Source organism: Ammospiza caudacuta, chromosome 3, assembly GCF_027887145.1.
Source record: "Ammospiza caudacuta isolate bAmmCau1 chromosome 3, bAmmCau1.pri, whole genome shotgun sequence".
Lineage (NCBI taxonomy): Eukaryota > Metazoa > Chordata > Aves > Passeriformes > Passerellidae > Ammospiza > Ammospiza caudacuta.
Window position 1 is genome coordinate 60,339,299 of NC_080595.1, and position 144,179 is coordinate 60,483,477.

A 144,179-nucleotide genomic window follows, 5' to 3' on the forward strand; every position below is an offset into this window, starting at 1 on the left:
ATTTGAATACTTGCTCTTCTCTGTGCAGTCACCACTCCTGTGCTAATCCTAACAGTTTCCTGCTCAGCCATGGGTGGCAATCCCCTGCCACCCACAAAGTACTAGAACAAAAAAAACCCAAAACAAAAACCAACCAACCAAACAAAAAACCAAAAAACACCCAACAACAACAAAAAAAAACCCAAAACAAAACAAAAAGTTTGAGCAGTGTTCCTGTTACCTTGAGCTGGTGTGGTGTGTACCACACTGCACTGCTGGGTGGTGAAGTTTGGTTTGGTGTTTTTACAAGGCAAAGTCAGTGTTAGAAATGTTCCTTTTATCACTGCAGTGCTGTCAGCTCAGTGATACAGTGAGAGCTGTTCCTGTCACAGAGCAGCATCTGAGTAACTTGGATCTCATTAAACACATGCTGTTTCCTTAGGGCAGGAGGAGGGGGGGAGCCCCAGCTTTTCTCCCTCACTCTAACAACTCCAGCTGAACACAGGTAATTCTGATCACTCAGATGATAACTGTGCTCAGTCTACTGTCAGGTAGTTAACAGATGTGAGGTTTTTTTCCTATTCATTCTTCATATCTGTAAGTAAGAACAATGAAAAGCTAAGAAACAGACAGTGTCCTGAGCCTGAAATGTTTGGCAAACCACTGTTACACCTAACTAGAAATGCACACATGAACACAGTCTAATAAACAATTTAATTGTTTATTTGAAAAATGTTAACAGTACAAACTGGCATGAGCAGACTGGGCCTACTCAGCAATAGTAAGCCAGTATTTCTGTAGAATTTAATGGAATTTTAATTTTACTTTTGGGACTTGATAGAGTACTGCTGTCACAGATACAAAAAGCAAGCTGGTTACAACTGCTAACAATTTTTATGAGTGGAAGGGACCATAAAAATGTAAAGTGCTTGAAATATAAACCTTCTGTTCAAATTTTTGTTTTGCATATACAAAATGTCAGATCTTTTGAGTAACACAAATGTTTGGTAGTGGTATCTTCCTGGCAAGACACACTCGACCCTATGAGACCTGGAACCAGGTGGGGCAGCTTTACTTAGGTTTGCAGGCACAGCTGATATTTGCAGTATTTCCTCATATTTTTTAAAAGAATGCTACCTTAAGGACACCCTGAATTTCATCATCTTGTTAGTCAGGACAGCTGACTTGGTTTATGGGCATGAAGGCAGCCAGCATCCTGTCTGAGGTGTGGAAAAGTGACTTCACAGAAGTTAAAACCAATGGTAGCCCTCAGGGTGGAAAGCTGCTCTATTTTGAAACTTCTGAAAAGGCAGCTGTTCTACTTTGAAGCTTCTGAAAAGGCTGCTTGTTATGGAGAGGCACAAGGAAGTCAGCTTTGGGCCTCAGCCTGAGTGGCCTTTTATCAATTAATCAACTGACTTAGTTTTCTTAGCAGGAAAGAAACAAGGTATTAAGATCAGGTGCCAAATATCAGATCAACTAAAAGTGTGTTTTTAAAAACCAGTAACTCCAAAGTAAATAGTGTATTAAGTACATGCTTTCTCATCTAAATTATTTTTCCTGTCTGAAAGGTCTGAAGGCAGGCTGATGGTAGTCACAGGTACAAAGCCAACTTGATCCAGGAGAAGGATGCCCCTGAAAGGTAAGGTTACCTGGCATTAGAAAACAATACACAAAACAATTCTGTGTTCTAAAAATTAGACTTATTCTTAAACTCCCCAAACTTAGTTTAAATCAATGCATCAACTAAGTATTATTACTCTCATAATATCTCTTATATGAAGCTGCAAGGAAAAATGCTTCTAGAATGTAGTGGCTGTGGTTTCTGAGGGCTCCCTTTGCCCAGTTTCTACATCTGAAATGTCAGCAATGCAGGCTCAGCTGCTCAGTTTCACAGTAGCTTAAAACTGTTTGCTGTCAGGACCTGTAGCTGATTCTCCAGGACTCAGCAACAGCCTCCAGTTTTATCAGTGTAATGTAGAATGGCACTGAAGACTTGGGATGAGGTCTCAACTCACATCTGCAACTATCATTCACCAGATGAGATGTTCTGCTCATTCTGACTGGCTTACAATCCTGAGTTAAACCTTTACCATTCTTTAGAGGACCACTTTACACAGGTAGCAAGAAAATAACTGTGTGGTTTAGGGGTTGTTTTTTTGGGGGGTTTAGTTTGGTTTTTTTTAATGGATGGGGCAGTTCAATTTCTTTACACACTCTTAACAAGGCATGAGCAAGCCCCATGTTCCTCATCTGGAAGAGAAATTACTGCAAGGTGGTTCCTCTGCTCCATACTGACCTCTCCTACAGACAGGTTATCATCCACTTTGCTGAACAGTTTTTTGGGATTAGAATTTTCTTCCCAGTTCCACTTAGTTCAGTTTCATACATGGCAGTGTTAAGCTACTTACTGCCAGTGGTAAGCTGCTTACTGCTGGGGAAAGTACAAAGTGTTTCTCCACTGTCTCTGCTCTAACCAGGGCACTCCCATCTGACAGCACAGTGTGAAATGCCAGGGGAAGCACTGCCTCGTTTTTCACTGCAGTTTCCAACCTTCCTGATCTTCCAACCCTCCATTTTCCTGGTTTGTCAGAAGGACCAAGAACACCTGAGTGGATACATAAATTAATGCATGCAGGGCCACTCAGAGGCACAGCTCATCAGCTGCATTTGAAGCCATCAGCTGTGCCTGGGGCTGATGAAGCACGCTGCACTCTCAGTCGCTTCCCATGGAACAGGAAGTTCCAAGGGACAGCTCCTGCAGAGCTGACTTAGGTTGCTTTAAAGTCCATGTCCTTGTCCATTCCAGCACTAAATCTACACTGATTTGTGACTTGCAGTTACTAATTCATCTTTCTGCCCCTTGCTCTGAGACCTTACTCTCCCAAAAATTGTTAGTGTTGCTGCTAACACAGCAAGTGGATGCAGCCTCTTACCAACTATGCCAGCACCAGTCACTCTGGCCTGGAAGCTGCCTACAGAGGTAGGTTCCCCCCCCCTTGGAGAATTCCCAAGCAAATTTGCAAAGCCAAATTTAAGGCCTTTCTACTGTAAAACTCCAACATAGTAGGAGTATGAAAAGACTTGGAGATGTTGAAATTGTTTAGACCTAGTTTCTACCCTCCTTTCTTGGAACTATGTTAATGGCATCTCACAATGTAGTCCTTAAAAGACTTGATAAAAATCTGGCAGTATGACAGCTCAGCTAAAGACATTTCCAATGAAATACTTTCCCATGTCTCTCTGAAATGCCTATGTGTCAGAAGTGCACTTGGAATGGAAAGTTACCAGTAGCTTTCTCGTTGAATTCTTGCTACAACTATCCTATAGAATGAGCCTGCTTCTCGGAAGATTCTTTTAGTCAATATTTTGCCTTTATCAAAGCAAAAAAAGAATTACAAATATTACTTACTTATTTTCACATGAAGGGAGAATCAGCTTTAAGACTTTGATAATGAGAGCTGCTCCAACAACTCCAACAACAATAACTTCCATGAAACTAAACAAGATAGGTAGAGATTGAAACCAGAATCTGCACAACCCTTTTCTCAAGTCTTCCACCCACTGGCACATCACCTACAAAACAGATAAAAACACAAAGATGGCAAAACAAAGCAACTGCTGAGTTTTGGGTTTTTTGGTTTTTTTTTAGCTACTGCTAAATCACATTACGTGGTGATAATTTTACTTACACATACGTAAAAGCATGGTGGAATCGACTGGTGGCTCAGCTATCTTTATTGTTCAAAGTTTGAAACCGGTGAAGGTTTAGGTCTTTGTTCATTAAAGGCCCCTTTGGAAAATGAAGGACACTTGAACAGAGTGGTTGTAACTGTGTTTTGGCCACAGAGGAGGGCATAAAATCCAGCCTTTCCTAAGCTGACACTGAACTTCTCCAGCGGTTACTGTGTTTCCTACAGCAGGTGAGACCAGTGATCCATTTCTCAGAGGGGTAAGCACTTGGGCAGAGTCAGGAGAAAATGGTGGAATTCAAAGCTAAGCAATATTTGAAATTGTCATAAATGCTTAGCCTGGCATAATGTAAATGTCACAACTGACTATTGTGAAGAATCTGTGTGGTCAGAACGTGGCAAGACTTAGAAGCCCAGTGGATTCCTACTGGACTTGTCACTGCTGACAGTGGTTGATTTATTTGGGGTTTGTCTGCAAAAATCCACTGGTCTTAGTGGTTGTCTATCTTTAAATAATTGTATTTATATAATAATAATTATACTAATAATTTAAGCAAGCAAACAAACAGCAAAAGCACCTTGTAAGAAGATGGAGGTTCTGTCCTAAGAGGGGTCTCTGGTAACTTGCCAGGTAATGTCTCTTCATCCACTGTAGTTTCTACTTGCTGGATGAGGTACTGACTGGTAGTCTGCAGTGGATCTTGAGTATCTGAAGAAGGAGAGCTAGATTTAGGGCAGAGTTTGCTTTTTGTTCAACCCACTCTGAACGAAAATAAAGACATGCTAGAGACATGTTTCTCCTCAGAGGGTATAGATCTCACACATTTACAGCAGGAACACAGAAGGCTTTTTTTTTTTACTTGAGCAATGAACTTGATAAGAAGCAGAAACAGTGTTACAATGCAGCCTTTAGCTGCGCCCTTAGCTGTAAATTTCACCTGTCATCAGATTAAAGGGTGATGGACTAGATTAAAATATTCTACTCCAATTAAATCCTTGACAGTTTTTGATTAGACAAAACTGAAATAAAATTAAGGCATCAAGTAACTTCTATTGCTTTTAAGTTGTTCAAGTTTAATAACAGAAAACTGTTCTGTGGTTTGGAATTGACCCAGACAGGTATTTCCTCTACAGTTTTCTCTTTCATTCTCAGGAAAAAGGGGGAGCTGTAGAGAAACTTCCATCGCAGATTTGAGAGAGAAATTTACTCCTGTCAGATGTCTGGATTGCAGGCTGCCAAGTATCAAGTACTTCAAAGGAGAACAGATTTGAAAACAAACAAATATATCTAATATAAAGAGTTGAATTTAGGTGTTCAAAAAAAATAAAAACCAAGACCTATAAAATAGAACCCATCCCTGTTAATGAAGAAACTCTTTCACTATGTAGAACAAGGGATAAATGATGCTCTCTTACCCTGTAAAGTGATACTTTGAATATGGATGAAAATGCTACTTAAGAGCTGAGAGATACCTTTTCCTGAGAGGGTGGGCAGTGTAAATAACACGTCGTTGTCCCTTGGCATGGAGTACAGCATGCTCTCCTTCAAAGGGACCGTGTAGTTGGAATGTCTAAGTACTCTCAGGTCCTTTACTAAAATATCTATTTCTGTTACTTCTTCCTGCTGGACCTACAAAAGATGCAAACATGACATTACTGAGTTTAAAGCAAGACTGAAGCAGCCTGGCAGAGGCCAACAGTACATCCCAGAAAACTCCGGGCCACTAAGATGTACACCCAGAGCTGTTATAACATGAACTGGTATTCTTTGTTTTCACATATCACACTTCTGTAGACTATGCCACATCAGAAAATATGCTGAACAGACTGGGTCTTGCTCCCTGCAAAAGCACATGGTAGTCATTCCATGGGCTTTTTTAATCACTTACATGGTACATCACTGTCCTCTTGCAGGGAGGCATTTTAGGGCATGGAAAACTCAGATTTGTAGTGAAAGCACTTGTAAACAGTGAAATTCTTGCTAAGGCAAGACTGACATTTCTGCTTTTGCCGGAACATTGCTTGTTTTCAACAAGTGCAAACCAAGTGTCCTGTTTGAACTCCTTGTCTCCAACCAAGAGACATGCACTTGACAGATGGACCAGGCATTGTGTGTGGCACTGGCTGGATGCTTGCACTCTAGAAATGCTGCCAATGGCTCAATATCCAAATGGAGATCAGTGACAAGGGGTGTCCTCAGGGATGGTATTTGCACTGCTGCTGTGTAACAACTTTGCTGGTACCACAGACAGTGAGACCGAGTGCACCCTCAGCAAGTTTGCTGATGACACCGTGTGGTGAGCCTGCTGAAGGGAAGAGATGCCATCCAGCAGCAGCTGAACAGGCCTGAGAGGTGAACCCCTCATGAAGTTCAGCAGGCCAAGTGCAAGGTGCTGTGCGTGGGATGGGGCAAGTTCCAAGCACAAGTACAGGCTGGGCAGCAAATGGATAAAGAGCAGCCTTAGAGAAAAGGAATTGGGAATGCTGGTGGATGAAAAGCTCAACATGACCTAGGAATGTGCACCCACATTCCAGAAAGCAAACTCTGTCCTGGAGCTGCAGCAAGAGCAGTGTGGCCAGAAGGTTGAGGGAGGTGATTCTGCTCCTCTGCCATGTTTATGTGAGACTGCTTTTGACTTAAAGGAACAATCAAGAAAACAGCATTGGCTTTCTGCTTGTTTTTACTAGGTCCCTATGAAAATCTGAATTGCACTGTGGTGTCTAGTTTGAGGCCTGAAATACAAAATGCCATTGTTGCGTAACAACTGAATCAAACCACAATTCTTAGGCTATTAGCAGTGGCATAAAGACCTCACTGGAAAAGCTGAAGACCTTTCAGTGGGGCTTTCCACTAACAGACTAAGATTCTGACATGATACAGATCCCTGTAAAAACTACTGTATGCTGACCATGCAATTAATCAAGGATCAATGGTATTATGATTATTATCCTTTAAAGAAAGAAAAAGGCAGCAGAACACAAGCCACCTTCAAAAAAGCCTGGCTACATGTAAGATGCAGACATGCAGAAACAGAAATATGACACAGAAATAAGCCAGTTGCTGGCTTCAACAGCTGGATCTTTTCTACAGAATCTCTTTAGTTAGTAAATCAACTACACCATACAGGCGATTTTGGGAACTCAGTTCTGCACATTTCAACCTCAGCTAGAATTGCAGCCCCTCACACTGACTGCTATTTGTGCAAATAGTTAGAATCAGAGGGGTGGAGGTGCTTGTTCATCTCAAAATCCATGTTCATTATCAAGATTCAAATTGTCTTACATGCAAAGTCTTCTAAGACTAAGCTCTCAGGTGTTGTGGGCTTTCACAGTAAGCCCACTTGCCATAAGAGTTTCCTGCTGCAAGCTGTTCCCCATGCTACCTGCTTGAAACCTTTTGTTAGCTTGGAATAAACAATGGGGAAAACCTCAAGATGCAGAACGAGCCTACACCCCTTTTGTTAGTTTTGTACATTATTTTATAAATCAGCTCTTGCTTGTGAGTCTGGCTTTGCTTGCACAAGTTCACTTATTCAAAGTGCATGCGATATAGTTAATGACAATTATTAAAATATGAAAAGAAGCATTAAAACATGAAGTTTCCTCATGAGACACCCCCACTGTTATGCTGCCAACTCTGCTGTTGTCTCCCTCAGTACAGTGTTAGTTAACATTAATTATATACTTTGTGTTCTAATCATCAACCAGATACATGTAAACCTTGTAATCCCTGGGAACTACTTGCCTCTCCTAAATTAAAAACAAGCAGAATGTTGTAGCAGGGCTTTTTTTACCTGTTTCCCATCAATTTCTGTCACTTCTTCCTGAATGACAATCAGCTGCAAATCAGAAGTGGATGCCAAAGGCCACTCGTGAACCATGATTCGAACACTGACAGTTCCCAGGTGCTGCTGCTCCGGTAAATTATCCAAGCTTCTGTTCTCCACTGTTAACACACAATGTCATGATTTTCAAAGAGAAACCACCTCAGTCAGAAAGCAGTACCCAGCCATAGAGAAAAGAGGTGCAGCTCTGACCCAGATGCCTCTGCACAAGCAGCACCTGAATGGAGAAGTCAGAGTACCACGAGCATCACACCAGAGATGCCAGAACAGGTGTGCTATGCTGATGTCCTTAACACTTCCAGCAGCTGCTTTTACCACCAGCAGTAATCTGGGCAACAGCTAAAACAGGTGCCATGATTTTTTTACCAGTATATCACCAAATCAGACCCAGAGCAGGTCTCATAACACAGCAGAGCTGTACAATCCCCTGACTCAGGGATTGTACTCACATCCCTGCCTTTGAGGTTTGCATTTAAGCACTCTAAGCAGAGCTTTTGGGCTTGGTTACTGCTGTATTCTTATTTCAGTTGTCCAAAGGAGTTCATAAGAGTAATGCCCCAGCCTCACCAGCCACCTGTGTAAACATCTTCATTTGCACAACATTCCCCTTCCTCTGAATACAGAAACAAATATGGTCTTTTCCATGCACACTGCATCTCCTGCTCAAGATGAGTGCCAGTTCCCTCCTACGTATTTTTCCGTCCCCCTCTCTGTTTTCACATGTGACTGTGGTGACACCTCAACCTCTCTTCATACCCAAAAGCTTTCAGCTATTTCAACAACTTAATATTCTGCAAGTACAGACAAAATTGCCTTTCTACCCTGGTTGTTTCTGCATAGTCTCAGTATCCCTCTCCCAGGTACCACACCTCTGCTTCAGGTGAGGGCATGCTAGAACTGAAGTCTGGAATAGCACAAGAGTTGAGGTGGGGGATCTCTCCAGCATGCAGATACCAAGAGACATGAACTGAGACCAAACCATCCCTGCTGCTAAGCCACTGGTGCTGTGCGTGTGTCACTTGCAGCTCTGAAACTGTCAGGTCATGTGGGATAAGGCTCAACTTGGGTCTCTCAGTCACACAGTAACTACTCAGTGTGTCCACTACTTTTATGCTGTGATCCCTGTCCTCATAAAGCCATTTTTCTTATTTAAAATATAGAAAAATACTTTCTGGCATAATTTAGTAATGTATTCAATTGCCAAAATAAGTGGCAGAAGGACAGTTCCCTGCAGGTGTGAGCCAGGGCACTAACCTGGTTGCAGAATGTTTTCTGACTTGGAGCAGCAAGCATGCACTTCAGGCCCAAAGCCTCTGAGATGCCAAACAGCTGGAGCTCCCAGTGTTCCCAGCTTTTCCCATGTGTCAGGCTGTTCAATCACCTCTACATTCACAGGAGTGACACATACACTTCCAAAACTGACACTTGGGGGAACTTCAAGTGGGGATGTAGGTGCCAAGAATGATCTGACAATGATGTCAGAGTATGTGGTCTCCAATATTCAAAAGCATGACAATTAAGGTCAAGTTTTGTTTTTGTATACACTCAGGAGCATTTTCCCCTCTATCTAAAAATATCTTGATATTTCTTTGGCATTTTACAAACACTACCTGAATCTATTGTCAATAATTTAGTAACTAAACAGTATAAACATTACATTACAGGTAGCAGAGAGAGGTACCATGCTGGGGACTCAGACCCAAACATGGAGATAAAGAGCTCCAGGTTTCTAGCTCCCAAGTCCAAGCAGTATTTTCATCAATGTTTCAGATTCAAAACCAGTCACTGCAAGTGCTACAACTATGATCTGGGAAATTAATAGGAACTACAGAAGAGTGCTCAGGAGCTCTCAGAATCAGTCAATAAAATCATACCTATTTTTCTGGAGTGAGTTATTTTGCAAGTAAATGACATTTTGCCATGGTTTTGTACCAGTAAAAGAGAATTTCATTACTGCTCTCCCTCTCCAGAAAAGAAATACTGTCAAATTAATAACTGATCGTGCTTGGGAAAGAAGGGTTCAAGCAACAAGGTCACAGCTCAGAGAAGCAATTTCAAAAAGTGTTAGTATTCTCTAAGAGCCTGATGAGGATGACCTCAGGTATCAACCTAGAGACTGACTGCATCTCATGCAGCAGAAGATTGTTCTCAATACAACAGAAGCTTAAATAATGGTCCTTGTTTAATTGATTATACAATATGCTCTGTGGATCTCCAAAAAAAATCACACAGTACTTTCTGTTTTTTCACAAAAAAAATCTAGCATTGAATCAGTGGAAAAACAGCAGGTTCAAGACAATTTGAAATCATTAACTACTGCAGTCATTAAAGTTCAGTATTTGTGCTATAATATCCTATCCAGCAGAAACTTGTTGGTCCAACAGACAGAGAAGGGATGTCCTTAAAAAATCTTCCTAACAACAATTCATACTTTTGTTATTGAATCTCCTTCTGGATATATGCCAACCAACCTAGGGACACAGCCATTAGCAGGGTGGAGTTGCATCCTTCTGTTTACATTGTCTAGCTTGTAGTGCAAAACATGCTTTTGAAAAGATGGGCAGGGTCTGGATTTCAGATTAGACCATTTACACACAAGCCTGTTAATGTGACTCGAGATGAAGGCAGTAACATTTTTTTGATCCATTTTAATACCAAAATTGTTCTACCTTGGGAAATGTTTTGTTTCCACAATGCTCTGGTTTACAAAATACAGAACACATAGCCATTGTAAGCTTTGGTTACTGTACAACAGGGAAGCCAAATACCCCAGGGGAGGGAGGAAAATTTAAAAAAAAAGAAAAGAGAATACTCACATATTATTGTTTGGCATGTTATGTGGGCAACCCCGCTTTTCATAGGAAAGTCATTTAGATATACTTGTCCATTAACAAAGGTGATGTTAAAAAGAACCTGAAAGAAAGACAGCCAGGATGAGTGCATGTTTCCTGCCCCTGTGCTGCAATCCTGCTCTCAGAGAGACACACTCCATACTGACTGATGTCAGAATAAAGGATGTACTTGCAGCTGCTGCAGACTTTGTTTTGCTGCATATTAATTCACTGAATAAAGAGAAAAACCAGACAAACCTGTACTTTGTGCAGTTCTCCACTGGTGTTCAGGATCATAACACCAACCCTAATTGCTTCCTGGAAAAAAAAAAACAAACAGAAGAGATGTAAGTTTGCGAAAACACATGAACCATTGCAACTTTCTTGTCCTTTTCTTGTCCTGTCCTGGCAGAATGACTTCTTACTAAGCCCAGAGCACATTCCCAGTCTTTCTATCCAGCAGACAGAAGGAAAAGAAATATGCTTTCTTGTTTCATGTAAGGAACAGTCTGGTTTTTTCACACCTCTTTTTAGTAAAGAGGATTGATGAGAAAGAATGACATCTGCATTCCCCTATGTATAGTTTGTGGGTTTTTGTAATAAAGATAACAATAATCACTTGTTTCACACGGATATAATGGCAGTCTCTCATATCAGCTGAAAAATAATAGACCACAAAAAGTAAAAATCAGATTCTCTGTAAATGTTTTTAAGCACTTCAGTTGGTCTTCAAAGTGAAGCTAGTCTATACTACAGAACGTTCAGTTTTGTCAGCAGAAATTCTTTTTCTTTGGTTATGATTCCCAAATTATGACACATGGGACACCTCCTCACAGAAAAGGGAGATTTGCTTCTTTATTCAAACCCTAATTGCTGCAATTTATTGAATCACTCATTCTGTCCTCTTATTTCTCCCTTGTAATTTCAGGGGCTGCTTTGCAAATGAGACCTTAAGTGTCCCAGGTCTGTCCCTGAAAAAAACTACATACAAAAATCAAATCTTGCTTGCACATAGCCAAAAGTAATGACTGCCACACTGCCTTCCTCAGACACCTCTTAAAAATAATGTTAAGCTCTGTATTTGGCCTGTGGAAACCTTAAATTATTACAACTTCATTTCATTAACACCTGGATATGGCACTTAATGCTATGGTCTAGTTAGCTGGGTGGTGGTCAGTCAAAGGCTGGACTTGATCTTAGAGGTCTTTCCCAACCTAAATGATTTGGTGATTCTGAGGATCCATTTTCCTCTGGAAAACACCTCCATACCTTCAGCATCTTCTTTAGCTCTGTAGTTGAGTCATTGTTTCACAACCAACAGTTAAAAAGTGAGTCATGTCTCAATAAAAAGTCACACAGGCTCAGAATTTAAAATAAATTAAAAACGTAAATACACAGTAAGACTTAATTTTGTATTTTTACACAACACTAGATTTCCAGTCAGAAAATATGTGAAATATACAATACCTAACATAATACAGCCCAGTTCAGGAACAGAAAACTCTGAAGCGTGACAAGAATGTCAAAAAATCATTGAAACAATAGGTGTTAATTACCATCTCCAAGTAGCCAGAACTGTCAAAAACTGAAAAACAACCTCCAAGTCTGATTCAGCTTGAATTTGGCATCATGAGAAGAATGGTTCCAGACCTAGCACAGAAAACTTTTTGGTTCAAAGTGACTTGGAAATACTTCAGACCCATTTGGCATATCAGTAGGAAAACTCTGGCCACTGAGACCAAAGTGAAATCTCTTCCTCAGTGCTCCTTCTATGAAACAGGTTTTTATACTGACTTTTCTTCAATCCTAGCTATTCAAAGGAAATTAAAATTACCAAATTAGTCAGACAAGTGAACTCTGTAACTGCAAATACAAACTGGATTATCAGTATAAACACAGGATATATTCTATCCTGTCTTCCTGTAATTTCCTCAAACCACTCATTTCCTTCTCATATTTTAAGAATTGTGTATATTAATAATAAAAATCCACCAAACTTTTAGATCTTTTAGCTCTTAGCATTCAGAGCTCTAAGTCTTTTACACTCTCAAACTGTTAAACAGATTACCAAAACTTTGTTCCTAGGTTTTTCTGTTTTCTGGGAATTCAAAGGGCACAGAAGATGGATTTTACTGGCAGTCTTAACAGTCCCTCATTTTTTAAGCCATGAATTACATCTGAGGGTTTTTTACACAGAAAATATTTCACAATCTTCTTTCGACATCTACAAAGAGACTCACTGAGATTACAAGAAAAAGGAAATGACTGATGAAAAATAGGAAAATCCCCTCCTTTTCTTTTTCTTTTAAATCAAATGCTTTATTTGAAAGTGAAGGCATGAAGGAAGCTAGATATGCTCAACAATTGACTGTTAAATGTACAAAGTTAGCTATACATACAATGATTAATTTCCTTCAAAACAGCTGTCAGCTCTGTTGACACAGTATCCACAAGCACTGTTATGAATTCTGGAACATACTGAAAACTTGCACTTGAAGAACATGTTACATGTTTAAGAAATGAAATATTTCAGTGGATCACTTCTGTGCTGTCAAAGGTTCAAAAAACAGATTGCAAGGTGCAGACAAAAATAAGACAGTTTAACCACTCGCTGTCTCTGCCACTGAAAGAAAGAGTGCAGATCTCTCCTGCCCATTATCCTTCTCTCTCACCCATCCCAAGTCAGTGAGTTAATTTAGCCATTAAATTGGAACAAAAACTTTCCCTTTTTTGTCAGACCATTTTTCTGTCAGTTGAACAAGCAAGGAAGAGCTGGACAAGCACAAGAGATCCAAGAACACAGCTGGGAAGAATGAGCTGGGCTCCTTGTTCTGATGCACACAGATCTTCAGACTGCCTCTGCTGCGTGATCCATCCGTCCTTGCAGCACCTCCTTGGCAGACATCTGTCCTCACCACCATCTCAGGTGATAGTGATGCATCTCCTTAATGCTACAGATTCATAAAGCTCCTCAGTAACTCAGAGCAATGATCAGTATTCCCCTACAGCAGCTGCATCATGACCTTTGCAATTTTGTGTTCACACACAACAGAGAACTCATGCTGTTGCTACTCCTGGGACTAGTCTGTTCACATCCAGATCCAACAAATTCTACTGAGATCTTCCCATACTCTGTACATCCATTCTACTCAGTTGTCACACGCTCTCATTTTGCAATCTATGAACAGGTTGTTCATTACTCTTCTTATCTTCCCACAGAAAACAGCAGTGCTCCAGCTCAGTCTTAACCCTTCCTTGAAGGTGGGTTTCACATTGCTGTCTTTCCATGGCTTCCCATGGTGTCTCCTGCAGTACCACACTCAAAACTCAATGGGTCCTGCTGTGGCCAATCTTCCTGACCCTACATATACCCCATAACAAAATCTACAGGATGGCAAAAACAACAAGATGCATGCCAACTGCGATGGAAAGCTGGGCAGGAGTGCTGGGGAAAGGAAGCAGCAGCTCACAGGAGAACAGAGCACCATCCCAGCTAAGCCACTTTCACCCACAGCAGGGAAGAAGGGATGCACAGCACTGCCCCTATTATCACAGGCCTGATTGGTACCCCTTCAATATCTGCATGTTGTTAAGTGCTCAAGAGCCATGAGTTGTTTATGCCGCCTAAAGGGGAGGGAAACAGATGTGGCAGGTCAACAGCTCTTGCACCAGTCTTTCAGGATGAAATGCCTGGTCTGACAAGCCACACTTGCTAGAAAGTGCTCCAGTGATAACTCAAATCCCCATCTTTCCAGTCCTAGGGCTGAAGACACACACACTTACAGAACATCCTTTAAGTTCAACAGAGGAATTTTTTTTTTATGTTACCATAATAAAATTCACAGCCTGAGGGTGAAGGGGAAGAAAGTGTTTTATAGTGCTTCGTAGATATGTCTTGTGGTTATGTACTTCAGCAAATAACCCCACATCCCTTATTTTGTAAAGGAATAGTAAGCCAATCCTGCAGTAACAAAGCCACTGAGAGCAGAACACGGGAACTCTGCCACAGTCCATACTATTGCCCTGTCAATTTCTGGAGAAGCCTCAACTGTGAGTGTAAAACTTGGCTGTACAACTTACAATACACTTTTCAGTATTAACATGCAAGTATCACGCAAGTTTCAGACAGGCCTGTAATTTAAAAGGTCCTGAATTCACTGGGATATTTGAAAAAGCAGTGCTTTGACAGAGCTAGAATGAAATTACAACGCCAAGAAGCAATTCAAGTCCCTAAGAATTGGGGTGTGCTTCCAGCTTACCACTGACCCCATTCCATACTTTGCAGCCCCTTGTCCCCTCCTGTGCTGGTAAATGCCTTCACACAAAACTCCAATGTGCACGAACAACGGCCCTATCATTCTAAATGCTCTTATAGGATGTAAATGTCTCTCCTGAGTTTTCCTATGATTTCTCATCCCTGTTTTAGTACTCCAGCAGTGATATTTAGAGTGGTAATGGCCACAGAACCTGCAAAGAGGACAGCAAATATAAGTCATTCTGTTTTAGGACAGTTAGGCAGCAGCTCTAACAGTGTGATGGCACAGGTTATAGTGAACTAGTGAATTTCTGTGAGCTTGGATCTGCAGAAGTAAGCAGGTAGTGATCAGTTTCTGTTCCTTTTCTCTTCCACTGTGTGCTACAACAGAATCCAGGACTGGTAACTGGGGCAGTATAATCGTAGTAGCAGCAGAACAAAAAGGGGGAAAGATGTTAGCAAAGAATATAAAGCATCTGGCAAAAGTTAAAAGGGAATATTCATTAATTCTCAAAGACTAACACCATACAAATCTACAGAGAATATTTCACCTAATATTGCTTTGTAAAAAAATGCCGCAAAAGAAAAAGTGGATGGGTCCAATCACGCAGGAACTTCAAACAGATCTGATTATCTGATTAAAGAACGGGAAAAAACTTTATCCACAGGCAGTGAACACCTGATGGGGTGCACTGTAGAGTTTCTCCCAGTACAGGGTAACTGCTCAGTCCTACCCAGCTGCATCAGTCACACAAAGCCCATCAGGATTCTGCTGCTGGCAGCCGGCCCACTTGAAACACAGCTGTTCTCCATTGAGGCTCTCCAAACAAGGCTCCTTCTGCTCCAAGGCCTGCAGGGAGCCAAGTGGGCAGCCCTGGGAACAGATGGCACAATGCCTTACAAGATGGCCAGCTGTACAGAGACTTGAAAGAAAGACAATCCCCTCACAGCCTTTACACAGGCACTGCTGATATCCCGTCTGCGACTGAAAAATGTCAGGTTGCCAAACAGGCAAAAAATAGACAAAACCAATAACCTGTTTCTAAATTTGAGAAGAGATTATGGGAAAAGCAGTGTCTGAATAGACAAACAAAACTACCACACAAGCTCACACCACTTGAGTCCTGCACTCACATGGACAACTGGCTCCAAGCAGTGTAACTATATATTGCAATCCAGGGGTCCATGATCCATGCTTCACATAACTCATTTGTAAGAATCAAAACAGAACTATGCTGTAGAGTCTTAACTGCAATCAGGCATAACTGAATTGAGAAGTAACCATGGTAAAAGCTTGACATGACAAGATAGAATTTCACAAGTTTGCAGGATTATAATTTGTCCCTCACATTTTAGAAAACTTTTGTACAAAATTTTCTCCATTAAGATTTGGCATTATTAAACTGCATGACAGTATTTAGGGTAAGATAACAACATTCAGTATTTTCTTAACTAGCTGAAGCTGAACTCTTTCTTAATATAATAATCTGACATGATGCTTTTGCTTTACTTTGCTTTTCTAAAGAAGCACATTTACTTTCATTCCTTCCTTGTTTTACAATGATCTTATTATAAAATGGTTTAGCCTTCCCTTTCCCCTATGTGCGTTACTAGAATTAATTGCCTTTGTATCCTCTCTATTAAACCCACTCATACTATGATATTTTATCATGAGTTTTAAAGGTGAATACTCAGTCTCAAATCATAGAGACACAGTTGCATCATACTGCTTTCATTTAATCAAATATACATCGGAAGATGATGTCAGCTCTTTTAGGCACAAAGTTCTCATGTGCCAGGCTGCTAACAGAGAAACTGACATAAAGTGAGGGAAGAAACATTCCAGCACACTGCTATTTACAAGCATCTTCTTTGATTAAAATACATTGTACTCACTGCATCAAATGGTTGATGCAGTGAAGATTATTTCCTGCTGTTGTGAAATGACCCATCCACACAGAGGTTTCTTGCAGGCAATAAATAATATAAACTTTTTTTTTTTTCCAGGCAAGTGAACTAAACTAAAAAGAAAAAAAAATCTGGTAGGCAAGTATGTTATTTAGAAAGAACTCTGCTAGCCTAAATTATCAAGAGGTAAACAGAATAAGCAAATAACATGGTGTTAGCACTGCTTTCAGCCAGTTCCTATCAGCACACTAAAAAAATACTCTAAAGCACAAAACCTTATTCCTGACCTTGCACCAGAAACATTACTTTAATGTGAAAGTCAGTTGTCCTATTGCATCATTCCCTTTAAATTTTTTTAAAGAAAAAAAAAGCCCAAAACAACAACAATCACCTCCAAATTTTGTCTAAAATCAATCAATTTTTAGTCCAGTTTTGCATATCCAAATTTTATGAGGAGAACTAAAAACCAGAACAGACATGCTAATGTTAAAAAAAGAGTCCAGATTTCAAAACAGCTTTTTTAAGAAATTACAAGTATTGCACAACAGTTGAGGCGTTCACATTCCAAAAGAGCTGAACAGAAGCATTTCAGCCTTACAAAATGCTATTCCAGTATCTCAAGGTTTTTCCTCAGTCTTTCCACTATGGTTCTTGTAACACCACTGCCATCAGCACAGAGGTAAACTTTGACACCAGCTTTAATCCCCACATGGAAGAGTTAACAAAATGTGAAGCTGTTAGTAGAGTGCAGCCAGTGGGCTCACAGAGTTGTAAAGCACACTTGTGGTGCCCAGCCAAAGCTAAGCTCACCATGTTGATGCTGCCTGCTCCAACCAGTCTGCAGTCCCAAGCCATCCTGAGGAAACACCACAGTTAATCTGACCCTATACCCACTATCACTGAGACCATAGCTTCTGAAGGCAGCATGGCATTCCCACTCTGCCCACTCCCACTGCCAAGGCACTTCTGTTCCTAGCAGGCCACCAAAAAACAGCTCAGTGTCAAAAAAAATTGACTCTTCTACTCAAAATTTTCTCCAGATACACTGTTCCTTTTGCATCAAAACTGGTCCTGTATGTACAAAACTAAATAGTGCAGGAGAAAACATGGGTTTTTATTTTGCTAAGTTTAACATTTAAAAAGAAAAAAAGCATTAAAGATTTGTGTGGCCCTTTTTGACTCTTAGAAGAAATTTTCTGCATATACTTAGGCCACCAGACCCATATAAAGCTAAAAGTGCAGATACTTCCAAACTAGCAAATCATGAGCTCACAAGACCACCTGAGCAGTAGGGCACAAATGGACAAACTCAACCCCACTAACAGCACAGCTGTGCCCATAAGGCACTACAGTTCCTAAGTCAAGCCCTACTCACACTCCAAAACATACCTGTTCTATCTCTGACCCCAAGCTGCCTCACATGGCACTGCTCCAGCACCCCTGTGCTCACGCTGTCACATCCCAAGACAGCTGACACAAATGTGCCTCCATGTCCTTTAAAACTGCCAGCAGTGACAAAGAACTTTAATACTATCAAGCTGTAGTTTCAGTGTGAAGTGTAACAGTTTCTGGGTAGAAGGTGAGCAAGAGCACAAGCCTGCATTACACTGTCACTTCATGAGCCTTCTGGCAAATTCAAGGCAGCACTCCCTTTCTCAGAGGGACAGGCAAAGTACCCAAATACTGAGCTCCCTCTGCTCTCTTTAGCACACCTCACTCCAGGCATTCAGGCACTTTTGTAGGAGTCTGAAGATCTAGATCCCCTGATCTAGAAATCAGAGCTAAGGAGGTCTCTCTTCAGAAGCTCATAAGGAGAAGCAGGAACCAGGAAGTGAGGCCAGGAATGAATCCTGCTTCGCAACACAGGATGTGCCAGCTCAGGGCCTCTGCCAGGCTTTTTGGAAATGTTTCACTTTATTACACTAATAAATAAGTAACTCTGGAGGGAAAAAAGACATAATAAATTTACTCAGGTAACTGGTCAGTAACTTCACATTGGCTAGACAAGTTGACTACAAACCTTCCCTCTGTGATCTTACATCTTGAGTTCACAATTATACCAATTTTAGAGGATGTATCTGATCATGATTCAAGCTCAGGCAGAAGTGCCCAGCTCTTCTGTAATTCTAGAAGTCAGAACTCACCTGGTGCTGTGGCAAATCTTTTTATTCCCACTGTAAAGCTCTCCTAAGTAGCACCCAAAATATTCCTTCCACTCTTTTTAAAAGCCACCAAATTTAAAACTGATGTCACCAAGATACAGCATAGATATTGGAACAGAAAAACAAGCAACACAATGCCCTGTGTGTTTATAGATATACACCAATACATCAAAGAGATATACACTCCTCCTCTTGGTTCGAATCACGAGCAGGCTAAGCACAAGTGTTGACCTAATGCAGCGCGTACCTCTACGGCACCGAACCATGCAGATGTACGGAGACAAGCCTGAAAACACAACATAAACGCATCTACATTGCACAGGAGTGACCACCTTCCCCCTCAGACCTGTCAGATACGGCACATCGAATCCTATACGGACGAAGCAGCAAAGGGACAGGGGAAGCCCTGTCTGCCCGCGGCAGGGTCGGGCTCACCCCTGGGAGGGAGCGGGGCACGGGCCGGGACCGGGGCAGGGGCAGGAGCAGGGAGAGGGACAGGAACAGGGAGAGGGACAGGGAAAGTGGCAGTGGCAGGGCAGGGCTGGCCCCGGCGGTACCTGTCCCAGCGGCGCGGCCGGGCCCAGCAGAGCGGCGGCCAGAGGCGGCAGCAGCAGCGACAGCGGCAGCAGCAGCAGCTCCCGACGACCCAACGCCGCCTCCATCTTGCGACCCGGGAATTAAAAGCAAGTGAAACATCAACAGGCGGGGCAGGGAGGAAGCGGGGGAGGCGGCGAGAGGGGGCCGGCCCTGCCTCGGCCCTGCCCCTGTCCCTATCACCGTCCCTGCCCCTGGCCGGGCAGCTCCCTGTCTCCGGGAGCTCCCGAGCTCGGCCTTGCGGCATTAAGCGCGAGTACGGAGCTGCAGGAGCCTGCAGGAGCCCCTCACTCTGAATAGGCGAACGCAGCCTTTGAAAGCACGAAGGGAGGTACCCGTACAGACAGCGTTAGGAATTGCAGCTGTTTGGGAAATGTCGTGAGGCACCTGCTGCTGTCAGCTGCTCTGCGTGGGGAGGGTCGTGGGGCCGGAGCAATACCGGGCTGCAGGAAAGGGTTCTGGAAAGCAAAAAGAGGCAGAGTACTCCAGGAAGGGCAGAAAGAGTCATCGGAAAGGAGGAAAGCACAAGATAAAGTTCTCAAGAGCTAGAGGTCATCGTCCTAAAGAAGAGGTAGCAGAGGGAAACTTAGTAGTGGCAGTCGAAACCATGGAAGTCTCAGGCAAAGGTGAAGAAAAGCTGGACCACCAAGTTCTCAGTGGATTTGAAGATAACAAGTGTTTTATTTGCAACAAGAAGGATTGCCATTACCTATTAGCAAAAAATGGTAATCATGGCAAATATATGAACGCCTTGTCTAGGGAGGTTTTAATACTGCCATAAATTAGCTGTCCTGTTGAAGCAATGTTTAGCCTGATTTTATATTGCTCCATGACTCCCTATTGGTTGATAATGAACATGAATCATAAAAGCCACAGAAACTTCTTGTTTTGTATGCAGTTTGCATTTGTGAGACACTGATACAAACATCTGGCACAAGGAACAAGGTGTTGGAAAATGAGGCCTAAGAGACTCGTATATTGCGAAGTATGTTTCACACACTTCCACGAAACCCTCAAATATGTAATCCCTAAGCACATTTATCATCAGCAGTTCCTACTGTTTTAGAGATCACAAAAAACCAGAGCTGACTAATTGCCTTTGTAATATCCACAGATAGCAGTAACAGAAGAAGGGATAAAACCTGACATTTTAATTTCCACCGCCTCTCTTCACTATCACCTAGTTTTCCTAATTTCTCGCCTACTCATCCTCAAGATTTTTTTTTTTTAAATCTGTTGTGTTTGGTAAATGGAAAAGCAATAGGTAAAGGATCTGTTCACTGTGCAGCCTCATAAGGCAGAGAACCATGAGGTAAGTGAGCTCCCCAGCAGGGCGTTCTGCTGCCTCTCCTGATGGCTGCAGGAGCATGTGCAGGATACGAGGGCTGCCAGGATTCTGCTCTTGTCAGTGCTTGCAGTCATTTGCATGTGCTGGTGGGAGGAAATTTAAATAGCCGAAATTCCTGAGTATGAGTTGCATTCTCTGGAACTCAGAGTGGGGGTTGCGTCCCAGCAGGAGAATAGTACAGTGTTTTTTGTAGTAGAGTCAGTACCTGGAATATTTACAAAATGTACCAGAGGCATAATAATTAATGTTATCAGGGTATGTTAAAATGGAGGGAAGCAAAGATCCCTGATCTGCAGAGTTTATAGATTCAGCAAAATTCAAGCTGGGTTCTGAGCTGACCTTGAGGAGTTTAGCATCTCATTGAAATGGAACAGTAGATGAATGCCTTTTCATTTTTGACTATCTCTGCTTGCAAGTTTCCTGGTAAACTACCTATCAAGTAGCGCTTTCCTTCTGTTTCTGTTCCCATCATTCTTTCCTTTTTCTTTCCACTTTCTTTTCTTCAATCCTCTCTCTTCCTTTTTTATTCTCCTGGAACTTAACTAAAACTTCGAAAATTATGGACTAACAGTGCTTTCAAGTATTTCTGTTTTCTTCAAATTTCAAAGCTTTCATTAGTCTCACAGCATAACAGATGTCATAACAGTTTTATTTAATCTGAATGATAAAATCCCTTGCAATAACTAAATATAATGATCAGTTTCACAGGTGAGCTGTCCTTGGTGAAGGTGGAGCTACTCAGTGCTAGGAAAAGCTGGGAGCATAACAGGGCTTTCCCTTTGGGCTCAGCTGCAAGGCTCTTAGGCTCCTCCAGTCTGCCAGTGAACATGTCCTGCCATTTTATCAGAATATGAATTATTATGAATTTATTATTAGAATATGTAACATTTTTGAGTATATGGTATTGGGAATGACTACTGCTTGAGCTGCTGTGTGCCAGAAGTGGTATATTTAATTGAGTTTTTATTTAAGTTGGAAGTGATGTCTTTGACCTTTCTAAGTAATTGTGAAAAGCTGTTTTTTCTTTGACCCTTCATTGCAGGCATGGGTTATTAGGATAATAAGAAGCCAGAAGCCAGTGTAAAGAAGAAGGAAATTAGCATTTAGTTTCTTTTATGACTAAAAAGAGTGAGAAAAGCCTGCTCTTAGTTAGTAGTATGTTTTCTACTTTGCACTGAAGTGCAAAGTAAGAGTACTGAGACTAGCAAGTAAATAGTTAAATTTCAGGCAGCACAGGCTTGCATGAGACTGATGTACCATTTACATCCCTCCTAAAGTTTCAGAATAATAAATGTAATGTGTGCTATAGTGCTTTCTTCTGTCAATGACTGCCATATGGATGGCTTAAAACCAGCCTTGAATCAATTCTGGATTGACATACAGTCTGGGAATAAGCTCACAAGAACAATACAACACTGCCAGCCACTCGATGACAGCACAAACAGCTTTGAGAACTAGCACAATGTGGAGGCAGAACACAATGCCCTGCAGTGCAGATCTTGGTCCCAGGACCAGCCCACTATGTCCCCAGGACCATCCTGCAGCAGCAGTATGGCATCAAAAAGTAAATTCTCTGCTTGGCAGTTTATGAAGGTGCTATTAGATCTGCTGTTACTTTTACTGCTACTTAAAGAGGAGATCCTGCTCTCACCAACCTACACACCTCTGCACTTCCAGCTCCTACTCCCCTTTTCCCCTTTGCTGGTTCCATTTTACTGTACAGTGGGTCAATTCTGGTCACTGATCTGGCAGAAAACAAATTCAGCGATAGAAAAAGATAAATAGTTCTACAGCAGATTAGTGACTTGGACAAACTCATTATGTGATGAGTACCAGAGCATGATCTGGAAAGAAGTGGAGACAGTGGCCTGAAGCAGAAGTTCTCTGTGCTGGGGAGCAGGATCCCTTCTTTTGAAGGCAGCAAGCCTGCTTAGATGAGTTCAGCTGTAACACACAAGCCCAAGAAACACTCCATGTGTACGTGTAGCTACATGTACATGTACTATGCTACATGTAGTGAGTGCATGTGCACTACAGGAAGGGAATAAATTCTGTTGTCTGTCCTTTCAGAGGTGCTCACACTACTACAGGTTATGTTGTGACCACATACAGTAAATATTGGGACTGTTAATCGTTTTGAAACCCTCTAATTAATATCTGTGAGGTAGACTGGGTAAAATAAGCACAGAGCCCCTCAGTGTGCACCACACTCAAAAGCTGAGTGATCCACATAAAAATGTGTACTCTCCCATAGGAGGTTGCTCCTGGGGTGGTGTGGGTGTGTGTCTTTCATTTTCCGTATTCCCTTCAGGACAGGCTCCCTGGCAGCCTACTCACAGCATTGTCCACCAAATCAGATTCATTACCTGATGTGCAACAAGCCTGTAGTTACACACTCATAGGGAGTGCCCAAGGAATTGATAAAAGGTATGTCCTGCCTTGGAGATGGAGATCAACTCTGAAAAGGATGTGTCCTATTAAAAACATTATAGTATTGTAAGTAAGCATCATCTGTTTTACTTGAAAGGTGGCCAGTTTCGGACAAGGCAGTCTCATAAAAAGCAGCTATTCATTGTATTCTACTGCATATGATCCTGAATGGAGAGGGGCCCATCCATATCACCATCACCATCATCTCATTCACACAGTGCAAATCCTGTTGGATGCTATCAAAGGCAGGGAATAGGATAAAACCTTTCCTTCTCTGTGAATCAGTCCAGAGGCAGTGTCCTGCACTGTAGCTGTGACACTGCAGCTGATTTCTTCTCAGCTAGTGAGATTAAATTTTTTTTCTTTGTGTTCTCATGGAATGCATCTGAATATGCATATCTGTGTAGAGAAGATGCATATTTCGAAAGGAGATTTCACATGAAAATAGATGTCAGCACCTAAATTTAATTTTTTTGTATTTTAAAAACTAACTGTTGTGATACAGAGCACAATAAGCAATTAAAGCTCATTGTCTGTAAACAGGACTAATATTTTGTTTTCAACTTCATATGATTGTTGTAAAGCTGCATAAGTGAAAAGAATATTGAGTTCCTAAATGCAGACTTTTGTTAATTAACTTCATTTTCTGTGACAATCAGCACAAAATAATAATAATAATCAAGTAGAATAATTGTCTTGCAAAAAGCATATGAAATGTGAAACTGAGGTGCTCTGGATGCTGTTAGAAAAAAAATGGAGGCCACAAGTAGTTTGGGAATTAAGGTAAGGTTTCCCTGCATGGGAATTGATTGTTTCTCCTTGTTCTGACCTCATCACTCCTGCTGCACCTGAAATCTGTTCAGAGTCACAGAGCAGCCAGGTACTGCTCACCTCACTGTGACCTGTGCAGTTAAAAGCTGCCTTTTTGGTGCAACAGAAAACAGCTCTTACAGAAGTACACACTACTGAGGCCAGAGCTTATGTTGTGGAATTCACCTTTCTCCCAGCTCCTGTCAGTCTTTACCTGATTGTTTGAATATTGCCTGCTCCTGAGTGTTCTCATTTCCAAACTGCTGGGAGCATGAGTCTCCATAGAGCAAAGTACTTATCAGCAGACCTGGTTAGAAGCTTTTTAGATGGAAGTCAGAGGGAGGTTTGTGTTTACTTATTTAGGACTCCTGTGGTCTTAGCAGAATGTGACAGCAGTCCCAGGAACAGAAAATCACGATGACTCTGGCAGTCTCCTGGGAAATGGGAAATGCAGGGTAGGGCCTGCTGTCCCATATTCCAACAAGAATCCTAATGGGAATCTACTAGGAAAAGGGATCATGTTGCAGAAGTCCCGGTGGTGTTTTAGCAGTGCCAGTGCTGCTCAGGCTCTGCAGAGCCCTGTTTGGAGGCACCAGGTGCACTGTCAGTGTTGCCTGGTGTGCCTTTGGGGTGTGTTTGTACAGAGGACTGCGAGCCTGGGTACTGGGAGCTGGACACTAGGGACAAATATCTGGGATTTGGTGCTCATAGAACAAACACTGACAGAGACAGACCAGAAAGCATAAAAAAAGCATTATGGACTGAAACAAGTGTCTTTATTTCAGTGCAGAACAGAGAAATGGGAGTTACTTTGCTTTGAATGCAAGTACCAAAACAAAAAAATACATTTGTGGAGAGCTAGGAATCCTTGGATGTCAAAGCAGTGAAAAATTATAGCTGTTATGCTGCAGCATTCAAATAAATATTTACATATCTTTAAACTAATGCACTACTACCTTGATTTATGTTATCTCACTGGTAACTTAGTTTCCAGCGGTATAAGATACTACCGCTGAAAATGTTGTCTTAGCCATCAGTCTTTTAGCCAGGAATTTCTTCATGTTTAAAATGCATTGGTACAGATGGAACACTCTTTACCAAGCCAGCTCTCCAAAACCCCAGCAAAATCAGTCTCTTGTTGTTTTTTTTTTCTTCCAAAAGAATGAATTTGATCAATTTTGTTAATTACATTGACCATTGGTTATGTATAGTAATACTGTAAATAGTGGGCCCAGTTCAAAATCAAGTAGCATGAATTCCTATTAAGGTAATGAGAAAGTATTGTTTAAAGAAAAAACATGATTGCTACACTGTCATCCTGCAGAACCAAACACAATGGCTGCTCAGGACTGGGCTTTTTCAATTATAGCACTGTTTTTCAGCTTGAATCAGGACAGGTCATTAGTTTTCCTAATAGATGTAGATGATTTACATTTTCAGAGGTACCAAAGCAGACTGACATAGTGGTTTGCAGCTGAGTCAATAGCCCCATTTACTGATTCAGGGATGCTTTTCTAATAAATAAGCATTAATTACACAAGTATTGCTGTGAACCAAGCCCATTGTCCAAAGGAAGCACATTTCTTGCCTAATTAAAAGCCTTTACATAGGAATATGTTTTTATAATGGATTTGAATAGCTGCTGTGCAAGTTAATAAAATCATATGCCTTCCTACTCACACTTTGTACCAACACAAAAAAAATGAATAAACATGCAATAAAATGTAGCACCATTTAGAAAATAATGTGTAAAAAAAAGATAGGTATTTCCTAGCACTGTGCTGGGACATTTTGCTTCCTTTGGTTGGGAGGAAGATAAAGGTGTAAGTAATGGAATGGCTTCCCTCTCTTGCAAGTGTTCCAAGAAAATCAACAGGTGCATTTGATGGAAAATGTGGTCTTTTTTTGCATTCATAGTCTTCTCCCAAACTGTAGTGGATAAAGACTGTGTAAGACTTCTGTTCTGCTATAAGTTATGTGTTTGGCTGCTTTTTCAAGGCAAAGTCAATGAGTGTCTCCTAAGATCATGTTGAAAAGGAACATCTTTAATAAAGTGCTTGTGCAGGATGTATGCATGTGTCATGATTTTCAACCAGCCTTTCCAGAGCAGCGTTTCCAGTGGCTGCAGCTGTTAATGCTGCTGAGCTGTCCTTTTCTCTTGATCTGGAAGTGGCGAGCTTTAGCCACAGCACAAGCTCCAAGCTCCCCCCTGTGGCACCACAAATTTCATTGTGCAAGGAACACACTTTGCTTTGAGGAATTTCTAAGCAAGAGTTCTGAACTTTGAGAAATACTTGAGCCTGTTCTGGAATGATTTGGATACAGCTCATCCTCCTGAACAGACCTCTGCATCAGGGCAGGAGAGCCCAGGGGTTTGCTTGTGCAGCTGGGTCTAGCTAAAGTTCTTTGAGTAGAGGTGAGGTGATGGACTGGGGAAGCATGAGTGAAGGAGGATGTGTGCCACATAGTTATTTTATTGTATTTTCTTTCTAAACAGTGAAGTCTTGTAGACCTTCAAGCCTTAATTTGATTTCCTCTGCCATGATTGAATCCACTGGATTTGTGTTTACTTTTCACACAGAAGTGAGAACAAAACCAGGTCACTCATCTTTCACAGCCTTTCTCCTGTTATAAATATTCTAAATAGTGCGCTTTGTGCTCAGCTATATCTAAGAGAAAAGTAATTTACTGGCCAAAAATAGACACTCACCTGATCATCACTGCATGCTACCATCTCCCAGTAATAAAAGGGGCGCAGTTCTTGGGCTGAGAGATGGCAGTCATCCTGTGTGAAGAGAAGTGTTTCATTTGATGTTTTCTTTTGCTGGGTGAGGGTAGCACAGGGTGCAATACATTTTATGTTCTGTTTCACAGCACCTTCTCTTGACAGCAGTGGATGTGGAACTTTGAAAGTCAGATTATGGACAGAAGTAAAATGTAATCATCCAAGCCATGGTCTTCCTCAGCAGGATATGGTGGCCAGCTGTTTCCATTTGTGCTGACAGATCTTCATGCCTCATTCCACATGGAAAGTAGATTTGACTATTATAGGTCATTAGAGCATTTCCCTTAAAGAGAGGAATTTTCAGTTTCTCTCCAATAGGACTAGTAGATGAAAGTTTTACCATATTCTTATAATCTTTATTCTTGGTATTGGTGAGTGACTTTAAAATTTCTGAAGCAACAAAGTTAGGCGAGTTTAAAATAAGAGAACAAGATCTTGCTGTTTTTCCTTTCTGGCTCTTCCTCCCAACATCTTTCACTGGGATTATTCAGGAACATTTCTCATCTCTAGTTCCATCAGGACTAGAACAGCGTCTTGTTAAGTTTGAGCTGAAAGGTATTAAAGACTTTGAAAAATTGTGCCAAAAGGAGCTGAAACTCTCTTCCATCTTTATTTATGGCCATACAAAATTACAGATTGTGTTTCTGTAGCTTACCTTAGTTCAGAGACACTTTACTGTGGCTAACAGTAGTTGCTGTAGTTTAGATGGGAAAAAAGATATTGATGTGATTTTGGCTTGTGGTATCTCTAGATGAGGTTTTAAAATCTGTGCTTGAGGTTCTTCAGTAACTTTAAGAGATTTCAGAAATGGATGCTTTGTCCTCTTGGTTAGCACAAGTTAGTGAGAAGCCTCTCTTCACAGGGTGCTTTTAAGCTGAAAAGCATCTTGGGCCATCTCCCTGTGTATTCCGGTTCTCTCACAACTTCCTAGAGTCATCCCATGATTCAGCCTCTGGTTATGGTCAGAATGGTTTTGATTTCTGTGTGCTCACTGCCACTACTGAGAAGAGAGAAAACTGATTAAAATATAAAGTCTATTTCATAGCATGACAGTTTATATCAAGCAAAGAAAATGGAACTCAACATGACAAAGCTACTTGATGCCTTTTAAAACTATTTTTTTGACACTTTGTTGAAGATCAGTGGATTCTCCTGAAGAATCAGGCATTTTTCTATTTTAGAGGTATTGTCTTGAAAAATCTTGTTTTAACTGGATTCGGAGTGTTGTCTCTCCCTGCACTTTAGCCATTGACCAGAAGGTGGGGCTTAAGGTATTGTCAGTGAGCTAGAATTGAAGGAATTTCACAAAATCCTTTGGATTGGAGAGTTTGGAATATGTATTATCTCCTCCCTGTTTTGCAGAGGAAATCCTGGATCAGCATGACAGCTCCTCAGGCCATAGCCCCGCGCACTCAGGAATCTTAGTGGTCCCAGACTGTCTGGTACCAGCACAATGTAATTAAGCCAAAATATCATCACCTAAGACACATCAAAGAACAGCATCATTGTACAAAAAATGAGGATGATTGTGTCCCTGCAGATGCTAGTGATGTTTTTGTTGGATTACTGGGAAACTAACAACTGGGAGAGAGAGGAATGTTTCCTCGTGTTTCTGCCCCAGTCCCAGCAGGCACTGCTGCTACAGAATGATAGAACAGTTTGGGTTGGAAGGGTCCTTAGAGATCACCCAGGTCCAGCTCCTGTGTCATAGACAGGGACACCTTCCACTAGACCAGGCTGCTCAAAGCCCTGTCCAACCTGGCCTTGACTTGTCTCCCCATGGGCCAGAAGCTGCTCAGCCGATTCCCATGTGGGGGTTTGCCATGCTGGGCCCCACACACCTCTTGGCCATCTCGGGCTCATGCAAGCTCCCAGGCAAGACTCTCTCTGGCACCCAAACCACTGCTGCCTTGACATGGAGTTGACTTGTCAGCTGCAATCCCTGCACTGCAGTAGCAGGAAGCCTTTTGGACAGCAGGAACCCAAACCCCACAGTGCCTCAGGGAGAAGTGTCTCAGATGTTGAACCTGAATCAATTCTCTGTGAGGCTGTGACAGAGCAGCAGGGTGTCTGCAGTGACATGTGTTACCAGGATGCTGCACACCAATGGGCTGCATGGAAAGAGCATTCTTGTGGCTTCCTACTTATATACACAAGTCCAGTCTGGACCATGCTAGGTCACGTTCAGTAGATAACTGGAAGCTGGATAGATTTGTCTAGTTGCTTTACAGATGTACTCAGGATTAAGACTTCATACTGAGCAGTTCTTGACTAAAAGCACAGCATCTCCCTTAGCTTTCCTCAGCTCTCATTTGGGAGGAAGGATAACTGCCTTCTCTGCATGATGCAGGGAGTGTTTGCCTCAGAGCAGCCCTTGTTCATGCTCTTTCTGGGTTAGAAAGATGCAGTTGGGGTCCAGTTATTTGGTGGAAATTTATGTAGATCCTTTTCCTAGACAATGTGGATGGGATGAGCTTTTGACCGTTTCCCTTATATGAGCTTTCTTCTGAAACTTTGACCTTAGTAGCTGCTCTCTGTAGTGGCAACACATGTTACAGCACCAGAAATATCTTTTTTGGGTGAAACAAAAGTTTCACCTAGATCCTGTTTTGTCAATGTCCTGTCTTTGGGAATGGCTAAAGGCTGATGCCTAGGGAAGAGGAGAAGAATAGAGCAAATGTACAGCAGTTGTTCCCTACAGTACTTTTCTGATCAGCAGCAATTTCCACCTGATGGACTCATTGAACTAGAGATGATGCCTTCATGTTCCATTGCCCTTTTAGAGGCTTGGAACAATTCTAGCAGGCAGTTTTCCCAGACCCTGTTAGTCCTAAGGCTAATCTCCCACCACCTCAACTGAGAAGCTGTAACGGACCCATTGGAAATCACTTCAGTGTTGAATGTAACAGATTCCCTTGGTTAGCCATCTAGGTGCTGACAACGCTGATTAGTGAAGATTCAATTCCTTCAATTTTACACCATTCCAATGAATGGTACAAAATCATTTCCTCAAGATAGGAAAACCCATGAGGGTTGGCAAAAATTTTGACCTATTGAACTGGAATGAGTGGTTTGATGTCCTCATGAAAAAAATGAAAAATAATTTTCTGCCTATTTCAAAATAATAGACTTATCTCTATTTCAATTACATGTCCTTTTTGAACATAAAGATAAGCTCTGCTGTGTATTCAAAACATCAATCTCTTTCCCATCCTGAAAAACAATCAATAGGCTCAAAACACTATTGGCACCTATCAGAAGCTAACCACAGCTAAGAGTGAGGTTAACAAGGCCAACCCAATTGGTCAGGAAGTTTTTGAGACAAATCTGAAACAGAGTGTTCCTGTCTGGCAACAAAGAATAAATTTAGTGTTTTTCTTAGCTCTTAAAATGCATTTAAATGCCAGCATTCTCATGGGGGAAATTGGTTTCTGAAAAGAATTTGCATCAAAATTATCTTTGTACCCACTTCTTTAGAAAATGAGTTAATTGCTATTTATTTTCATAATCACTGTGCCATATATTCCAAGTATGAGGAAATACTGAATTCTGCATCTGACTTGCAGCAGCAGATTTGCTCAGACAGCCTCATCTCCCAGAAAACTGATGGCTGTTCCCCTTGCAGGGTGGCTTGGATGGAGTGCTGCAGCCCTTACTCTGAGGCAGACCTGCTGTAGACCTTGTTTGTTCTGCTGCTGCCAGAGTCCAACAGGGGTGGTCTGGTTCTTCCAGGCTTCTTACAGCAGGAGAAAATAGATTAACCCTGCCAAGAAGTACAGGCAGAAAAAGGAAAGACATACAAGAGCAAGGCACCAGAGGCTACTGGGAAATGACCATGGGCTACTGGGAAATGACCATGGTGTAGTAGGGGTTTTCAAAGGCCTGTGGAGGTAATCTAGATTACCTGGAAGTATAAGTGTGAAGGGAATTAGTTAAATTTCATCTGTCTGCACAGGTGTTCTTGTTTGAAGTGAAGATGACCTGGTTGATTCCATTAAGGCAGTTTCACTCCACAGTTCTCATGAGTTCCACTGGATTTTTCTTGAGTCTTCCATGGTAGACACATCGTGGTACTCTTTTCCAAGCTGGGGCTGGAAGAAAGAAGGATAGAAGGAAGAGGAACTATTCTTCTAAGGGTCAGAAATGAGAGAATTGGGTACCTTGTTAAAGAGATGAGGCTTAAGCAGAAATCAACCCTTCAGAGCAATTTGTCACTTGCAGAAAATCTACACAGGAGAAAGGCAACATCAAAGGCTGAAGGATCACAGAGGCTGAGAATGGTCACCTAGGGAAGGTTTGAAAAGTAAAAAGAGAAGCCTTGGTGAGGTATAGCCAGTGAGTGCTAGGAAGCAAGAGGACAAAAATAGAGTTAAGAAAATTATTTGGAATAATGCTCTGAAGGGAGTCAGTGCAAGAGAGGACAAAACTGGAAAGGAAAAGGACTGTGGAAGGATGTGAGAAGAAATGACAGATTTTAGGGAGGCTGTGGAAGGTAAGAAAGGTGAGACATAGAAACAGTCATCCAGAGGTCAGCATAAGGGAAAGATAATATGCAGGAAAAGGGGGGAAGGGACTTAGAGGAATCTGGTATTGACCAGTCAAACACAGAGGGCAGTGCTAAAGCAGAGCAGTGAGGGGTAGTCCATGGCAAAGGTGAGAGCCATTCCAGCGGATTAATTTTCTGTGTGAAATACACACCATAGCTGCAGGGCAAATCAATGAAAGAAAGATGTCAGGTAATCAGATGGGCACCAGTAGGAGAGGTGAGAGTTGGCAAGGCTGTGGTTGAAAGGTAATGATGTGAGGGACAGGTGATGACTTCCAAGTTGTGCCCTCCAAGGGAGGTCATCCAAGAGTATCACAGCACAGAGTATCACAGTGTCAGGATGGGACATGCAGAGAAGTTGGATGAATTGGTGATGACAGGAAGAGGGTGAGAAATAGTAGAGAAGTGTTGGAATTATTGATAATGAGAAGAAAAGCCCAGTAACCTCTTTCCACTTTTTATCCCTGGAATAATTAATTGTTAAGAAAGATGTGGGAAAGAAAAGGAAGGAGTACAGTGACCACAAGAACAAAGAAATGGTGAGGTGCTATTTGAGGATAAGGAGGGAAAAGTTAATGAAAAGGGAGGAAATATGATTAGGGAAAGGAAAACTGAGTGAAGACAAAACAATCATGCTGGAGAGGACAGGGAGGCACATGCAGTTGGAAAAGACCTTTTGAAAATGCCACTTGGACTCCAGGATTCTTACAATTCTGAACAGAAGGGTGTTGTCATCTTATTGCAGGGGTCCCATGCTATTGTCTCCTTATAGCAAAAGTTTCATACCTCCTTGGTGTTTTCTCATGGGCTACTCCTCCAAGCACTGAGTCATCTTCTTCACAAAGCAGCCAACTGACTCCAGCTCCCTTCTTTATCCACCACCCCACTCTTTTATAGCACTCTTCTTCTCACTGGTTACAGCTGTGGCCTGCTAAAGTCAGGCCTGTTCCTAATCTTTGATAATTGGCCCAGCTGCAGCTCCTTAGGGGTAAGATTACTGTCTGCACTATCTTTATTTTCTTATATTCTATCCCCCCACAGAAGGGGTGGAAAATGCAGGTCTCTGTGACTCAGAGGTGACTCTGGAAGCTGCACTGTGCTCAAACCACTACTAGTTTTTCCTGTGACAGGCTGAGTTCCTTCTCCCTTTGTGGTACCTGAATGCCAACAGTCCATAATCCACAGTCCCGTGCCACATGTCTCAAATAAAAGTGCCATGTCCCTGAAGTAGAGAGAGAAACTTCACCAATGCAAAGCTTAATGATAGAACACCCTGAAAGACACAAATATCCCAGAAGAGCTTTGGCCTGTGCTGTGTTTCCAGACCGGTGCTTCAAGTATGCAGAGCCACCATGCATTGAAAAAACGTTCTTCTGAAGCAACAGCAAGAGAGCTGCACCCCTCACAGCGTGGTAGTGTCACATTGAACAGAGCATCCTCCGTGCCTGGGGCATGGGCACAGCTGCCCCGTGTTGGTAGTGCCTTCCAGGCCCATTGGGCAGCTCCAGGTGGGGGCAATTCTGCCCCCTGAGCTGCCCCTGTGAGATCAGCCAGGCAACACTGGGCCACTCTGGGGGCATCCATCTAAAGGAGGCCTTCAGGTGACAAGTCCTAAGGGCCAAATATCAATCAGGAGTAGCCAGCTCTTGGAGGGTGGCAGGGCTGCACATGGATCTGGCCTTCCTCATGGCTCTAGTGACAGGAAGACCATTCATGAAGAAATCGGGCACAACCCTTCAAAAATGTTTTGAGGATCTGCTTGTGCAATGGCAGCATTGTTTCCAGTCACCAGGCTGACATGAAGATTTAGTCATGGAGCTGCTCAGCAGGAGGGCCCTTTCTGAAGAAGAAGAAGAGGAAGCACAAACATCTCAGTGCTGCTGGAGACTTGCTTGGAACATGTGACGAACCTGTGGGGCTTTGGCTAATTCCTGTATGCAAAATGAGCAGGAGGGAGGACACCTTGGCCAGGATTCCCCTTTAAAGATAGCCTTAAATAGTGTGCTCTGTGCATGGTCCAGAGAATTTAGTAGGTCTGAGTGACAGTTGATGCTCATCAAGCAGCATTTTGTAAAGCTCTTTGAGAAACCCTGACTTGAAAATATATATTACATTGCAGGGGTGGGGGGGGGTGAATGATATTTTGGGGATGATTTCTTAACCTCAGAAAGTTAATTTATTATTCTTTTTTATTTAATTAATGAAAAACCATGTCTGTTCCACACTTTTTCAATTATCTGTTTAAGATCTGCAACCACAAATATTTTGAGTCTATGCAAGTCACCCTAAAGGTTGAAAATCCTTTATCTTTTTTCCAAATATCAGTAGATACACCCACAGTTAATTTCAGGTCTTAAATACGACAGAAGAAAAGTCACCTCACTCTGCAGATCACGGTCTGCACTTTACTATATTGTCAGGGTTCTGTTACTGAAGGATAATGTGACCTCAGCAATGTGACTGACAGTAAATTCATAGGGTCATGCTGTGTAGCAACTGGAAGAATTAGTCTTGACTAGTGAGATGCCTCTCTGCCTTGTAGCTGTCAAAATCAAACACTAGTTTGAAATTCATTGCACTGGGTGCCTGCCAGAAAATGTAGTGCAATGCAGTTTATTTGAATTCCAAATATCCTGAGTACGGCCGAAGCTGGAGTAAACAATATCCCTAAAAAAACACTGTGAGAGCAAAGCAGTTGTAGTCATTAAGGAAACAGTAAGCCTAAGCTGTGATCAATCCTAGTTCTTTTCTTGCCAAACAGTGCCATAACAATAGCCTTCTCTTTTAACAGAAGGATCTCAGAGAACAAATATCCTCTACTGCTGTAAAATTACAGTTGTCTTCTCACTCCTAAGTTTCCAGGAACATGAGTTTCATGGAGGTGCCTATCAGGCATGGGCTGTCACTCACTTCTAGTGGTGGGGCAACAGGAGTGTTAGGGCAAACAAGCTTGGACAACTTTGTAAATCAGTGCAGTTTAAATGGGCCCAGGAGACATTTATTGGTTGGGAGATGAATCCTCTGAGGCTCTCAAATTCACAAAGAACATCCTCTCAGAATCCTGTGACTGCTGACCTTGGTGAGAGCTCTTTCCCCACAGGAGCAGAGCTCCCCATCTCTGTCCCCATTCCAGTCACCCTCCCTGTGCCAGCAGCACACGAGTGTCCCTGCAATCACTGAGCTGCTGGCCATGGTCTCATCAGACAAAGAGAAGCAGTAAGGATAACCCCTCCTGGACTGTGTCCTTCAAGCTCCTAGTTTCTGTCAGAGTAGCTGACTGCTGTAGGAGTTAGGGAGAGGAAGATGAAAATGGGGATCTAGAAATCCTAAACTCTTCATCACAAAGATAGGCTGTGCTGCAGGGCCAGTCCATGCAGCTCAGATGGCCTCTACCCCTGGAATTTTCACAAAAATCTCCTTATTTTAGCAAAATGGCAAAAGTCAGGGTTTTGTGTAGAACCTCAAACTCATCAAGTCTCTACTGGAAGCTTTTTTATTCCTTATGTCTTAAAGTTACCACCATCTACAGTGTGGGGGTTACAAGCACTGTATGGGAATGGCAGCTCAGAATCCCTCCATGTGCCTTTCCACTTCAGTGCTCTTCCACTGTGGAGGGCTCAGTACAGAAGGATGAGGCATTTTTCCTGTTTTAGAAGCAGCCACAATCATGTTTTATTCGGAAGAATGCATAGTAAGAGTGGCCAAACTGACAGACCTTTTATTAGACCGCTGCTTGCCGTGATGGAGCTTTCAGGACTCAACACCTCATAGTGCTGACTGAGCTTTAGCAGCTGAAATGGCCTTGAACCTGGACAGGCAGTGCTGCATCTCTGATGGCACCTGCCATCAAAGCCTGTGGCAATCAGTCTCTCTCCTGGCAGTTCCCAGGGTGTGAGCACTGATGTCCAGGCATCACACTGGCAGAGATCCTGTACTACTGGGGATTGCATGCTTCAGGCAGTCAGCAGCACCCAGGTTTGACATGCTGCTGGACTTGGGTTTTGTGACTCCAGGCAGGAACACAGGGAACTTGTTCGTGAGGCTTTAAATACAAATTTTGCAAAGACTTTCATAAGTAGCACTTATATTCTGCTATTTTAATGCTGACTAGTTGCAGTGTTGAAAGGTGTTTGGCAAGGCAGCAATGGCTCAGTTGTATCAACTCAGTCTCACCAAGAGATGAGGAATAGGGGATCATGACATGGCATTATTACATTCACTGTTCTGACAAACTGCATGGTAGAATAACACAGCTCTCTCCATATGCATAAACACTCAAAGGAAAATATTATTTTGCTCCAGAAGCTGAAGCAGTTTAACAGAGAGGTGCAGCATTACTGCCACTCTCTGCTGTGGCATGTGACAAGGAGTGGGAGAATTACAGGTGTGGCTTCTGTGAGAAGCTGCTAGAAGCTTCCCCATGTCTGATAGAGCCAATGCCAGCCAGCTTGGGAGCAGATCTGCCAGTGGTCAAGGTTGAACCCATGAGTGACAGTGGCAGCACCTCTGGGATGACATGTTTAAGAAGAGGAAAAAATTGCACAACAGCAACTTCAACCAGAGAGATGAGAATATACAAGAGAACAGCTCTGCAGGCACCCAGGTCAGTGAAGGGGCAGAAGGAGAAGGTACCAGGACTTGTGACCCAGCCCCAGAACACTGGAGTAGTCTGTTCCTCAAGGACTGTATCCTGTGGAGAGGACCCACACTGGAGCAATTCATGCAGCCTGTGGGAAGGACTCACACTGGAGAAGTTAATGGAGGAGTGTCTCCTGGGGGAGAGACCCCACATTGGAGCAGGGGAGGAGTGTGAGGAGTCCTTCTGTTAAAAAGGAAGGAGCAGCAGAGATGATGTGCTGAACTGACCACAGTCTCATTCCCCGTGTCCCTGTGCTGCACTGGGGGAAGAGGTAGAGGAAATCTGAGTGAAGTAACCTGGTGAAGGAGAGAGGGGTAGGGGGAAGGTGTTTTGGATTTATTTCTCATTACCCTACTCTGATCTGATTTGTAATAAATGAATTAATTTTCCCAAGTCAAGCCTGTTTGTCCATGACTGTAACTGTTGAGTGATCTCTCCCTACTCTCATCTCAACCCATGAGCCTTTTGCTATATTTTCTCTCCCCAGCTGAGGAAGAGAGTGATAGAGTGGCTCTAGTGGGCACCTGGCATCCAGGAGGAGCTGCTAAAATGGAGCTTAACAAAAGTAGTGTTGGGCACTTTGTCCATAAAAGTCATAAAATCAGAGAATCATTTAGTTTAGAAAAGACTCTTAAAATCATTGAGTTCCACCAGCGATGATCTTAACACTGAACACTGACATTGCTGGAGAAGAATGGCATGGAAAATACAGGTTTTCAGACATAACACAAGAAACAAGTCATGCCAGCTCTACAGCTGCCTAAAAAACTTTAGTAACTCCTTGTTTGTTTGCAGCATTGTTTAATGACATAATCTCCTCTTCTTTAGTTTTTGTTTCAATGAGTCTACCAGATGGGCATACAAGAATTCTGATTCCACTGACGCTCATCTGGCATTTTCATTTAACTTAAGCAGGTTTTTATTTTCTTCTGGCAGGTTTTTTTTTTTTCCTTTGGAATCTCTGCCTAGAAGCTGGATTGGGTAAATACCCCACATATCTTCAAGAACACATGCCTAAACCATTTTGTTATTATAAAAACAGAAATCTGTCTTTTTCTTTGAGTGGGAGGGTTACCAAAACATATAAATGTAAATAATTAACAAATACATTAAAGAAACTGTTTCCAGGCAAATAAACCAGTGCAAAAGGCAAAATTCAGCAAATAAATTATTGGCAACTTATGACTTGCCCATAACAAGTATATCTTCTATGCTGTCTTCTTTTTTAAAAATGAGCATTTATTTTACATGATGCAGCTATTTGTGCTGCTACCAACCTATAGCTCACAGTGAAAAAGGCAGCCTGCAAGGAAAAGGAGTGGTTACCAGGTGCACGTAGTTTTACATTGCTGGAAGGTATTTCCTGTCTCTCCTTCTCTCCGTTAGTAGCCTTCAACAGAATTGTACACTTAAATAATTGCATGATTAACATGCTTTAAACTGATTCTGTTCATTTTGGAGTAAAATAGACACTTAGATTTATGCATTTCAATATTCCTAGCATTTTGTGCAGGTTTAGTGTTAAAGCAGGTGCAAAACATTTACAAAAGAAGGGTCTCAGATCCTTTAAACAAAATTGTGTGGAATAGTGGTTGCAATTAGAATAAGTGGTCAGAAACTTCTTGGCAGTCTTTAATGTGGCACTCCTCCCTTCTCATGCATAAATAAAGCAAATGTTCCTGGAATTTAGTAAAAGGCTGCTATGTTTTCACTTGGATCTGAAACTGTGATTGCAGATGGAGTAGAAGACACTTCACAGCAGATGTGGCTTTAACTGCTGGGTGCTGAGCCATGCCTGTGTTGTAGCCCATGCTGCCATAGCTGGGCTGATGCTGGGGCTGAATCCTGCTTGCTTGTATCCAAGTGAGCTGCAGCCAGTGCTGTAGAGAATTACAGAGGAGAGAAACTCTGTACAGAGCCCTTGAAATTGCTTATAAGTATCTGACAATTTGGCTTACTAAAATTCTTCCTTTATATGTCTCTGCCTCCATCTGTAAACCTGCCCCTACAAACCATTGGGAGTACCATTTCTATCTCACAGCCTGCAGCTATCTTTCCTTTGCATCGATGACAAATATTCTTGAAGTCAAGAGTCAGTAAGTTTATTCACCAAAGGCAAAAAGCTGTTCCATCAGCTGGTATAAATATGAAAGAGCTCTACAGAAAATGAAAGGAGGTGAGGCAAGAAGCTCTGCTGGACTGTGCCAGCTGAAGACCTGTTTCAATGGGTTTTCTAGAAATCCTGAAAACAATCTGCTGGTGCGTTACATCTTCTCTACTCAGGATTTTCCAGCATATAGTGATTATTTATCTGGCCTCATATGGCTTCAAGAGAAGCATTTGCATAAACAAGAGAGAGAGAATCAGCAATCCCAAATATCCCTTGTCTGGGTTTAAACTAAAATTTAATCTTAAATGTTACATTAATATCAGCTGGGCTAATTACGGAAAATTAATTTCCTGCAAAGAACCAAATTTCACATTGCCATAGGAACAAGTCCATACTCATTGCACTATGGTGTCTTAGTTGTTTCCTGAGTAATCCACATTCTCAATGGAATTCTGTCTTTTAAATTAAAAACCTCCAGGACTGCACAGCCTATACAGGTGAGTATGGTGGATAGTTTCATCCAGACAAATGGCTGCACCCCTTCATGTTCCACCCTCTGTCTCTCCTGGATGCATTTGCATAGAGCAAGCAATGAAGAAACAACTGAGGAAAATAAAATCCCTTCCAGATTTGTGTACTCTGCAAAGATTCACCCTTTCCAATACACCTATACACTGTTTTGCCTCCAGTTAGTAAGTGCCATGGTTTTTCCCTTTTCAGAGCTGTGGTTCAAAAAGCAGCAAGTGGGCTTGAGCCTACTGAGTAATATCATGCTTCCATGGGGGATCCCTCTGCCCCCCATGACCAGCTGGGGGGTGAGGGGGGCTCTGTGGGTGCTGGAAGGGCATGCTGAGTCCATTCCTCCTTGCCAGGTACCACTTTCTCTTAGGCCGAGCTCAGACATCCTTGTCAGGGAGTGCTGGCACAGTCACCTTGTTCCACTAACTACATCCACTGCAATGCCCAAATGCCCCCCATGCACAATGACACCTTCCTCACACAGAACAGCTCTTGCTGCAGATAGCAGGCAGGATTTGGATTTCTGTGATGCTGAGATCCCTGACTCTAATAGGTACTCTTTACCAAGGTTTATTTTCTAAACATTTTGATCTGAATATCCAGATCTCTCAGTGTGGTGGTTTTGGTTATTTTCTCTAGCTGTCATGCTTTGCTAGTGAAGTGTACTTTCTCTTAGAAACAGCTGGTGTCCCATGTGAGAATTGGAGGTCTTTAACCAGCCAGTGTTCAAGTCAGTCCTTGATTCACAATCCAGAAAAGGCCTTTCAAAGCTGCACTTTGGCGTTCCATTCCTCACGAAATGACTGATGCTCTTGCAGTGGGAACCACCTCCTTGAGAATGCCGCTTAGGAAGGAGAGAAGCAAAGGTGAAAGGGGATAATGAAGCTGTGATGCTCAAGCAGGAGGGGTACAGTGTTCAGAGCAATGAGGGGTACAGTGACCTGCTGTGATGCAAAGCCAGGAGGCTGCAATGGACAGCATTCTACTAAAAATGTGGTATTACAGATGTGCCTTAACTTGAGCTTCCTGAAACCCTGCATCTAGAGACTCCTTCTGTTTGCTATGCTGTTTGGTTTTTAAGAGCCTCTCCCAGGGCCTAGCAGTCAAGTTCTAGGAGGAAATATTCCAGGAGTGGTGAAAGACAGCCTTCTGAAGATGCCCACAGCTCAGCACTCCCTTTGCTTGTCCCAGTGTGGCTTCCTGCTTCAGTTCTGGACTACAGTCCCTACCATGTGCATGGCTGCCACAGTCTCAGCTTGCTCCCAGGCTTCCTTACAGAGAGCAGTGATCACCTTGCAATGAAACAAAACCCAGCTGTGGTTCTGCAGGAGGCCCCATACCCACTATGGTTATGCAGCTGCCAGGTTTGGCTCCCTATGTCCCACAGAGCTCTCCAGCACCATCCCACTGTAACATCACAGGGAATGGAGCCTACAGTGTGTTCTGCTGTGAACACACATTCAGCTCATCAGTTAACACTGTCTGCACCTCATTTTGGATGCTGCAAACTATGAAAATGCACATATGTAACATGCAGGGCACGAAGGATACTGGGTATTCACTGATACCAGTGAGGTCATGGCCATTATGCCCCTGTGGGCTGGGGACCCTGAGCAGCTTGGCCAGGAGGGCCAGAATGGTGAGTAGGGCTAGAGTCCCAGCAGCAGCTATGTCCAGCAGCAGAGATGTAGCCAGAGATTTTGGAGCCACTGTGTGCCAGTCCTCCATGGGCTCAGCCATGGAGCTGTGTGGCAGCATGCCAAAGCCAGTGTCTGGGCAGAGGCAGGTGTGGAGCCAGATTCCTGTGCAAACCTTGCCCCTGTTATTTGCCTTCCTTTGATTTCTATTTTTGTTTGTCTGTTTGTTTCTTTGTTTTTTAAAAAAATAAAATATGGTGTTTATTTTTTCTAGTATCTTTCCTCTCCCTTCATAGCAGGCAAGAACTTTTGTGTGCTCATTTAGTTTTGCTTTGGTTTTATTTTTGCTTAGTTTCCACAGCAGGGGACCCATTATTAATTGTTACAGAAATATCCTTCAGCAATGCAGCAAAAAGTAGATGAGGGGTGTGGGCTGGAGGGTTGTCGGAAGAGCCCGACAAGTCGGACTGTGAAATGCCTTGCAGTTCTAACAGTGTGTCCCTCCAGTGCAGGGCTACTGAAGCAAAAGCTCCGTCCCGATATGGGGTGGAAGTTCAGAAAGAACAAAAGATGATGAGAAGAAGGAAAGACAATCCGATATAGAGAGTTCTGTGTAGGGATGCCTGTGCCCACGCGGGACTGGATACCCACCCCAGCTGGGAGGGCACAGTGCCACAAAGGGAGGGCGAGGGTGCGGGTAGCACGCTGGGGGCCAGCTGAAGTTCCCCTGGGTGCCGAGGGGCAGGCTCGGAGCTCTTCGGCTTCTTGGGGAGACGCTTCCCGAAGGAGCCAGGTGCGCTCTCACCAGGGCAGGGGATGCTGCGGGCGCTGGCCGCCGGGGCGGGCGGGCCGGGGCCGGGGGGCGGAGGGCCGTCTCTCGCCTCCGCGGGGCCGCCCCGCTGGCTGCAGTGTCCCGGCAGCCCGGGAGGAGGAGACGGCGGGGCGCGCAGGCAGCAGCGGGGCAGCCCCGCCGAGACGGTCTCCGGGCGGGCGGCAGCTCCGCGCCCCGCCGCTCCCGCCGCCCGCGCCCCGCGCCCCGGCCCCATGGCGGGGCCCGCCGCGCCCTGCGCCGCCCTGCTGCTCCTGGCCGCCCTGCTGCCCGCCGCCCTGCCAGGTACGCGGGAGCTGCCGCCCCACGCGTGTCGCTGCCCGGCGGGGAGGTGCCCGGGGCGGGGGGCTCCGGGGGTACGCGGTGCTTGGGGATGCCCGCGGCGCCGCTCTCGGCCCCGGCCCGGCAAGGGGACAAGCGGGGACACCCCGGCCGAGGCGGCCGCCTCCCTGTCCCGCGCAGGCACCTGCCGCTGCCCCCGGTGGGTACGGGCCCCTCGGCCGGTCCCCCGAGCGGGGACGGGAGCTGCAGAGCCGGGCAAGCCTCGGCACCGAGGGTCACCCGGCTTTCGGAGAGCGGCGGGACCCTCCGTGGGTCGGCCCGCTGCGGCTCTGCCGCGTTTCGGGCAGCTCCGGAGCGCGGGGCTGCAGCCCACACGGACGCTCGTAGCCAGACGTGAGCTGACGGCACCGGAGGGTGACAGCCTCCCGCTTGCCTTCAGCCCATGGATGCCTTTTTCCCCATGGAACCTCGTGCTGGTCCCACCGTCCCGTCGGGGCTCTGCTGAGGAGCCCCTCTCAGCCCCGGTGAGCGGCGCTGACACCGGGCAGCGCAGCGCTGCATCTCCCCGGGAAGCCAGGAGAGATCCCTCTCTTCTCTTCGTTCCCGCCGCCGGAATCCCGCGGATCGAACCCTGCATCAGCCTGGACGAGGCTGGCGCTGCTGTCAGAGCTCCTCGGCCCGCAGGCTCAGGTTTAAGCTGCTCTGGAGGTGGCAGAGGTTGTGGGAGGCAGTGGCAGATGTGCCCTGTCCTTTCCCTTGTGGAAGCAGTGAGCGATCACTGCAGCCCCCGCGGCGCTTTTTGCACCGCAGACAACGCTGAACCGAATCTCCCCAGCTTGTGGCCGCAAGGTGTGCATCAGATAAAGACAGGCTATAGACACCCATGCGGAGGCATTTCAGCGCCAGAATGTATCTGTCGGGGTTACAGTAGCCAGGGTGGCACAGGGACACTTGCCCCCAGCTCCGGATGTGGTGGCTGTCCCATCTCCAGCCCTGTGCTGTAGTCGCAGAGGAGCCGGCCGAGGACGGTAGCATCCTCCCTGACTCTCCTGCAGCTCTGGGCTGTGCGGCAGAGCCTGGGACTTCATGTCACCCGTGGCTCCTGGTGAGTTTTAGTGTGCAGCTAAACATCCAGACAGAAATGATCTCCTTACCCTGGAACTGTGGTCTCTCTGCAACTTGCTGTGCACATCTGGGTTAAGCTTGGGATCACACTCCTGGAAGCGGTTTTATAATAGTGCTCCCTTGTGGCAGTGGTAAATGGAGGGGGAACTGCAACTCTGGGGCTGCCTGCTGAAAAGTGAGAGGAGAAGGGAAGGGAGCAGGGGAGTTTTTGTTCTGCTAGTGAGGGAAACATTGTGAGAAATGTCTTAGCCTCTGAGGAAAAGTGTTAGCTGTTGAGTGCATGCAGGCTCTTGCTTCCCTGACTGTGTAATGTCTAAAGTGATTCTTGGAGATTCTGATACTTCACTAAAATTTTTGCATGTAATATCCATCTAGTCTTTCCTTGTTTGCAATCCCACACCAGTGTGCTGTAAAAATTGGGCCAATTTCTGAACAAACCCAAATGTGTTGGCATAGTGCTGCACAGAGCTCTGCGTGCTTCCCAGCTATGGAACTCTGGAGCACACCAAAACCTGCTGGAGTGGGAATACTGAGCTTTAACCCCAGAGTGGCTGGAGAGGACTGGATGTGGGCTGCATGTGTACTCCCTGTCCTTGTTGGTGTACTGGCCACATTGAGTAGACACCACTTTCCTTCTCCAGTCTAGAGAGTAGTTTATAAGCTACAAACACAGTTTATAAGCTATAAACCCAGGCTGTGTCCTGAGCAAGTGCAGTCTTAGACAAGAGGGCTGGTGGGTTCTGGAGTTCTTTTTCAGGGGGTAAAAGCCATTGCTGAGCATTTTTGCTGCCCTTGGTCCTGTTTCTCACATTCTAGCTGTGTTTGAAATGGTCCTGCTGACCACCTTTACTGCATGTGCTCTAGGGGACCTGTCCCAAACTCACTCTGCACTTTGGAGCCTTTGTCCAAGTACCATGTCTGTGAGACAGGGAGGCTGCCTTGGCTCAGCAGACAGGCTCCAGTGAAGTGAAAAAGCCCTTCAATTTCTGTCTGTGGAAAGAAAAGAAGGATTTTTCCCCAGTAAGGGTCTGGCATTGGGCTGGTGCTGTCATTGACTGTGTTCTGTTTATCAAAATAGAAAATCAGTGTGGGGCCTGTGCCCAGGATTGTTGTGGCAGTCCTCGGGCCAAGAAAGCGTAAGAGAAGGGTGTTGTGCTGGAGCCAGCTCAGGGGGCAGATCCCATTTGTGTATTGCCAAGAGGGATTTGTTGCTTGCTGCCAGATCCCACGTGTGGAAGAATGGATACTGACTACAGAAAACAGTAGTCACCCACCCACCTTATTAGCTTAGACAAACAGTATTCAGGAACCACCTGCGGCCAGCAGGAGCAATTTGGGAGAAATATTAAGAAGAGTCTATGGTCAGAGCAAGAGCCTTTCTGACAGCAGCACTAACTCTCATTTTCCTCCCTTGTCTAGACTGTCTGACACAAACAGAGAAAGCAGAAGGGTCTCCAAGGGAATTTTCCACTTCATTTAGCTCTAAGGAATGTATCTTCTCAGTTATTTAGGACAGTGCTGTAATGGTCTTAACTGTATAGCTCTGTACCAGCCTCTGGGTGTGTCAGATGTATGAAAGCTCCTGTGCTGTCCAAGTCTGTGATTCCAGCTCTTCAGACAGCACATGGACTGATTTTGGCTGGATGTGTGGTTAAGATGCTTGCAGAAGCTGATCTATACAGAAAGAAATTAGAAGGGGGGGCTGAGTCGATGATGCAGCAAGTCAAAGACACGCCAGCAGGGGGAATGGGATCTTGTGTCTATGATCCAGTGTCTTGAGTAAGCATTCAGTTGCACAAAAATGCAGCTCAGACACATTCAGTGATCATACTTCCCATGCAGGACACTTAAAAGTGACTTCTAAGTTCTCAAGATAACTTAGGTTGGACTTTATATCTGCTTCACATGGTATGCAGCTGTCTGCGGGTGGGCTGTTGTCTTCACATGAAGGAAGCATAGCAGTATTTCCACCAGGTGCAGCTGCTGGTGCATGTCTAGGAACGGTGGTTTCTCTGTCTGGGAGTTATGTAACACACCCTCAGTCTGTCACTGAGGAAGTGCTCAGGAATGTGGCTAAGTTGGCATTGGGATGTGCTGGCACCAGGCATTAGGTCTCTTAAGTTTATGCTGTTGCAGCTCAAGTATAATAAGGACTGGAACCTCTTCCTAACCAAAGACGTCTAGATTGAACCTGTGTTTAGTGGCTTGGATGTGATCCCAAATATGCAAAAAACTGCAGCCAAACCAACACTTTTTCCCCCCCTTAGTTTTGAAGAGTCAGGATCAGCTTATCTTTAACTTGAGTTACCTGTCTTCATAAATTAGTATTCCTTTACTCCCCCTTCACCTGCCCAAGTGAACCATGGCTATGTGCATGCATGTATCATGGGAACATTTGCCTTTTGTTGTGCTTTCTGCTGGGAAAGAGGAGGGGACATGGATGAAAGGCAAGTCTCCCACAGACTGCCAATGCACTAAGCAGGAGAAGTGGTCACTTCCCCAGAGGAGATGGTGTGGACATCGATGTGCCTTCCTCTTGGGAAGCTCCATGCTGCTATTTTCTCCCCCAAGCTGTAGGTGTACCACACTTTTGTGCAGCCTTGAGAGAATTCTCCCAACCCTGCAGACTCTGTACTGATCCTTCAGGCAGGTGCCAGCACTCCCAGTTGTCTTTTTCTACCCCTGAAATTGCCACCTGTCATTTCTCTTCCACAACTCCCTAAAGCAGCAACACTTTCACTGGTGTGCTGCACTGTGGGATTGTTTTTATTCCTTTGAATGCATGTGAAATTTAATGCACTTGCAACTATGAGTGTTTTCCTTATTCCTCAAGATGAGAAAGATGGCTTCATGTCTGCAGCCAGTGCCCCTGCCCAGCACGAGAGGGAGGGATGAACTGCTGGGTTGTGAAGCAGTGGAATCCAGAGGAGAGCAGCAGATTCTGAAGCTGAGATATCATTTCCCTCTGTAAAAATCCAAGTGTTTTGCTTCCATGAGTGTTGAGAACTTGAATTTTGGCTATGTTTGCACTAAACTTATAGCCTCTGAGGAGTGGTATGTCTTACATTTCCAGTTCAGTAGAGGAGTGATGGGTGTCTTGAAGAAATGTGAGGTTGTCTGAAAGATACTTTGCTGTGCATGACCCAACAGAAAACCTTTGAAATCATGTTTGCATTTTCATATATGTGTTTGCTATACTGCTGCTTATTCTGCTGCACTGTTGGCTGCAAAAGCTACAGTCTGTGTTGAATGTTCACAAACTGAAGTGCCAAAATAAACACTGCCAAGATCAAGACAGTGGCTTAAATTGCACAAGATTTAAAGAAAACCAAGAACTGCTGGGATCTTCTGCTTTGCAGTCTGTTCTCTGAGTCTCAGGACACACATTTCTTATTTTCCTCCACACCCTGGATGCCTAGGGATTTAGAGGAGTGGTGTGGTGTAGTCCTGTGTCTCCACTGCTTGACTCTTACCAAAGAGGCATTTAGACCAGCAGGATTTTGCACTGCCCTTGTACCTGGCAAGACTGACTATGCACACTCTGACCCCAACTCTCACATTTATTCTTGCTTGAGGCACCAGCAGCTTTTGCCTGCAGCACCTCTCTAGTTGGATTCATTTCCTTTGGGGGTGTACAAGCACCTGGAAAGTGTCTGCTTTCCCTTTAGTGTCTGGTTCCTCTTTAAACTTTAGAGAAGGTTGTAATGCAAAATAAATTTTTCCACAGTGTACCACATGGCTGAGTGCTTAACTGCTGCACCAGTAGCAGAGTTAACAAGAGCAACATCAAACAGTGTTTACACAGCATCCCCCTCATTGCCTGCTCTTGATTTGCTTGGGGAATGAGAGCCTGTGCTGACAGCTCACGTGGTTCTGGTCCCCAGCAAGACCTGTGCAGGCTGCTGAGCTCCCTCTGCCTCCTCTCTGCTGGATGGGACCTGGTACCCACTTCTCTCCAGACCACTTTTCCTGTGTCCTGCCCTCCTAAGGCACGTGGCTGCTGGCTCACATAGCTCTGGAAATGGCAAATTCTCCTCCTCAGTTCCCTGGAACTGCTGTCTGGGATGTCATATAAGGTCTTTTCTCCTACTCAGAGTTTCTGCAAATGTGTGTTTTAATTTCAGCATGTTTTGTACTGTTCACAGCAGTCACTGTACCTCACTCTCATTAAACTCGTAACCTCTGGCCCACTGTTTGCTCTTCATAAATGACATCTGTGCAGTGGGACAGAGGCTTTTCCCACGTGCCAGGCTGGGTTGTGTACCCTGGCAATGTCACATCTCTGTGCTGTGGTCAGAGCTGAGCACACTTCAGTGCCTCTGAAATCAGCCTGAATGTGTCTCCATTTCGGTATAGGTGCTTGCATTTGGCAGGTCTGTATTTAAAGCCAATAGACTTAAGGAGTAGAGAAGCAAGGAAAAGTGGAAGAAAGACCCAAGATATGTAGAAATTGTGTGCTTTAAACAGAGACCTTTTCCTAGACAAAGAGAAATTGTTAGTTACATCAAATGTAATACTGAAATCCAGTGGTAAGGAAGGCAGTCCAAGCTTCTCCTCATCCTGGAAGAACCATAAAACGTACATCCAAATTTAACTATGTACACATTAAAAAGTGGTCTGGAGAAGTGTGCATTTTAAATTAACTCTCTTCAGTGAGTAACTCAGTCATCAAATCAGCTCTTCATTAAACAGAGTAAATTACTCTTTGAGGACTGTGGAGTGTGTTCATATTTCACAGTTCCAGTGCAGCTATTCCACTCTTACATAGTTATTAAGTCCTCTTGGGCATCCTGCAATGATCCTGGTTCCAGCAAATCTTTCCAACTGTTGTATTCTTCCTGCACTAAACTGATTATTTTTCCATTGGAGGAGTTGGTTGTTCTTAATATATACATTTGTTGTAAAATAAGAGGCCACTCTTCAGATGGTTCTTTGTCATGTTTACTGTAGAGTTGACTACAATATTTTGGCTGAAACTTTTTTTTGGAAAAAAGTGCAGGACTGCTGGAGCTGGAATGTTAGTGTTTCTTCATCTCTAAAAAAAAGACAGAAATAAGAGAAATTGAATGGTCAACATAATTTGTTTTGGTATTCTGTTATGAAGTGCTTAATCCCTTCTTTCAGAGTGGTGTCCTTGGAAGGGTGTACAGAAGGGCTGCTATCGGGGGAAAACTACTGAGTATGCCTTAAAAATCCCACAATGGAAAGCAGCAATGTAACTGGCAAAACATGCTGCCATGCATGTTTTATGGTACCAGAGAACAGCCCAAGCCCTGCTACCTGCCTGGCCAGCCCTCTCAGAGCCCTTGGATGCTCCTGCTGCTGAGGGAGGGGAGGGTGGGAGCAGCACCCAGTTCCCAACCCCAGCACCCATCCTGCAGCCTGAGAAGCATCCAGGCTTCATGTTTTCAGCCTCGGGAAGGCAGTGTTTAATTTTGCCTTTGCTGCTGAGATCTTGGGGCAGGTCTGAGAGCAGGACACAGGCTGTAGCCAGATGGATGGAGAGCTGGATTTAGATGCTGTAGCTCCTGCTGGGTAGTGTCTTGCTTCATGTGGCAGCCCCATGGAAGCACCTAACAGCATCAGAATCTGCCCCTGCATGAGTAACTGAGCTGCACTTTCACACAGTCTGCATGTCTTTCCCTTTGGTCACCTTTTGAAGCCATGCCGAGTTCAGTGACATAATTGTGTGGTCTTTAGCCCGGGATGTGTTGCAGATGGCCTCTGCCTCAGGCTCCAAGAGGCTGCAGCAGCCTGAGGCTGGGATGATCCAGTGACTTGGCCGAGGGCTTGCTGCACTTTGCAGGAGTGGCTGCTCTGGGTTATGTGTTTGCAGCCCTGCTGGCTGCATCAGCTGAGCTTCGTGTCCCAGCTGTGCCATCGCTCTCATGTTTCTGGTCTCCCAGAGGAGAGGTGCTAAAAACAGTTTAAAACCAAATGGCAGTGATGGAAATGCTCCATTTGGCTTTGCTGGTCTGAGACTCTGGGCTGATTTCAGGTTGCATGTATTTTTAATATATATATTTGATAAATGTCTAAGGTTGTGTTACTGGGGAGGTGGGTTGGGATCACAAGGCCTGGTTTCATCCAAAAGTCTGAGACAGACTTTGAAAGTGACATCTCACCTTTCCTGAACTCCACTGGCCCTGTTTTAAAAATGAGTTGAATGCTTTTTCCATGCTATGCTGTGCTGAAGAACTGCCCAAGCTAAGACCCTACTCCCTTCTACTTGAAATTTTCCAAACAAGAAGTAATGACTGATGTCTTGTGAATTGCCCAGTTGCCCAAAGCTGAATGTATGCAGAAGCAAAATTGTTGTCTGTACAAAGAAACAAAGTCAAAAGAATGAAATCAACCAGAAAAGCTTTTCTGTGATAGCACAGCAACAGTATTGAAAACCTATAAAGTCTAAACCTTAAACAGCAATATTAGCAAGCCAAATTTCCATGCTAGATGTGTACAGTGATGTATTATTTTGTTTGCAATGTGGTGATTGCTCTGCCAGGGTGCTGAGCTCCTTTTCTTCACTCGTAATGACTACTGTAAGTCAAGCCAGTCCTCCAATAGCCTGAGTACATGCTTAAATGGCAGTCAGGGGACTGAATGCTCAGTGAGCATGTACATGTTTTCATGAAAGCCCTTCCCAGTCAGATCAGAGCTGCTGGGTTTCAGCTGCTGAGCACAAATTTATTACCACAAGATGTCTCAGACCATATGTGCTCCTCATCTGCCCTCCCAGCAAGTCAGCCCCCAGTTCAGGATGTGCCGTGCCCCTTGGAAGTGCTGATTGCTGAGGGCCAGACACCTCTGCAAACACACTTTCTTTCCTCTGCAAAAACACCTGTTTAAATTACCCTCAGGGAGGGATGATGAGTGGTATGAGACATTGTGGGATTCTGGTTGTGTTTGGGATCACATGGGGCTGGAAACCTGATGATGTGACGTGAGAATGGGAACAAGTGTGAAACCTTGGAGGGATGGAAACTGATTTCAAACTGCTACTTAAGTGAAATGAAAAGAGAAATGGCTTTGAACTGGCTTAAGTCTTTCCTTGTGGTGGTGACAAGGCAGCTGTCCCGTGTTATGCTAGCACAGGGCAGTCACAGGCAGCATGGTGTGGGCACAGTGGGAGTGTGTCTGGGAGAGGATGGTGTCCACATTCCCACTGGGAGTGGAGGGAAGGAACCATCCATGTCTGTGTCAACAGAGGGAAGGGAGAAGGAAATACAAGAAAAAACAAGTTTGGTTTTTTTTCCCTAACACTAGCAGGGAGAGATGAAGGATTCAGCCCAGTGGAGAGAGCTGAAGTCAGAGCTCAGGTAACTGATGGACCTCAGGGTCTGGTGGCTGTAAGCATCAAAGTATCTGATGAGTTAGTGTGGATGTTTCTGAAAGAAGGTGGTGTGTTTGAAGATGGGAGAGTGATTTTTAGCGTATTCCTACTGTTCAACCTGTTGCTTTCCTTTGGGAGAAGCAAGATTTTTCTTAGGACTGGACACTTACAGAACAAGCTGCTAGTAATTGTAGTGAGAGTGGCAGAAGCAGACCCTATGAATCCAAACATAAGAGCCTCATAAAATTAGACACAGAGTTTGCAAGATTTTTGGCAATATGAAATGAACCATTTGGCTTTTTCAGCAGTTGGACCTTTTGCAAATATATTTTTTCTCTGCTTATGTTGTATAAATATATTTTTAAACCCCCCAAACTTTTATGCTTGCAAGTAGTCCCCATAAAAACCAAGAAGGCAAATAGTGAAACTTCAAAATGCTTGTAGTAATTTGGGGCCTCTTTGTATGGAAGGAAATCACTGTGTTTCAGGAAGCTTTGCAGCTTCAGCAAAATGTTTGTGCTACTGAATGGTAGCAGATGGCCAACCCGCAAAAGGTTAGCAAGTTGCTTAAGTTACTTGTAAAATAGCGCAAATTTCCTTGCCTTGCTCTTAGCAGCCAGCCTTGGTTTGAGGGATCCAAGCTTGGGCCTTGTTTCTGCTGTTGCTGCAGGGCTGCTTCCCCAGCACTGGCCACACAGAACACCCAGGTTCAGGCTGCCCATAACCCTGTTTGATAACCTGTCCTTGCCATGCAGATCTAGTCAAAGCCCTGAGACAGCAGAGATTGCCACTGCCACAGAAGTAAGAATTGGCTTTCATCAGTAGCTCAGGTTTGAAGAGAGAGGGAATTATTGTTCATCACCACATCATTATAGGTCACCAGCATTGGTGATGGGTGGGTCAGAGCTCACAAGCAAAGCAGGCAGTGCTGGGCAGGTGTTTTGGTGTTAGAAAGCTTCATTCCTCTGAGCTGCGCCAGTGCCAGCTTGGTGTCACAGGTCACCTCGCAGCAGTCACAGTGGCCTGATCAATGCACCCTTCCACTGCATCCTTCCTTCCAAGTCTCCTACTTTGGGTGTTCAAACACCAAGCATGAATAGCATAAAATAGGAGTGCGCGTACATTGTACATAGCTCTAACAGCCTGCCAGCTATGGCATGTTAAAGACTCTGGGAGTCCTTCCTGAGACTTGTTCTCCTGATTTTTGCAGAGGCTTTGTTAACAGGAAGGATTGATTTTCTTCTTCCCCAGAGGCTCCACTTGCTGTACATCCCACTGGTCAGGGATATTCTGTGCTTTGTGGGGAGAAGCTGCAAGTCTTGAACCTCAACATTGGAGGCAAAATCAATGTAGATATGTGAATTTTCAGTTCTAAATATCCCTGGGCTAACCCAAGGAAGATGGCATAGATTCTCTTTTACAAACCTGCCAAGCTGTGACTGCATCTTTTTTATATGTTCAGATGCTTTTCAAGGTTATTAATTGGGTAAAATCTTGGCCAGCTGTCTCTCAGTACTTGACAAATCATGATGAGGTGAATCCAAGTGGCTGCTGCCGTGTGTCTCAGTTGTGTCTGCTCAGCTATGATAGAACTGCTTATAACTTGTGAAACAGCCCAGGGCTTTGCATGAAGACATTGCTTTGAATATGACTGCAGAAAGTTGCTCTTTGGAAAAGAAATCAAACAAGGAAGTAATTTATCAGTAACGAAGATCTGTGCCTATCTGAGCCCAACCTAATACAGACCTCCAAAGAATAGCAATCATAGTATTCTGTGCGTTTCCCTGGCATGCACTTTATCTGGGGTCTATGAGTTTTGCACTTTGGGAGCCTTGGAGGGTGTGCCACTAGCTTCCCTTTTAGGGTAGAAAGCTATATGTGTGCTTTCTGAAAGAACTTCTGCAATAAATAATGTGGAATAAAGTTAGAAGAATCAGAGCAGGTATTACTTCAAGACATGAACCGTGAGCCGTTTTGTATTAGAGATAGATAAATAATATTTTAGTGGGTTTTATTTGCATTTTATATTAAGAGGAAGCAGGAAAGGCTATGTTATTTTAAGATTTATGTTTTCCAGTCTCTGTAAAGAAACTTAATCTCTGACTGCTGCTAATGAAAGAGCAGAGACTAATGTTGAGCCCAAGTTTTATTCTTAGTAAACCTGCACCTTGGTAAACTAACTCTTCTGATTTATAAAAGGCTTTGAAATGTGAAATAAAAATGAAGAGTTTTAAATTTTATTTTCCTTCAATGCATGATGAAGCTTGAATTCCTACTCCCTGACTTTGTGAGTCTGAGGCATTTTTGGCAGTTTCGAATGGAAAATTGAACATGCACTTCAACTAGAGATGGAATGGAAAGACTTTACATAAACATATGAATCTCCAGTAGATTAAAAAATCTGTGCTATTTCACTGGGTAAGGGAACAAATTTATCTATATTTGAAGTGGTTTTGGAGAGAAGTGTAAATCAACTGTCCCAAATGTAAGTAGGATGCTTGAGGATGATTTGGTGACATCTGTGGTATGCATAAAGGAATGAACTAAATGCAGAGCCACAGCATCCAGACTGCCAATGCTTTGGATTCAAACCCAGTCTTCATTTCAGAAGTATCCTACTGATCATCTTTTCTTTTTTTTTTTTTTATAAGTGAAAATCAGTTTTCTGAAATTTTCAAAATCCTAGATTTCTGAATAACAATTGAAGCCATGAGGTTTTTTTACTAGTTGAGGCTTGGTTAACACTTGTTGCTGTGTCCACAAATGACAGATGTAATCCATTTGCTGAGTGTTAAAGTGGCCAAAATTAACAGGTTTTTCAGGGGATGTGAAGGTGACTGAGAGTTGTCACTTTCCTCCACAGCCTGTCACAAAACAGTACAGTTTGGTTTGTAGGCTGTAGGCTCCCATTTGTCTCCTGCTTTGAGGATGGGCCATGAAACATCCCAGCAACCAATAGCTGGGAGAAATTTGGAAGGAAATTGGGTGTTTGGATAGAAGTATTTAATTGAAAATAAAATTAACAGATAAAGTGTATAATATGAATGAAGCATGCAAAGCTTTGTGCTTTATGGATGTTGCTAACCACTGTCTGATGAGGTTGGAGTGAAAGTTGGTGCAGAGAGCTGTGCTTCCTCCTGTGACTTCCCCTAAGCCTAGTCCATATCCTCCTCCAGGATAATTACATACAATGTTTTCTTCAGCCTTTAAGTGAGCAGGGCCTCATTCTTCACTTGAGTGCTTCTACAGCATGCCAGTGTTTTTAATGAGATTGCATGGATGTGAAAGGAGAGCAGATTTAGGTTCATAAGAAATGATCCAGGTGCACAGCATAAAGATGCTGCCACAGTTTAGTTAGCCTCCTAATGAGCAGTGCAATTTTAATGGGTGTGTTTTCCTTTCTGGAGATCTGTGGCCATGGCTGTGGGGAGAGAACAGAGCTTGGCTCACAGAAGCGCATGCTCTGGCTCTGACTTGTGTCCCTGCCAACCCACTTCAAAGCTGCCTGCCTCAGGCTGAGGGCACAGGGGAGGGAGCAGTGGTGGAGGGGATGCCTGACAGCCTAGAAACAATGCTCTCTTTTTTTACTACCTCACCTGTGGGCATCCTTTGAGGTCCAGCTAGAGGGAAATAAGCTGTCTCATCTGCAAGCCTATGTGGGGGTGACAGTAAATGTCCTGGGTAAGCTGCAGTGCAGTAACTCACACACCCAGGGCCCATGTCCAGTGTGGGCAGAGCAGCATCGTGCAAGCTCCATGCTGGTGTCAGTGCTGGAGAGAAGGGCGTTTGTGGGCTTGTAATCCTGTCATCCTTCCCATATAGTCATACCTGCGTGGCCATCAGCTGTGGTTGGAGTTTCACCTTCAACTTAAAGAAAGCTCTGCATATATTTTCTCATGTGGCAATGAAACATCTTCTCGGTGGCAGCTTCACAGAATGTGAGAATGCCACTTAGACTAAGTCAGTCTGAGCAAATATTCTGTCTTATTCCAGATTTTCATCAATAAGAGTGTTGCTGCTCATCATGGGTTGTGCAGCCGAAATCCTGCCTGAGTTCCAAGTGGCACTTGAAATATCCCCAAAGGGATATTCTCCTTTGGGATATTCCCAAAGGCTGCCTCTGACAGCCTTTGAAATGTTTGAGGGACAAGCAGTAGACTGGAGTAGTGGTGAGCAAAAGGGAGCCCTGCACTCCAGGAACTTGCATGAAAGAGCCTGTTGAAATCCCTAAGTTTGTCACAGGTATCAGTGACAGATGGATGCATGAGTGCCCTTGCAGTGCCCTCAGGAGCCATGGAGCTGCTCAGGGGGATCCTGCTGCCTTGGAATCTCTCAAGGATTTCTTCTCCTACCTTCTCCTGAAGTCAGAGAGAGCAATGTGAGCTGTGCTTAAAACCCACTTCTCCCCACTAAGGAGAGTGTTGTCACTCGTGATACCAATGGGCTTCTCTAACACTGATTAAGCTGTTCCCAGGGCCAGTGCTGTTAAAGGCCCCAGCCTTTGTGGCTGTGAGAAGAGTGTGAGGATGGTACATGAGTGCAGGTGGAAGTCAGGGATGTCCGAGGGAAGATGTGGCTTCCAGGTATTCAGGACCATGTTGTGGGTTTCTCTTCTGTGCTGTCCACTTCTCTTCAATGAACAGTGTGTTTTCAATACCTTCTTCGACAACAAAAATACACATTAAAATGTAGTATGAGTCAAGTGTCCCTAATTTTAAAGAGGAAACTAACCAAAACTGTAGGTCTGTTAGCTTTGTGGCAATGTTTTGTTTGCTCTTAACTTTCCTGACATGGTTTTGATGTATTGTGTGCTTCATCTTAGACTGTTAGAAACAAAGAAGTTACCACAGTAATAGTTTATAGTAAATGAAGAACATGAATATGAAAACAACAACAAAGTGTAGGTGAAAACAATGTGGTGACTACAGTCATGAACATGGTGTGGAAAGACAGACTTTGAAGGGGGGTGTTTTATTGTGACAATGTCTTGCCATGGTATGAGTTGCTTGATGTGGGTTCATGTTCTAATTTTCTTGGGCAGGTTTCCTTCCTGTCACTGAACTTCTGACTAGGGCTAGAGCACAGCCTGTAAAAGGATTATCTGTGGGAAAACAAGCTCTGTTCTAACTTTGTCCTGTGCTGTTGTCATGTTTGTGGTTGCAGTCAGTTTAAATTCAGACTGCACCATTTGAGGCACCCTCAGGCTCTGATTTATCTCAGAAATAGGGCTTAAGATGTTGTAAGTTGATATTTGTGCTATTTCTACAACTGAATGTCCAGTAAAGCCAAGAAATGTGAGTTTCTTGCACACTAGGAAAAATCTGAGTGTCACAGGAGCTGCTAGTGGAGACAGCCAGGAGTCTCGTGAGGCAGTGTGGTGTCAGCACTGGGAAACCTCAGGTGCATTTCAGAGGAGAAGCACTAATATTCCCTTTATCCTGCAGATAAGGAGTTGAAGGGGCGCATATGGAATCATTGGGGGTCAATGGCTTTATCAGATCTATTGACACCTTAAGCTCTTCCTCTTTGTTGATTTAAAATAAATGGGTGAGCTTTGCTATAAATCTCTTTTTCTGTAAAATCACTGAGTCTCCCTTCTTGCAAATCAAATTTCCAGTGACAGGCCCGATGAAGTAGAGGTTTCCACTGAAGCCAGGGAGCTTCAGGTCAAACTGGAGTACCACAGGCATCCAGTCCCTCCTTACAGTGTTCCATTTTTAAGTTTAGAAAAGGTCAGATTTGAAGTCAGTAAACAAAGATTGAAAGGATACCTGTATTAACATTTGAAACTTAATCAAATAGTATAGATCTGATTTTTATTTGTTATCAAAAACTAAAAGGCTGTAAGCCTAAATCTGCTGATGGTACCACCTAATCCTCAGGCTGTTTTCTGGATTCTCAAGGAACAGCTGGAGTCACAATTATGCCTCTGTCCTGCATAGGAAGAAAAGTCCTTATGTTGTCAGTCATTTTGGCAGTACCTCTGGCTGATATGGTTAAGCCGTGTAAAAGGGAACAATCCACCAGAAACAAAATTATTTTCACCAGATGAAGAACTTCAAAGACTTCAAATGTAAGCAAACTAATCTTGAAAGATGCATTGACAAGAATCCAAAAGAAAAATAGATTAATATCAGTGTGAATTGGTATTAGACAGCCAGGTGGAGGAAATGTATCTACACAAAGGGATAGTTTGAGTGATAGGTTTATAAGCCACCTTTCAGTGCTGGTTTTGGAGTAGCTGGTTTCAAAAACTCTTCCAAAATGGGTCTGCCAAATGTTCAACTTCTTCTGTATTTTACTTATTAGGGAATTGGGAATAATTATAGTTTTTATGACATACAAAGTACATTCTTCATAAATGCTGCTCCCATTTCTGTTAGCGATTGAGGATTTTATTTTAGAAGGGTCACACCACTACATACTGTTCTTGATTTACAGAGTATGCTATATCCATCCATATCCATCTCACTGCCTGATGTTTGGAAGCTTTCAGGAGGCCTGCTGCTGGAATAGGTTTCATGTTTTGCACTCCCAGAAGTAGCTGCTGAGTTGAGCAGTGGGCTGTAGTTCTGCAGGAGCTGAAACAGTGGCCTGATGTAAACCATGTGTTTTGGAGCTCATGTGTATTAGTGTGGGTGGCAACAAGGAGCCCCAGGGCCAGAGCTGTGCAGCCAGGAGAGCTTGAAAACCACCTGTTCAGTTCTTCTGGACTGTCAGGGGTTTCTGTCCTCCCATTGGACCTAAAGGAGCAATGACTTGGTGCCTCTAGCTCTGGAGCAGGGGTGGATTTCAAAATAAGTTGGAGACAAAGTGTGCTACCAAGGCTTCAGCTGGGAACTCGGAAGGTTTAAGCTGTGAGAGTAGTGAAGAGCTTTGAATGCAGTCTTGAATCAAAGAACTCGAATGTGGTGAGGGACATATTTAAGTGCTCATGAGACTGATATCATTTTCCAGGTGACAATTACAAGTGAAAAATGTATGCTGTAGTGGCACAGCTATGTTAAATAAAGCAAGGGGGCTTTTTTTAAGGCATAGCTGTCCACAGCATCTCTTGAGAAGAATGTGGAAAGAGAAAGATGGAAAATGCAAGTTTTAAAATTTTAACAGTGGGGTTCTGAGAGCTGTATGGCTCAGAATGGATGGCTTTTGCTGTTGCAGCTCTGGGTCCAGTTGGAGGACCTGTTTCCATAAGTTTTTGTTGCTTGGTTAGAGCATGCAGCAAAGCACATCTTCCTGAGTCTCAGTTCTCCCTTGCTAAGTGCCATGATTCTACCCCCTTGTCATGCTGGCTGAAGACACTATCCATGCCTTTGTAGCTATCATTTTAGAGGGAACCTCAGGTGGGCCCTAATCCATCCCTGCATTTCTCTGTGGCAAACCCTTGCCCAGCTATATGCTGTGAATGGTTGCACTGATACAAATGATGCTTTTCTGTCACCTGTGATGCCTGTTCAAGCCAACCAGTCACACCTGCAAGGCAGCAGGGTGAGAAGGCAGCTCTGTCCTCCTGGTGACTGGCAAGAGGAGGATGTCTTGCAAAGGAATGTGCACAGCCACATACCTGTTGTCCATACCTCACCTGTGGTTGCAGCGACTGTGCACTTCATCTGTTCTGGTGCTGGAGTTCTCTGTAGTGCCCATACCTGCCTGGTGAGCAACATGGTCACTGATGATGTGCATTGTAAAGGTTTTGGCTGTATAAATATGCTAGCAGATGTAGATGAGCAACATCATGATTAGAGCAAGATACCAAGGGTGCAGTCTCCAGGGAGAGCAGAAAATTATAGCCCAGTAAGTTAATGGAAAGAGACCCCCAGCTCAGTCTGTGAGTGAAGCCAGTAATGGTGAGGGCAACCCATGCCTTTGCCAGCTGGTTTCACCTGTTCTGTCCCCTCAAGGAACCCCCTAAGCTGTTGTCACTCCAGTACTACCTTTCCTCCAACTCAGTGAACAGGCAGGTGTTGGACAACACCCTGAATGGGCACTGCAGACCAGGGCCATGGCTGCAGTGTGCTCTGACAGCCTTTGTGAAGTTCCTGGGAGTCTTTGCACAGTGGTTTGATCACTGGAGAAGCCCAGATCTGAGGCCTCCAAAACCAGTGGGTGTGAGAGGCGGACACAGCCCAGCCTCAGAGGGCTCCCTTCAAAGGTCACTGATGCAGAAGGAAGCCTGTGCATTGATGTCAGTGGGAGAACGTGAAGCCTTTGATAACTCACTGTTGGTTTTTCCTAAGTTCGTAATACACGTGTTAATCGTGTAGAATTACATTCCTGAGTTTGGAAAGTGCCCTGGTCCACTGTGCTCAGCATTCAGAGGGCTCTTCAAAGGGAGCACTGGAAACTTCTGTTGACGCTGTCAATTTAAAGAATGTCCTCCGGATGCCAGGTAACTCCTCTACAGATGTATAATGGATCGCTTTCCTTAAATCAGACATTACCGCTGGATGCTGGTCCTCTGCCCGAAACTCCTGACCGGAGCCCAGTGAATTATGGCACAGATTCCATTGTGCTTTGCAGGAACTGAAGCGTTCCAGTCCCTGCTTTTTGCGCCAAGCAGAAGTGTGTGGAAATGTGCTAAATGATTTTTTCTTTTTTTCTGCAAGAAACAAAGGATGTTTATGTCACTCGCCTCTGCTGCTTTAACTGATTAGCTTATTTCCAGGAGGAGATCTGATGCTGAGTGTATAAATTAGTGACATTACAAGAGTTGGTCAGCCCACACAGGGGAAATTTAACAGTGTGTTTTAAAATGCAAGGGGACCCACTGATCCTGTAAGCCTCAGGGTGGATTTGTTTTTCCATTTCAGTCCTACTTTTTCTTAGGTCATATACTTAGGCTTTTACACGTGTTAACTGCTGCAGTACTCTGAAGATCCCCACTAGAGCTTGTGTTCTGCTCTGTGCCAGGGCAGGTCTGAGGGAAATCACTGATCCCAGAGTCTTGTGCATTTAGAGCAGTCAGCACATTGCAGTTCGGAGGGCCACATCAGCACTGTTTGAGCTGGCTCACCCACTGCAGGAAATATCTTTGCAGAGTGAACTCTTCTTGGGATGGCCCCAGTCCAGCCCTCATTGAAGCTGGTGAATTGCTGACATTTTCTTAACTGAGCTTGGGTCATCAACTTAAAAAAACCCCATCAACTTAAAAAAACTCCAGTAACACTTAGACAAAGTGGGGCATTAATTTTTTGGTGGAAAACAACTATCTTCCTGTAATATTGTGTTTGTGCTCTTTCTTATTTTCTTTTCTGCTGATGTGTCTTGGGGGTAGCTGTATGGTGACAGGTAACAGTCAGAGTATGTGAAGGTGAGGAGGAGAGCAGCCACCCCTGTGTGGGTTGCTGGATGAGAAATGTGAGATATTTTCTTTCCCCTTTGCTTTTCAGTTATGGTAAAATGACATTTTTCTTTTCCTGTTAATGAGTAATCAGCAAAGGTTGAAAGCCTTAAGTTGTACAAAGGACTGCAAAGCTTAGATGCCTGGCTTTGCTGGTAAAGCTCTGCTTTCACCTTGTCAAATACACTCTGTTTCATAATCTATTTCAAATCAGGTGAAAAAATAAGATGGTGTATCTAAATTGCTCCAACCCTTAAAGCCAATACAAAAGTGATTTATCTGTTGGAAGATAGGATGTGAGAAACATCCTGTTTGGGGGAAACCTGTTGGGGACATGAAGAAGAAAGAAGTGATCATATTGCAAAGTATTTTTGAAAACAAAAATTTTCCTGGTGAAGGTCTGGCCATGATACAGCCAGTACATGAACACTGCCACATGGATGTGGGGGTTTGCTCTCTGACTTTCCTCACAAGCAGCCCAAAAAGGGCGCCTGTAGAGTTGCCCTAGGATGTGTTTGTCATGTGTGCCCTGATCTTGAGTGTCACAGCTCAAGCTGTTGCATTTAGGAGTGGCCAATACAATAGGTTTTATGAGTATGAATGTTTTACAAAGAGTCTTACCTCACAAACGGAATTAAATTTAGAATTGCCCACTAAGGAATTGAAAGATAGTGTCACTTTTTTTCTTGTTCATTAATTAACTAACATTTTTTGCTACAAATACTGTTGACATCTTCATGAGGTAGGGCTTGGACACTTATGGAAATGCATATTATACAGAGTGTTGTTTCCCACAGAAATGGCTCAGAGATCTGGGAACTGCATCTGGCTGGGGTATTTTGTAGTCCTGATGGTGGTTTTGAGTGGAAAAGTGCAGGGTGTCTGTAAACTGAGTTGCTCAGCTCTGAAATTGGACTACAGATTGCCAGTGGTACAAGGTTCTTATCTCAAAGGACAGTTAGTTGAGCTTAGGGAGCAGTTAAAGTCTTTTTAAGACAGGAGTCTGCTTTTTGAGAAGGATAAATGAACTGAGCAGTTCTTTTCTTCTGAACTGCTCTTCTGAGCAGTACTTTTTCTTTAATCTTTCATACTGTTTTATCTGGTAAAGCAGCAGTAGTCTCAAGTACAGGGCTCAGAATCAGTAAGTCTCATTTTATGCTTAGAACTTAATTTAAAATAGTAATAAAAACCAAAACACCACATTTCCCCTAAAAAAAGCTGCAAAAATCCTGACAGTTTGCTGTTGCAATGCAAATTCTGATGATTTTTGGTCAAGTTGTCCATTGCAAAATTTCATTTACCAGCTACCATTTTTGGTCTTTTCTGATGACTTGTTATCTCTTAGCAGCTACAATTTCTGCCTCCAAGCTGTTACTTTGGTCATGGCTGGGTCACTGTACTCAGTCTCCCAGGCTTCTGCCTGTAAAAGAGAGATTGATAGTTGCTTATAAATTATATGGATGTTGTCTACTGGCTGTGCCAAATTATATGCCATCTCTGCAGCAGAACACATTTTTATAGGTCCAGTTTTCCAGTCCTGAAGTTATGGTGCACAAAGTGTAGAAAAGTTTTTGTTGACTATGGAAGGCAAAAGGAAAAATCTGTACCTGGACTTGCGGTGGTAAATTGAAGTGCCTGATTTTTTGTGGCCTCAAATTTCAATGACTTTTTGTACCTTAATAGGTTTGAGATGTCTTGTATGTTTTCCCCTGCAGTTATAGATTGATTGCTAGGGGTCAGTACTTCCCTTTTATTCTGGAACTATTTTGTGTTTTCCTTTGCTAGATAATTGATGAGACCCTCTGAAGAATCTGTATGATTTGGCAAGTGCAAGCTGCCTCCTTGTGTGGTTGTTCAGAGATGTTTTACCCTCAGCTTAGACCTTGTGCTTTGGGCTTACATAATTTGTAAAATGCTTTCCTACAGTACAGAGACATTTTGGCAATACTAGTGGACGTTTCATCTGTGAGAAGTCAGTCTCAAGGCTTTAATCAGCCCTAAATTTTTAGGGCCAAGATACTGTACAGTTTTAGGGCCAAGATTCCTGCAGTTCTAAGTAATGTTGGATTTCTAGACTGAAGAGAGTGAAAGGGAGTGACTCTTTCTCATTTTCGAGACTATAGGAAAGCATTTTATTTTAATGTAATTGCAGGTAGATCTTTAGATGAGTTCTGAAGATGATTGCCAGTTGATTTAGTTTGACCAGAGTGGAAGTTCAGAAAGCTGTTAAATCAGTTTTGGAACAAAAGAGAAAATGCTTACAGGGGTAAATAATGGGCAGATGAGGAAGACCCAACCTTAAGGTCAGTCAAGTACTTGGTTACTTGGTAGCTAATTATTTTAAGACTGTTTAAGACTATTGTTCCTGGGGAGTTCAGTATCCCCACAGGAAGGGGCATCATTGGGAGATGAATGACTTAAATTAAGCATTGGATTTATTATTTACTCCTCCAATCCCTTCTCTAGTGAGTGTAGCTTGTTTAGGATAGTTCTGATTTTTTGGTGTGATTTTTGTTGGTGGTGGTGGTTCTGAGGGATTTTTTTGAACATGAATAAGCCTGGCTAGGAGGACAAAACTCTGGTCTTTGGGATACAATGAGTTTCTCTTGTTGCACACTGTCTACAGTCCCAGGGTTATCCTCCTTGTGGAAATTCATATTTTTTTCCCCAGAACTAAGATGAGAGCAGGAGACCAGGACAAGGGGATGCTGAAGGGCTGTAACTGCAGAAGACAGTGACTCTCTTGGGGACTTAAGGAGTCTGAAATGTCCTGACTGGGAAGTGCCAACTCTTTGGCATGGCTAAACCTTGCGGGACAGCAACTTTGTAGGTACTTCTGTGGGGAGGTGTGAACCCAGCTTCATCTTCCCCTGTGTGGCTGAGGTCAGGGCCTTCAGCCTTATCCCAGACCAGACTGATGGCTCCTAGGCTGTGATAAGCTCCTGCTGCTGCTCTTCATTTTTAATGAGAAGTCCCTTTCTTATAAAGCCTGGAACAGACTTCACACAAAAGCATTGGTTTTGATGGATCAGCAGTTATCAACAATGCTATTTTAACCATTGCTGATAACTCCATCTTGGGTTTTAACTCCTGCCAGTCAAACTGTGATGAGAAATGATAAATAGAAACTGGAGCTAACTAGTGGAATGGGAACAATGGTAGTAGAGTGTGGTGCTACCATGAGGAAAGTAATTGAATCCTTGGAAAGCCCTGGTTTTAAAATCTCAGCTGATCGCCTGCATTCAGCCTTAGGCTCGGTACAATTCTCTTTGCCTAAAACCACATTTTCAGATTGAATACTTTCCATATGGCTTTCTGGCTGGGCTGGTTCCTTTTGTATCCTTCATCCCTTGCAACTCTCTATTTTAATTGCAGATGAAAGCTGCAGCTTTGACTGGGGAAGCAGTGTTCTTCCCAAAACATACAGGGCTCTGAGAGAAAACCAGCACAGTGTGTTTCCACTGCAGCCTGGAAAAACTTCAGGCACCTGGGAGAGCATGGCTTGTTGAGGAGAGGTGTTATTTCCCTCAGCCAGGGCTGGGATGCTCAGGAGAAATGTTGGGATCTGGGGATGTGGTGGCTACCAATGGCACATGGGCTCCAGTGAGAGCCTAAGGGAATGGGACTGGCTCAATCTGACAAACAGGAGGATAGGGAAACATCTCTCAGCAGCCAGCTGCTCCTTGATGGGAGGCTGCAAAAAGTCACTTCTTGGTGGGAGCAAGGCACATGAAGCCCTGTAATGCTGGGCAGCAGCTGCAGGTAGCTGTTTGGGAGGTTTGGGTTGGACATGAGGAAAATGTATGTGAAATAGCATGGCAGCAGGACCAGGAAAGGGATCATACCCCTGCACTTGGACTGATGATACTCAACTACTTTGAGTTCTGTGTCTAGTTTTGGGCCCCTCACTACAAGAAAGTCATTGAGGTGCTGGGGGAAGTCCAGAGAATGGCAGCAAGGCTGGGAAAGCTCTGGAGCACAGGTCTTATAAAGAAACATTGTGGGAGCTGGAGTTGTTAAGAATAGGTGAGAAAAGGTCTCAGGGGTGACCTTGTTAATCTTTACAACTGCTTGAAAGGAAGTTTAACATGGTGGGAGTCAATCTCTTCTCCCAAGTTGTAAGTGACAGAACAAGAGGAAATGGTCTCAAGTTGCCCAGAAGGAGGTTTAGATTGGATACTAGGAAAGTTTTTTTTTCACTAGAAGAGCTGTTAAGCCTTGAACCAGTGTGACTTCTTAAAAGAACGCTGCCAACTTGTCAGCAAATGTTAAAAAATACCCAACTTGCATGAGATACCTTTTACAGTGCTGAAGGGATCATATAATGGGAGTTTGGGAAGTCAGGAATGAAGGCATGTGCAGAACAGATATTTTAGATATGCCTCTGTTGGAGAACAGAACAATTAGAGATGGGTTTAGGAGAAAAGAACCTGCTTTTAATAGTAAAACTGTTCTGTGCTTCATTTTACACTGAACTTTAGCTCTTCCCAAAAAAATAAGGTACCGGTGTGCCTGAAGTGGGGAAAGAGGGTTTAAAAAAAGAAAAAGGAAAAGATTTAAACAGGAAAGCTACAAGACATCCCCAGTTTCTGGCAGGAGTCCTTGTATTATGATGTGTTTTCACTTTCAAGGTCTTGCACCAGTCTGTCTGAAGGGCCTGGGAAAAGGCACTGTTAAGTATTGTACATCCCACTTGGAAATCTTCTTGTTATTCCAATTTGGTTTTACAGAAACAATTAAAAGCTGTAAAATTATGCCCTTTGTTCTGATCTTTATAGATGTGCTTCCAACAGACATATGTGGAATGTGATATCATGCGCTCCATAGTAACTCTCACGGGGTTTGTGTGTGTGTTTGCTTATTTTGTGAAGAGAGAGGCATGCCAAGCAGACCTCTGAGAGCGCGAGCCCAGTCTCCAGATGGCAAGTTACCTTTTCGGTGGAGACCCCCTTATGGAGCAGGCTTCAGGGGTCCACACAGCAGATCCCAAGGCTATCCCCGTGGATATGGAGAGAGCAACCGAAGGATGAGCTACACCCCGATGCCGCAAGAGCGACAAAACCAGGAAGCAAGAAAACTGGGTGAGTGAAATTTCCCTGATAGCACCTGGCTTAGCTAGCACGCTTCTGTAGTCCCCTGCAGCTGCCAGGTGAGCACAGATAATGTGCTGTTCTAGGTATCAAAACCCCTTCTTCCTATAAATAAAAACACTTGTTATAATTGTGTCCTGTATCTTAGCAGAGTGAGGGCATTATGTAGAGAATTGTGTAGAAATTATAGGAGAACTTGATGCTATGTTAAAGAGACACCATGTGCAAGTTTGTTGTATTAACACCAGAGGGAAAGGGTGGAGAGAAGAGCCATAGCTCAGATTGTGCTTGCATGTGGTAGGACCACTCTGAAATCCATTCTTTCTTATAAATGAAAAAGGTTACAGGAAACCTTCTGTTTTTTTCCCTGCATGCACAGCCTCTGAATCAGTTCATGTGGTTTCACTACCATCAAGGGGCTCACAAGGAAGGAGCCAACCTGTCTATAGGTCATCTTTAACTAAAAGAAAAGTCACAGGTATGTTTCTTTCACATCTACTGTCAATGAGTGGAGACAATTGGATGCAAAGAGATAGCTTTGTGATTTTTACATGGAAAGTCTTTTGGTGCTAGAGCTACTATGTTTTTCTCTTTGTGGTAAAGACCTGGATGTATGTCTCTAATTCAAGCAGGATTAATAAAATAATATAATTTTGTAACATGGTTGGTTGAGTTTCTGAAGTCCTGTTTATTTTTTTTTCTTTAATCTTCTCCTCTCTGTCTACTGACAAATGTTACGCATTGCAGTAACTGCATGAGAAGACTTGATTAAATCAAAGCCAGGCCCCCCAAAATGATATGCCTTCTTTCTCTCAGATCCATAACCCCTTTTTTGAGGTGTTGATTACCAGAAGCATCAACCCAGCAAAAGTTTTCACTTCTATTGGAAAGAAGTGATTGCATGCTGCATTGCATGCCACGGTTAAAAAGGATGACTGAGATTCTGTACCATCTCCATACCAGTGTGCTTTTTCACCCCCTCACACTGTGATGTGAATGGCATGGGAATGGCAAAGTGTTTAGAAGGTTTTGATGGTGACAAACACCTATGCCAGAACTGAGAATTGTGGTTGAACTGTATTGAAATCCCATCTCACACCTTTTCCTTTCTCATGCTCACTTTCTTTCTTCAGGTGCTCCCATTGCAAAACTTTGTCAACAGGCCCCCTAAGCTACTTGTGGGTAGTAGATGGGTCATCTTGGCCATTTTGTATGGTAGCTGTTTGGCATTGAAAACCTGGAACTGTATGAAAACCCTGTGCATTAAAAACCTGATGGAAGAGGGGCAACGTGGCTCCCTGCTGCCTGCCATTTGTGCAGGCAGTGCTGGGTTTTGGGCTAATGCCCTTCTCTTGCTGAAGAGAAGGGCAATCTCTCCCTGAATTTCAGTCATATATGAGTAAGATCTCTAGAGACTGAGATCATCCTCCAGAGTTTACTGGCTCCTTTCCTTTCCTGAGACATCGATATTTTTTCCAATGTTACTTGTCTATAAAACTCTGTCTGGAAGGTCGTGCCTTGTACATTCTGTGCCTTTCGGAGCCTTGGAAATAGTTGTCATTACACTGGTAAGGAAAAATATTCAATCTCTCATTAGCCAGTAGATAGACTAGACTAAAACAACTGTGATGGACAGATAGAAAAGGGAACCTCATCAAAATTAAAAATCTCAAAATATCAAATTAGTTTCACCTAATTTTAAAATTTTGTAAATTATTTGTGAAAGGTACTCTGATATGTCAAAACAGCCCACTTGAATTATTTTTAAATTTCTTTTCTTGTACACCATAAAATAAATTAAAGCTGAATTCAAACAACCTGTTTGAAGCACTCAAAAACATTAAATAGACACTAATTATCCCTTGTAAAAAAAATTTTGAAGAAGGTGTTATTGCTCTTCAAAATGAAACCCGATTTTAAAATCTCAGAATTTTCTTTAAGACAAAATTTCTGCTCTCCAGGTACCTCTAGCAGTGCATTTGCTGCAGATGGTGAATATCAGTATGTTAGAAAACATTTGCTGTGGGTAACAGTTTGGGGACAAATAGAGTATTGAAGGACTGTAGAATGTATTAGTACTGTAGTCTTGCTGACACACAACTAACAAAAGAAATTATTTTTCCATGAAATACCATCAGTAATCAATGCAATTAGTTTTCTACTCCCACCTGTATTTCTAAATCAACTGTGCTGTGTGAATATTATTGCATCAGTTGAAGACATTTGCTGTTTTTTATGAGAACTCCAGTGTTGTTAATGATATGCTGTTCTGTTTTGCCTTTTCAGAGGAGGAAGAGGTGGAGGTGGCACAAGACATAACTGTTCGAGTTATGTCCTCTCAGTCTGTGCTTGTTACTTGGACTGACCCACTGTATGAAAAGAGGAAGGTTGCAGCAAATAGGTACTTAGTCCTGGGTTTTTAAATGAGTACTGAAGGGGAACTGCTTCCAATGCTCTACTGAATGCTTTTGCATTTATTTAATTGCTGTTGGTTATGAGAAAAATTTAGCTTGCCTCCTAGCGCCCTGCTCATTAGAATTTAGAGACCTGTGTGAGTGTTGTACTACAGGGGTTTACCTCTCTTTTGAAATGTTGCCAGCACCAGCTCTGGTATTTATTTGGCTATTCCAGTGTTGGTACACCACCACAGCCAGCAAATCCCCAAAGATGCATGGGCAAAGAAGGAGTGGGGGACAAGGCACAGCCCGCAGAGGTGAAGTGTTGGATTGATTGTCAAAGCAGACTACAGCTTTGAGATGACCATGCTGTGGGTGGAGTGGGAAAGACACATCACTGCAGTGGGAAAGACACCCATCATTGTACCCTGCATCCTCTGACCCTCCAGGAACCCCATGCAGCTGATGCTGAGCAGGCTGGGGCTCCTGTGAGTGAGAGCTTGGCTTGTGGCAGCATGCTGCAGCAGTTGGAGACCAAAACAAACAAGGAAATGGGCTGGAAACTGCCAAAGATCTGAAAGCACTGGATTGTGTTTCTCGGCCTGGGAACACTGAAGAGCTGTGCAAACTGGGGCTGAAGTGCCCTGAGAGTCACAGCAGGAAAACTAGTAATTTTAGATGTTCTCTGTTTCTTTGTGGAAGCAGTTATGTAGGCAGACAGATGGGAACTGAGCCACTGGTGCTGCTCTGGGAGCAAGGGCCTGCCAGCAATCCAGCCATGCTCATGGCCATGGGGCAGTGAGATAGGGGTGTGGAACCACCCAGCATGCCTGGCTCAGTTTTGAATAAGAATCTTGAAAGAACCATCTTGGAGAATCCATCCTTTGGGGTGAAAGCAATCACACTCCATTAGAGAAAGGAAAAAAACATGCAGGGTTTTGTTGTTGGTACTTTGTTGTTTGCACTTTGGTAGGTTCCTCCCCAAGCTCCAGCAGGCTACTTGAGGGCAAAGCATCCCTGTCCCACTCTGGTTCTGCTATTGCTGGGCTCCCACATGAACACTTTCCTTTTCCTGTGTTTCTGGTGCCAGGCAGTACAATGTTCGCTATCGGGAAAAGGGGGAATCGGCAAGGTGGGATTACAAGCAGGTGCCCAACCGGCGGGCACTGGTGGAGAACCTGCTGCCAGACACTATGTATGAGTTTGCCATCCAGATCCTGGAGGGAGAAAAGGAAGGCAAATGGAGCGTGTCTGTTTACCAGCGGACCCCAGAGGCAGGTATGCATTCAGAGGGTCCTTGGGCAAACACAAGGCATAGGGTTTGAGCTGTGGAACAGGTCTGACTTTAGGGAAAGCCAGCCCCAAGTGATTGCTTGGGGCAGCAGAGGGTTGAGAGTGTGGGAAAGGCCTCAGTGCTGCTGCCTGCATCCCTGTGGTAGTGAAGCACACCAGGAGAGTGCACTCAGCTGCTCTTGTGGTGCAAGGAGAACAAGGGGAAGTGGCTTAGGTATTTTTGTGGGATGGTTCATCACCTTGGACCCCTGCAGCTATATGTGCCCCTTCCTTTGAGAAGAGCAACCTGGCTTCCATTCTTCTTTGTGGACAACAAATTAAAATCCTCCCTCCACCATGGAGAAGCTGTCAGGCCCCTTTGTACAGGGAAATGCTCCATAACAAACAAATTACCGTGTCATTCTGGCTAAGCCACCATAGCAGTCTTGTGTAGACTTCCTTTTCTTAAAATTATGGAATAAAATTTTGCTATGGCAGTCTGAGAGAGAGATGTGACAGAGACAAGCATGGACCTGAGCCATGTGTACTCTTCACATTTATCTTTGAGAGATGTGACAGAGACAAGCATGGACCTGAGCCATGTGTACTCTTCACGTTTATCTTTGAAGTAGCTGCATAGGAATCTCTGCTATGGAGCAAAAGGTGTATGCTGTGCTGATTCTTACTTGCCTCTTCTGTGTATGGCTGTTTCCCAGCTCCTGCCAGCGCACCTGAAAATTTGGATGTTTGGCCATTAAAGGGGAAACCAACCTCTGTAGCAGCATCTTGGGATGCTCTTCCAGAGAGTGAAGGAAAAGTCAAAGGTAAGTCTTCACTGTTGGTTTCTAACTCCCTCAAGGAGCTGTTGTTCTCAAAGGCAGACTGCTGCCCTGCAGTAAGCTGGAACCTTGGCTGTGCCAGGATTCTTTCATTTGATTAAACCTAAGCAAGATTTTCATGTTTCCAGCCCAGTGTCTCCACAGTGCCACTGAGAAGCCACTGTCACTGTCTGCCTGGCATGTCACAGAGGTTCCTGGGGTATCATGCATGCACATTTTATCTCTTCTTCCATTAATAGGCAGGTCAAAATGAGGCTCAAGAAGGAAGTTTCCAGAAGGATTTTAAAGAATTAGTTGTAGAGGAAAAAGTTGGGTAGTTGCCAAGAAAGTGAGTGAGTTTATGTTGTGTTTTATTTCTAGTTTGTCATGGAAGGAAATCCTCAGCTTAAGAAGCAAACACAAATCTGATTTCAGAAGATCTCAGACATAAATCTTGTGTACTATAATGTTATTGGACATAGTCATAAAGATAGTTTGCCAGTTGGCTAAGATTTGCATAGAATTAAAGGAAAAGCTCTTTCTGGGATTTTTCCCTGTTTCCCTCTGAAAATGAGGCTGATTTTTTAGCCTCCTGTTCTTCAGTGGTTAACGAGATTGTGTTCTCAAATTGCACAAGTTGTTGGAGGTCCCTTATCAGCGCTACAGCATTTCAGGATTTGAAAAATCATTGGCCTGGAGGGAGGTACACCATGTCTGCAAGACCTGCTTTATGTGTTCTTCAGGACAGTGGTGGAATTCCTTCCCTTTTTGAAGTCAGTAGAATCTTGCCAATTACTTCAACGGAGCTGCAGTTGTGTCCAAGAATCATTATTTCTGTAAGAAGGGTCATGCAGGGACATTATCTGATATTTCAAGTCTGCTCCTAATTTTGACCAATCTGTAGCCCTTTGTGCAGTTTTGTCTGCATTCTTATTAGATCATTCATCCAAGGCAATAAAGATACCTAATATTTAAGGGCTGAATGCTTATACACATCTAATATATCATTGTTTGAGTATGAAGTGTTACAGGAGATGTCTTATTTTTAAACTAAATAAATGACAAGATATTTTTACTGGCTAAATAAAATTACTGAATTAGCATTTCATGGTCATTTTGATACCATGTGGTAATAAGGAATTTTTTTCTTTTGATCCTTTTGTTTTTCAATCCTGTCCTTTTTTGTATTTATACCACATATTAAAATAATGGGAAACGGTGTTCTCCAGTAGTCATTTAAGAGTTATCAGAAGCTACACCAATGTCTCTGCTATGGAAGCAATGCTTGTGTAAAAAGAAGGAAAAGAAAAAACATTCAAAGAAAAAGGATTCGTGCCTTCCGATACCTTGATTTGTTTTTCAGTGGAGCATTAAATTTATTTGCATATAAAATATAAATGATTTTTCCCTTGATTTTGATGAACTGTGCATGCCTTATTTCTTAACACAATAAATATGGGGTCACTTTCAGAAAAAAAAAAAAAGATGTTGTTATATTCTAGATTTTTCTCATTGTGGCACTGTGGCTCCTCAGGTATTATTGTGGGTTTTTGTGTAGACAGAGAAAGCTGGCAGCCTGTGAAATTTATTATCAAAACCCTGGTGTTGTCTGATACCTGTGCCTCTTACAGAGGATTTGAAAAGAAAACAGAGCTTGCACATATCTGACATTTCACCTGCACTTCTTGGGAGTATAATGGGAAGATTCCTCTTCATGCCCAGAATTGTTCCTATAGGGGTGAAATTTCTCTCTACACAGAAAGCTAAGACAGAGCACAGGTATCACAGTAATTCAAAACTCGAAGGTGAGAGCAAGGGGAGTTTCAAAGTGGCAACCAGACCTTGCTTTGCTCTCTCTGCCATGGTGTTTTACCCTAGCTCTGGCTAAGCACAGTGTGTCATATTTAGAATTTATTGGACAGATGTGATGTTGCTACCATTTGGCAAATCTGCAGCGCTGATGTTTTCTGGTAGAAGTATCTCTTCTGAATAAGAACAAATATTCAACTTAACCTACATATATACGTGTATCTCTCTCTCATGTCTTTATACTCCAGCTGTTGACTCGGCGTGCATTGCCAGTGTATTAATTTTAGTAATGCACGTTCTAATTCATCCTACCCATACAGTCTGTGCGCTGGAAACAGGACTGTTTTCAGTTTCCTCCTTCCAACCGTCTGCCAAATCATTTCAGAATACATTCTTTCATACGCCCCGGCTCTCAAGCCATTTGGAGCAAAGTCCATCACCTACTCTGGAGCTACAACATCAGCCATAATAGATGGTCTGCAGGCTGGGGAGCGCTATATTTTCAAAATTCGCGCAGCAAACAGGAGGGGACCGGGTCCTCAGTCAAAAGCCTTCAGTGTCGCCATCCCAGCAGGTGAGCACCAAGCCATGAACCAGTGCTGTAATTCACCTACTCTCTTGCCTTGGTCCCAGCTGTGTTAATTCTTACTGACTCAACTCCTCTGCACGCTATCTGACCTGTGGGATTTGAGTTCCTTGGTATTGTTTTTGCTTGCTCTTTTCATCATTATATTGCCCAAATAAGTCTTTGTCACTCTGCAGCATGCAAAAAGTTATTTTTATGGACATTTTAGCGTCTTAAATAAATGCATGCCATAATCTATGACAACACTATGTGTTCTTGTTATCCAAAAGCCAATGAGTGCAATGCTCTGGGGTTTTGACTACTCTGTTCCTGACAGCTCCCACTCTTAAAAGTCACTTTAGTGTCTTAGATACTACTCCCTGTGTTTGGCTCTTGCCAAAAAGTTACTGTTGTAGGGACAGAATATTTGCTGGGTTAGCTAAAAAGATGGGCCACAGCCTAACATGGGATAATGCAGCACCGTGCCATCCACATGACTAAATTCTGCTGAAGATTTGGTTCCCCTGAAATGGTGTTGCAGTTCCTAATTTTAGATATTTCATTTTAATTGTTCTAAGTTTTACCCAAGCTACAGTAATTCCACATAGGTACCTTCCTACAACCCAAAACTTATCTTGGCTGGACTCCACAGCCTGGTTAATGCAGTAATAATTATTGTCCCATATTCTCATAAGTTTTGTTCTTGCTACCTGGGTGTTTTCTGCTTTTGGTCAGTTTTTATGAATCTTCTATTGTTGCAAATAAACACTTCTTTTTGCCTCTAGCTGCTCATGAGGATTCAGTTGCTCAGCAAAAGACAAATATCCAAGATAATTCAGAGGCTAAAAAGACTGGGAATGCTGGCTCATCTCCTTCTCAAAGTTCTTCTGTTTCTTCAAAAGCCCAGCTGTCACCTTCTTCTAAGCAGCTGCCTGTTCATTCACCTAGTGTTAGTGATAAAAAGAGTCTTCTTTCTGAGTATAAGAACAAAATCTTGACTCGAGGAGTCCTAAGTAAATCTCAGTTACCTTCTAGAAAGACAGGAGAGCTGGAATCTGACCTCCAATCCACTGAGGTGACAGATGATCGTGATTCATCCCAGGAAGCTACAACGTCACCACCAAAAGCCCAGGATCAGAGGAGGAATATTAAACCCTTGTCCCTGAGTCGGCCAATCCACCCTGTCCTTGCCTCAGGAAGGGTGTCTGTCCAAACCCACACATCTGAGGTGTCGAGCCAGAAGAGCACAGAGGAACGTGAGCCACCAGCACTGTTACCATCCTCAGCACGACACTCTTCTGCCTCATCCGTTCCCAGATACACAGATAATGAAACCAAACAGTTGAGGCAAAGCAACAACAATGTGCCTTCTAAGTCCTCTTCCCAGCCTCTGCCTGCCAAAAGTAATGGTCTTGTGAGTAATGTGGAAGGGAAGCCTGACCCCGTGCTGGTGAAAGCGTCTTCTAAAGCCTCAGAGCCCGGTCGCCAGGCCTCGCCATCGAGTCGGCAGTCTGCTGTCTCTCACGAGGCTGTCTCAGGCCATCGCAGTAGGTCTGGCTCTCTAGGCCGTTCACACCAACCTGCTTCCAAATCAGCAGACTCCCACGCTCATAATAGCCGTAATGAGTTTGACAGTGAAGAAGCAGAGGACAGAGCAGAACAACCAAGTTCTAGGTCACAGCAAACAAGGCTATCCTCAGGCTCCAGTTCCCGCACATGGAAGGATTCGAAATCAGCTGCGGCGGCAGGCTCATCAAGGTCTGCTGTTCCTGCTTACACTTCACCTCGTTCTCGCTCCTCCACCAGTGCCAAATCCAATGGAAAGGATGTTGATAAGAATTATAGGGAGGACTCAGAAGAGGAAAACCCCTTATTTCCTTCTTTGCCCTCTTCCAGGCAGTCTTCTTCAGCAATCCATTCCAAGAGAAGAAATCCTGGTCCTGATTCTCGCTCCAGAGAGACATATGGTGAAAAATCACCACACTCTGACTCAGAAGAACAACAAAGCCAAACAGCTGCTCCAGAAAAACATTCTCATTTGCAGTCATCTCTTTCCAAATCCAAACCTGAAGAGCAGGGCAATCGAGAGGTAAAAGAAAAGCTTGCTCGATCAAAACCAAGCGAGTCTTTGCCTAGAAAGACACTCTCTTCTCGGCTGCCAGTGGAGAAGACTTCCCACTCAGAGCCTCCACAGAGGGCACAAACCAGTCCTTCCATCCTGCATTCAAGGGGCCGACGCCTCCCATCCCACCGCTCTGTCTCATCCCAAAGTAATGAAGAGTTGCAGGAAGAGGATGATGAGGATGAAACAGAAGGCAGTGACAGAGCAAGCAGGCACTCTGTGTTTCTTAAAGAGGTGTCTTCTTCTAGGGGATTATCTGCTTCTTTCTCTCAGGGAAGCTCAAGTTCATCTCAATCAAAGCAACAGCAGACAGGTTCTCAGGTACCTTCCTACAAGCCAAAACACACTCAGCCAGACTCCAGTTCTGCCAGTGATACAGCAAAAGACAGCCAGTATAATCAAAGGCTGTCACACACTTCAAGACAAACTCGTCCTTCGTTGCCTACTCGCTCAGGGGTTGCTACAAGAACAGCATCCCAAACAGAGAAAAAAAAGGGCTTGTTGCCCTCAAAAATGTCTAACACTGAACTTCCTCAAAAAGTTCCTTCCCTCTCTTCATCTAAATCTCATCAGTCAGTTTCTAATGAAGAGGATGATTATTACAGTGAATATGATCAGAAAGAAATGGAAGAGAAACCCACATCTTTGGCTGCAAAACGGTCCCCTTCTGTTTCTAGAGGTAACAAAAATGTATATGAAGACACTGCTAGCAATAAAAGAAAATCTATGGACACTCTTCTACCTCACAAACTAAGTTCTGAAGAAGAAGAGATGGAAAAACCTTCAATATTAAAAATGTTTCCTCCTGAATCACCAAGAAGCTCTGCCACAGCATCACAGACTACTCAGTCCTCTAAAAAACATACCCCATCTAAACCAAGCTTTGTCTGGCCACGTTCTTCTGCATCTACCACCACACACACCATTTCTCCAGCAGTTTCTTCCACTTCATCTCCTCGTCAGCGACTACTGAACTCCAGGCTAGGGAGCCCTTCCCAGCGCCAATTTGTTAGACCTCCTTATAGACCAGGTATCCTGCCTTTGTTGTACTAATGTCACTAATTGTGTTTTTCCTAGAGTCAGCAGTTAGATGAAAAGTCCTCCAGCAGGATACAGGTTCAATTATTTAGTATAATGCGTTGCTTTTTATTTTGGTGGTAGCTGGGAAGCCCAGTTCTTGGGGATATTGCCTATTTGGTGTAAAGTGGTGCCCCAGACCCTTTCTCCTGTGGTCTGATCTGCACAGGATCCCATGATCCGCAAAGAGGGTGACAGAGTTAGGTGCTAAATTGGAAAAGTTCCTTATTGAGCAATGACTTCACCAAATGCTCATTGAAAGCTCATTTGTACTCAGAATATGCCAGCCTCTCAGGTACATAGCTCTTCATCATGGATTGCTAAAAGCCCTTTGTAGGTTCCATAGTACCACCTTGCCCATGCCTAGACAGTGAAGTGTTTCCTCATGATGCCCTGGCATTCCATGTTTTCTTTGATGATTTTTTAAGTCACTTTCCTCTTTTTTCTAACCAGCAGCTCAGGATTGCCCATATCTGTTGCCTATACCTGTTGCCCATCACAGCTAGACCATCTAGTACCGTTATGGCTGTGATTTCCCCAAAAGTTAGAGGCTTGTTTCTGACAGAATATCTGCAGACCTAGTAGAATAGAGGGTCCACTACAGATCAAGGTATTTATTCTTCATGTCACCTATGGAAAATCCCTGACAGCCTCAGTGACCTTGCTAGGTAGAAATACCTTTTCTCCCTCCAATGCATGGACATCCAAAATAGTATTTAGTGACTGGAATGTTTTAGTAAATACCTTCTGTGTTTTCTGTAGGTAGTAATGTTTGGTTTGAAGTGGCCTTCCTGTTCCACAATGAGGACTGTATATCTGGGCTGTTGCATCTGATATGCTTTAGTCAGACTCAGTGTTGTGTAGAGATTCACCAGCTTAAAGATCTTTAAGGTGGGAGTAGACCTTGAATAATACCATGGGGGATGAGATGTATGACTGAAAAAAATAACAGATTTCTCTATGGAGGTTATTTAAGGTTACTACCAGCAATGCAATTGTGAAGTTATAGCCAGCAAGTGTTCAGTTAATTTTTTTTCCCGGTCTATATTTTTTTCCCACTATATTTTTCTGGAAGCAAGTCTCTGAGATAAGATGTGAAAGTTGCTACCCTTTCAGAGCTGGGGCGCCTACAGCTCAGTGCTACTGCTTCTCCACTTCTGACATGACTGTACTTCTGTTTAGCAGTAGTTTTTTAGCTAGAGAAGGAGATTCCTTCATTTTCCAAGTTAAAAATATAGGAGTAGAGATAATTCCTATGCCTTCTCATTTCAGTTTGTCACTACAACTTTGTATAAGGATGACTGAACAAGTGGTTGTGTTTAATAATGGTTTCTTCCTTCATCTCATGTCTGAAAGATCATTTACAAAGATCACAAACATTTTAATGACTGTAGTGCCATGAAGAAATGTTGCCCTGCTTTCTTAAGAAAAAAAAATAGACCAAATTAACAAGATAGAGATGAACAATGAGTGTTTAACCTCTTCAGAAGAACAATTTCAGATTCTTGTGTCAGTTGCAAAAATCTGACAGTGTCACAACAGTTGCTCCAAGAAGAAACGGAGTGCCTGGTTTGTGGAGTGTGGTGAGGCCTCTTTCTGTTCTTGTTTATACTCAGATCAGCCAGAAAATGCATTTACTTGCAATTTAAAATATGGCTTGCACAGCTTTCTTCAGAATAGTATGTTTTCTTCCCTGTTTCAGGTTATAATGGCAGACCAAATCTTACAATGAAAAATGGAAATGGAAACGGAAATGGAAATGGTAAAGTAATTCCTGGTAATAATGGAAAACCAAGCGGACAGAAAGTAATCAATGGCCCTCAAGGAGCAAAGTGGGTAGGGTGACCTTCTCTCTAAATTCAAGATGTTTTGACCTTTTATTGTACTTGTATTTTCATTAAGAAAACGCAGGTAAGCAGTGCCCTCAGTCAATGCAGCTTTAAAGTGAAGCTATTCTTAGTGGTTTAGTTTCCACTGTTCCACTGAAATCTAAAGACAAATTCTGGGTTTTGTTATTTTAACATTTTAAATTTAAATTTAAATTTAAATTCAGTCTGATGGGTTAAATTTTAAACCATAACATTGCTCCTGTTAAATTTAGAGAAACATTTTTTCATCAAAGTCAATGAGATTTGTGCTCCCCAGTGGCTTGGGGACTCTTGACACTGTGGGCTCTTTGCTGTGCACTGTGAGTGGAGATTGCCTGGAATAGCTGCTGTGAAAGATGTGCTCAGCAATGCTTCTCCCAGACTCTCACTCCAGGTAGAAGCTCCTGAGCAAGACTTCTGAAATAAAAAGTGCCTCCATAACTGTCACAATGCTTTAAATGCACTTATGTAGATTTTTGTTTCCTCATGTTTCCCAAGGTATATGCAGAAGAGCTCTGATACCATTGATAGGAAAGCCTCACAAGCTGTGTACATGCCCATACATTGTCTTTTAACATCCTTTACAATGAGTTTTTAACCAAGGAAAGCAAGGGAAGGAGCTGTTGCTTCCTGCATGTTTTCACAAGAGCTGAGCAGTAGGATTTTGTGATCAGCCTCCCTGGCATCAGCAGAGCTGCTTGCACCTGGCATGACACATAAACACATTTATTTTATGGCCACTTCAGTCTTACCCTTTTCATTAGAGGAACATTAAAAAGTGCATCAGGTGTGTCACATTCAAGGGAGGCATTTTGACAAGGATACCCAAAGTCCTTCAAATGGATTCCGGGAAGTGGGCTAGGGAGGTCCTTGGAATGCCATGAGGCATCTCTGCCTCTTGAGGGGAAGGCATTGCTGCTAGCAGGATGAACACCTTGCAAAGCAAGAGGATCTATGCCAAATCTGGTGCCTGGAGGGCTTCAGAGACTGATCTCATAATCTGCTGTCCTTCCTGCTGCAGTCTTTTTCTCAGCACCAGATGTAAGTCTGTCTTGCCAAACTGGAATTGCTGTTTCTGTCTCCTTCCCAGTTTCCTCACAGTACTTAACACCTTTTGCATTTTTGTGTTCTGTGGCTGTGTCTGTTACCTCAGGTTAAAACAGCATAAAGTTCAGCTATTTTGGGTTGAAATAGCAAAAAGGACTGAATTTTAACTTCAGTTAGCTCTGGAATTCAGTCCAAGCTCTCAGACATATTTGCTTTACGAGACAGAGGCTTTTCTTCAGTCTCCTACCCCAATTAAAATCTTAGCTACTTTGTTTTTACTACTGTTTCAAAATAAAGTAACTAGTCTAACATTTAATTTTTTTTTTAGTTAGACATAATTCTAAATCCCATCTTCAAAATGACTCAGCGTCATACTGAAATCAGTATTACAGGAATTCACCTTAGGAGTGGTGCAGCCCAAGAAAATCAAAGGATTTGCTCATTTGCACACGAGAGCTACAGTAGGTGATATGAATATGACTGTGCAGCTCTGGACCCCAGTTCCTGGGAATCTGCTTTCTTCAGCAATTGTACTTCAGTGATTACTATACACTAAGTTTTAAAAGTTCCAGTGTGCTGTAGCTATTCCTAAGCATCACACTTAGAGTCTGAATTTCCCCAGGATTTCTGTTTCTGCAAATTGAAATTCCGTTGAATTTATTTTCACCTCCTCTTGCATTAGCTAAACTTGAGTCCATCTATTGCTTTTAGATTGTAGATCTTGACCGAGGGCTGGTGTTAAATGCTGAAGGAAAGTACCTCCAAGACTCCCAAGGCAACCCTCTCCGAGTGAAATTAGGAGGGGATGGACGTACAATTGTTGGTAAGTTACAACTTCCTTCTTACAGAGAAAAGCTCTGTAGTTGTTGTACATATGGTACAAATATTTGAGCTGTTGAATGCTTCAGGCATCCCCAGGTCCCCTGCAAGCCATTTGGAGTGGCTTGTACCTCAAGTCAGCACATTGCAGGACCTGGGGAGGCTTTGAGTCACCCGGTGAGACTCCAAGAATCACTCAAGTCCATCTCACTTGTATAGCATTAGAAAGGACTGCAGAACTGAGCCAGAGCTGAGCCAGACTGATGAGTAGAATAAGGGTTGATGATTGTTTATATCTTTGTTTACATAGGAGTAATTATTTCCCACTGCTAGCACTGTACCAGCCATATGGATGTGTTAGTTTCATTTTTTTCTTCTAAAGCTGACCACAAATAGTAAGAAACCCTGTTTGTGTTCTCTGAAGACTGCTGTTTGCATGTCAGTCCATCTGTACAGATCTCTTGAATACAAATTCAGTGCCCATTGTTAACCTGGCCACCATGAATATTTACAGTACCAGAATTTGGCACACAAGCTTATCTGCAGTGATAGCATCTTGCCAGCTCATCCCAGATTTTCCTTGCATGTGTTTGACATTAAGGAACAGAATATGGATTCATCATACATTTCATCAACAGTTAGTTGATGAGAGTGACTTAGATGAAATGCCATTATTGTCTGCACATTGTGATTCTGAAATGAATCCTCCCTGGAGTGTTTATCAAGCAGCTGAAAAATGTGAACACCACTGCGGTTTTTTTGAGGTTCTTCTGAACCATTTTCCAGCTTCCTTAGCCATGGCTCTTTCCTAAGTAACACTCTTCTTCTCTGTTAGTTTACTTACAGAAGGCTCTATTCACTCTATTCAGTGCTTTTGTGGCATCTACTGTGATAAAACACAGTAATGCTTAATCCTATAAACCTGAAGTGGATTAACGGTGAGATTTTTTGGTTTTGTTCTTTCTTAGATGAAAAGGGTGCTCCAATGGTGAGTCCTGATGGATTACCTTTGTTTGGACATAGCAGATTTAGTAAACCTGTAGCGAGTGCACAAGATAAACCAATAATAAGCCTTGGAGGAAAGCCTCTCATTGGTCTTGAGATGGTTAAGAAAACAACCACTCCCTCAACTACTACTACAACAGTACCTACAACTACCACGACCACCACCACAACCACTACAACAACTGTTGCTACAACCACCACCAGCACCACGACCACTCCAGAGCCGACCACCACTGAGCAACCCACCGAGAAACCCGCACCCACCTGTCCTCCAGGCACCTACGGGGAGTATGATGATGAAGGCAACTTGCTCCTGGGCTTGGATGGCCTGCCAGAGTGCAATGCAGAAGGTAATTTCCTTTTGTGCTGTTTGAATTCCCGTGGCTGTGCTGTTTGTCTCAGCACAGTTACACAGATGTGGAATGGTGAAGAATCTGCCTCTGAAGATTTTGGTCCATTTGATAAGGTAGGAGCTGAGATTAGAGCATATGAAGAAGTGTTTGGGTGATAAATGGATTTTCACTGGCAAATGCCAACTTTCACCAAAGCTGAGGTTTTTTTGTGAAATTGTGTTGTTTTCAGCAAATTTCTTACATCCACTTTTATATGTTCACTCACAGGGGTACAAGTCTAACCAGTAGCTTTGTGGTCAAAGCAATTACATATAAGTTTTTCTCATTCCATTTCAGGCCAGGGAAGGAGCTGGAGGAGCTATACATTTTGTCTATGTTGTGTTCGCTTATCACAATGAATTCTGAAAAGTCTCTCTCTTGAGCCATGGTGGAAACAGCATTTGCAAAGTGAGATTCTTGCTCTCTTGCCAGCCCTTGGAGATAGATTGTCTAGCAGGAATGCAGCACAGCACAGATGAAGCTGGTGAAAGGCAACCCAGGCTCTGCACAGATAAGGCAGAGAGTTGTACACTAATTTCTTTAATATCTGAAGATATGAACCAGTGTCAGTGCATGTCATTTTTTGCTGTTGCTGTTATAAAAGCTTAGGTTGTGGTGCCAAACTGAAATCCAAAGTAAACACATATAAATGCACTAGAGTCCTTTGGTGTTGAGCCTGTTCCCTGTGGTGTTTTATGCTTTCAGCACCTGGATTGCAAGTGAGTTAGCTGCTTATTTTAATCCTCAACTCATTCTACCAATGGGCAATAGCAGCACAGCCATAACTTTACCAGCTGGTTGGCAGTCAGACATCTGACAACTGCAGCAGCCAGTTTTAATGTCTAGTGAAGCCCCTTTACCTTTCTCCTATACACCTGTGTCTCTTAAGTCAAAGTAGATTTACAAGTAGGCCATGAAACCATGGCCTAGGAAGCTGAACTATCACTTTGAAAAGGGCAGTGATATAGAAAGGTGCGGCTCCAGCAACTCACAGTGAGTCTAAGGATGGAAAGACCTGGGAGAAGATCTCAGAAGCAGAAAACAAAATTCCCTTACCCGTGGCCCATGACAGTTAATGAGTGAGAGATGTCAGCTCCTTGTGCAGGTAAAATTACAATGAGTTATAGTGTTAGTATTTATTAAAATTAGCCACCTCTGACACTGTGCAGTTATAGAAGCATGCTTGCATGTGTAGATATGCACAGATGTCAACAGACACACACACACATGTAAAAATCATATCTTCATTAAATATTAATATGAAGAGTTTTGCTTTTCCCTATAGAAAGTTCATAGTTCTTAATTGTACTTACAAAAGTGTTACAAATATTGTTATATATGGTCACTCTCATACTTTCAAAGTTGTCTAAAGGGAGCCATGATTTTTGGTAGTTAGAATCCCTCCCACACCCCGCAGCTCCTTTTGCTTATCTTAGATGTTGATTACATCCTGTAACGTTTCCTCTTTTTTGGCCTGTGCTATTTGGTACCTGGAGGACCTCTTCTGAGAATTCACATTGTAAGAACAGTAGAAGTTCATGACATACATCTGGGGTTAAATCTGAAGGTAGCCTCTAGAAGATGAGCAACAAAATCCTTTGCAGTGTTAGGTTTAGCAGAGTTGTGGGCTGGGGAATTTTCATGTGATTTTCTGAACACATAAAAAATTCTGCTTTTTGCCTTCTACCAGATGGGCTTGTTGAATCTTTGAACTTGATAGAGGCACGAATGAAAATTAAGTTTTTAGTCAGGCTGTGTGTTCAATGAGAATGGCCTTGAAGTAACTCATAAAGTGCCTGGCATTTTGACAGTGTGTCTGCCAGTGCCTCACAGTGGAAGGCTGAAACGATGGTGCTGGGTTTCTGCTTCTTACCTGGTTCTTAAGGCTAATTATCTTATAGCTTCGACAATACTAGTCCCTACCTGGGAATTTGGAAAGCTTCTCTGAAGAGACTTTTTCAATTTTTTCAAATCTTAGTGACCTGCTTCAGGATTAGATAAACACAGGAAAACAGTCTGCCTGTTCCACAAAGAACTTGCTAGAAAAGTAAAGATCTTTGTGGTATTTATTTAATGATGGCTGTTACTGTTTAACAATGGAAGTGTATATTTCAAGAGAGCTAAACTACTACTCAGTTATCAAAACAATGCAATTTTCACTTGACCATTTCCAAATTACTTTAAATTATAGTTTTATCTTGTCTTTCCCTTTAATCTGAGTCTAGAAATTACTCCACATTGTTTAGTGAAATACTTTTTCTGCCAAAGCTTGATATTTGTTGCTAAGGGCTTTATTCACAAACAGGGTCTGCAAGTGCCAAAACCCAGCTCCAAATGTTCTACTTAAGCTTTGGCAAATTCTTTTATCTCTGTCAGGATTTCTTCTTGATCCAGCAGAATTTATTACCAGCTTTTCACTATATTCATCAATCTTTAACTCTCAAGGAGGAGTTTGGCCACACAAGCATGATTTGTCAGTGAAATCAACTCAATTTTGTTCATGAGCTCACAAAGCAAAAAAACAGGTGGAGACTTAACCACGCGTTACTTGTGATAAAATCAAGTGATGGAGTAAGACAGCTAGACTATCCTTACAGATGCCAAAAGTCTGTGGCAAGTGGTCATAGGAAGATTTGGCCCCATTTATTACAGGCAGGGTTTACTCAAGAGATTCAGCAAAGGGTGATGGTGCAAAGTGAAGAACTGCAGCTGGAGTGTGTACAGAAAATAATAAAATGAGAGGTCTGTTGGAGAGTACTCTTATTGTCACCATGACACAGCTAATGCTAAACAAGCACAGTAACTGAAATTGAGTACAAAAATAGAAAATTAAATTTGGCTTTGCTGGGCTGTACATAGGCCAAGGACTTACTAGCTAATACTCATGGATGAGTTGAAATCTGCTCATGGAAGATTTCAAATTTCTGCATATCTGATCCTCTTTATTCCTTGGATATAGGCAGTCAAAGGTAAGTGCATACGTTATAGATGTTGGTTGATGTTGGCCAGTTGTGGGTAGATGTGCAGAATTCAGCAAAGAATCTACTTTGGGACTGACTGCCCTCAGAGAAGACAAGTGACTTCCAAGGGGATCATCTCCTGAAGAGTGCTGCAAAAGTCTACCATGAGGAAATATCAGATTCTCATATATGAAAGTCTGACAAGAATGAACCCATTTCCTGTGTTTTAAAGCATATTTTGGCATTAAAATCACGCAGTGTATTTAAAATAAAATTATTTTAGGAGAAAAAAAGCAGTTATACAGTAATTGTTGGTTCCAAAAAAAAAAATCAGCAAAATTAAAATGTATCGTTCAGATTATATTTGTGAGGTTTTTAACATTGGCAGTTGAAACTTTGCACTATTTGCAGTTCTGGTTTAGTTGAAAATAACACTATTGCTTCCATACTGAGTGTTACAGGAGTGTGACCAACGTGTGTGAAGTGTCTGGAGGTCAAAGCTGTCTTTCTCTTGTCTTTGTTCCAATGCTGGCCACTCCCCAGCCCCAGCATTGCGTGGGAGACTTCTGATGGTGCCTGCAGTGGGTTACAGCACAGTGCTTTTGTTTTGTTTGCGTGGCTTTTTATGACTGTGCTGAGCTTTGGGTACCCTTTGGCTTCCCTAAATAATGTGGAGAAACACTTTCCTCAGAGTGTGCAGGAAAACCTTTGGGATTCAACAGATGAGGTACTTGATGGTTGATGTATCTGGTGCTGGATTCATGTCCTGCAGAGATAATGAGATAATATCACGGAATAGTCAGCTGGGAAATCTATTGGTGCATCTGCATTGGGTTTTGGGGTGCATCAGTAGAGAGTTTTTGATGTGCACCTCATAATCATCTGTCCTTGCTGTGCTTTCATTTGCATCCTGGAGCAATCTCACTCTGATTTCCTGAACTGAATTCATGCTGGGTGAAACTAATGCAGAGCAGTGCTTCAGGATTACACCTATGTGGCCCAACCTGTAATGGGCAGCCATTCCATAGGATCAGAGTAGAGCTAGTGCAGAGTAAAACCCCAGAAAATCCAGCACTAATTACTTCATTCTACAAATCCTTTCCTTTTGGGCTGCATTTCTTGCAAGACCATTGACATGGGCTATAAATGTCATGGCTCTGTGGGCTGTTTGTTTTTATACCTCCATAAAAATATTTGGGTAGAAATATTTAATTCCTTGGTTGGTTTTTTTGGCATATAATGTTTTCACATTTGCTGCTTCTGAGACTATAAAATATTGTCAAATCCAGATGTGATCTTTATATAGTTGCTGGCAGCCTACCTTTGCTCCAGAGCAGCTGGGGCCTGGGGCAGAGCTTCTGGAAGGTGGTTACTCTTAGTTTTATGTAGTAGCCCTGAGCCCATTTTTCCCCAGCAAAACTCCTGACTACTGCACTCAGCTTCTCATCTGTTATTCTCAATGTACAGGGCAGACTGTCACTGCATTATTTGGAACCCAGGAAGTTATCTTTTTCTTTACAATTACACTGGCTAAATATTTTTATATTAAACTTTATTCCAGAATTATTTTATTGAATTCTTACAGCATTTTTTTTTTCTTTCTCTGTCAATAGATACATTCTCAGGACTGGATTCAGATGTGACAGCAACTCCAGAAGCTTATGTGATATATGATGATGGTATGGGTTAACTGTAGGAGTCTATTGCAAGTGACATATTGCCTTTTTCTCTGTCTTCTTTCTTTGGAACTGGGTTCAAGGAGGCAGATTGGTAAATGGGAGCTTAAGCAAGTGATGCTGAGCTGGAAAATGGTTCTGCATTACATGTGAAGAGAAAGGATCTAAAACCATCTGTTTCTGGACATAAAAGTCCCTTTCTATCAGTCCTGCAATCTAACAGGAACCTATTGAGGAAATAAATTACTTTTCAGAGCTGTGTCATACAGACACTGCTTCAATCCTAGATTTACTTTCTCTGGTACAACTTCTAACTCCAGCCCCGTCAAAGTCAATTGCCTCCTCTAAAATACAAAATCCAGATAACATTCAAACCCTGAACAATCAAAATACTTTGGTGAGTTGTTTCTTTAATGTGTAGTCTGCATTTGGACAATTAAGCATGCTCATACTGAATAAGATCACCTACATATAAAGTAAATAATCTGCTTAATTCATGTGGAATTTATATCAAAGAGATTTAAAATCAGATTAAAGGAAAAGAGGGAAATAATTTTTTAGAGTTAGATTCATGCCATCTTGATATTGTAATCAAGGGCATAACAACCTTAGCTAAAGAGGAAGTGTCAAGTCACAGCATTTAATTGTAAGTTTGCACAGGGAATGCAAATTCTCAGTTATTGGAACTGAAATTCACTTTCTGCTATCCGTGACATCGGATGTTCTATCCCTCTTAGTCCTCAAATTCCTGCTTCTGCCCCCAGATATGGAAGTGGATTAGTACAAACCTCAGTTACACAAAAAGTTTTTTAGTAGAATTTATGGTTCTAGAACAATGAAAGTTTTTTTTAATTTGTGGTTGTAGTGCTGGATCTTTAGTCTAATCAACAACAGAAAAACATTTAGAAAGAGAGTGCAGCAGCTGAGTGGAAGATATTATAGACATTTGTACTTTTAATGCTGATCACTTCATACTCAGTGCACAGGTCGTTTCCCAGGCCTCCCCTTAGGTGCAGGTCACCTGCAGAAAACACACGCTTTAGCAGTTTAAGCACAAAACACTCAAGGACATGAGCTGAGTTTCCCAGCCTACATGAGGTCATGGCAGAGTTGCCAAATGCTACTTTCCCTTCGTTTTGTGTGCCAGTCAGGTAGCACAGCAGCTTTTCAAAGAACACTGAGTTAAATAGGACTGAACGTAATGAGGCTCATGTGGGACTGTTTGCCTTCCTTCATGGCCACAATTGGAAAGTTCCGGACTCCGCACCTCCCGTCACAGGAGGGTTTGAGAGCAGTATTGAACCACCTCTAGGGCTTTAGAATTGCAACACTGAGTTTTCTTAGAAAGTAATTTTTTTCTCTCCCTTCTCTACTTCCTTTGACATCTGAGGGCTTAGGCCAGGATTCAGTTACTGCGCCATCTTCTCTTGGGGTTTGTGAGAAGAGGTGGCAGATACACATTCAGGATATTGCTTTACAAATACATTTGTTAGTTTTTGTCCTGTTTAACTGTGTGAGTGAGGTCTAAATCAGCAGTGACATGAGTATTCTGGGGCAAAGACTCTTCTCTCTGTCCATGACTTTGGTAGAAACTATTGCAAGGCTGAACTTTGACCAACCTCTACAAAGAGTTCTGTAAGGAGCGTGCAGTAGCCCCACTGGGCGGGGTGTGTAGCACTTCTTTGGGACTGTGGCCATGACAGAATTATTTCCCTTCTCATAGTTAAGCCAAAATTAGATGAAGCATGCTAACACTTTCATCTTGTATTTTCTCTGAAGACTACGAGTTTTTTGAGAGCACTTTGCCACCAACCACCACCACTGCCACCACTACCACTGCTTCTACCACGACAGAATTGGAGGTTGTCTATCCAGAGACCGGTGTTGGTGGCACTGGCCCTGTGTCAGAATATGACATTGCTGGGAAGAAACGCTTCACTGGTAAGGATGCTCTTTGCCTTATCTAGCTTGCTACTTGTGCTGCAAAGGATTCTTGTTCCAGCTAGGCCAGCCCTTCAGCTGAGACCATTGCACAAACACATCCAGTAGACGTGTGTGTGGTCCTTTTAAGGATTGCCACCTTGGAAACCCAAACAGCAGTAGTTATTTCCTTGCTTCAATGCTTGCATGTTTATGCGTGGGCCTGCAATGATTTTGTTGAAGCGGTAAAAACCTCTTTGTACTCTTTCAGTGTAAGTGTTCTATTCTGTGTTCTGCATTGTGTTTGGTCTAGCTGAAGTGAGTAAGAGAGCAAGAGTGTCTACACCAGTTCAGCTTAACTGCATCTGACTTCACACCAGCAGTTCCAGCAGGGCAAGTCTCCATGTAGGTGTGAGTCTTCCTCTGGGGGACCTGATTCTTTTCCACTGCTCTGTTCAACCTCGGTGATTTCACCCACCTTACACAAGCATGTGTGCTTCAAAAGGTGCTCCAAAGTCAAGGAATGAATGGCCCTTTGGATACGAACTTTCAAAAAAATAAATCCATTAGAGATAAATATGATTTTGGTATTTGAACATTTTCTCAGTAGAAGGCATTTGGTGCAGGAACCCCCATTACATGAGCCATGTCTCCTGTGTACATGAGCCATTCAAGTGTGTACGTTGGTGTTGCAGCACTGACTTCAGAGCTGCTCTGCTTCTTTGTCAGCTGGGGGCCAGAGGAGAGGGATTTGGAGATTGTAGGGAACATTCCAGCTTCCATCCCAGGCTGGTGACACCCCCTGCAGCCCTTTACATATTTCTGGCACTTGAACTGAGGTCAAGTCAGCTGCTGACTCACCTGGCATTTCAGAAAAGAGTTCAGGGGATGGAGAATCATCTTTGACATATCTTGGCTTCTCTTCCAATATCCACAAGCTTCATGTGGCTTAGAGTGAAACTCTGCTGCTGGAGAAAAAGATTTGTTTTTATATATGCCAAAACTTTTTCCAGTGCATCTTCAGTTTCCCTGTCCAAACAATTTCATGATGTTTCTATTCAGCTCTCTCACTGACAGTGCTTCTTGATTCATTTAGCTGGAGAGGCTAAAATTAACTTCATTGCAAGATCTGGAAAAAATTCCTTTAGGGCATGAAATCCAATAAGATAAACCAAGAAACGTTGGTTTATGAACATTTCAAGGCACTAGGGAAATAATATTACCATTTCAATGAATTGTATTATTGCAACTGAATAAACATTTCCAAAGCAAGTTTTATAGTCCTTCCTTTGAATGTTACGGTGACTTTTAAGGCAATAAAAAGATGGTTTAATCTTTTCCTGAACTGAAGTGCAATTCCAGTCAGTATAAAGCTTTTAAAAATAGAAGTTACAGGTTGGGAGCACATGCCTGGAAGGTAGGCACTCATAGCTCCTGGTCCCTTAGTACCCAGGGGACCACAACAATCCCTTTAAACTGGTTGGACTGCACCTTGGAATTACTCTTCATGTTTCTTTTGTTGTTTTGCTCCAGCTTCAGGATGTTTGTGTAAGAACCAACCACTTAGACCTGTAAAGTCTTAGATGATTGAAGGCTGTGTCAGGGATCTGTTCCCATGTTGGAAAGGCAGAATTTGGGTGACATTTTCATCCCACCTTCCAGAGGAGCTGGAGGTAGCGAGCAGAGGGTGCTGCAGTCAGACTGCTCTCTTCTGCCTCTTGTAGCAAAGACAGTCCTTCCATCTTTGCATAATTTGGTAATAAAGTTGTGGGTGTGGGGTAGGTAAACCTGCATGTTGATATCCCATTCCCCCTGCTCATCAATCAATTTGGCTGTAAGCCATGCTTTGTTGGCAGCGGTCTCTGGCCTGCAAGGTGAGGAATTTTAAAATGCACCACAAAACGTGACTCTCTTAAGGAAATTGCCAGCCTGTGTGCTACTCTGGGATCCCTCAAACTCCTTACTAAATGCTGCCCTTCCCTGTCTTTTCTAGCTCCTTATGTGACCTATCTCAATAAGGATCCAGCAGCTCCCTGCTCCTTGACAGAGGCCCTGGAACATTTCCAAGTGGAGAGCCTTGATGAAATCATTCCCAATGACTTCAGAGAGAAAGATCAGCGTCCCCTGAAAGCCCCTCACAACATCACAGTTGTGGCAGTCGAAGGCTGTCACTCCTTTGTCATTGTGGACTGGGCCAAACCTGCTCAAGGAGACATGGTAACAGGTACTCTCCTGAGGGTTCCTCTCCTGATGGGAGAGAGGAGAAGGGGAAGGTTTTCCTAAATGACCACTTGTACTGGTGTCTGCACAATCAATGTGTCACTTAAAACAGTGAATGCATTACCTCTCATCTTTTTGCCTTTACTGTTTTTAAAATCAGAATTTACTACTGGGTGCTGTCCTCTGATGTAATGCTCCATCATTATTAACTAATGATAAGAAATTCTTACAGGCCAGGATTTTCCAGGAGAGTTAGGCATGGAATCACTTTCATATTCAAAGATGTTTCAATTCCTTTTATCCTTAAAATGTACTGTGACACCTAGGGATATAATTTATTTAAAATTTAATTAGAATCCTCACAACTATTTCTCTTTCCTGTTTACAGGCTATCTGGTTTACAGTGCATCCTATGATGACTTTTTAAAGAATAAGTGGTCAACCAGGACTGCAGGGTCTACTCATTTGCCCATTGAGAACCTGAAGCCCAACACACGGTAAGGATTTGATCCACTCCTTTTCAGTTCTGTTAAGGAAATAAAACAAATTTTGAGAGTTGTCAGTTGTTTTTCTTGGTCTTAGTATAAATGTTTATATCTGGTTTAGATTTTACTCATGCTGTTGGACAGCAAATTGTTCTATAAACTGCACAACAGCCTGATATCTTTACGGTATTAACCCTGGAGCAGATAGTAGTGTGTACAAACGTTTGTGTGTATGAAAACACATATCAGTAACAAGGGAAATATTGTTTTAAAATGCATTTTCTAATCTTTTAGATAATCAAATGTTGGGGAGAAAGTATACTAAAATATACTAAAATATGCTAAAATAGACCCGTGGTTTGACTTGATGTGATGTGGGCCATTCCAACATATGTGTGGCCAAGATTTGATGCCTAAAGGCTGCTGGGGAAGTGCTGCCCACTCATCTGTTTTTACTTTCTGTTCACATAAATGTGCTGGAAGAGAAGACTTGGTGGTATAAGGTGAGCTTCTGGCAATTGCTCAGAAGTCAATTTAGCAGGAGTTTTAGGTCTTTATCTTACAAAACATCTGACAGAAATGGTGGAACACGAATGCATGCTTCACATGATTTGTGAAGATTTGTGGAATAATTTGTGGTGACTGGGGGCAAAGTAAACAGCTACAGAGGGACTGCATTCAGATTACTCCTTCAGAGAGATGTGCAGTGTCTCAAATACTTGTCTCTCAAATTCTGAGCCTGAAATTCTTTTGGTGCTCCCTTGGGCTCAGCCCTTCACACACTGCTGTCTGCAGTCTCTCAGGCACTGGTGGAAGGTGTTGCTCACACAGTGGAAAGATGCACTGGGATTGTGGGCTGGAATTAGTATGCCTTACTTGGTGGTGATCTGAAGATCTGAGCATTGACTTCTTGGACAGGCACATAGGGTTTGTGCTAGGACAGCACAGAAGAAAGAAATGGTGTCAGCCAAAGTATCTTTTCTTTCCAAGACAATTTGTAGGCAAAGGGAAGGTTCTGAGCATTAAAAGTAGTTGATTGAGAACCTCAACCTAGAAAACAGAATTTTTTGAGCATGGTCTTAATCTAAAACCTTAATAGACAAAATGATAAAATAAGATAAATAAATTATGAAAAGCCAGAGCTGTGTAGCCAATTGGGAGGCATATGATGAGGCATATTTTTCTGACCGCATCATGACAGTTCTCCAGACTCCAGCATAGTCTCACACAGGTTTGCCCCTGCAGCTGCTCTTGCTATCTGGGAAACATTCAAGCACCAAGAAATCACAGAATGTTTAAAGAAGTCTTCTCCACAGAGACTTCCCTCAAGCCAAAGAGTTCTGAGGACATGATATCTCCTTGGGAGGGCTAGAACCTGAGCAACTTCTGCAGCAGCTCCTTATGCAGCTGCACAAGGGCCATGTTCAGCAGAGGACAGCTGCAGTGTCAAAGACCTGGAAAATTAGCAGGGGAATTCTAATTATGGAGAAGCAGGACAAGCACCTTCAGAGCACCTACAGAGTTAAAAGCAGATAGATAAGATGTTACAGGAAAACATGGTCCATCTTATCCCCTCCTGTTCTGTCTACCGTATTGTCAATCACATGCTTCGTGAGGCATTTTCTTACATATCCAAGAGCTATAAAAAGGCCACTTATTCAGAAGATTGGTAATCTAGACCTTAATGACAATCTTTGAGTCTGGTTCCTGGTGTGTTAAAACAAAATTACTTCACAGTGGAGAGCTTCAGTGGTGTACTCTGTGTCTGATAGTGCTCTCCTTACAAAACATTGTTGTTCCAAATGTACACAGAGTGGTATGTGGCACAGCTCTCTGAGGGTTTCATCTGTTACAGCAAGATGGAAGAGGTTTGAGATCTCCTGTTCCTAGATAGTGATGGAAGCACTATGGGATGCAGACCCTTCTGCCTTTGTACATCTACATTCTTATGACTTGAGGACTCCCTTTCCCTAAACAACTCTCCTCTTGCTGCTAGAACCTTTTCCTGCCTCCACATCCCAGATTCCTCTGTATGCCCAGCCCTTTTCCCCTTCACCAGTATTCATTCCTCCACTCTTACTTTGTCTCCCATGCAGGCCAGGGAGGCATTGTCTTTACACCCCTGCTTCTCCTGGCTGCAGCCCTGCATTTCTTGCTTCCAGCTGAAGCTCCTCACCTCTTCAGTCTTTCAGTCACATCTCCCTCTCTCTCCTGATGCCCAAAGGACAGTGTTGAAGGCCAGGGATAACTCTCTGCTTCTCATACCAGCACCTAAAGGGCTCCAGAGCACCAGAAGGAGTGGTTGTAGTGAAAGCTCACAGGAGTTCTGCAGCTGCTGTCCATGCTATGCTCAGTGCAGGGGAATTGGTGGGAGTAAAGCTGCCAGCATGCCTGAGATGGACATTAACTCCGGGCTTCAGGTCACAATTTGTCTGTATTTGAATGGAGTTTTATAGGAACAGCAAGGTTATGGATTCATGCACCTCCATGAGCCTAGTGACTGTCTTGCTGAATTAAGGTTTCATGATAGGGAGGCTCAAGCAGGTGCTACTCATTTAAGCAGATTGTTTCTCCAGCATCTTCCTGAAGATTATATAATCCATTGGCCCCTATTGTATGCTCTGTGAAGGCAATGAAGGCTTCATGTGGGGACTGTGGTGGAGAACGAAGGATCTTTATAACAGAAATTTTATGTATCATTTACATTCTCCAAACCCACAGACTGAATTGATTGCATACTTTTTGTCTTAAAAATAACTCCCTAACCACTAGGAGAAGATACCATGCCTAAGAAAATATGGGATAAAAGTTTAAGTTAATCTAAAGATTTTGTGTCTGCATTGTTAATGAATTTTGTGAGAAAAGTCTGATTAGGTAATTTACTGTAAGCAGATGCTGTTGGCTACTGGGCATCCCACAAGGGGCTATGGGTGGTGCAATTTTGCAACATGCACAGATATGAGAAGCAGGTTGGCATCCTGGCTGAAGTCAGCACCAGAGAAGATTTCAAGCTGTCAACATATCCTGGAAAACATCTGCCTGTTATTTAGGTTTTACAAACAAAACAGAAATCTATGTTTAATCCATGTCATAAATTTTCTCCTGAGGCCTGGTCTGACCTCCATTTGAGAAGTGGAAGTTTTTCCATTAGTGAAACTCTGGTCAGCTTCAGTGGGTACAGGAGCTGCTTCCTTGTGATTTGTGATGGTAAACACTAAGATGACTTTATTAAATCTTTAAACCAGTAGTTTTGACAAGGTCCCTTCCCTAACTTTAATTCTTAGCTGTAACAGAAGATGATGCAAAGGGCTGGACAGCATCTGCTCAACCACTAAATCAGTCTTATGCAGTCAGAAACATTATAATCCTTGCCATAAACATTCAGTCCCTGTCCTGAGCATGGTTAGACTTTTTCCTGCCTTTTTCAGGAATGCTGTGTCAGTGCCTGATGGGAGTAGCTAGGTAGTCTCATTATTTAAAACACTGTTCTTCACCCCCATATCTCCATGTCTTCTGAAATCTTTCTTTCTGTTCACTTGGGTTTTGTTCCATCTGGGAATATTTTGATCCCACAGTGCCTGCTACCAATCCAGTGTTTTACAGAGTACTTCATAGGAGGTTCTTAAACATTTACTCAGGGCTTACAACTGCAAATGGAGCCTGGATCTTCTGTTTCAGGGGGCCAGATGCACCAAAAATTCTATTTCCTTTCTATAGCTCCATTGAAACAAAGCCACGGTATGTCCAACAAGCAGCATCAACCACAGATGGCTGCTTTGTGCCACCAGGGCCACACAAAAGAGATAAGATGTCCATGAAACCATTGCCCTGTGCAGGTGGTAGACCTATGTGGCACATACCTACCTCATACCAGCTCTGCAGGAAGCTCCTCTGCCAGCTTGGCTCTGATGTCTTATAATAAAATTAGTTGTAAATATTGATGAGGGATGTAGTGGTGGGCCATTTCAGATGGAGAGAGACACTTTGCATTAGCCTGTGAACCTGCAGGCCCTCATTTACCCTTTTTTCTTATGGAGGAATGGTGTAGTTGTAGGCAGAGGACTTTAGCCTTTGCTGTGGGGGCGTATCCTGCCATCTCAGCCTGCCACTGAGCAGAGTGCAGGGTGAGGATCCATGCAGACATGCCTTTGGCACATCTGGAAGAAGGAATTTGCAGCTAACCAATTTTTTTTTAAGAAGCTGCTTCCCTAATTATCATGCTCAGTGATTATCTCACTTTGTGCTGTGAGTGCCAGCTATTTAATTCCAACACCTTGAATTAAGTCAAAGAATAATTTTGCTCTAAATGACAGGTGTGTTGAATGATTAGTCATGTAGCCTGAATGACAAAACATGCTATATATTCAATGCCCTGTTACAGTCCACTATGTCCTTTCTTGATCTGTCACTAGAATTGGTATATAAAATCTCAAAGGAAGTTTATTCGTAGGAGGAAAAGTCTTTTTGTTGCCTGTATTGAAAATGAACAACAAATGGTACTGCATCTGTTGGGATTCTTCTGTGCCTAATGGTAGCAATTCATACAGTTCTGGCTAAGCAAAGTGTAAATCAAATTATATGTTGCAAATTTTGTTCATGTTTCTATGTGATGAAAACCAGTCAAGTTATACTGATTTGAGATTTCCTGGCAAATTCATCAGCTGAAGGATTCTGACTAATGAAAATGTCAGATTCCTGGACGTAGAATGGCTTTGGCAATTTGTTTTTTTATTTGTCATGTCTGAGAAAGAAATATATCCCAACTGCATTATTTTATTGACCTTCTTAATACAGCAGTCATAGCATTGTCTATGTTTAAATCACAGGTCAGCAAATCATGAGATCTGGCTCTCTGTCTGGTACAGCTAGAGCTTTCTTCTGTGTATAAAGGCTTAGGAATAAATTTTGCAATTTAGTGACTTCATCACTCTTTTTTTTAATCACATAATTTTATTTTTTTTTAGACAGTCAGGCAGGCAACATGAACCATCTTATGTCCTAGGTGGGCTTCTAGGTGGGTAAGAGACAGCTGAATGCAGCGTTGTCCTGACTGCATAGGTAATCTGTTCCTGCATCATGCATTGGCAACAAATCTGTGTGGTTTTCCCCACTTAAAGAGGTGCACAAGGTTCTTGGGCTGCTCTCTCTCTGTTCTGAGGGGGATTATGGCACTCATATGTCTGATGGGAATGCTTTGAGGCTACCATTAATGCACATGTATTAAGTGTATTTAAAGATACCCAGACAGTGCCACTGTGTTGAAAGGTGGTATCTGATTATACTTCTTTAGAAACAGTGGGAAATCAAGCATCCATACTTTCCACTGTGCTTTGAAGGGTTATGGGAAAGGTGTGGGCTGGAAGACATTTTTTCTCCTGCTTTTCTGAAGCAGTTACAGCAAACACTGAGCTAAGTCAGGTAAGCTTGGTGCTGTGTTGCAGCTCTTTTGAGAACCACAGTGAGGAATTGCTGCCTTGTGTCCCATCCCTATGGACAGGCTTGTGCTGATCACCCCTGTCCCAATCCAGGTGACAAGAGTGCTAGTGAAGGAGGTGTGGAGGAATGCAGGTGCCCCATGAGAGCACTGGCAACTTGGGATTAAAGCAGAGCTCAGGCTGCCATGCTCTGCTTGGGTGGCCAGAAGTGGAGAAGCACATGGGAGGTTTTTTGCCTTCCCTCCTCTCTTTCCCCAGACATGCTAAACACTCTTTTATACAAAAAATCTAGTTCAGCAGTTAAAAACAGGGGCAATTTTTTCTGCCAGCAAAAGGATTGTGCTGGGCATGAACAAAAAGCACAACCTTGCTGAATTCTGCTATTTATCATGTTTTCTTTTTGCCACAGCATATGTGTCTTTAAAAAAATAACTCCTGAGTTGTTTGTGAGCATCATATACTCATTAATTGAAGGCAGAACTGGCTGCAGAGAGCAATAGAGGAGTGGTTTTCTGGTTTCAGCTGCAGGACATGGCAGGGACAGGGGACATGTCCCTCATGCAGATATGGGAACGTGTCCCACAAAGGGTCTGACCATGCACGTGCTCCAGGTCCAATGAAGATACAAGGTAAAGCTGTTGCCATAGGTGAAGTCCAGAATATTTCAATTCTGGTAGCTTCCACGTTGATTTCACCTAGATAACGTACCTGCAATATTTAAGGAATAAACGAGATGCCCTGACCCATAGCCTGGAGATAACCACCTTGCTTCTTGGCAAAACCCACTGTTTGCGTGACTACCACCCTTTGGCCAAAGAAGGATTTGCAGATAACTCCTACCTTTTCATAAAGATCAGTTTGATTTTAAGGCAAAGCAGTTCGCCTTACTTGACAAAAGACATTCCTTTTAATGTAAAAATTAATCCATTTTGCCAAAGGGCTGGTTCGACCATGTCCCCTCTGGTTTGTCACTGTGAATGGTTTCAAATGTGCTGAGCTGTGCTTGGGTCAGAGAGGGGCCTTTCAGGAGGGACCTCCAGGCCCTGCTATGTGTTTAAGTCTGAGAGAGATTCACCAGGAAGAGCAGCCTGATGTTTTTGATGGAGCAGATTCCCTTTCACCAGCTGTGATACATCAGGCCTGCCATTCACGTGGGACACTGTCATGTGAGGTAATCCAGTGCTTGGTGGCAGCCATCCATGAAGGTAATTACTTGCCCTGTTATATGTGTAGAGCTTTTGGACATGTCTGCTTTTGGATGAGAGGCTAAATCAAGATCCAAATGCTATGTGGATATTACAGAGGCACAGTAATTTTAATTTTTTTTAATAATTTCTTTACAAGAAATTGAGCAAGCATGCAAGAAAGGAAAACCTAAACTCAGGAATTTAAAAAATGCTGTGCTGGAAAATTTTAACTAATCTTCCATTCTAGTTAGTTTCTGTTGAACTGATACAAATATAAAAGGAAAAGAAGAAAACATGAATCTGGGGGAAAATGTCGGGGTAGGCATCAACTAAAAGTCATTGTATAAAAATGTACTTAAACATATTCTTCTCTAAAGCTGAGGATAAATTTGCTTCTATTGAGCAAAGAATGGAGTTCTACTGGTGATTCATGTGCTTTGAGTTAAGCATGTGATTTGAATACTTTGGAGGAATCAATAATACATCATGTGATGCTTTCTTCTTTTGCTCAAGTATTGTGATCTTAATGCTGCTGGAGTTTTTACAGAAAGGTCAAAAGCTTAGCTTCTGATCTCATGTAAGTCTGATGCTGTTTCTTTTTCTTTTAGTCTTTTGCTGTTAGTTGTTTCATAGAAAGTGGATGTCGTTGTGTGTGGTTTTTGGAAGAGAGATGATACATAAATAAGTGTTCCAAAAATATGCATGGGAGCAATTGCAAAAAGGAGACATTTGTCTGTAACAGCCAGCTCATACTCTGGCTCAGTATCTAACTCCATTTAATGCAAAGGATACTCAGTGGAATTCTTCTGGTTTGATTCTTACCCTGTTTTAGTATTATTTATAATTTAGCAATTGCAATGGAATCTGTTTCAATATTATCTCCCCTCTCTTCTTGTTTCAGGTATTATTTTAAAGTCCAAGCAAAGAATCCCTTTGGTTATGGACCTGTTAGTTCTTCAGTCTCATTTATCACAGAATCTGGTATGGTTTGCTTTTTATTTTCATCTCAAAACTTATAATAACAGATGTGGCAGGACAATGACTGAAACCAACATGCCAATAACAGTGATTATTCTGGACTTGCTGCTTTCATATTATTTTTGGGGTTTTAAAACTTTAATTATTTGCTTTCAGTTAAGCTGGGAAAATAATACTCACTTCTAATGCCACTATGAAAATGTAAGTGATGTTAAAGTCAGCTCCAGGGGAACAGGAAGTTGAATTTCAAAGGCAAAGGGTTACTGTTCAGCAATACAGAAACAATGGGAAGTTTAAGGTCTTTGATAGATTGTCCAGACATTTAGTAAATTAGTTTCCTAATTGTGAACAGCTAAACAGTTGGAAGCAGTTGTCTCTGGAAGAAATGCAGAAAGCAATAGTTCCATCAGACAGGCAAAGTTCTCTGGTTTTTTGTTTTGTTTTTTTTTTTTTTTTTTTTTTTTTACAAGGAATGCTGCTCTTTAACAGGGTTAATAGTACATTCAAGAGCAACACCCCCTTCTAAAAATAGTAGGCTAAATGAGCTAGTTTTTGCCTGTTTCTTCTTCTACTTCCATTGAGACAGAGGCCAGTGACTCCACTGAATAATAAAGAGCAAATTTTTCAGTCTTTACTTGAGTGAAAGGTCTTGTTGTTTCTTGCAAATTTTGCCCTTTTGGTGGCATACGGTTTACACAATCTCTGCCCTGCTCATTTGACTTCCCTCTGTAGTACTCACTTCAGAAGCTCCACTAAGAACTGTGGAAGTAAATTATCACAGAAAGGAGACAGAAATGTGAGATAATTCAATGGTCCTGGATAACATATTCAGATTTTCATTAAATGAATAAGAGGCTCAAGTATTAATCCAAGGAAAATATTTAACATTGTCCCAGATGGCCAGGAAGGTCAATGGCATCCTGGCCTGTATCAGCAATAGTGTGGCCAGCAGGACCAGGACAGTGATTGTGCCCTGCACTTGAGGTGAGGTCCCACCTCATGTCCTGTGTTCAGTTTTGGGCCCCTCACTACAAGGAAGACTTTGAGGTGCTGGAACACATCCATAGAAGGACTGCCAAGCTTTGGAACAGGCTGCCCAGGGAAGTGGTGGAGTCACCATCCCTGAAGGTATTTATAAAATGTGTAGATGTGGCACTGAGGGACATGGTTTAGTGGAGGAGTTGGCAATGCTGGGCTGGCAGTGGACTCACTGATTTTTTTCCAACCTGAACAATTTCATGATTCTGTGCTGTATCTTGCAGATAATTTTTCAGCTGCCAGCACAGGGGCTTGAATGCCTAGTTTTCCCATCCAAAATCAGCTCCCTTGTGAGCTTTATTTAACACATTACATACACCAAATGTAAAGTTTTGCTTGCAGCACTGATCTTTCATTTGTCATGGCCAAAGGTGGCTTTGCAGCTGGCACAAGTACAAAAACCAGTTTCTAAATGCGAGGCCACGTGGTATAGTTACAGTAATGGAATATGTCATAAGAGAAAGAAATTGCTAATTCAGATTAGAAAGAAGAGAAGAAATTGCTAATTCAGAATTGCAATTCAGAGATTGCTAATTCAGTGCTCTTCTAATGCAAGTGTAAGGCTTAAGCTGATGAGAATATTCAATAAAGACTGCCATCACAGGATGAAGCACCTTATTGAAAATGTTCAATCAGTGACTCCGTATGTTTCATGTTATAAAACAAGGTTTGGAACAAAATACTAATTTTTTTATGTTTTTTTTTTCTTCTAGACAATCCTCTCCTCATTGTTAGGCCACCTGGTAAGTCTTACTCTGTTGTTTCATTCATGAAGTGCATAAATCCTGTGCAAAACAGTCCTAATATAGGAATTAGAAACATTTAAACATGCAGTTTTAGGTACAGTTTTAAGTGGGAACAAGTAGTAACAAATGGGACTAATTCATAAAACATTTTTTGTCTTAGAATCTCTTACTCTATTTTCTGAAGAGAAACCTTGTAAAGATGTGTTCAAGCAAGCACTTGATTTTTGCCCATCTTTTTCCCTGGTACAACAGCTTTAATTGCTTGTTAAATAGCAGCAAACTGTGTTGCTTCAGTATCTGTGTCCTTCAGTTGCCTAAGCATAGCTTGAGTAGCAGGATCAGGTTTCTCTCTCTCTGCTTCTGGTGCTCATCTGTACAAATCATCATGCCCTTATAAGTGCTAAAAAATTCAAGGATTTATTACTGACCTGAATAATATGCCACAAAGCAGTTTAGATTGCTTTGTATTTCCAAACTTGCAATAAGCTAGTTCAGCCCATAAACAGAAGATCTAATTTCCTGGTGCTGGGGCTAACCTTGCTGACATGAACATTGGCAGTGTAACCCCAGCCAGTACGTGCCCTTAGAAGAGATGCAGGGAAAAAGACCTCATGGTTACTATGCTCTGTTAGCTTTCCTAAGGAGCTAAAATGGTTGGTTCTGGATTTTTTGCCACACTTTTCATGAAAACAGAGTTCAGTATATCCCTTCCTTCTCTGTTTTATTGTGCTTGCTAGCCTGGTTTCTCTGTGTCCTTGGAAGTCTCTGAGGATTGCTGATCAGTGATTGCTCCTCACATGCAAAGGTTTGCAGGATTTGGTCCATGTGCCCAGGGAGAGGAAGACAGACTAACAGAAGAAACTTCCAATCTCATTTGTAAACCACCTAGAAACAGCAGAGTGAAAACAGAGCTTCGGGCTGTAGCTAGAGAGAAAAATACCAGTTATCACATTGGAAGCTTTTTGTACCATTCTGTATACATTAATACAACAGCAATTTCAAAATAAATTATATTGTCTTGGCAGTACAAAGCAAATATTTAGGTAAGCCAGTAGGAATATTTATTCTTTTGCAATACAATTAAGCAGTCTTACCTTATGCAGCAATGCTCTGAGTTCCACAGGGAAGGTCTCCCTTGTCTATTATTGGAAACTAACCTGTTTTGATGTAGTCTGCAAAAAAAATTCAGAAAAGTATATTTTTGTATGATCTTTTAAACAAAATAGCAAGAAGAGACTTCACAGGCTATTGCTCACCACAGAGTTCTTAACATCTGTTCTTCTGTAAAAGGGTTGTGTTTTATAATCTTAAAAGGCAAGTCACTGTCAGACCTAAGATCAGGCTGTGTTAAGAAGAGAAACTGTGGATACTAGGTAGAGAAGAAGTCTTACTGAAACAATTAAGACTGTTTACTTAAAGCTGTGGTTCAGTACATGAAATCAGATTTTAATAATTTTAACAGTTATTTTTGTCTACTGCCTAGGAGGGATTTAATAAAGTCTCTAACTTTATTTTTAATAATATTTTTTTCTTGAAGTACTATTTCTGAATATAAAAAAGTCACGCGGTAATCTGTTGCAGCATGTCTTCTGAAACATATTATTAGACGTTAAACTCTGCAAAACTTGGACTGAAGTGTTAAAGTCTGTCCCTAATGTGGAATTTATTTTTTTCTCTGAGGGGGTGAGCCTATCTGGATCCCATTCACTTTTAAATATGACCCCACCTACTCAGACTGCACTGGCAAGCAGTATGTGAAACGAACTTGGTACCGCAAGTTTGTAGGAGTGGTTCTTTGCAACTCCTTAAGGTACAAAATTTACCTCAGTGATGACCTGAAAGGTAGGCACCAAGATTGATTTCCTACTACACGATTAATTGTCTCTTAATCTTCTGGTTTTATTCATTTCATAAGTGTCAGAATTGTGTGACCACTATGTGAGAGTCCTTCTTGCAAGAAGAATTAGCAGTAGCTCTTATACAGGTGAATTGCCTGAGATAATGAAAAAAAACTTTCCATTTTATTGAGCTGGGGTAATGGGATCATCTCAATCATCTTTCAGGCTGTGCTCATGACTATTGTAGTGCCTTGGTATAGTTTCAATACAGTGTTTGAATAATAAGAGATAAAGGGTCCTGTCTGTTTGAGAAAGAGAGCTCCATAGTTTTAAATTTTCATTTGAGACTGAAGTCAAACTAATGGCATTGACATATTGATAGTTTTTTACTTTCACATGATATATTTCAACTAATCCAGTTGAAATTCTCTCCACCTGTCACCTGTAGTGCACTGCCCATGGACTTACAAAATGGGGACTACTCCTTACTGAGCTGTAACCCATTTATTTTCCATAATTTCTGCTTCCATACTGTGAAGGTAGCATGCTCCCTCTTTCTGGTCACTGTTTGTTCATTGGTAATACTGTATGTGTCGCTGCAACATTCTTCCTGCTTTCTTTCACACCTACTTTCCTGGTGGTAATGAGTATCCCAGATATAAGTATTGCTGAGTTAACTAATCTGCTTGTATCTCTCTTCAGATACCTTCTACAGCATTGGGGATAGCTGGGGAAGGGGTGAGGACCACTGCCAGTTTGTGGATTCACACCTGGATGGAAGAACGGGACCTCAGTCGTACATTGAAGCCCTGCCCACGATCCGAGGTACAGCAGTGGGGGAGTGGGATGCTGGCCAGGAGCCTGGTAGCCCATCTGTAGGATTAGGGGGTAAGGAGCAGAGCAGGGAGTGGAGCTCTGTCCACAGCTGCTGCCAGCTCTCTAAAGAGTCCAGCTGAGAACAGATTTTGCAAGTCCCAGAGGACATGTGGGTGCAGAGAGAGAGAGAGACAGAGACAGAAAGAAAGGAGCATATGATGCAAATACTATGCAGCAATAAAATGCAAAAACGAAACAAAAAATAATTGTATAGATCTGTGAAACCTCTCTCTTATTAATTAGACCTGCTTCACTGAATCAAGATGCAAAACCTCTTCCATGTGCCTAAAGGGACCAGCTACATCTTTGCAGATACAGCCTTTGTGAATGATTTCTATTAGTTCATTCAATGCAAAACATAAAGGAGTATGTCTAGTGACTTAAGGTCAGTACTTATTCTGGCCTGGTAGACTCCTGTCTCAGAAGGAAAATTCTTACCTTGAAGGAGTTCCTCTGAGCAAATTGCTCACCTCACATCAACAGGTAGAAGACAAGTTGCTTCCCAAAATGAAACCAATCATAGAAGTCAGCCAGTCTTTTCAGTAACCCTGTTGGTTTAAATTATTCAGTTAGCTTTAGTGGTTTCCATGTTAAATTATGTGTTGATATTCTTTGCATGGTGCTGTTACCAGGAAGAAACTGAAATAGTCATTGATATTTATATATCGTGGTGAAGTACTGCACTTCTTAGTTCAGAAGACAGATGACTAATCCAGATGTGTATATACTAGGTCTAAGAGATAGAGAGCACACAGAAGTTTTATTATTGGCACAAGCCAGGGGTGTTTCAGATGTTCCAACGCACGAGCTATGCGGACAAGAATGCTGCACCTCTTCTAATGCTTTAAGCAGTCACATTCTTTCTGCAGATGAATTAAAAGGGGAAGGGAGGGCTTAACTCAGTGTTTACTGCATGAAATGATACATTTTTGTTTTGTAAAAAGCAGACTTTTGCTGATAGTCTCTTAAGTCCTGTGAGATAATGTGATTTGATGGTATTTTTTGCCTCAGAGTCCTTCAAATATTTAAACTGACTTAGCAACTTCATAAACACCGCTGAAATATGCCCACCTTTTGGAGTGAAATGCAGAAGCTCTTTGGCAGACCATAGCATTACACAATAGTTAAAGAGATTTTGAGCAGTAAAACCAATCAAAGCTACAAGAAATATGAAGGACCAGAGTTAGATCATTCAAGAAAGATCTTGGCCTAATACCAGGGCTAGCCAATACCCTTTTGATGCAACTCCCTGCCAGACAGTTTATAAATTTTCGTTTTCACTGTGGGATTGAGTCTCACTGCATCTGCTACTTTTGTTGAATTGCTGTGCCTGTGTCCCGGAATACAGACGGGTGCTTTTCTCCCGACAGGGTATTACCGGCAGTACCGCCAGGAGCCTGTGTCCTTTGGCCGCATTGGATACACAACCCCCTACTACTACGTGGGCTGGTATGAGTGTGGTGTGCCCATCCCAGGGAAATGGTAGCTTGCCCATCTTAGGCAGACCATGCTTTTCAAATGAATTCTACCAGAGGACTGTGAGCAACTGATTTGGAAAAGGAAAAATAAAAAGATGAATGGGGCAAACCAGTGAAGACCAGCTGCTCAAGAAACCACCGTGAAGACAAACATGGACACCCTTTACCAGCCTAAATCTGTGGTGCTACTTGATTTCTGCTTGGAAGCAGGGATAGGATATAAGTTTCCTTCTTTCCTTCCTCTTCTGTGTCTTTAAGGCACAAAGAGAAGGTTGCAATGTGTGCAACCTGTGAAAATTAGAACTGTATTAGCCATGAAAATTTGGAAGTTTATTATATCTTACAGGAACGACCTAAGCATGCTGTGCTTGCTTAATGGGATGCTAAACTGTCTTTTGCTGCCCGATGGGGCTCCCCTATGCAATCATGCCATGTAACTGGCCACCCACCAAAGGCAGTATATTCTCCTGAAGACTTACCCTGTGGGTTCATCCACTGCTGGACTAATCACCAGGTCACAGTGTAAATTCACTTTGAGATATATCTGTATCTATATCTATATAAATACAGTACTGTACATCTGCAGAAATACTTCTTAGAGATGCTGAGATCTTCTTGTTCACTAAAAAAATATATTTGGAATTTTTATGTAAAAGGTGCTGTTAATTCTTTGAAATATTGCTATGCACAATATATTAACTGAGGAAAGAGCTGTATTCTTCTTGTGAGTACTGTTAATGTCACATTTGAATTATTGATCAAGACCTGTGTCCCACTTCCTTGGCAGCCTTTGGACTGGATATTCAATGGGTTTCTACTCCTATATCCGTGTTAGAGTGGCACTGTATAGTCCAGTAAAAACACATACACAGCAGTTCATCAGCATCCGTTACACTTTCTATACTTTACTATTTAAAAGTTTTAGTGCAACTTTCCTTCAATCCATTCTCATCTTATTTTGTATGTTATTTATTCCTTGTCAGTATCTTTCATGTTACTGCACAGAGGCATAGGACGAGTAACTTGGAAATTAGAAACTGCTTTTAACTTATTTGCTCTCCAAAAAGAAGCCCAAGCCACCTATACAGGAGTCAACTAGCTGGAATCTCATTTGACCATGGGGACAAATTGGGATACACTTCTTTTTAAATACTACCAACATCTCTTCCTAGCAGAGCAGAAAGCAGAAAGTGACATGAATGAAAGGTGTAATTATTATATTTTGGAAGGCATTTGGAAGCTTGCAATAATGTTTCATGGTAACATCTCAAGAACCTTTGCTCATGTTAGTAAGACTCACCTGTTCTGGCATCCTGGGGGAGTAGCAGTAACCTGGGGGACAGATCCAATCTCTGGTCCATCTTTCACTCTTGTTCCAGCTTATATGTAGTGTAGGTCTAACACCTCTTGAGTTGCTTCCGGTAGTTATTTTAAATTGTATGGGGGCAAAAAAGGGAATTAAAGTGGTTAAAAGAGCATTTTATTTTTCATGGTAATTTGGGTTTTAATATTTTACTTTTGCTCACATATTTTTGCTTCAGTACAGTGCCAAATATATGGTCTTGAAGTATAACTTTTTTCCCTAATAAACCTATGATACATGGGTTCAATTTCTATTTCATCCTTTCTGGTCATCTGTGTCAAGTAATCTACGTGACAAATTGCTAGCTTTCAAAAAGTCTCCTTGGGACAGGACTAAGTGTCAACTTTGTGTAAGGGACTGTGAGCATGTGAATGTGTTGTTCTCTTTAGAAGATGGTTAGCAGCTAGTGTGGAGTTACCACGGGCAAATCATGCCTGACTGATTATTGTCTTCATTGAAATGACTGCTGCCATGCACAGGGGAAAAAAGGGAATGTCGTTGGCTCCCAGAAAACACTTGGCATAGTCTCCCACTCTCTGCTTGTAGAGAAACTGGTGGAATATGGCTTGGAGAGTTGGTCTTTAAGGTGGATATGAAGTTAACTATTATCTGAGGCTCAAAAGGTTGTGCTCAAAAATAGCACAAAGTCCAAATGACAGCTGGTTGCAAGCACCACCCCCAGGGGCCAGTACTGGGTCCAGTACGGTCTAATGACCTGAACCATGGGATGGAGTGCATGGATGCAGTGCACCACCAGCAAGTTTGCCACTGATACTAAACTGGAGCTGGAGAGTTGTTTATGTGCACAGAGCTACTCAAAAGAGGAACTTCTATGGGCTGGAGAAATGAGATGTCAGGAAACTCCTGAAGTTCAGCAAAGGGAAGTGAAAAGTCCCTCATGTTGGTCCTTGTAGCAATACAGGCTGGGATGACTGTCCAGAGAGCAGTTTTGCAGAGTTGCTGCATTATACCTTCAGAGAACACAGGTAAATTCTGATTTGTTCATCTGAAGAGACACAGTTCCTTCATTCCCTGCTGGAATGAAGGGTTGGGACAGTCCCGTTCAGAGATGTCACTAGGGGTGAAGATCTGAGACCGTGTTTTTTTCTGCAGCCTCAGCTGAGGAGAAACTGGCCGATGCTGGGGTTGGCACTCTTCTCCTCCTATATAGATCTTCTCTGAGGCTAAACCAGCCAGGGCAGAGTCAGTAGTAGGGCACAGTAGGGAAATAAATGAAGCACAATGGTACACCATCTGCTGCCTTCACTTTGAGGTCTGGATAAGTCCTCTGTGCTGTACAAGGTGATCTGATTGACACATTTGCATCCTTTGCCCTGTGTGTAGGGTAAACATAAACAGGTAGTTTCTTGAAGAGATTATACTGATCCTGCTGTTTGCCCATCTCAGAGGTGGGGGGATTACAGAGGTGACTAAAAGCTGTGGGTCAGGAAAGCCATGTCCCAATCCAGATCCTCTCTCCAAGGCCCTGTCAGTGTCCTGAACAATGGGCAACCCTCCCCTTTCCTTCCCTACTTCCCTGCTGTCCCCATGGTGCGCTGGCCTGCCATGCCAGCACAGAAGAAGCAGCACACCCCCTTGGGAGGCAAACTGCCTCTCAATTGATGCAGCTGTACAGCTTTGTGGCTGCCCTGCATATCAGGGAGTGCCAAACAACTTTGGGTACTGCTAATGGGACAGAAATGTGTCCTTTCCTCTCTCAGCTCTCCTCCCATGCCCCTCTTACTGGCAACACCACATCTGCATCTGGTTTTCGAGCTCTTGGCGCCAGCTCAGAGAATGCCATGTCCCTTCAGAGGCTCTGAGGGGTGTTGCACCACCCCTCTTTCTTGTCTAAGTGACCTTGAGGGAACAGGATGGAGGAGGAGGATCCCCGCAGAGAGAAAATTCACACAGCTTGGGCCTGCATTGCCTCCAGTCCAAGTCTCTCAGGGGTGGAGGGATGCCAGGGCCCTGCCTAGTGGGGAATTGTACAGAGCTGAAGAAGAAAGGGATAAAAACACAACAGAGGAAGGGGTGGAGAGGAAAAGACAAGCAAGCTGCTCAAAGTATTGTCTGCCCTGGTCAGTTCCAGATGCAAATCTCTGATCACTGTACCATATTTTTGTGAGAATTGGGATTTCTGCCTCAAAGGCAGCAGAAACAATTGCCAACATGTGACAAACGCCAGGAGTTCTCAGGGGCAGCCAAAGCCCTGCATGTGGACCCAGCATGTGAACAGAGAACCTCCTTGGTGATGAAGGAAGCCCTGAGTGTCACTTGGAAAGATAATAGAAGGCCTTTGTGGGAGGTAACCCAACCCTCTAAAGCAATGTGAAGTGATCCTTCCAGTTCCTCTCTACAAGGAACTATACAGTTTTCTGTCTGCAGAACCCATGTCCTCTTTTCTTACCAGGCAGATAGATGCTATTCAAGTGAAGAGCTGTCTTCCTCTGGCAGAAGAGAAAGAGGAAAATGCAGAAGGGAGTGAGGTCAGTGTGGCAGTAACCCAGCTCTGCTTCCTAAGGCAAAACTGGCATCCATGGATGTTTAAAGTCCCACCCAAAGAGCCCTGCCAGCCTGCCTGAGGGCCCTTAGCTGCTAACATTTGAAAACAAAGCCTTGCCTTGTACTGCTGCTCTCTTTCTCATCATGCTTGTGTGACCCATAAAGCAGGGAGCACTCCCACAGGACTCCTGCCCCATCACTCTGCCAACTGCATCGCAGCAGTCAGTGAAATGCAGAAGCCTGGTGAGAATGAGCACTCAGAGAGAATAACACCGGAATTGTAGCTGAATGTGAAAATCCTGATGTCAACACCGGAGAGTCAAGTGTCAAAGGCAACAGCCTGAGGGCCAGGTCCTCAGGTACCATCATAACTCCTCAGGGCCAGTTGTGTCACAGTGGCAGTGTCACCCAGCTCCAAACATGGCCTGGCCAGCAGAAAAGCTGGAGAACCACCATGTGTCCCATGCTAAGGAAGCACATAGTTGTGTTAGTTAAGATGAGCAACAGACCGAGCTGCATGAGCAAGGACACAGCCAGAGGGCTCAGAGATGTACTTCTCTCTTCAGCAGAGGAGAGCCTGCACATGGAGTACCTTCTGCCCTCCTGAACAAGGCCAGCTGGAGGACATCAATGAGAGGATGACCGTGATGGTTAGGGCACATACAGGGACATACAGGGAAAGGCTGAGCACTGGGTTTGTTCAGACTTGGGAAGAAAATGCTTGGCTGACAGTGATTTGATATCTCAAATGGCCTAATGGAATATTAAAGAAGATGGACCCACAAATTTGTGAGTCATGCACACCCTGAAAGGCTGAAGGGCAATGGAAACAGACTGCAACATGAGAAATCTAAGAAATATTAAGAAAATGTGTGTATCATCAAACATATCAAGTACAGGGACAGCAGCCCAGAGAGGTAGGGAAAACTACATCCCTGAAGGTGCTCATGACTGGCCTGGATAGCACCATGAGTCACCTGATCTAACTTTGATGCTGACCTTGCTTTGAGGTTCAAGTGTGTTGGATCTGATCTTCAAAGCTTCCTCCAACCTGGAGAATACAAGTCTATGAGTGATACCATAACTGCTCTATTATGCAGCCAGACAAAACAAGAACAAAAATTTCACAAAAAACTAAGTTCAATCTCCACACATTTTCCACAGTGGATTTATTTATTAGACAAAAATAATCATAAATTCACAGAATGGCCGAGGTGGGAAGGGACCATTGAGTCCGGTCCTGCTGAAAGCCAGATTAGCTATAGCAAGACCATGTCCTCTTGCATTTTAAAGATCTCTGATGATGTGGAGATCTCTGATCTCCACAGTTTCTCTACAGCCCGGGTCAGTGTTTAACCACCATCCCACAATAAAAAGCAATTTTCTTTTGTTTAAATGGATTTTCCTATATTTGAGTTTGTTGCCCACTGATTTTTGTCTGTGACTGGATGCCACAGAGAAGAACCTGGCTCCATCCCATCAGGGATATGATTCCACTGTGCTTTCTCTTCTCCAGACTGAAAAGTCACAGGTCTCCCAGCCTTTATCAGAAGTGCTCCTGCTCCTAAATGGAAGTTGCAAGATTATTTTGTGAGGAAGTGAGGGGAGCCCTGAGGGCAAAAGCAGGGAAGGGGTGTGGTCTCCCAGACTCCCATGAAGAATTTCTGACCTTGGTTTCTTTTTGTAAGTAGTTCCTGCACATGCATTCCAGATATGACTTGTGGAAGCTCTCAACTGAGCCTGAGGATCAGGTCACCCATGGCTGACTGTGGGCAATACCTTCACGGTTTGCAGAAGGCCTCTGGATGGCAGGAGATGCTGTTTGGCCAGGACTTATAGCAGGTCCGTGCTGTGGGGAATGAGTGGAGGGGCAGAGGAGTGGAGGTTTAGTTTGGATATCAGGGAAAATATTTTTTCACCCAGAGGGTGGTTGGGCAGTGGAACAGGCTCTCCAGGGCAGTGGTCACAGCACCAGCCTGACAGAGTTCAGCAAGTGTTTGGACAATGCTGTCAGGCATGTACTGTGACTCTTAGGAGTGTCCTGTGCAGGGCCAGGAGTTGGATTCAATGATCCTCATGGTTCCCTTTCAACTCAGCATATTCTGTGATTCTATTCTGTGTTCATTCATAATTTCACACACATTGTGAGAAAATTCTTTCAATGAAGGCACAGTTTTGGTTCAGGGGCAGTGAAGTCTATTCTCAGGTCTTAGAGAGAATCTTCAGGAAGAAGTCCATCCCTCACAAGACAAAACTTGCAGCCGGCTCTGTTGGAAGCTTTGGAAGGTTCTAAGTTGAAAGAAATACAAAAACACTGTGATCCTGCTGGGCCTTCACTGGTGATAATTTTCCCAAGGTTGTTGCATGCAGTGTGATTTTCTCAGGAGTACTGTGGGCAACAAGAACCAGTTTATCTTGCAGGAGGAATGAAAGCATTACTGACTAATTCCAGGAGGCTTTCAAAGTCTTCTTGAATGTAATAGCAATAGTGTTTCTGCCCACCTAATTGCTTTCCACACTTCCATCCTTCTGAAAGTCTTTGTTATGTGAAGGTCTTCATAATAATAAAAAATATGGGCTGAGTTTGTTTAAACTGCTGATAAAATCCCAGAAGCTTTTGTTGATTCTCCAACATTTCCCTCTATTTTTCTCCTTCCTTTAATTTCTTCCTTTGGTAATTGGAGATTCTTTCTTGGAGCTGAGTGTCTTTCTTGAAGCACTGTATCTTGCAAGTATGATCTAAGCTATATCCAAAAATATTTCACAATTTCACTCAGAGGTTATTGTTCCGCCCTGGCACCCCTGGGCATGATCTGTATTGTCCCACTCAGTGCCTGCTAGCAGATGTTTAACCTGCCTTGCCCACACATTTCTCTCCTGCATAAACACAGCAGATGTTAATGCCATGAACTCCAAAACAAATGTAGCAGCATTTCCCCCTTCCCTCTGGTCAGTAGTATCATGAGGGAATAAATCAGAGGCAATAAAATGTGGAGAGCCTGGTTCAAGCATGGCTTAAAGAAAGAGGCCATGAAGGTATACAGCTGATGGGAAAGTAAAAGGTAGCTGTAAAGCAGCAGTTCCCAGGCTTGATTTTGTAAATAACTAGGTTCTCAGGCACCTTTTCTATACACAGCAGGATTCTCAGACAGTCTTCTCATCATAACAGTCCTTGGCTGCTCTGGGAACAGATATGAAGGTTTTGAGAACAGATATGAAGGTTTTGAGAACTTTTCATATCACAGTGAGAACACTAATTTTGGTTTCAATAAACAACCACGGGTATTGTAAACAAAAGGAGGGGTTAGAGTTTTCTCTGTAACCTATCGTGAGCTCGGATTTTGCAATATGCATGAAGTTAATTAACACTATTATAAAAGATGACTGATTTGATCAATAAATCGGAGTCGATGCTGATCAACAAAGATGGGTCGTCTCCCTTCGCTTTCAAAAATAAAACACAGGAGAGGGCCTGTGGTCAGATCTTCTCTGCTCCTCCACCTCGACAGTCAGAGAAAGGCAGAGCCCATCTGCACAGCTGCATCTGGCAGCCCCACAGACATCTGTGGGCAGATACTGGGAGTCCCTTCCCCCAGGGCAGGGCAGGGTGAGAGCCCAAACCTGTGCCATGGTGACCCATAAAGACAGAACTGCTTAAAGGCAGAGCATACACAGGAGGGGCTGCCCAGAGCAGATATACTCTGCATTTTTTTGTTCTCTACTGAATCAGCAGAGTATGTAAATACAAGTCAGCTGAGGTCTATTTAGTTTATGCTGCTAATCAGCAGTGAATAAACAAGAGAAAATTGTTCCAAGCTCTGAGTATATTACAATTTCCTCTCCCTAAATGTGAGAAAAAACAAAACCTACAAAATTAATAGTATTGTCAACAACAGCTTTAGGCGGTGCAACCTAAACAAAACAGAGAAGTAACAAACCAGAATGAGGATTTGTCCACTCATTTCAAGCAGCATTATGACTTACTGTTACATCTACGCTTTGTTTTTTGGTACTCTCCTGCTCTGAAACATTACCTTGCAAAACTGCACATTGACGGTCTTGTCCAGTGTGCTGCACCAGCCTGGCTCCTGCACAGATCATCCGTGGTGATGCTGCAGCCCCTTTGCTCCCCTACCAGGTACTCTGCTGGTCCTCTGCCTGCAGAGGCTCAAAACTGATCCTGCCAACAAACATGGAATGACTTTCAAGATGACAGGGAATCTTCCTCTGAGGGGAAGACTGGTGATTCTTAGTTTTACTGCTTACTTTTTGCACAGAAATGGTCTAGGTTAGGTCAGGGCTGACCATTTCCCAGTTACCTTCACTGCTGCTGCAATTCTTATTTTACATTTTATGGTTATATTATTTTTCTGGATTTTCAGCTTCCCTACTAGAAATATGCTTTAAGATCTTTTATTACAAAGAAATCTCTGCTTTGGTTTCTTCCTTTTGAAATTTTCTTCTGAAAATTATTCTGAAATTGTGTGCTGAGAAATCTGCTTGGACTGTTTTTCCTTAAAACACCAAAGGTTCAGAAACCAGAAAATCCCTGTGTTGCTTAGAGTAACTGACACACCATTTTTTCATACAGTTAGGGAATTGTTATATTTATTATGTAGTATATTATAATATTTTATACATCAATCAATATATCACAAGACATTTGAGTGATCTGTACTGAAAACAATTGCTTCAGAGACAGCATATAAGATATAGGGATAAAATGTTTTATGAGAGTTGAGTTGCATCTGAAGAGAAAAATGTATGACACTGAAGGATATAAAATGGCAACACATGGTATATAGCAAATTCTTAGTGAGTTCTAGTGATATGCTAATATTTCTAATAAGTGGATTAAGTGGATATTAGAAAAATTATGATGCTTACATCTTGGAAAATTCTGAAGACATTTGGAAGTCTTCCACTGTTTTACCTTTTACAGCACTCTCAGGAGACTGAATGTCCCTTGGTACTGCCAGTTACTCCAAACAGCTTGAGGTTAATTAAGCTGAGTGATCAAAATGTGATGCATTTCTTGTGATCCCTCAAACTTCTGAGATTCCCAGGCCTTGGCTTCCTTTGCAGAAAGAGACAGACCACAGTCTGCCAGCGGAAATGTTCTTGGCTCAGGAATCTTTGCTGTGTAGCTTAAAGCAAGCTGCTGAAGATAGGTGTCTAGTTTTACTGTGCTGGGGGATGTTCCTGTCATCTTGGTATATAACTGCAGATTTCCTTTCTCATCATTCAAATTTTCATTTTTACAAATCATTGTGTTCACCTGAGAGTTCACAGCTCCAAAGAAGAGCTTCAGACTTGTGAAATTTTTTTCTTGAAATAATCCTGTAATGTGTCACTTGGCAGATAAAAATGTTGTGGTGTGGGTAAATATCCGCACCACATAGAATGTTGAGATTTTTATAGCTGCTGGTAAAACAAGTGAGATTGCCTAATTTGCCTCTCTCCCTTCAAGGCTTTGGTTGTTGGCTCCATTATTGTGGAGATGAGCATGCTTCTACATGTGGGCATTCACTTTTCTATAGCTGTTCTCTTCCACCAGCCACACCAAAACCAACACATTTGTTTTCCAAACAGAAAAAGAGGCAAGAATTAGTACAATGATTCTTGGGCCTGGTGCCCTCTGGGGCTTTGCTGACTTTGCCAAGTCTCCCCTGTTCATCCCTTGCATGCAACTGAGCCTGAGGTCTCCTTATGTTAAACACTTTGCATTTCATTCAGTAGCAGTGCACCAAACCAATGCTGATTTGATCCTCTTGGTTCTCACTCTGCCAAAGAACAACAGGAAAGAAGATTGCAAGAATGTCAATGGAACAATGTCTGAGGGTTTTCCTCAACAAGAAAACCCCCTGATAAATATTATCCTTGTCTTAACGTTGCTTCATGCAATTACAGAAGAATAAAAGGGACTCTTTGGAATCCTCGCTGACTCCTGATGCTTCACAGGACTGTACCTCAGATATCTTGGGGATCTCTCAGCATGGAACAACATCTGGTCATGGATTTCTGAGTTTCACTGCTCTGTAGAGACTTGTGCATGGTTTAGGGAGCCCAGTTATAGGAAAAGACCCTCAGTATGGGGTCTTGTTTTCAATCTTGCATCTTTTCTGCAAGCTTTTGTTTCTGTTGTTGTCACTGAGCCTGAAAAAACTTTGTAAAAAGGCACTTTGGTACAGACTCCACACATTTCACACACACGGGTCTGTAGTCCTTTCCAAGGTCTCAACTAACAGCTGGAATTGCAACTTCCTCCTTCATTTGGGCCATCAGGGTGTGGGTTAGCCAGCTGCCAACAGCTGCAAGGAGACAGTCTGGAGCTGGAGGCTTCAGACCAGATGATTAATCCCCTTCCTATAAACCCCCTAAACCTCCTTTTCACTTCTTGAAAATGCAAAATCTGCCTTCTGCCTTCTGAAAAGCTGAGGTTTCCTATTCAAAAAGGATCATTAATTAGTAGTTCATGGACTTATTACTGGACTGGGGACAAATTATACTTACATTTCAGTTGTCAGCCTCCACAAAAGAACATTTAGAGATCTTGAATTTAAAATGGTATATAAAATTGGACAACTAACTTTTTACAATAAATTGAATACTTTTGTTCAGTCTCACGTTGTAGTTTCTGCCCCCATATGCTGGCAGGAGAGCAGGGCAGCTCGGACCACAAACTCACGCTGTGGGTCAGCAGAGATGCCTCTGTTGAGCTTCACCTGAGAGGGTCATTACTTTGAGGCCAGAAAGTGACTGAAGAGAAATTAATATTTGAAAAAGAATGTATAGTGTCACATAAGGGTCTGTTTGCCATTTCCCCCCTTCCTGACTGATTCTAGGCATCTGTTTTAGTCACACAGCTAATATGGCTTTCTCTTCATGCATACTATTGCTGTTTCCCTATTTTATGACAAATGTTTATTTGGCTACTGTTATGTTGTTTTGTGTTTTGTGATGTTGAACTGGGAAGTGATTCTTCTCCAATATCTGAATAGATCTAATGGGAAATAATGCACACCAGAATATACAGGCATGGTTTGACAGAAACAGTCAACGCTCAGATAAATTACAGTTCTTGCACTTAGGTAGGAAATGGACCCACAGAGAAGCCCACAGAGCAATGCCAGAGTTACATTTGGCTTCCCTTTGATGTGTGGATGGTCTAGTTGATGTCCATGTTGACATGTGTGACGGTGGTCACAGGGGTCTTAGGATGAGGGAAGAGACGTAGATCTGACTCCATGTTACAGAAGGCTTGATTTATTATTGTATTATATATATTACATTAAAACTATACTAAAGAGAATAGAAGGGAAAGTTTCATCTCAGAAGGTTAGCTAAGCTAAGAATATCATAGAAAAGAATGCTAACAAAGGCAGCTGCCTCAGACTCACTGTCTGAGCCAGCTCTGCTGTGATTGGCCATTAATTACAAACAAGCAGATGAGGCCAATCACAGATGGACCTGTTGCATTCCACAGCAGCAGATAACCATTGTTTACATTTTGTTCCTGAAGCCTCTCAACTTCTCAGGAGGAAAAAATCTTAAGGAAAGGATTTTCATAAAAAGATGTCTGCAACAGACATGGACAGCTTAAACCACTCTTGAATTCCAGGAAGAGCCCAAGGAATGGTACATCCACATCTGAATGTGTCCTACTTGCTTAGACTTGTATTCCAGAGCTGTCAGCTTTTTGTACAAAGCTTGAGTAGCCACATTCAGACACATGAATTTGCTTATCCAGTTTGTCCCTATGAAGCCAGCAGAAGCTAGGCAGCTGTCGAGGGGCTGGGAGCCAGCTACAGAACAGACTCTACTGTTCCTGAGAACAGCCAGCCAATCAATCACATGCTTTATTCAATGCTCTATGATGAATACTTCATAGGAACCAGCTTCAGGGGAAACTCCATATAATAAATGTTGGCACCACTACCAACATTTGATATTTTCCACTTGCAAATGGTCTTTGAAACAAACTGCACTGTGCTTCCAGAGTTTCTGAGCAAACATGCTCAGACAGTAAGTAACTATAATCTAGAGCTGCAGGAAAAGGAAATGGAGGGTAAAAATGCTTTCTCATCCTCCAGAAAATAAAAGGGGTACAAGACAAATTAGGAACGTGAATATGGGTGTTAAGAGAGACCTTTTGGAGGTCTGCCATTAACAGAGAAGGAGAGATGTGAGCTAGGGCAGTGCTGGGATTGTGCGTCAGGGAGATGTGGGAGTTACCTGAGACCAATGGACTTTGTTTTACTGTAACCTCTCCATGTGCCTGACACAAGACAGAAGAGCTGCCAAATGCCAAGACCTTCACTAGAACTCTGCTTCCAGTGGCCAGAGAGTTTCTCTCTGATGTGGTAGCACAGATGGTAGTAAGCAAGAGGAAGATACTTAGGTATGGTTAAGACATATTCCCACAGGAGGAACAGTTGAAAGCAAGGAGATTTGAGTGTCCTTCAATGGCCAATAAAATTGGGACAGGCCCATAGCAGACTGCAGCTGTCCCAGGAAAGATTTGGAGATGAGAAGACAGTCCAAGGATGGGATGGTTAAAAATCCATTGTCTTTCCCTTGAGGTTGGTGCGAAAAAGAAGTAGCAGAAAACTTGGCATCCAGTGTGTGGAAAGCCAGCTTCTATAAAAGTGGGAGGAAGAAGAGTTAATTGCTGAGGGAGGGAGGCAGAACTTCACACTGGGAGGTTTTACTTATTTTATGGAGCTTTTTCTGGACTGTAGAACTTTTATGGGTCTCTGAGGCAACATCTGAGCTAGCTAAAAGTCCTGCTGAGCTGGAAAGAGCTCAAATGTGCAGGGAGCTAGAGATAAGAAAAAATATTTAACCCAATTCATATTTCCCCTTTTTGTAATCCACACATTATTCACATGCCGATAATTGCTCTTTCCACTCCATCCCCCACCAATAAACCTTTCAAAACACTAAACCATCAGATTTTTTTCCCTAAAGGACATTGTAAAGGTCCTTAATATCTTACACTGAAAAATAATTTTGCATTCCTAAGCCTTGCCATTTCCAAGATGTTTAGGACAGGGATAAAAATCCATCAAGAAATGAAAAGTCTTCAGCATGGTTTGGGATTTCAGTGGTTTCACTGTTTAGCCTGTGCTGAGGAGGCATTCCAAAGTACACAGCTCCTGCTAATGCCACTGCCAGAACACTACTCCTTCATCCATGTTTTAAATAGACCTTCCAAGTAAATGAAGTAGGAGAAAGGGCCAAGAGTGGAAAGTGCAAAGCCCTTACAGAGCCAGAACATTCTGAGGTGGGTATCTATGTTACAGCCAGACCATGGCTGGCCAGGATGGGTTCGTGTCTGCCCTGTACTGCCAGTACAGCACACAGTGGTGGTATGGAGCAGCTCTAATGCTGTGCTTTTAAAGCCAGATCACTTTCCTCTGTGATTGAGACATCCTATTCCAGGTCCAGGCCTCCCTTGCCTCCTGCAAGTCACAGGTAAGTTTGCTGTAGTAAGTAGTTTCTACGACTGTAGTTCATTTTCCATTTTATAAATACAATGCTGAAACTAGAAGGCTATTGAAATTCAGACCCACATTAAACACCCTGTTTGGCACTTTGAGGTACTATAACAAGCCCTTTAGAAATCTATGGAGTGCAGCAATCACCAAAAGAGCCCCAGCACCCCCATCTCTATTAAGTCTCACTATGAATCCAGTGTTTACAAAGACTTGTTCTGAATTTAGCACCTTCTGTCAAGGAAATGCTGAGTTATATGAACACTTTTGAAATGTGATGTTTTCTTCAGAGCAGGGGTGAGGAACATGTTCCTTGCTGAGAGCCAAGTAGGCCCAAGCACTCTGGCAGGCCAGGTTCCTTGATGATGTCCAGTAATGGAATGGCATGAGCACGGAGGGAAGTCAGATGGCTGGGGACTGTAAGACTGATGTCACAGACCACAGCTGTCTCCTGGACAACCTGGTCACCCATACCTTCCTTCACAAATTAGACCAGAAGGTGTGGGGGGCTGCTCTCAGGTCTCACTGAAACTCTCTTCTGCAAGCTGAGCAAATCCAGCTCCCTCACTTCTACTCACAAGAAAAGTGCTCTAGTCCTGACCATTCTAGTGGCCTTCCACTGAAATTTCTTCAGCTTATTGATGTGTTCCTGGTATTGGAAGCTTCAGAACTCCATGTGGTATTCTGCACATGGTCTGTTCAATGCTGAGTGGAAAAAGCAGACTCTTCTTTGAATGAGGGCTGTGCTTCTGCTCACACAGCCCAGGTAGCTACTGGCCTTCTCTGCTGCCCTTGGACAGAAAGGACAAGAGAACAGTCCTGCTCATGCTTTGTGGAGGGACGGAATGTAAGAAAACAAAGATAATTCATAGGTAGTCTCACCCCTGAGGAGTTGCAGCTGTACTAATCACCAAAGATTAGGAACAGGCCTGCCCTTAATAGGCCACAGCTGTGTCCAATAAGAAGATGAGTTCTACAAAAAAAGTGGGTTAGCTGGGTGAGGAGAGATGATGGAATTTGTTGGTTGTGTTGTGAAGTAGAAGGAGTTAGTGATGTGAGGAGCTGTCTGTGAGAAATCACCAAGAAGGTATGGGACTTTTGCAATAAGATGACAACAGTGCTTAAATTAGTCACTAATTTTATCCTGACAGGCCTGAGAGCAAAATTTGGATCAGAGTAAACAGCTTTCAGCCTCAGTACTTGAGTTCTGTCTCCCTTCATGAGCTAAGGAGAAGAGCAACAGGGGGATGCAAAAACCAAATTAAAAAAATAGTTAAAATACTTGAACCAAAACCTGATGAATCTGTAAACTGCTAACCACTAAAACTTCAAGGGATGAATGTAGAGGAAACTTCTGTTTATCTGATTCATGCAGCTAAACTCACCTCCCAGCCCTACACCAAGACCTTTCTGGGCAGGGGCCTCCTCCCTGTGGAGGTGCAAGACCTGTGGAGGTCCATGGTGCTGTCAGCCTGAATCTTCAACTGCTCATCCATTTTCCTACACATCCATGTGATTGGTGCACAAAACACTAGCCATGGGTTTTCTGGGACTTAATGGACCTGCACTCTACGTTTCCCTCAAAGCTCTGTCTTCTGAGGTCCCCATGCTCCCTTGTAAGTGTGTCCATATACTGAGCTGCACGACGGTACAGAGTCCCTGCTTACAGTGGAGCTGTATCCAGCATTGTAAGACACAAAAGAGATACAGAAGTTCAGAGAGGTGGTGAAATGTTGGCTTTAAGAAGTCAGTGAGAGCCAAAGGAAAATGTTTTTATTCCTTCATCAAGCTGAGCTGACTGTTTACATCTGTGATTCCTTCTTCACATACTTATGGTCATGATGCTGCTTGGGAAACACTTGCATGGGCTTGAAGTGAGCTGCCTACAGGATCCTGAAGGCCTTGGGGGACTGTTGCCACCAGCCAGCAGGACAATGGCATTACTCTGATGAGAAGCCTTGGAGCAGTGTCGTGCTGAATTTCAGGAAACAAGAAGACTGAAGTTACAAATCTGCTGAAGGGCTGACTGCAATGAACCTGGAAAGGTTGGCCATTTCTGGTACTGTATCATATTCTTTCCATCTGCAACTACAGATTGCATTCTCAGCAAAGTTTGGTTAATTTAATTTCCAGTGGTTTTTTTCTTCTTCGTGATGCTCTTTGCTCTTCAGGGGTGTGACTAATAGCAGAAATGTTACAATTCTTTCCACTTACTTACTGCTTGTATTTGCATCCAAGCATTGTCCATCCACAAGGTTTATGTAAGTATAACCAGCATTTTGCTGGCCATTGCCAAAAATATCCTTATAGCTAAACCATCTGAAACACTTTCACACAAGAGCAATTTCCACAGGTGATTTCTGTGTGGTCCTGGGAATCTGCAGAGGTTCTGGCTGACTGGAAGCTGGTGAACACTGTCTCAGTTTTCAAGAAGGGAAAGGAGGAGTGGCTGAGGTCACTTGGTTTGTTCAGCTTGGAGAAGAGGAGACTGAGGAGAGACCTCATTGTGGTCTTCAGCATCCTCACGAGGGGAAGCAGAAGGGCAGGTACCAATCTCTTCGCTCTCGTGGCCAGTGAGAGGACTTGAGGAAACAGCGTGAAGCTGAGTCAGAGGAGGGTTAGGACAGGTATCAGGAAAAAGTTTTTCACCCAGAGGGTGGTTGGGCACTGGAACAGGCTCCCCAGGGAAGTGGTGACAGCACCAGCCTGACAGAGTTCAAGAAGCATTTGGACACTGCTCTCAGGCACAGGGTGTGACTCTTGGGGTGTCATGCACAGGGCCAGGAGTTGGACTCGGTGATCCTGATGGCTTCCTTCCAACTCAGCATATCCCATGTTTGTATGATTTATTGACTTATGGGCATTTGCAGGATCAGTACATGAATTTATTTAAGAAATTTCCAACTTAAATGGAGGAGCTATGTCTCTATGGATCCTGGAAAATATTTCAGGTCATTCAAGATAAAGATTCTGAACTCTTTTCAGGAGTGAGAATCTATTCCTGGACATAGAGACTGCAAGCACAAATGAAGTACTGACTTAATTTAGAAGAGAGATTGGAAAGAGAGAAGAGCTTAGATAGCCCTTAGCCTTAGAGTGTGCTATTTAAATATTGCAACTCACACAAAATCACCAAGAGTTAGTCTATTTCTCACTCCAAAGATAGTTGTGTAAATTAAACATTTTTTTAAACAACAAATTCACACTTCTCCTCATTTACATTCTTGAATTGGAGCATTTTGCTCTCACAATGTTTCCCATAAGATTGCAACAGCTGAGCTCAAGAAATTGAATGCCTCTGATACACTTCTGCTACTTTGATTTCAGAAGTTAGAGGGCAAGCAGAACACCAAGCACTGCAAGAATTGCCCTCAAAGATGGCAAACTTGTCCCTAAGAGCTGACAGTGCTTCATTTGGGTAACACTTGCATGACAGCTCCATCTTCCACTGAACTAACTGCATCTGTCATCCCTGTAGGGGTAGAGATGGCTCAGTGATCACAGGGAGGACAGAGCTGCAGTGTCTTCCCTCTTTGGTGCCTGCTCCTCCAGGCAGGAATAGTTGTATAAATTACAATTAAAATGAGCCTGAACTACTGACTCCCTTCCAGCTCAGTCCAGAGATTAGGTGATTTATGCTTTTACAGGCTGGATGAACTGCAAGCATCCTGGCAGGTATTACTCACATTCCAGCAGGTAGCTCTCAGCACCTGAGTGCAAGCTGAGCTGTTGCCTTTTTAGCTAGGCTTGTTAGCACTGATTTGGGAGAGGTTGCTGGAAAGGAGCTTTCTCCCTCTCCCTTTCTTAACAATGACAGCTTAATGTTTAACTAACTGTTAATCACTTCCTACACACTAGTTTCTGTACTCGCAGATATTTTGGATGGGTTAGATCAGCATGGTTTGCTGTGGCTTGTGGAAAAAATTCAGCTTGTGGAGCTGAATATAGTCAATGTCCTAAAGGCAGCCACATCCAGCCCTGCAGGCTCGTTTCACTTCTGGTGCCACTGACACATCCTGGGCAGCGTGGCTGTGCCTAGGAGCACTGTGGTTCTGCCTGCTGTAATGGGGCCAAAGAGGGAAGTTACTCTGCTGTCCCTGCATTACAGAAACCTGGGGCTGTGCTGACACCAGCATTCAGCTGCAGCAGGAGTGTGGTTTTGAGGTGTGTTTTTGTGCCTTCCCTGTGCACAACCTGCAAATATTTGTACTGCAGACTGGCCTCAGGGAACTCAGACTGGCAGGTGAAATGAGTCTGAGAAGGGTCCCTGGGAGTCCTTGGAGCATGTGCCACATCTCCATGGGCATCTGAACCAGGCTGGAGGAGAGCTGAGTGCTGTGAGGTGGGTCCTCAGCACTGACCCAGTCCCAGATCTATTCCAAGTGTGCTGCACTGCATGTTGGTGCAGACAAAGTCATGGCCTCCTCAAAAATCCACCTTGCTTATCAAGAACAGAGTTTTGAAAATAGCTGAGCATTCCTTGGAACAATTACATACAGCAACAGGAAAGCTAGGAAATAATAACTAAAAACTAATCCTGCACACAGAGAGTGAATCTGGGAAATCTGGTTTGGATAAAGGCAGCCCAGCCCCGACCTTTCACCGAGTTTCAAGCTGCAGTCTCATGCAGTTCAGAGAAATATGTTCACCTTGCCCTGCTCTGACCTCCTCCAGAACCACTTCTACTCCTAAGAGCCTTCTGCTGCTTTTTACTGCTTTAAAATCACCTTGGAGCATCCCTGTGCAAGCACAGGATCTTTGTGGGTACTTCTGCCCCACTTTAAGATCTCAGAGAAACTTGTCTGAATTTATGCTGTGATGCCTGATCTAGTCCAGCTAACAATCATATGCTGGAGAACTAGAATCTATGGAAATAGTTTGAACACAAAAATTAGGGGTAAAATCTTGCCCTTACTGATGTTCATAGGAGACTTTCCATAATTTTTGGCTGGGTGAGGTTTCAGCCTGCAGCAGTGCTTGCCTCTAACATCACTGTGAAGAATGAATGTGGAGTCACAAGGTTTTTAGCAGACTTCAAAACTAAAATGGGAAAGAAATGCATGCTAGTCAGTGTTAAAGAAATTTGTCAACCTGATATTTATTTTAGAACAAACAAGATAATTTCCCTCTGTTCTCCCCACCTTAAATGGCTAAAACATTTCCTTGCAAAGAAATCAATATTTCCAATAATTTTGCCACACAACCATGAAGAACCTCAATGTTCATCTAGCATTCTCCTAGACAGGGGGTCTCCAGCACCTGCAGCACAGCTGGCTGGATTTCCTGTGCAAAGGAAAGAAATTGACAGGTTTTGTGAAGAGACTTATCCCATCCTGAAGTGGGGGAGGGAGGTAGCTCTAGGCCTACACCTGAGTGCTGGTGCCTGCTGCTTCCTTGAGGTAGGACTCAGATGCCTAAACAAGGCCCCCTCCCTAAGGTGCAGAAGTGTATGTTGTGTGGTCCCTAGAGATGAGCCTGGGAACCTGTGGGTCACCTGTAGGTCTGGTGTTTTACCCCACAGCCCCACAGTGTGCTTATCCTTAGGCATCCATATTTAGGCAAGGGAGTGAAGGTGAATGCATGGGGTCTGCAAAATTCTTCCTTGCAGCACCCCTGACACTCATCACTGTGAACCCTGCACTATGGTAGGACCAAAATCTTTGTCTTCATTGATTTTGGTGTATCAGATGCACAGTGAGAATAAAGGCAGAGTAATTAGGCCTGTATTTGCCAATAGCCTAGTCAGTGAAACCAAGAGATATCCCAGACTGTTGCCTCCACAGGGTCAGAGAGAGAGCACCACCAATACCTTAGAAATCCCCACTTGCCAGAGGACCACTTTTGAAATAGAGATGTCTTAAAATTAATGCCAAGGACAGCAAACACATGTAGGCTAAAGGACAAATTGCTGGATGATTGCAGACACAGGCTTTCTCTGTTATTTCAGAATCCAAATGCCATAAGGTTTGTTACCAGTTTCAGACTTCAGTGATTTTTTTTTTCTTGACTGGAGAGGAATGATGAAAACCAAGAAATTAGTAATAATGTTCTGCATCTGCTTGACAATCAATTTCTCTTTGCTTTAAGTGTGTTCAGCAGCTCTACATCCCTACTGAGTCAAGGATATTTAGTGAGCAGCAAGGGTGAAATATATTAACTTCTAAATAGCTCCATTAAAATTGCAATGAGAAAAACAGAGAGAGAAAACTTCAAAGTTCTAACTCTTGTATGAGTTGGCATGTTCCCCTTTGTTTATTATCTGTACTGGTACAGTGCCTGCATCAGGGAGCACTAGCCTGCTGTGCTTTGGAAAAGGGCTAACAAATGTGTCCCTGCTCTGTGGCCCTGACAAGTAAAGTCAGAGAGGAAGTGTAAAATTGATGGAATTCAGGTGACACGTAATTGAGAGAAAGATAAGCTTTAGGTCAAGCTTGTGGAAGAGAGAGAGAAGGTAGAATCTTTGTTTTCAAATGACAAAGCTGTAGGAAATGGAACACAGTGTAATCCATTTTCAGCACTGATTTTCTTTAAGACATTAAACAATAACTTTTGTTCTCAGTATCTTTTTCTATTGTGGTGGTTTCCTTTTGGGAGCAAATTGCTCAACTTGTGTATGGTCCGAGGGCCCATTCCTGATATGAATGATGTGTGCACACAAGGGCTGGGTGGGAGAGGCTCCTCCAGCCCTATAAGGACTGTCAGGATCTGACATTCTTTTCTGACTAGAAAAGAAGAAATGTTGAAGTCCTGGAAGAAAAGAAAAATTATACATAACCATTTCAAAGGAAATGAACACTTCACACTGAGTGACTGGATTCTCTATTTTCCAAATCTTTATTTTGATTTTGACCTTTCAAAAAATGTTTCCAAATGTTTTTTATTTTTTCTCAAATAACAAATCTTTCAAAAGGGAATGCCATTTCAAATGCTAGAAAGGAAATCCTTGGGATGCCAGAGAGTCCAAATGTTCAAACTATTCCCCAACTTTTCTTTTTGCGCCGAGCCGTACAGGGGTGTGGGGACTCTGTGCAGTGGCAGCTCCCTGTCAAGATGTGGGGAAAGCTAGAGACAGGGGTTTGCCCATGGCATGGCTCTGGTCAGCTTCAGGAGGACCCTCACCCAACCACCCATGTTGCCTCCCACTCCATGCAGAAGATGAGGTTTTGTGTGGGTGAGGTTTTGCCCCAAAGCCATAAGGACTTTTCTTCCTTCCAGCAGCTGTGTCAGCAGTGACAGCTGGAGATACTTAGAGTATTCAACAGCCCCATTTTGTTCCCGTTTGCTTCTGACCACATTAACCTCTCTTAAAAGGCAGGTGTTGCATCCTGTTCCTTTCAGACAGGACCCACATGTTCACTCACTGTAGAGATGGGGGTTTCCCTGCTCACACTGGCTGCCACTGTATCATTTCAGAGAAAATTGCTGTGAAACGGCAGCCAGCAGAACCATGGTAAAGCTGCCAGGGAAACATCCTTGGTTCTTAGGGAGAAGTAGCTACCTGGAGGGTTTTAATGATATCAAAGACTTTCTGAACTGATCCTCAAATGGTAATTCTTATCATTAGGGTTGCATCTCAGAATGATATGTAAAACAATTCCATTGTTTTTATCCACCTGCCTATCATAATCAATGATGCTCCAGCTTGCCCTCTCTGAAGTACAATTCATGACATCTTGAAAGCCCTAAACTGAGTTGGATCGCATTCCCGGCATCTTCCAGGCATCCCAAATCTGAGTTCCCAGAACCGCTCTCCCTAAATCCTTCCAAGCTGGGCTCCCTTACTCAGTGGTTTTGGCTGCCACAGGGAATTTGTGGCTTGAACCTTGATGGAGTCTGAGTTCTGCTATCAATCAAAGGAACATTTTACTGATGCTGTGAAAAAAAGAGAAAGAAAAAAGATAAATGGAAAAAGGAAAGAAAAAAAGAAGATGAAAAGAAAAAAAATAGAGGATAGCATGTAAATTTGGAAAGTATTGTGACTTGGGAAGCAAGTATAGATTGGAGATTTAAGGAAAATCCCACAGCGTTTATGTCCCAAGACTTCACCCTTCTGAACTGGAAAGGACAATAATGACAGAATGAATCTTGGAAAGAGTTACTGGCTGTGAGGTGTTTATTTCCACTCCATCAAACAAGTGAAATACTGGACCGTAGTCATTTCCATTCCAGAAAGTTATCTATGCAAGTAAATGGGAGAAACTCAAGTCCATCAGAGGAGGATGAGTCCTTATGGCAATCAGCAGTTTTGTAGCTCATTATCTCTTTCAGCTCATAACATTGTTTTCCCCATAAATATTTCAGCATCCAGGAGAATGTGGTGGGAAGCCAGAAGCCCAGCATGCATTCAAACCTTCTGTCATAAACTTGGTCTCACACTGAAGTTGTCCTGAAGCCTGACCCAACTGTGAGTATCATCTTACACAAGCTTGAAGACAGGAGGACAGCTGGACACCTTCAGATGCCCAGCGTAGCTGTCTGCCTTAGCCAGATAGTCTGATGCACAGAGATGGAGGGTGAACCTGGCTCCCACCCCTCTATCTGGACAGCAGAAGTGAAACCAGGCATCTGCCTGCTGGTGGTGGTGGCAAGTTGAAATAATATCACACGTTTTCACATTTTATCCACGTGGCCACTGAGAAGCAACATTCCCAAACAGACTACTTCAGATGCTTAGAAACAAGTTCTACAGGGGAAACACCAGCATATTTTTGCATAAAATGTAGCTGAGCTTTCTCCCTTTCCTTGCAGTGGATGCCCTGCTCCTGCTCACCACCTCACTCTCCTTCCATTCCTTTCCAAACTTTCATTTTTCACAAAACTATACAAGCAGTGTTATTCCTTACATGGAACAACAGTGCAACAAGCAAAAGAACCTCAGTTATGACCAGGCATCCTTCCAAGGAAGAAGAAAATTAACAACTGTGGCTCCAAAACTCTTGGAAGGGCTGTGTTGAACATATGTCTGTGGTAAACAGAAATTTCCAAACCTTAATAAAACACCTTCCTTCTTATAACACAGATGGAATTACTGGAAACTTACTGTGCCTGGTAATTGATCAAGCTGTTTAAAATAGTAAGAGAAAACATCAGTTGCAATGTCAGTGAAAAATATTTGCGAAAGTGCTGATGAATATGATTTTAATCCCATATAAAATTCTGGTGAGAAAAAGGAAATTTGTATTGGATACTCTCCACAGTAAACCTAAATTTTTGCTTGGTATTAATCCACCCTGAATAGCTTCTGATCTGATTATATTTTACAATAATGTGGGAAGGCACACAAGGCAAATCATTCATTGTGCTTTGTTCAGGTAACTTTTCCCATGAAAAGAGAACAGGAAATTAATGCTGGGGGGGAAAATATATATATATATATATATATATATGGACTTCCCTGATCATTTTAAACCTTCCACAGTCCCAGAGGAGAAGGTGGTAACAAATGAGTGGTCCTCCACTGGGAGACTGGTACATTTCACAAGCAAGACCCAGCCCTGCCAAACCCTTGAAGGAGGCAGACATTACAAAGACTAGTTTAAGATTCTGGTTTGGTTTCTTGTCCTTGGAGGGGCTGTGGGGTGTAATTGCAGATTCAGCTGGGTTTTTGCAAAGCTAATGCAGAACTAAATATAATGAGTAAATTTCAGAAAAGTTTAAGTCTGGCTTCCATTTTTGTTCTCCTAAGTCAGGAAATTAGATTTCCATGGGAACATCTACATAGACCTTGGTTTATTCAGCCTAGAGGAGATTGAAGGGAAAACTAATACCAGTCTACAGCTTCCTCACAAGGGGAAGTGGGGGTAGGTCTCCTTCTCTCTGGGCACCAGCTGTTAGACCTGATGGAATTATATGAAACTCTGTCACAGGCAAAGTTTCTTCACCCAGAAGGTGGCTGGGCACTGGGATAGGCTCCCCAGGGACATGGTTACAGCACCAACCCTGACAGAGTTCAAGAAGCTTTTCAAGAAGCTCTCAGGAACACAGTGTGATTCTTGGGGTTGTCCTGTGCAGGGCCAGGAGTTGGACTCAATAAATGACCATTGTGGGCCCCTTCTAACTTATGGTGTGCTATGATTGAGTGATGATTCTATAGCAGAGCAACGTGAGTACAGACATACATAAGACGACCTGAGCAAGGTGACCTGAGGACCAGAAACAGGGCAGCCATTGCAGCATGAAGGCTGCCATGAATTGCTTTGGAGATGCCTGGCTCAGCTGAGGTGAAGGTGGCTGTCTTCCCCTTCCCTATAATCTCTGAAGAAAACATACTCCCCATACTTCAGTCCCATCAGCCCCTTCCCCAAAAGCAGAGGCTGGGGTGTGGACACCAGACTTTTCCATGGAAAGGTCCCTGGGAAGGGTTGTAATTACAGGATGCAAAGACAAAGTGGTCATGTTCTCTGCTGCTAGGACTCTTGTTTGCCTGACTCATCTGAACCTTAAAATATTGAGTATCACCTCTCATTTTTTGTGGCATTCCCACTAGAAGCAGCATTGTTTAGTTCATAACATTATGGGTCCCACTTATTTTAATGATGTAAAAAGCTCCATTTGCAAACAATTATGATTTGGGTATCTAAAGCAAAGATGAGAAAGTGCACCAAAAAAAAAAAAAAGACCCTCAGCTCTCTCAGATTTAAATATTTCTCATTTTATGCTCTGGATATGAAAATGAAACTTGGAGGAGATGAGAGTGGAAATGACAGTGCTCTTTTGAATTACAAATTGCAGTTTGTTACAGGAGCACTGAAGAGACATTATCAGCAAGGTGTCTATAATTTGTTGACATGTACAACAATTTGGAATTAGGTACATTTTAATATAGATGCTTACTTTAATCACAGTGTGCTATCAAGGATTTTCATGCTGGGATTTGACCTCTTCTCTGTGTGAATTCTGTGTTCCCTAGTACCAGAAAGGCTTATAAACACTTTCAGCTGCCCTTAGGATTGGAGCTGGTGCTTCTGCACAATGGTGGAGGAAAGGTCTGTGAAGAGCCATGCAGCCCTGTAGCTTTTTGACTTCAGGAACACCTTTCCCTTCCATTCATTTTTTCATCTATTTGTGCCGTTTCAGTTTTCCTTTATTACCCATTTGCAAAAACTCTTCTGTAAGGAAACAACAGAGTAGGAAAAAATCTCTTTCATAATGCTTCCTTCTACCATGCAAGCTGTGACCATTTTAAATCCCCAGGACTGGGGGTGATGAAGTTTATCAGGTGAAATCACAGGTGTTTCTCCTATTATTTAAAGTATTGTTCTTGAGAGGGAAGGGTGCAAAGCTGCATCTCAGATTTGGCCTTTTGACTAGCAGGGAGTTTTGGTTTCTGTTCTCTGTGGTTGTTACATATTTTCACATACCACATCCAGCATTAGAACTAGTATTGTAAAGAGTGCACATTGAGCCATTTAATAACATGTTATGGTTTATCTTCTGCATTTGTGTGGCATCCATTAAAATGTGCATTTGGCCTGGACTGTCCAAGAAGTGGGCACTGCAAGAGTTCCAACTCTGCTTCAGGAAGAGAAAAAGATTCAGAAAGTTAGTTATGGGACCAGTTCCTGAGTAGTGTCCTCCTGAGGTGGCAATTCACACTAAATGAAGGTAGTGAAACACACAACCAGTTCACATATCTGATCACAAAATCACCAGGAAAAAGTCAAGTTAAAAATTGTCTCAAGATCATGCCTCATAGGAAAGAAATCCTCTATTCATTCTTAGAAATATGTAGGTCAGCATGGGGAAATAGGGAAATTGCCATGGGGAAATTGAGGATGGGGAAATCTATTGGAGGCATCAAAAATCCCTGCCTCAGTTGCCAGAGTTTGGCTCATTGCAAACCAACCCTCACCATATTCCCTCAGTGTGGCAGAAGAGTATGAAAACAGACGTGAAATCTGAGCATTGCTAAACTACCTGAAATGTGAAATTGCTTTAGAGAAAATTTCTAAAGAAAGAGGTGGGAGAAAAACAGCGCTCTTTATAAAATTGTCTTCTTTTTCTCAAAAGAATGGGATGGCAATAGTCAACTTGATTTGCCTTGCTAAATCTCTGAAGGCTCTGAAACAGTGAAACCCACCTCTGGTGTTGTCTGGTACAATTAAGCAACGTTGGGTCTGGAAAAACCTGGGCCTCTGGGTCCTGTCTTTGGGACTGGCTGGTGACCAGGGCTGGGCTGTGTGTGCTGGAATGGGTGGCAGACCCCACATACTGAATGCTGGTAGCCACAACCCCTTACAGCAAATTTCAGACCTTCAGCAGGTAAAGCCCGAAGCCAGGAATTCATCATATGCCTCAGGAAAGCAGAAGCCAACATCAGGTACTGCCAATGTCCTCAGCCCATGTAACAGCAGAGGATTAATTAGTTAAAATCAAGATGGGCATTTCAACTTTCTCCAGAGTTGCAATGAAATAGTCTGTAAAGCAGCAGGAGTTACCCTTCTGCCACATTGAAATTTCAAACCTGGAGGAAGCCTGGCTGTGATACTGATGCTCACCAAGCTGGGCCCACAGTGATCTGTTCAGAAGGGGGCTTGTTTCCCTCTTTTTGCCTCAGACATCAGAAACAGTTGATGGGGCTGTCCTGCAGAGACCAGGAGCAAGACTTAACTCCACATTGAAGTGCCTGGGGCAGGGTGTGACACACCCTGTGAGTGTACACATGTGCCACACTGTGGCTGGCCAGGTATGGTGCAAATTCACCCACGAGCATCTGAGCCTGCTCAGTCTCTCCAGATGCATGAACTGGAGGGTGGAGACACACACAGGCACAGCCCATCCCCAACCTGCTCCCTGTGGTTTTCCTCTTGCCAGAGGTGTGCTGCCTCTGTACCCCTTGCTGCATTTCATCTCTTCAGGGGCCGAGGACTGGGAACAGCCACTCCTGCACGCTGCTGGACACTGCTGGCTGGCAGCCCCTTGGCCTTCTGCTGCTCTGTGACCAGTGGGTGAAGTCATGCAATTGTCTGCAGCAGGGAGAAATTTGAGACACCAGCCCAGCTCTAGGCTGTAAACACATCCATCTTAGTGCTGTTGTCACTTGCATGATTAAAAGGGGGAAAATGGAAAGAGACAAAATGTCTTTGGAAGACCAACTTGGTGAAATGGGAAAAAAAGATCAAAAAGGAGCTTGATTAATGGACTTGCATCCAGGCCAAGAGATACATACACTGAGAAGTGCTTTGACTTATTCCTGTCCACTTCTCATTTTGAGGCACATTGAAGTAGGGCTTGAGTGGCTTGTGCCACGTGCACACTGACACTGCACCAGCAGGGACGAGGAGATTTACACAGACTCGTGTTCCCTTGCCATCTCTCTTTCCTTGTCTGTCTCAAGAGGGATCTGGACAGGGATGGGAAGCAGAATCTGATAAACTTTGGTGTTATGTCTCCATTCCTGTCACACTAGTTTCCAGTTTCTTGTAGCCCTGAAGTGACTATGGCCCAGGATGAACAGTCAAAACTGCTAGAGCAAGTAATGAAGTGAAAACTTTGCAGTCACTGAAAGCTGTCTCTCACATTTAGGCATCATGCTGTCTCTTTCCCAGACTTGGCAGGAGCATGAAAAATTACGTGTCCAACAACACCTCAGCAGTGATGAAAGTGCAGAGTTCTGTGCATTGCTTAGTAAAACCTTCAATTCTGCTGTCCAGGAGAAATTCTGAGCCTTCATTTGGAGAAGATGAGCAAAAGATAATCTCTCAGTGTGGACTCTCCTGCCTGCCTGGATATTAACAGCAATGGATAAGGTGGGCTCTTTCTGTGTGAGGTTTGCTAAAGACTAAAAGCAATACTGTCAAAGAGCTCTTTTGGTAAAGCTTGGCTGAACAGTGGAGTGACAATCTTTGTCACAAAGCTTTGGCTTCATTCCCATACAGCTGTTCAATACTTTCCTTCCCAGCTATAAAATGTAAGGTTCTAGTTTTACTAGCTGGAAAATGCCATCAGGATTTTATGCAGAGATTTCGCTTGCAGTTTTGCCTTGTTAAAAGTTTGGTTTGTTTTCCAAGTCAGAAGACCTTGTTCTAATGCAGGTCTAAAGAGCATATAGGCTGTCAGCACTACCCAGAACTATTTTTTCAACTTGTCATGTACTAGAAAGACGACTTCTTCAACCCCTTTCCCAGGGGAATTCTGCTGGTGGAGTTAGAAGAAGGCAGAGCAGCCTTAGAGTGAATGGACAAGCTGTTAACCTATTCTTCTTGCAACATCATATCAGAAATACATTGAGGGCCTCTTTCACTAATTGACTCTAACCATGGAAGACATCCAGTCATTTCTAAAAAGAGTATGTCATGGCTTTTGCTTTTAAGAATCTGCAAATGTCTGGATGCCCAGAAGAACAGATGCTGAGGCTCATCAGTAGCTTGAAAGCAAGGAGCTACCACTGGCAGGCAGAGCTGTGAGAAGTCACATAATGGAAAAAACAACACATTTTCCATGTAAAACTTCTCTGTTAAGTAGAACACGGCTGCATGAATTTTTTAAGTATTAAATAGTCTTCAAATCTCATTCCATCTCCCAGAAAAGAGGAAATATAAACAGGCCAAATGCTGGGAAGATGGAGGAGATGGAACTGATGACTTGCAATCTGGTTGCGAGGAGACCTGTGCACCATGAGTGATCAGAGATATTGTGTTGAGTACACGCTGTTGAATTTCTTATCTGGCAGGCACAAGCCATGGGGCTGAATTCTGGCTGATGTGAGGCTTGCTGAAGCAACCGTGTTCGTGCCAACATGCAGAGCCATATATTTGTACATGGCAGCTAGCCTTGGCATAGCACATGTGATCAGTCCTGCCTTCCCCTCCCCACCCCAAGGGACATAAAATCTGCATTCCTGTAGGCTGAAACACATCTGAATGAATGAACAAATGAATGACAGAATGGATCTGAAGGGCATTGCATTGCATGGCCAGGGACATGGTCCAGTTGATGTGACTGAAGGAAGTCGCTTGGAGGACAGTTTCCCTTAGGGCAAGAGCCAGTTGTAGAAATGGAGGATCTCTGACATGACCCCATTATGTATCCCTAGGGAAGGCTGGAAGCTCCATTTCCCAAAGAGGAAGGAATAGTAGAAGTGCCTTCCAACTCAGCTGTTCCCAAACTTGCTAGCATGGCAGCTTGTCAAACTCAAGCTGCCACCCACATTGGGCACAAATCCCCCTGGCTTTGCCTTTCCAATAAACACCCCAAGCCTGTTTCCAGAGAAAGTCTCTGCCTGCTGGCTGAGGCTGCCTGTGATATGGCTTGCACCAGCCTGGCCCCCCGATTCTTTTCCTTAGACGAAAGGGCTTGACAGCTCTTCAGTCTGGCAGCTCATTCTTCCATGGCTTAAATGAGGCCTGTAATTGTTATAGGCTAAAGTATTTAATTTTGGATTGCAGAAGCAGCCAGTAATTGGATAGGAAAAGTAGGGGTATTTATATTGCCTGTCAAATCGACCTCCCTCTTCCTCTGCCTCTCTCTTCTCCCACAGTATCTCATTTGTGACTTTCCTCTACTTCTCTCCTCATTGGCTCCAGGTACCACCTCATCCTCCTGCAGAGGTCCATATGGCTTTTCCTTCTCCTGCCTCCCCAGTAATGCCAAATTTCCCCTACTCTCTTTCCTAGGGGTGCCAGATGCCATCTCCCTCCCTGCCTGGTGCGTTGCCCTCCCAGCCCAGGGCACACAGTGGTGGCTGAGTGCTGCTCCTACCATGGCCAGTGACCCTGCCTGCAGAGCCAGGTCAGCCAAACTGGAAATGTCAGTCTGAGAGGATTTTTAAATTGCTTTCATTTTTCAGTCTGACTGAATAACACAGGCACAGTTCCACAGCAGAGGAGACTCGTGTTGTTAAGCAAGCAACAGCCCAAGGAAGGCCAGGAGCCTTCCCAAGTGCAGAAAAAGTTTCAGCTCAGCGAAGCCATAACAAATGTATTTCAAGTCAGGGAAGTGATTAAGTGGTCTGCTGTGTCAGAGCTTCAAATTCTGCCACTTCAGGACAGAAAAGAAAGACATCTCAGCAAAATGGAGCCAACTTTCTTTCACAAAACTTGTGATATTCTGGATACAGTCTCAGAGAACAGCTGCCAAGTACAAAGACCTATATGACTGCATGTTGATATCAATGTGCTTATTCATCAAGCCCATTCCTTCATGGGGTTTGCTTCCCTGAGAAGATTTTTAAAAGTGAGAATTCGTCACAGAAAGGAAAAATTTTAATTCTGCTTGAAGCAAGTTATCAGAGCAGAAAAGGAAATTTCACGTGCAGGGTCAACTGCCAAGCTGTGCTTTGCTCTGCTCTGGGCTGGCAAAATGAGAAGCAGGTCTGTGTCAAGGCCTTTTTTGCATCAAAAGGCCTCAGGAAGGCAGCTGGGGCAGTGCTGAGGCATGGCATGGCAGGCAGAGCTGAGCACAGCGGTCTCCTCTGCTATCAGAGGCCACAAAGCACCCACAGGTTGCATGGTGGGCTGGTGTGCTACTGGTCATGGTGCTGGTTTTAGTCTGGGAAATGCTGGTTTCCGCTCCTGTCCCAATGGCCTAGCACTGTATTTTGCTGGACAAGACAACATTTTAAGGCACTCTGCAAATTTCTTTGTTTAATCAGGCCCTGGCAATCTCAGTGCTGAGACCTGCTGATGGTTTGCTCAGGTACACTGAACTCAACAATAATGATTGCAAACAAACTGAGAGGTTACTGCTTGACACAGATCTTCAGATCTCCAGCATGTCTACCAGGATAAATTAGCCTTGTGCAGGTGCTTAATTTTTACTTTTCCTTCTGGGCCTTTTGTATAATAACAGTGTAATGGAAATATCCCTGTAGGGTCCAAGGCCAAGGCAAGATTTTTGCATTATAAACCACCACAATTTCAGAGCAAGGAGGTTGCTCTGGAGGCTTTGAGATGAAAGGTGCTGGCTGAGTTGGCAGGTGCATGCTGACACTCAGTGCTGTTCAAGCCCCCAGGACTTCAAAGAACAGAGACAAACTAGGAGCTGAGGAGAAGAGGGAGAGTGGAAAGCAGCTTAAGCAGCTGTGTCACTTGGCAAGGCATTTTATGGGCAGCATCACACATGAGCCTGGCAGCACAAGGCAGACAGGATTCTGCTCCTGCCCCAAGCAGAACTTGTGCAGTTGGTAGGGTGGCTGTTTCTGGTGTGTCATGTTGATGCCCTTTAGGCTTGTGGCTGGATCCCTGGGCTGGTGCCTCAGTTTGAAGGAGCCAGCCATCCCACAGACCAGGAACAGAACACACTTCTGGCAACAAGGCTTTTCCATTCCACTTTGGTGAATGAAGTACCCTCTGTCCTCATGTTAAAACCATGAGTTGGTTCTTTGCTTGCACAGCAGTGGCATTGCAGGCTGGAGCTGCCCTTGCAAGGCAGAGTTGGACCAAACCCCTGGGCCCTGGTTTTGCCAGCTCCAACAAGCCAAGCAGGCTTTCTAGCTTAACAGCTGTCTCCCAGTGAAACAGATGTGGAACACACTTTGAGGGGCAGCAGTAGGTTGCCTGCAGTTTAAATCTGCTAACAGCTGAGGTGCTCTGGCACAGGGCTGTGCAGGCGGAGAAGCCAGTCCCAGCAATCTGCCACCAGGGGCTGAGCTGCAGTCAGTGCTGAAGCCCAGCTCAGTGAGATGCTCTGCACTCCCCCCACCATGGCCAGGGAACAGCTCAGCTCTGAAGGCTGCACTGCTCCTTGGGCATTACTGCATGGGTGTTATGGGTTTTTCCCCATTTTTCATTTGCTGACAGGTTTGTTTCTGAAAGCTTTTGAGTGACTAGCTTTGCCTGCTAGTGTCAGTCATTTATCACAAAGCACTCTTGTCTAAGGTGCCTGTTGCACAACTCACAGTCTCTCCGTGCTGCATGACCACACGGCCTTGGTGGCAGTACTGGAGTCAGATCTCTGGTTTCCAGGAAAAATCCATGCATGGGTATGTCTGCTTAACCTGTTTTCTTCTCATCCCCACTGGTACATAGCAAGCATTTTCTGCCGTCATCATGTCCTGTCAGCAGATTCATTGATCTCAGTTCTGGAGAGCACAATTGGATCTGATCTGTTAATTTTTCATGGTTGTTTTCCAAGTGGTTTTTTTCCCCGGTAGAGAAACATGTCTTCTTCCAGTTCTCCTCACAAGTATTTTTTGTAGGACGCATTCAATTATGGGCTAATAGTTATCCCAGCAGGACACCCCTGGAGGCTTGGGTTCCTCACTGACAAAGGATGCTGGTTTTTGCAGAGGTATTTCAGCATACTTCAGCATTTCAAGACAATCAATATCCAGCCTGAACATTGAGGAATGGCTTGTTTCTGGATGAGCATCACTTTTTCCTGTATGCTGTAGTCTCATAGCTCCCAAGCAGACAGGAAAGTTTGGACTCTAGGAGTGGAATATTTTGCTGTGAGGAAAGTGGATTACTAGAGACACGTGACATTGGATATCAAGATGTGAAGGGCAAAACATTAATTTTTGTTTTAAAAATGTGCTGTTAGAAATTGCTCTCCTAGCAACAAACCACTTTAGTTTGCCAAATGCTGAACCTTAACAGCACCATATTTGTGCTAATTCCATCTGTTTCAGTTCAAGACAAGAGTTACTAAGTGAATCAACAGCAAGCAGTACCAGTATAATAAAAGGTATAATATAATTTTCATGTAACCTGTCATTTCTTTGAAAAACTGAAATGCAGTGATTGTCCCAAAGCTTCTGGATCACAGGGAAGAAGCAGAGGAACCCTGGTATGAAGTGTTACTGACTTTATGCTTCTCAGTGATACACTGTTGGACTTAATGCAGTTATAAATCCCCATTTTTATGTATTTCCCCAAACTCTTGGTTAATGTAAACAGAAGATTCTGAATAGTTAGATGCATGGAATAAATGTTTTCCTCATCTTTTTACAGTGTTTCTTTAAATAGCTTTGCATCTCTGCTGGCTACACATTCTTTCCTTGAGGAGAAGAAACTGGGCTGGTGGTTTCTAAAGGCTGCAGCAGTGAACATCACTGCAGTACCTTCAGCTGGGGCAAGGCTGCATTGCCTTCTTCATGAGGAACCCTCTGCAGCTGAGGGGCATTTGATCTCACCAGAGACAATTCCTGTTCCTTCCTTCCATCTTCTCACAATTTCAATTGCTAATTTCATCTACCAACAAGCAACTTCTTTTTCTTGACCTGTAGTGGCTGGTGTCCCTTCTTAAACTGCAACACATATTGTTCTGAAAAGAAATGGGGATGGAGTAGGAAGTTGCTTTGTTGCATAAATTTTAATACTGACCTGGCTTTCCTCTAAGGCCTTGGGTACACCTTTTAATTATTCTCTTCATATTTCCTGTCTGCTGGATGGTTTCTGACACACAAGGACCTAATGAGAAACATGCTGGAAAAAGTTTTGAAGAGAATTGTCAAGCTTCTGGATAGATTCACTGAGGACAACAAAGGTCTGCTCTACCCAGACGCAGATTTTTCTCATTGGGGTAAACTCATGGAACCAGAGACAGAGTGGTTGAGGAAGATCTTGGGAATTCTTCACTGTGAGGGTGGTGAGGCACTGGAGCAGGTTGCCCAGAGAGGTTTTGGATGCCCCATCCCTGGAAGTGCTCAAGGCCAGGCTGGATGGGGCTCTGAGCAACCTGGCCTAGTGGAAGGTGCCCCTGCCATGGCACAGGGGTTGAAACAGCTGATCACTAAGGTTTCATCCAACCCAAATCATTGTATGATACTATGAATTTAGTTTGAGATGCAACAGAGAGCAATTCCAGCTGTAGCACAACTTATCCTGAGCAGCCCTTGTCTATGATCAGATGAGAGAGGCAGAAAGTGCCTGAGTACTTGCAGAGCTGAGGAAGGGAGTGCATGCCTGTGGCATCTCCAGAGGAGCAGATTTCACTGGTGCCAACTACAAACTTATGTTGTTATTGTTGTTTGTTCCCTTTTAAAGCATAGTTCACAGGGAGATATTTAGAAGCAGCAGAAAATTATTATAAGCTTAAAAGCTTTGCTTGACATTGTCAGTGTCCACAAGCAGGTTCAAATATTCCTCCTTCCCTCTTTCCTGTCACTGTCCTTCAGTAAGATTTGGATGTTTTTACACAGAGCTAAATGTGTGTTTCCATTTGGTGTGACTGGTTTCATATAAGCAGTAAAAGAAGGTGCTAAGATCAACTCTAAACCCTATTCTCTTGTGCTCACTAAAATTTACTTAAGAAATATTTGTAAAGTACACAAAGTCATAGGTCAGGGAATGATTTTCAAGCGTTCACACATTAAATAAAGTGAAGATACTTAAAAATGCAATCTTTTAAAAGTATCTTTTTCCATAGGAAAGCATGGTTTGGGCTTATTTATTTATTTAGAACAGACATTTAGAAATATACACAGCTGAAAATGTCAAAAGTTTTTTAGCACAGTAATGTTGGTCATGTCAGAAGCAGTAAACACATCTCACCCAACAGAAACAGACTGCGGCTGGCATCATAAAATAACCACAGTTGTTCTCATTCCAGATGAAGCTCAGTTTAGTCATAATGTTAGCTGTGCCTTCCATCATATGGGCACTTATGTTTCCAAAGGAATATTTGTAGAGAAATAAAGCAAGCAGCGGATTACAAGGAAATTGATTCATATGTTTTCCAGAGAGCTGAACTTCTGAGCTTGCAGCGAACATTGACTGCAAGTCACTTGGGCTTATATCGGTCTGATTACACTGATTCCCACAAGGAGAACTGCATTTTGTTCCTGCTCTGATATCCAAAAGCTCTTCAGTAGTTAGCTGAAATGCAAAAGACTGTAAGCATTTTCACTCTCACCTATCAAATAGCTGAGAGAAAATTTGTCAGGAGAGGTGGTTCAAATTACCATTATTATTTCTGCCACAACTTATTACACAAACAGGGTATTTAGCATATGATAGGAATAGAGATAAAATTAGTTAAAGGAACCTAATCTAAATTTATTCCCTGGTCTAAAGTGTTTAGTTATATTAGTCTCAAAATGGAGATGTAGAAATGGGCTGCAGCCATTTTCAGTGAGGACAGCTTGTTGTGACATACCCTGAGAAGCATTGCCCAGCTGTCAATGTGTGACAGCCACACCAAACAGCATTGCACAGGTGGGATGTAGAATGCTTCCAAAAAAGCATTCCAGCTCTCTGAGCTGGAAAACAACTCTTCCGGATACCAGAAGACCCTCAAGGCTAGATCCAAAAGGGATTTAAACAAAGTTGCACATGGGCTAAAAACCAGCGCAGGATCACACGCTCCTATTAAGGAGAATTTCAGTTTTGTAAGTAATAGGAGCTCTTCTGAGTACCAGCCTGCACTACTCATCTGACAACTGTCTTTTTCCCCTAGAACTTCTCAGATTTTAGGCCCTTGAAATAAATTTTCAGGTCTTTCACAAACCTATTTCCCACTTTTTCTTGGCATTTTCCTTTGTATTTTAAAGCTGTTTCTAAGGAATAATTGTTTCCTGTTTTCTCTCACTTTGTGTCATCACATAGTGATTAATAAGAGTGTCCATAAACTCCCCTTTCTGGGTCACTTTATAGCCTACATGCTAAACTTCATACCAGCTGAGTTAATAGAGTGCATGTTTTTCTCTCATGAGGCAGCTCCCAGTAGGTTGTAGGCAAATATTTGTGTTTCACTGTATGAAGATTCATAAGCATCCTTTTAATTGAACACTGGTACTCAGCAGAGATCACTCAAGACTGTTCATTTTAGGCGCTGTGGCATTGCGAGAATAAATTTTTCATTTATTCCCATCTGTTTCCAAAATTTTTTTTTCTGGGAAAGTGATAGGGGGTTTAATGAAGCCCGTGAAAGGTCAAAAAACATCTCTAATTGAAAGCGCGCTTGGGAATTCACTTGCAAATAATCCTCTTCATTTTTTTGCCTCCCTTTTTGGTTGCCAGTGTTGAACCACAGAGTTAATAGCAGCCCTCTAAAATAATCTGGCTTGTGTGCTGGGTCAGCCACAGTCATCTCCCTAAACCTTTCCATTTGCTGGTAGCAGAAGAGCAATGGAGAAGAAGCATGGAGCTGTGGTGGATGTGAGAAGTGCCTTCCTTTTGGCAATAAACCCCTGCATTCCAAAGGACCGTGGAGTGAAAGGAAAGGGCAGCTGATGGTTGCTTCAGAAGCTCTGCAATTTGCTCTCCTACCTAGGGCTCCCAGGGTATAGATTTTCCTCCAGGTGTCCCTGCTAGTCTCAGCTTGGAAAATCTCAGAGTGAGGGAGACAAGCTCCAAACCCCAAAGCAGTGCATGATGAGCAGTGCATGACGAGCAGTGCACAGCAGTCACCACGCGGCCAGGCAGGAGCAGAGGCACCAGCGTGGTCTCAAAGGGAGGGAAGGCAGCAGTGCTGTGGCTTACTCTGGCTGGCCTTACCCTGCCTCTCTCAGGAGCTTGCAGGACTGGCTCACAGCAGGCTGCCAGCTTTGCCAAGAGGCTGCATAAACAGTAATTAGCACCTTCCCCATAGCTTAGCTTACAGTGAATGGGAAAGATGGCCAAATCCCACATGATTTCCTGCAAACCCTCATTTCAACATCTTTGGTGCTCCTCCAGCTAGTGACAGCTACTGAATGGTCCTCCCATAACTCCAACTTCAGTGATGAGCTGAGTTCCAGACATGAGGATTTTGTCATTTGCTGGCAAGTCACTGGAGAGACCCAGTCACCCAGAGGCACAGCCACGGAGACGCCATCCTCTTTAAATTTCAAGCTGGCAGACCAGGAATGAAATGCCATTAAATTAGAGTATTTTAGTGGGCTGCCAAATTTTCTACAAAAAATTTTCTACTTGAAAAACTTAGCTTTGAATTAATGAACAAGCATCTTCAGATATCAAAATGGATTGCATAGTATTTAAGACATTCAAGTTCTAATTTTTATTATTTTTAACAGGTGAGATTGGCCTGATGTGGTTTTCTTCAGCCAGTTTGGTCTCATTTTTAAAAGATTTTTGAATATTTTGCTGGCAAACAGGGGAAGACTAATACTAAAGGAGTATAAAGACCAGATCCATAAAAGCCCACAAAATAAACGAAACTTGTTAATTGTAAGAACACAGGGTTTTATGTATGTAAAGGCTGCTTTCTGGTGCTATAAACTTAATGGAATAGATGAAAGATGGTCTTCACAGCCTTATTTGTATTGCTGTAATGATTCAGTTCTATGGAGCTTTATACTTCACCAACATGGGAATGGTTTACCATTAAGAGCAGTAAAATGAGAGTGAGTTGTATTCATCTCTTCTGCAAGCATTTGGACAAGCAGACTTTTTCTCATCAGGAAACAAAAGGATTCTTCATTTCTACAGTGAGGTTAAAGCTGTGGTGTCTGTCCCGCATGGCAGAGCTCTTGCCACTCCCCTGGACATGAGATGCCAAAACCTGCTGTTCCAGAATTTCCTATTTGAGGATGCTGACAGCCCAACGGAGAAACACCATTCCTTCAGAGTGTGATACAGCACTTGGAAGCTCCTCAGCCAGGCATCACACACATGCTATTTGCAGCATTTGGTTTTGGTGTCCCATTGGGAGCTTTCAGAGAGCCGGCACTTGGCATTGTAGCCTGCAGTTGGGCTCTGATCATACAAATGTTCCAGTAGGATTTAATTGCCATAATTCATAATTCACCAAAAAAGAAAGTGGGACAAGTCAGACTCTGGACACAAGTAATGGAGAGCAGCAGCCAAGTGAAGACAGCAGCCAAGTGGCCAAGGCTCCATTGTGCATCTTTTTCAGAGCTGGGTCTGCAACCTCTGAAGGGATGTGACAGGAGGGATGGGAATGTAAGACATGGGGATAATTGCTTGCCATCCCTTCTCCTTCCCTTTTTCTCTCCTGTAACAGGCATGATAAGATCTCATGGCTCCAGACCTGTCCCTCCTTCTTGTGGCAACCACTTTGAATTTTCCTCCACAGGTAGGAAGCTGAGCACAACTTTGGCAAGAATAGTTCAGCCAGTGAAAATACTGTCTAAGCTGATTTGCTCCATCTCTACAGCAGCCCTGAGAAGGTCAGTGGGATGTACAAAATGTCCACTTTTATTAATTTCTCTTGAAACGTCAACTAGAAATATACCTAGAGCCATGTATACAGATGAACATACCTGTGAAGAATTTTTAAATTAATACAATCATACTTTAATGGCAGAAGCTTTTCTCCTTGACCAAAGCACAGATGAGCCATTATTTCTTTGCAGAGAGAGATGGGAAATAGTCTTTTTCAATAAAATCCAGCTGTTGATTTTATAATACAGGCAATAGCTCTGCAACTTCAAGAGACACATGTCCTTGCTGCTGGATCCACAGCTGTTCTCTTAATGTTCTCTTAACCATTGGAATGTGGACTGATTTAGCCCTGGGAGATCAAGCCTGACAGATGTTCCTCACATCTGCTCTTCAGAGCTTCCAGTAGATAAGATCCCACCATCTCTCCATCACAATCTTCACTCATATTGATCCAAAGCCTCCTTTGTCACAAATCAAGTAGATTTCCTTTTGTCCTCCACCATAAGTTTTATAGGGAACTTGTGAAAGTGTTATGAGGCAGAAGTGAAAGGCACAGATACAAAGAGGAAAGCATTCAGGCAGGCAAGAATGTAACAGAGGTCAAATAGCTACACACCATCAAAAATAAAAATTAGTCTAATGCAATTTCGGTACTGGCTCTCTTTTTTATACAAATAATTTAAGATTTGTTGCCTGCTTTTGTCTGTCTTGTGAATGAATTTCACAGGAGTTCTCCCTACACCAAGATCCAAATAGAAAATAGAAAAAAATCTAGATCAGACCTTAGGATTTCCTTTTTGAAGATATCTGTTTTGTTGGACAGCACGATACACAGGTGACTGCTCCTTGCACATAGATCTAAAACTGGTTGTGCATTGTGGTTCAACTGAGATTATTTCACTTTTTTTTTCACAAAAAGAAATCAGGGTGGAGAGTGCAAAACACTCAAAGTAAGAAAATTTTGCTTTTATCCCCCTTTATTCTCCAGATGGCTTATCCCTTCCAAGGAAGAAACTAGATTTGTCTGAGGCAGCCAGTTCTTGACAAGGTCATGCTGATGCTTTTATATCCCATCATTCTCTTTCAACCCTTGTTAATTGTTTTGTTAGCAACCGTGGTGGGAAGGACATCATGCTGATGTCTGAGTCATGAAAAGAGCATAAGATTGTCTGCTTCCCACTGCTGTCCTTTGATGAAGGGCCCTGGGTCCTCTGCGTCTAAGACAACAGATGGTTGTGAAGCACCTGCCAGAAGAGCAGGAGGGGATAGAATGATGCATGTGGTCGTATCCTGCACCAGAAAATTAATAAAACCCAGAGCTTGACTGTTCATTACTTCAATGGAAAGCCAAAGCTTAAGTGAACATCAGAGAGGATCTTAACACATTCTTGTGGCATCCCAAGCACACTGCCCGAGTGTCCTTCCAAACTGGTGAGTCCTCTCCAGAAGGATGCTGGCTTGGGCAGTGTCTCTCAGTAAACACAATTTTTCATGCCACAGATGACATGTCCTCTGAGTCACCCCAGTACAGTGCACTCATCCAGCTCACCACAAATCCACTGCACTGTACATCCTGATCTGTGGGGAGGGCTCAGCATGCTCGTGTGCTCATGGCCCCCATGCTAAGGAAGGTGAGGAACAGCAGGGCTGGGGCTGGGCCTCTGCCCTCTCTTTCCAGTAGGTTGTACAAGCAATAAGGTTGTCCCTCAGGTGACCTCCCCTACCTATCCTCCTGGGGTTCCTGGAGGAGCTGGGAGGGCAGTGCAGGGATGAACCCTCTTATCAAGAACTACTGAATGCATGTGGATGGGGCTGTGAAAGCATATGTTTCTGCCCAGGTTTTGCCTGTGCCCTTCTCTCAGACCAAGGGGAGCAGAATAACTACCAGATTTGTAGATTGCCCTTGGCTTCACCACCTGGGGACACTCCAGACTGGAAGGAACTGCTTTCCCATTCACCACAGAACAAGACATGAGCAATCTGCAACCCCTTTTTTATGCCATGCAACAAAAATCTGTCTTGCTCCTCACAATTTCCCTACTTCTGTACCCTTCTTAAACTAGGTGGGCTCCCTGCTATGAGAGGTTTGGACTCCCAAACATTTACTGCTGGCAAATACTCTCTGTCACTTGGTGTTTGTTGAGGCTGAACAGTGAAGTTGAATGACTGGCTTTCAGCTGCCAGCACCTTGGCAAAACTCTCAGAGGAAAACAGCCAGAAAAGTTTAATACCTGAAATTCAGACTTTTCAAAATGACTCAGAAGCAAATGCCCTCATTGGTGTGGAGAGAATGGGAAAGGAACCTAGAGAAAACAAAAACAAAACAAAAAAAGATATCTCTAGGAAAGGTGTCAAATTCTCCTGCTGGGGGCTTCTGAAGACATGTCTCTTCAGAGTTCTCTAAGATTTTCTCAATTTATACATTCTCTGATGCAACTGACCCAGTATCTTTCTGAAAGGAATACTAAAATGTGGAGCACTTCCAGAATAAAATTGCTTATCTTTCAAACAGCAATTTTACTAATGTTCGCTCATAATTACTTAATCATGAAGAAGCTGGAGGTCCAATTTAAGCTTAGAGATTTTTAAAACCATTGTCCTGAGTGTGTTGCAATACCTTAGCCCTCAGGTGCTATCAGCATGTAATAATAAGACTTATTGTCATCAAGGTACGAACCTCCCTGAGCTACAAGACAGAGACAGGGAGCAGAATGAAGCCTCCACAATCCAGGAGGGAATGGTCAGTGAGCTGCCATGCAACTTAGACCTGCACAAGTCCATGGGGCTGGGGGATAAGAGGCTGGAGCCCTGCCTGGGACAAAAGGACCTGCAAGTGCTGGTTGATATAAATAACTGTTGTCATTATATTGCAAGAGTTCTATTGTCATTACATTGCAAGGGTTCCATATTGCTAGAGTTTCATACCTCCTTGATGGTTCTCATAGGCATCTCCTCTAAGTACTGACTCTTTACTCTTCTTGTAACAGCCAACTGAGACCAGTTCCCTCAACCAACCACCCCACTCTTTTATAACACTCTTCTGATTGGCTACAGCTGCGACCTGTAAAGTCAGGCCTGCTCCTAATCTTTAATAATTAGCCCAGCTGCAACTCTTTCAGGGGGTAAGATTACTGTCTATACTACCTTTATTTTCTTATATTCTATACCCCTACAGCTAACCACGAGCCAGTGTGTGCCCAGCTGGCCAAAAGGCTCATGGTGTCCTGGCCTGTGACAGCAATAGTGCCACCAGCAGGACCAGAGTACTGACTGTGCCCCTGTATTTGGCACTGCTGAGAGCACACCTCAACTCCTGTGTCCACTTCTGGGCCCCTCACTGAGGCACTGCAGCGATCCAGAGCAGGACAACAGAGCTGGGGAGGGTCTGGAGCACAAATCTCATGAGGAGAGGCTGAGGGAGCTGGGGCTGTTCAGCCTGGAGGAAGGGAGGCTCAGGGAAGACCCTGTTGCTCTGCACAACTTACCTGAAAGGTGTGTGTCAATCTCTTCACTGAGGCAACCAAGGACAGGACAAGAGGAAATGCCTCAAGTTGCAACAGGGGAGGATATTAGGAAAAAAAATTTTGCGGAAAGGGTTGTAAAGCATTGGAATAGGGAAATGGTGGAGTCCCCATCCCTGGAAGTATTCAAAAACTAATGGATATGGCACTTAAGGACATGGTTTAATGGTGAATATAGTTAGTAGTGGTGCTAGATTGATGGTTGGACTTGCATGTCTTAAAGGTCTTCTCCAATCTTAATGATTCTATGATCCTACTGTCTTGAAACATTTTCTGGGCAAAGTTCTTTTTTTACTTACATCATTACCTGTTCTATTAACTTTAATAGGTTGGAATGGGCACAGTTCTGCCCCTTGCAAATCAAACGCAACCCCTGTTTTCAGAACATAGACTTCAAAAAAATGAGAAATGCCAGTTTGTCATATTGGCAGTTCCAGCAGTTCAAGAAAACCACCCAAGGGTCCTGCCTGAATAAGTGTATGCCTTATTATCTCAATAAGCATGATAAAGCCATGGTAATATTTAGAGAAGGCTGGGAAACTTGGAAAGCAGATTCCAACATGAAGTTTTAAAAAAATCTTTAAAGGCAATATTTAACAACAAAGGAGGTTCAATAGTTCATTTCATAGGTCATGATGTCCTGAAACTTGTGTAATCACCAAAAAAGTTGTTTTAAGTTTTTAGGCAAACTGGGGTAATATAAACTAACACTATAAAAATGTGGGTGAGGTTTTCAAAAATACTTGAACAGGGTTTTACAGAGTTCCTTCCTGTATTGCATCGCATTTTGATGCACAAAAAGTCAGAGCCAGACAAGGATTTTGAAAAGTCCTTCATCTTTTCTCCAGCCTTTAGTTTCAGTGCTCCTGTGTAGGAAAATAGTACGCTTTCTTATCTACAGACTGTAAAATCATGTATTTCAGTCTTGCTGATTGAAAACGAGCTTATTTTGGATGAAAATAAAGGCTATCTTGCACTTCCTACCACTAAAGCAGATGCTGGATGGAAAAGATGCTCAGATGATAATTACTCAGCATTTTACTTCAAACTTCAACAGTTTCTGAAACATAGATTTATCTTACCCATTCTGCAAGACCACAGGGGTTTCATACCTCTGCTCCTTCAGCTTCTGCTTGTGGCACTTGAAAGGACAAGAAAGACAAGTATCCATT

At 43.1% G+C, this 144,179-nt stretch overlaps 2 protein-coding genes and 1 long non-coding RNA gene across 3 annotated transcripts; 1 reads left to right on the forward strand and 2 right to left on the reverse strand.

Annotated features, from left to right (window-relative positions):
• Positions 1–731: 731 nt before the first annotated feature.
• On the reverse strand, positions 732–19,401 carry GINM1 (glycosylated integral membrane protein 1). Its single transcript, XM_058801951.1, has 8 exons — positions 19,230–19,401; positions 10,606–10,665; positions 10,333–10,429; positions 7,466–7,617; positions 5,145–5,301; positions 4,250–4,380; positions 3,392–3,555; positions 732–1,614 (listed from the first exon to the last, which is right to left on the reverse strand). The coding sequence occupies exons 1-8, from the start codon at positions 19,332–19,334 to the stop codon at positions 1,506–1,508; spliced, it is 975 nt and encodes a 324-aa protein (XP_058657934.1). The 5' UTR covers positions 19,335–19,401; the 3' UTR covers positions 732–1,505.
• Positions 19,402–28,973: 9,572 nt separating this feature from the next.
• LOC131556104 (uncharacterized) lies at positions 28,974–32,038 on the reverse strand. Its single transcript, XR_009274570.1, has 3 exons — positions 31,972–32,038; positions 30,544–30,730; positions 28,974–30,402 (listed from the first exon to the last, which is right to left on the reverse strand). It is a non-coding gene; the product is annotated as an uncharacterized LOC131556104 (long non-coding RNA).
• Positions 32,039–41,134: 9,096 nt separating this feature from the next.
• FNDC1 (fibronectin type III domain containing 1) lies at positions 41,135–103,612 on the forward strand. Its single transcript, XM_058801490.1, has 20 exons — positions 41,135–42,050; positions 63,871–64,080; positions 64,469–64,567; positions 66,376–66,490; positions 67,576–67,763; positions 68,474–68,581; positions 70,770–70,958; positions 71,735–74,101; positions 75,851–75,984; positions 77,775–77,886; positions 78,851–79,237; positions 83,853–83,918; positions 85,695–85,856; positions 87,829–88,059; positions 88,444–88,552; positions 96,064–96,143; positions 97,892–97,921; positions 99,605–99,766; positions 100,465–100,587; positions 102,009–103,612. The coding sequence occupies exons 1-20, from the start codon at positions 41,135–41,137 to the stop codon at positions 102,122–102,124; spliced, it is 5,904 nt and encodes a 1,967-aa protein (XP_058657473.1). The 3' UTR covers positions 102,125–103,612.
• The last annotated feature ends 40,567 nt before the right edge of the window (positions 103,613–144,179 follow it).

Coding starts and splice junctions, on each gene's coding strand:
- GINM1 (XM_058801951.1), bottom strand. CDS start 19,334: ATGGAGGCGGCGTTGGGTCGTCGGGAGCTGCTGCTGCTGCCGCTGTCG. Junction 7,618..10,332: donor AACATGCCAAACAATAATAT/GTGAGTATTCTC, acceptor GTGTGTTAACAG/TGGAGAACAGAAGCTTGGAT. Junction 5,302..7,465: donor CAGAAATTGATGGGAAACAG/GTAAAAAAAGCC, acceptor CATCTTTTGTAG/GTCCAGCAGGAAGAAGTAAC.
- FNDC1 (XM_058801490.1), top strand. CDS start 41,135: ATGGCGGGGCCCGCCGCGCCCTGCGCCGCCCTGCTGCTCCTGGCCGCC. Junction 64,081..64,468: donor CCAGGAAGCAAGAAAACTGG/GTGAGTGAAATT, acceptor CTGCATGCACAG/CCTCTGAATCAGTTCATGTG. Junction 88,060..88,443: donor TCAAGGAGACATGGTAACAG/GTACTCTCCTGA, acceptor TCCTGTTTACAG/GCTATCTGGTTTACAGTGCA.